Raw genomic sequence first — 144,179 nt, forward strand, 5'->3', positions numbered from 1 at the left:
CAGAATCCCAACTGCCGTCAGAAACCAACACAAGAACTCCGAAAGAGATCAGTATGGCTAAGCCAGAATACTGACAGCCGACTTCCAAAATGTAATTATGCCAGGGCGGGTTAGGGCCAGGTTGGGAATGGGGGGTTAGGTTTATGCACTAGTGGGGGGAAATAGAGTTAGGCTGTGAGGAGGGGGGGGGGGGTGTTAGGCTGTGGGGAGGTTAGATTTAGGAATTTACAGATGGGATTAGCCTGTGGGTGGGAGGGGGTGTTAGGTTTAGGCGGCTAGGTAAGGGGGGTTAGGCTTAGACACTAGCGGGGAGGGTTAGGGTCATGCTTTAGAGGTGATGCTGGGGTCCATTTCTTTGGGGGACCACCAGTATCCAGGCCGCAGGGATATTGGATGTATCCCCTATGGAGAGCTGGTGAAGAAATAGGTAGAAGGTATAATAAAGGAGCACTTCCTATCATTGCTTTTGATGTTGCACAGCAACAACAGGCAGTTGTCTGATGCTCAGCTGCCTCCAGCTGTGAAGAGCATGTCTGCAAAGCAGTATGCCAATGTTTCATGCAATGATATTAGCTGGCCAGCAATGCGGCTGGTACGGGTCATACACAGCCTGGTAGATGCAATACTGGTGTCTATGCCGACAGTCAGTTATGAGAACATCTGCGCAAAGCTGACACCCTGCTATGACCATGAATCCAAAAATTGTCCAGCAGAGCAAGAGAAGCATTGTCTAATGGTGCCCACACACGCACCGATCCCGGCGGTGCGATGCTGTACGATGGGGTGCGCGCTCCCGCGGCACCTCATCGTACAGTACAAAAAGTATGTGCTGCACATACTTTTTATACTAGCTTTTTCTAGCATAGCATCGCATCGCATGCACATCGTATGCACAAGGCATACGATGCGATGCTATGTGTGCTAGTTAAGCCCACAACACACGCCGGGATCGGTGCGTGTGTGGGCACCTTAAGAAGTGGACTAGCATGGGGTAATCTGACCACTGCACATCTAGTTTCCATACTGGCAGGGCTCAGAGTTAGTGAGGAACACCTGAAACTTATGGTAATACAGTCTAAAAATGAACAATTTGTCTCTTTCATTTTGTGTGAAAACAGATATTTTTTGTTGTTTATTGCAGTTGTAGAGGCAGGTGCAGTGATGAGCTTAATGGCAGATGCCATCTAGAGATTCCTTGGCCAGCCCTATATCGATCCTATAACCATAAAACATTACAAAACTTAGTTGTTAAAGTTGGTTATTTATTAATAAGAGTATAGGAGGAGAAATAAAATGATAGCAGCAGAAAGGAGGCGCAAGGCAGATCATATCAGGCTATGGGACTGTACAAAGCCTTCAGAGGCATCAAAAGGTGACATCTCATGCCTAACAATGAACACCCATCCGGCAGTCTCCTAGCCCCTTGTGATAAAATGGGGAGGTATCAGGGCCGTCTTTTCATATGGATTTAATGGGCACTTGCCCAGGGGCCCCAGGTGTATAAGGGCCCTATACTGATAGCTAAGGATCCCCTTTTTCCAGGGATACCAGAATTTTGAAAATCGGCCCTGGGGAACTGGAGATATCCAACTTTAAAGCAGCAATCCACATCTGACCTGTTAATTGCAATTTCCAGTCATTTTTCTCAGGTTCTCTCTGACGTAGAGTTTTTATGAGAGTATATTCCAAATCTGGGACTCTCCCCTTTCTGTCAACACTAGCGGCTTGTCTCTATCATGCCCAGAACCAGAGATATCAGCCTTCCAGCAGCCGGTCCCTGCTCCAGCTCCAAACATCTAGTGTACAGTTTTATAATTTTGTCAATGGATTGCGCTGGCTCCTGATCTCTGATCCCCAAGTCCGCAGCACCTCCTGAAAGTTGGGACTCTACGTTTATATAATATTGAAGGCTAAGAAATCTATTTCCAGATAATGGCGATATCTGCAGTCAAACAAGCTGCCCTCCCACCGGAAAATGAAGAATATTAAGCCCACTCCATTATCCAACCCTCCCCTGCGTATAAAACACCCCCTACCTCCCTGTAAGTCATTTACAAGGGACCCTTCATTTAGCTCAGTGCCCCGTTCCACACGTTAGTGTTCACCCTCCCACCACCTGTGCAGTAAAATAGTAATTAACAGAAGTTACTGCTCAAGGTCCTACATGTTGAATGGAAGATAGAGCACCCCCTGCCACCCATGGGACATCAAAGCTGCTGCTGATAGCACCCCCCACCGCTAGGAGGGGAGAATGGGTAAGGGCCCCAGTGCATTGCTTTGCCCAGGGGCCCACACTGCTGTTAAGACAGCCCTGGGAGGTATCATAAATAATGGTCAGTTGCAGAGAATACAGTGTACAGAATGATCAAAGCTGACCACTTTTAGAATTTTCTCATTATTTGAACTTGAAATTTGTTAAATGAAGATGTTCAGGTCCTGCAGGAGCTCTGAGGAATCCATCAGCAATCTTCTACAAAATCTGAGAGGGGCAACACCCCAACTGCTGCCGGCTGCCATGAGGAGTCTTGATAAGATTGTATGCGTGGACACGACAATAACTTTTAACAAACATGACAATACTTTGTCCTATACTTTTTACTATCAGATTCATCAACCATCCAGATGAACAAGTTCAGCTATCCACCATCAGGCTGTACATGCCTAGTTCAGCTATCCACCATCAGGCTGTACATGCCTAGTTCAGCTATCCACCATCAGGCTGTACATGCCTAGTTCAGCTATCCACCATCAGGCTGTACATGCCTAGTTCAGCTATCCACCATTGAGTATACCGACACCAGAATCCCAACTGCCGTCAGAAACCAACACAAGAACTCCGAAAGAGATCAGTATGGCTAAGCCAGAATACTGACAGCCGACTTCCAAAATGTAATTATGCCAGGGCGGGTTAGGGCCAGGTTGGGAATGGGGGGTTAGGTTTAGGCACTAGTGGGGGGAAATAGGGTTAGGCTGTGAGGAGGGGGGGTGTTAGGCTGTGGGGAGGTTAGATTTAGGAATTTACAGATGGGATTAGCCTGTGGGTGGGAGGGGGTGTTAGGTTTAGGCGGCTGGGTAAGGGGGGTTAGGCTTAGACACTAGCGGGGAGGGTTAGGGTCAGGCTTTAGAGGTGATGCTGGGGTCCATTTCTTTGGGGGACCACCAGTATCCAGGCCGCAGGGATATTGGATGTATCCCCTATGGAGAGCTGGTGAAGAAATAGGTAGAAGGTATAATAAAGGAGCACATCCTATCATTGCTTTTGATGTTGCACAGCAACAACAGGCAGTTGTCTGATGCTCAGCTGCCTCCAGCTGTGAAGAGCATGTCTGCAAAGCAGTATGCCAATGTTTCATGTAATGATATTAGCTGGCCAGCAATGCGGCTGGTACGGGTCATACACAGCCTGGTAGATGCAATACTGGTGTCTATGCCAACAGTCAGTTATGAGAACATCTGCGCAAAGCTGACACCCTGCTATGACCATTGAAGGGTTAAAATTAGGAATCCATGTAGCATATAAGAATTTGCACGTAGGCTGTCCTCACCATGGTTACGTTACAAGGTCATACATTGTAAAGCCTAAGCATGCCTTATCTATCATACGAAGTTTCTACTACTCCCCCCTTAGGTTTTGGTATGCAGCGTGCACCTGCATAAACTCTCTTATAATAGAACCCCCCCCCCTTGCTACTCATTTCTTTGTGTATAATATCTTGTACGCCTTCTGTTGAATCTGCCCAGCAACTTAATAGACCAATAAGGATGTAACACATACATTTTGTATACTCCCATGTATTCTGCTTTTAACTAGCTGCCTTTGTGATATTAAACAGAATGTTTCTTGACTCGCCACCGTGTGTTTGGTGTGTAGTGTTAAGTTACATTCTCACGGTTACCTAAGGGGCCATCACGTCGAGGGGCTACACATTTATCCTTACAATTTGGGGGCCAGTCCGGGGTCCAGACGATCGTCCCCTGATCGGTAAGATAGAGAATTACTTGTCTGTCTTTTCCGCTAAGGGATTGCGACCATCTACTGGATCTGAACTCACTCCGTGTTCCGGGAACACGTGACAAGGTAATATTTAAGTCCGGGACTTAATATTACGTAATTGTATGTAAGGAAATTTATGACGTCATAAAATGTATCAGGGATACAAGGACCAGGGGTCCACGTCATAAAACAGGTATCAGGGATACCAAGGACCAGGGGTCCACGTAAAGGTAATTCAAGTCCGGGACTTGAGATTACGTAGTTGATTAAACAGGTATCAGGGATACCGCAATTGAACCAGGGGTTCATAGAGAAAGCCTCCTCGATTTGATCGCCTAAATATATGTATGTACATGTTTGTCTGTTAATGTTGCAACTGTGTATTTGTTTAAACACTCAGTAGACGGGTGGTAAGTGCACGTACGCTGAAGTGTTCTGTCTGTCTTATATACAATTGTACTGTATATTTTGTATTGAGGATACTCAGTGAACGGGTGGTAAGTGTACGGCCACTGAGTGTCATTTGTTGTGTAGAGCGATTCTAAGTAGATTTGCAAAGTGATTTGGCTACTGAATGTCATTTTGTTTAAAGTAATTTTAAGTACAATTGCGACTTGACTTGTGACAGATATTATTGTGACTATATTGATTGACAGACTGTTATATTATGGGATTATATTAGAGTAAAGAAACAGAATATTCCCCGCTTTTACCAGGTGAGACATGTAAAGAATATGTTGCCCGTGTCTCCCCCACAAATTACTATTTTATTAACCCTTGGGTAGACAATTTAGCGGGATGGATAGGATAATTAAAAAAATTGTCCCAAAACCAATGATAACACCAATAGGATGCATAACATATTTAAAGAAAGCATGCAAAGGACGCAGCTTTACCCAAGAAGATATGAGACTCATTGTTGATGATATAATTGACCATTACAATAAGTGAGACTGGGAAAAAGTTCCACTTATCAGTGTACCCTCAGTCACACAAACAGCTGTAGGTTACCCACTTAACACACAAGAAGGCATAGATGCTATGTGGGATCAACTTGCTGCACATATGAATGAAGTGTTTAAAGCACGCTCATCTCTCCCCATAGCTGTAAGTTGTAAACAGAAAGTATCAGAAACAGTGTCAAATTTCTGGAAGAGATTCAAGAAGTGCTGGACCGAGGAAGCAGGTCTGCCGCTCCTGCATAATGATAATTTACTTGTTTCTACTTTCATTAATAATCTTCTGCCGATATATATATCCTCGCTGTGAAGCAGAGTGTTTCAACTTGGACCTCTGATACAGTGAAGGATTTTAAAAAACATTTGTATGAAAAGGAAGCAGCGGGTTGTTTTGAAGTTAAAAGAAACACTGTCACACCATCACATACCCCGTTCATACGCTTTCAAAATCAAAACAATCCTAGGAGACAGAATAAACCATTCCGTCCTCCTAGAGACAGACTACCTCAGAGGGCTCCTGCGGGACCCCCACCCAACAGGCAGACAAGCTGCTATAACTGTGAAAGAGACAGACCTTAAAGGGCCATGACATAGGAAAACATGAATTTACTGTAATACCTGACTGCCCAATCAATTTGCTAGGCAGAGATCTTCTCTCTGTGCTAGAAATCACAATCAGTGCATCAGAAGCAGGAAAAGGAATTGATGTTTCTTCCCCACATTTGCTCATGACTGACAGTTCTGACTCAAACACAGAATTAGACACTGTAGATCCTCAGATATGGTCAACAGGACCTCAGAGCAATAAACCAATTAATTGTTCCCATTGCACCCATTGTACCTGATGTAAACTCACCCATCTCAGCCATCCCTGTAGATGCCGCCTATTTCTCAGTAACCGATTTGAAAAATGCATTTTTTTGCATACCTGTGGACACCCAGACACAACGGTTATTTGCATTTTCTTTTGAGGCCAGCAGTTAACATGATGCAGACTGCCACAGGAGTATATTGATTCCCCTGTTGTGTACAGCATCGTGCTCCAAGCCACATTCCCTGGCACCCCCCCTATGGTTCAGTCCTGCTACAGTATGCAGATGATCTGCTTATCTGTAGTTCAACAAAGGAGGCATGCCGAGAGGATGGTATATCACTGTTAAACTGGCTCTGTGAATGTGGGCACAAAGTGTCAAAAACAAAAATGCAATGGTGCAAAAAGAATGTTGATTATTTAGGTTTTGTCTTGACAAAAGGGGAGAGGAAAATCAGACCACAACGCATCCAGTCTGTACTGGGTCTGGTCCGCCCAGCCACTCAGAAAGAAATGCTATCTTTTCTGGGAATGATAAACTATTGCAGACAGTGGATTTCTGACTGTTCCTACTATGATAACATTTTGAGACAAGCCACACTCAGGGCCTTATTCTGGTTGGAGCGGCCGGGCCGTACGCGTACGTCCCGGGGTTTTTCATGATCTGCGCATGCGTACATTCGCTAATGCGCAGGCGCGAACACTCCACAACGCTCACGGACGGGTCTCTACGTGCGAAAAAACCTGTACGCGAGTGTACGGGCATTGGGGGCGGCATAGGGGCGTGATGAGGGGAGCGGCCGAAATAATGAGGGAAAATGGGCGTAAATATGGGCGTACACGGGGGTGTGCACAAAAAATGAGCGGTGCTACTACCGCACGATCGACTAAAGCACCGTTCATTTCGGACACAAAACAGGCGGCCGCCAACCGCCATCTCAAACCACCCCTACAGATACCGCATGCCAGCGTGCGCCTGGGTTTGCTAATTTACGCGGATTACTACCAAACACATACACCTGAATGTAATAACCAATGCTGCAGTCTATTAAGTCCAAACCATGATTTCACTACCTGCAAGCCACACACAGCACTCAAACACATTGGAAGCTTATCTTTCTATACTTCTCTACATTTAAAGGTTTGTTTAATTTAAGCTAAGAATCTTTGTAAGACCTGCTTATATATGCAAAGGTAGGTATTTGTTAAACAGTTATACACATTCACTACGTGCTTTCATAGACTTTACACAGTAGCACACTCAATCGACACAAGTCGACATGTGTCAACGTGTTCACTCTAATACAAACATAGGTTTTGTATTTATGATACAATAACATAAACCACATCTAACACCTACAAAGGATGTTTCAGCAATGTTTTAATCCCATGGCCACTATTTTGCACATTAATTAATTCAATCAATTAATTAATTTTCATAATTATAGTTGAAAGGGACGATATGCTGGTCCATATATGTGAAGGGTATGTCAGCGTACACGGACGTACGCTCACTCTCACGAGCGGTGCCATAAGCTGACTTTTCTATTGAAAACAATAGGGACCCGTCCGTGCAAGCTGGCGTACGCTCAGATAGCCGCAAGAAGTCGGTGGGAAGACGGCTGAGAGACGTCCGTAAACGGTGGTGTACGCTCAGTTGTACGCCTGTTGTCGGAGTGCAAGGGCTGGGCCGTCCGCGTACGTTGCCGTACGCTCATTTGTACGCCACTCCCCTTCTACGGTATTTCTGCCCGTACGTAAGCGGCTGATTTGTGGGTGGACCTAACCCTAACGGCCGCGTACGGCTAGCGTACGTTAATGGCGAACGTACGCACGTTTGGCCGCTCCGATCAGAATAACCTCCTCAATGACAAACCTAAACAGATACAATGGTCACAAGAAATGTTAAATGCATATGAAAGCCTTAAATGTATGTTGATGAAAGGTCCGGCATTGACCCTCCCAAACTATGTACAACCATTTCATTTATATGCAAGGGACAAATGTAAAACCATGGCGGGTGTGCTGACACAAGAACATGGAGGTAAGCTGCGCCCCGTGGCATTCTTTTCCAAAGTGATGCCGGTGTCGGTCCAAAGTATGCCTGCCTGTCTTCGGGCACTGGCGGCCTGCGCAATGGTAGCTGAGATGGCAACCACACTCACCCTAGGCTCACCCACTGTTCTCCATACCACACATAATGTTGTAGCATTACTTAAAGGGCTACACACACAACATGTCAGCCCAGCGTCTTAGTGGAGATGAGGTCCTGTTGCTAGGAAGCCCCTCACTCACCATTAAGTATGCAAACGCATCCTCAGGCCCCGCACCCATTCTAAATGCACTTTTAGGACTAAAGGGCCCCCAGGATGACATTCCTGACGATCATGACTGTTCTGCATCAATAGAGTCAGAGACCTCCCCTAGACTTGACATTTCCCCTGTACCAATACCAGGTTCTGACCATGTATTTGTGGATGGTTCTTGTAGTAGACCCAATGACTCGACATATCAGGCAGGCTATGCAGTGGTACGCCTCCCAAATGACATTTTAGAAGCGAGACCCATTCCATATCAATCAGCACAAGCTGCAGAACTCATAGCGCTCACAAGAGCTTGCCAAATGTAGAAAGATAAACCTGATCACTGAACTACAAAGCTCAGCATCACAAAAAGACTTGGATGACTGGTTATTTCTAATATTGCAGAAAAATCCTATAACAGGATTGATCTGCAAAGAGGGGAGACCATGCATACCACAATCAAGCGCCCCATTGTTCATTGCTCACTCCCATGGGGTAGGACATTATAGCAAAATCACCACAGCTATACTTTTGAGCAAAGACTTTTATACCACAGATGCTAAAACATTGGTAGATTAGTACATTAGCAGATGTATTACCTGTCTGCGCAACAACCCTAATAACCCAATGAAACAAAGCATCAACACCTGGAGTACCCAACTACTCCTTTCACACATTTGCAAATTGATTTTACACACATACCTAACAAAGGTACAAAACAGGAGTATGCTTTGGTTATAGTGGATATGTTTTCACGATGGCCAGAGGCATTCCCAACAAAAGCAGAAGATGCTAAAACTGTAGCAAGAATTCTAACACAAGAAATCATCCCTAGATGGGGATGCCCGCTCCAAATAGATAGCGACAAAGGCACTGCCTTTACAGCAAAAAAATCACACAAGCTTTAGTGAAAGCACTTCAAATAGAGTGGAAATTTCACATTCCCTATCATTCTCAAAGTTCAGGAATTGTGGAAAGGATGAATAGGACTTTAAAGGATAAACTTAGGAAAGCAACAGGAGGAACATTTAATAAATGGAAACAAACCCTCCCCATTGTCCTAGCAGAAATTAGAATGACCCCCCAACAGACTCTGGGTTATTCACCTTTTGAAATATTAATAGGAAGACCTTTCCCCACGCCCTGGGCTAAGAAACCATTAGTAGTCCAGGAGGGAGACCTAGAACAGATTAGAGAAGAGTATGTTGGGTCCCTCATCACCAGACAGTGAAATTGAACATGGTGTTATTTGTAAAAATCTTTTTAATCCACAGGAATCAACACATCCTTTTCAGGTCGGAGACAAAGTCGTTGTGAAGGTCCTCGCCAGGAATAAAGGTCCAGGAGATTTCACCTATGGTCCAGAAACAGAGATCGTAGCAGTAACAAGGACGGCTGTCCTTACAGAAGAGAGTCCAGTGTGGATACACGCATCCAGGGTAAAGAGAATCCTGAGTAACGTCCCGGATAGAGAACAGATCGAGGAAGGGGTACTAACGGGAGTAGACAACTCTGACCCCCAACAAGGAGAGGTACTAACGGGGGTAGACAGCCCTGACCTCCAACATGGAGAAGAGGACCCATCTTCTGATGCCACAAGCCCTGAGCCACTCTCTGGCCTGGACCCTGATGATTTTGTTCGTCATTACTCCCTAAATCCCTATGTATCACCATCTTAACCTACAGACCCTATTAATAGAAAGAAAAGGGAAACACCTTTAGGGAGTTTTGATCCACATGTATATATTGATGCAATTGGTGTCCCAAGAGGGGTCCCAGATGAATTCAAGGCCAGAGATCAAGTTGCGGCTGGCTTTGAATCCATCATACCCACAATCACAGCAAGCAAGAATGTTGCTTGGATTAATTACATTTACTACAACCAGCAGAGATTTGTAAATGATACAAAAGATGCTTTAAAAGGCATTGCAGAACAATTAGAAGCCACATCACAAATGACATTTCAAAATCGTATGGCTCTAGATATGATATTAGCAGAGAAAGGAGGAGCTTGTGTTTATATAGGAAAAGTTGAAGAATGTTGTACATATATCCCTGACAACACAGGCCCCAATGGCAAAGTTACTCTAGCTATTAAAAAACTGGAGAATTTATCAATAGAATTGAAGAAGAATTCAGGCATCGATAACCCATGGAACCAATGGTTTGGATGGTTTGAAAATTGGAAGCAGGCCCTTGTTCAATTAGCCATCTATATATTGATTATTCTTACTATTATCTGTATTGTTGTTTTTTGTATTATACCATGTTGTAGAAAACTTGCTACCAAAGGTATTGAGAACACCCTTATGTATGAATCCATTGCCCCTGCACACGCAAATTCCCCTGAAGGCTACAAGCAATATCTTGCTAAGCACAGAAATAAGGAGTTTAGTAAAAAGAATCATATCATCTAAATTCATGATTCTAAGAGGGGATTGAAGGGTTAAAATTAGGAATCCATGTAGCATATAAGAATTTGCACGTAGGCTGTCCTCACCATGGTTACGTTACAAGGTCATACATTGTAAAGCCTAAGCATGCCTTATCTATCATACGAAGTTTCTACTACTCCCCCCTTAGGTTTTGGTATGCAGCGTGCACCTGCATAAACTCTCTTATAATAGAAACCCCCCCCCTTGCTACTCATTTCTTTGTGTATAATATCTTGTACGCCTTCTGTTGAATCTGCCCAGCAACTTAATAGACCAATAAGGATGTAACACATACATTTTGTATACTCCCATGTATTCTGCTTTTAACTAGCTGCCTTTGTGATATTAAACAGAATGTTTCTTGACTCGCCACCGTGTGTTTGGTGTGTAGTGTTAAGTTACATTCTCACGGGTACCTAAGAGGCCATCACGTCGAAGGGCTACACATTTATCCTTACAACCATGAATCCAAAAATTGTCCAGCAGAGCAAGAGAAGCATTGTCTAATGGTGCCCACACACGCACCGATCCCGGCGGTGCGATGCTGTACGATGGGGTGCGCGCTCCCTCGGCACCTCATCGTACAGTACAAAAAGTATGTGCTGCACATACTTTTTGTACTAGCTTTTTCTAGCATAGCATCGCATCGCATGCACATCATATGCACAAGGCATACGATGCGATGCTATGTGTGCTAGTTAAGCCCACAACGCACGCCGGGATCGGTGCGTTTGTGGGCACCTTAAGAAGTGGACTAGCATGGGGTAATCTGACCACTGCACATCTAGTTTCCATACTGGCAGGGCTCAGAGTTAGTGAGGAACACCTGAAACTTATGGTAATACAGTCTAAAAATGAACAATTTGTCTCTTTCATTTTGTGTGAAAACAGATATTTTTTGTTGTTTATTGCAGTTGTAGAGGCAGGTGCAGTGATGAGCTCAATGGCAGATGCCATCTGGAGATTCCTTGGCCAGCCCTATATCGATCCTATAACCATAAAACATTACAAAACTTAGTTGTTAAAGTTGGTTATTTATTAATAAGAGTATAGAAGGAGAAATAAAATGATAGCAGCAGAAAGGAGGCGCAAGGCAGATCATATCAGGCTATGGGACTGTACAAAGCCTTCAGAGGCATCAAAAGGTGACATCTCATGCCTAACAATGAACACCCATGCGGCAGTCTCCTAGCCCCTTGTGATAAAATGGGGAGGTATCAGGGCCGTCTTTTCATATGGATTTAATGGGCACTTGCCCAGGGGCTAAGGTATATAAGGGCCCTATCCTGATAGCTAAGGATCCCCTTTTTCCAGGGATACCAGAATTTTGAAAATCGGCCCTGGGGAACTGGAGATATCCAACTTTAAAGCAGCAGTCCACATCTGACCTGTTAATTGCAATTTCCAGTCATTTTTCTCAGGTTCTCTCTGACGTAGAGTTTTTATGAGAGTATATTCCAAATCTGGGACTCTCCCCTTTCTGTCAACACTAGCGGCTTGTCTCTATCATGCCCAGAACCAGAGATATCAGCCTTCCAGCAGCCGGGCCCTGCTCCAGCTCCAAACGTCTGGTGTACAGTTTTATATTTTTGTCAATGGATTGCGCTGGCTCCTGATCTCTGATCCCCAAGTCCCCAGCACCTCCTGAAAGTTGGGACTCTAGGTTTATATAATATTGAAGGCTAAGAAATCTATTTCCAGATAATGGCGATATCTGCAGTCAAACAAGCTGCCCTCCCACCGGAAAATGAAGAATATTAAGCCCACTCCATTATCCAACCCTCCCCTGCGTATAAAACACCCCCTACCTCCCTGTAAGTCATTTACAAGGGACCCTTCATTTAGCTCAGTGCCCCGTTCCACACGTTAGTGTTCACCCTCCCACCACCTGTGCAGTAAAAGAGTAATTAACAGAAGTTACTGCTCAAGGTCCTACATGTTGAATGGGAGATAGAGCACCCCCTGCCACCCATGGGACATCAAAGCTGCTGCTGATAGCACCCCCCACCGCTAGGATGGGAGAATGGGTAAGGGCCCCAGTGCATTGCTTTGCCTAGGGGCCCACACTGCTGTTAAGACAGCCCTGGGAGGTATCATAAATAATGGTCAGTTGCAGAGAATACAGTGTACAGAATGATCAAAGCTGACCACTTTCAGAATTTTCTCATCTCTGGGTCTTTCTTCCCTGGCTCAGGAATTTGCACCCATGCGAGTCAACAAGAACCTGCCCTGCGAAGGGGTATGGTATTTTACATAAACATCCATTCGCATGCCAGTCGGAATCTCCCCCATCTTTTCGATGGTCGACGACTTTCGAATGATGGCCAAGGCGCACGCATATGTAAGAGTGGTCCTCACAACCCGTACATATGCGTGCAAATTTCCAGGGAATTGGGTGGGCAGCTGATATCCGGTTATGTCAGCTGTTTACCCCCCCCCCCCCCCCCGAACACATTAGCATGTGTACTCCCAGCATTTAGATGGGAACGCCCATGAAATGCTGAGCGTTCACATGTGCTAATAGCCCAGGCTGGCACCCCGTGGCCCTCTCCACCCCCCAATCAAAAGGCTGGGTTCATACACTCCGTGAACAGACTTTTTGCCAAGTTCGCACAATCCCAGTGTGCGCATATGCGAAACATCGGTCACAGTGCGAATTCACACCCGAATGAGAAAGCAATGGTCAATTCTGACTTTGTAAAGGGTGGAAATAGTATGGGAAGTTGCCTGTGGTGACCCACACCATTTTTAAAAAAAGTTATGTTCTCTTCTCGCCAACAGTAATCCGTTGGATGACATCAATTAATGTTGATATGAAGATAGCTCCAAGACAGTGTGTTAGGGATATCCAAGTTTGGATGGCTCCCATCATAGGGGAGGGCCAGGGTTATAGGGAGGATATTTCTGGCACATTGTCTGCTAAGTGCCAGCTCCAGTGTTCCTTCTTCTGGGATGTGCATGTGACGACATGTACATGGAGAGAGAAGCCAAGGTGCTCCCATGAAAAGGAAAATAAAGAGTACAAGGTGCGTATCTAGAGTGACACTTAATGGGCCCATAAGCAAGTAACAAATTGGGCAGTGGCGCACGCAGGGGGGTTTCTGAGTACCTAGAAATGCTGAGCGGTTGATATAATACCCCCTACCACCCACGGGACATCAAAGCTTCCCCCACCCCTACCGCTGGAGGATCGGTAGGGCCCCCAATACATTGCTATGCCCTGGGGTCTACACTGCTGTTGACGCCCCTGTATGTTTATGTATGTATATATATATATGTACATACCTCCCAACATCTGGGATGGTGGCAGCGGGACGTTGTGTGCGCGAAGGCGCACGTCGAATTTTGGGGGCCTGACCTGTCAGAAAGGGGTGTGGCCTATACTCGCGGCGCTATCGCGAGGTCACGCCCCCGTTTTTCGCCGCGGTGGGGGCATGTCCAGCAGCTATGTGAGCTGCTGGCCAGCCCCCAGCCCCTCTGCCTGCAAGAATAGACTCTGTGCGCATGCGCACAGTGTCTATTCACGGACTACAGGGGGGGACTCCCAAGTGCCCCCCCCCGCCGCGGGACACTGCCGGTGGCGGGAGGGACGCGGGAATGTCCCAAAATATCGGGAAGCTCCTGCGATAAGCGGGACAGTTGGGAGGTATGTATGTATGTATATATATGTGTGTATATATATATATATATATATATGTGTGTGTGTTTGTATATATATATATATATATATATATATGTGTGTGTGTAAATATATATACAGTCCAGATTGTCCGGCACTCTGCTAATGGTATTACAACGGCTCTGGTGCTCATCCAAATAAGTTACATATATATCCAGGGGTGGATGTCACTCAGAAGGAAAATAATCAAACAGACTAAAACTGTCTTAAAGCCAACGTTCACGGCTGGAGCCCTTTTATCAAGACTTGAAAACGACATGTACAACATACATATATATATAGAAAAGACAAAACTTACAATCAAGTGCACCCTCCACCAGCCTCGCCTCCGGCAGGGGTCCGGTGACGTCATCTGTGTGCAACTACAGTGACGGACAGGTACTTCCCTGGGGGGCGTGGCTACACCAAGGCTTCTAGTAACCATGACGCCGGCTATTGTATACCTCCGATACAGTAAGTGCATCCCGGTTTTGCGCGCTGGGGTTCCGGCCGCCAGCACTACAGAGGACAGGGGTTCCCAATCTTTTTTGAAACATGGCACCCTAGATTATCAGAATTTTTTTATGGCACCCCTAAGCCCCCAAAAACTGTAGAAAGAAAATATTAAAATAATTGGATTGTGTTTATATGCGATCCTGAGGTTCAGTTATGTGGTAAAGGGCAGGATTTGCTTCTGTTTGTACACGTATTTTATGACTGGCAGCCACCAGCACTGGTTTTGTCCATAAATAATTGACCATAAATAATTTGAATTGGTCCAGGACCACCAACCTGGGGCATCCCTGCAAGTGCCTTGAGGCACCCCAGGGAGCCACGACACACAGTTTGGGAAACTGCTGTAAAAGGTTCAGGCAGCAGAACTGAATTGCATGGAAATGAGGTAGTCCATTTAGTTCATAGAGGTAAGTGGATAATGGCAAAGGAATTAGTTAACTTGCAGAGGCATGCACTTGAAAGTGAGGCAAACAGTAGCACTTGCTGTTATGCACAGTGCCATCTTTCCCATTGGGCACAATGGGCAGTTGCCCAGGGGCCCAAGGATTCTAGGGGCCCATCCCAATGGGGAAGACGGCACTGCCCCGGGGATCTGCTGTTGCAGCGGCTGGAAGCTTGCCAATGCCTTGTAGCGCTGCTCTATTTGCCGGGCGGGAATCTGGTTTTAAAAAGACTGGCTGGAAGCTGATTGGCAGAACTCTCTGAGTAAGAGGGGGCGAGAGCAACAGGCTAAGCCGACAGCACAGCTCACTGATAGCTTGCCTCCTGTCACTCTGCTACCATGGCCCAGCCGCAGCCCTCGGTCCCGGGCCCCACCTACCCGGGGTGGGGAGAGGAGTCCGTGCCTTCCCCTCCCACTCATGCTCTAATCGCTCTGCTGCCACCACACTCATTACCATTACACAAGCAGTGTATGAGTGTAACGTGACACCCTAGGGAGCCTAGGCGCACAGTTTGGGAACCACTGCCTTAAGGCATAATTGACTAATATTCTGGAATGGCAAGGAGGCTCCCAAAAATCAATTGGTCCTCCCAGCCCTTCCTGGAAAGATGGAAAAGTCCCCTGCTCTCCCTGGAGGCCTCCCTTTGACACCCACAAGAGAGTACAAGGAGGAGGGGCAGTAATGTAGAGAAGTGTGCCTCAAGGAAAAGTATGGTGGTGAGGTCTTAGAAGTTACACATTCCTCATAGACAGCCATCATTTTTTGATAGGCAGAATTGGTGGCGCCCCCCCAGATCCCAACGCCTTAGGCAACTGCCTAATGGTAGAGCCGGCCCTGAGTAACAGATACTGTACTTGCTAAAATTATGGGAAATGGCTCTGATGATTCAATGTAAATATCTCTCATTCCTTTTTTCCCCCAAAAATGTAACAGCTACATAATGTTGGCTATGTGAAATGAGGGAGATTGCTAGATTTCAGGGAGTCTCCCGCAGAATACAGGAGGTTAGGCAACTATGCTGGGGAGCCAGTGACTGAGGCCAGACTATAAAAAGCTTCAAATGATTTGAAGGTTGGGAAGCAATGTAACAAAGCAATGAGGAAGGTAAGTCAGATGCATAGTTGCAAACGGAGAGGAATTGTAATAGGAAAGAAAGTATAATGTCACTGTATAGGTAACTGGTATTGCATCATCTGGAATATTCTGCTCAGTTCTGGAGACCAAACTGTGGGATATGTCAGGGTTGCCGACTTTGAAAAAATCCTCTCCGGGAGAAGCCCGGAGAGGAATCTTGCATTATGCGTTTTTGGGGCGGGGCTTAACTGTGACGTCATTAAGCCCCGCCCCCATTACAACAAATAGCCGAAATAACAGTTATCCATGGAGGGGGCGGGGCTAAAACGTCACGATTGTGCCGTTTTAGCTCCGCCCCCTCCCCTGAGACCCGCGGATTGCGGTATATAAATGCCGCGATCGGGGGGCTCAGTGGGGGTCCCCCTGATTCCGGGAGGGTTGCCCACCCTTCCGGGGGCCGGGAGGAAGGACCCGATTTTCGGGAGACTCCCGCAAATTCCGGAAAGGGTCGGCAACCCTGGGATATGTAAGTGACACCCCTCTGTTGATTTCACTTGTCAAATTTATGGCCCAAGACTTTTTAACCCTTGAAAAATTCATTCAGAATTACAATATGGTTTATGTGCTGTAAGGATAAATGTGTAGCCCCTCGACCTGGTGGCCCCTTAGGTACCAGTGAGAATGTAAATTAACCCTACACACCAAACACACGGTGGCGAGTCAAGAAACATTCTGTTTAATATCACAAAGGCAGCTAGTTAAAAGCATAATACATGGGAGTATACAATATGTATGTGTTACATTCTGATTGGTCTGTTGGTCTGCAGGGCAAATTCAACAGGGGGGAAGGGAAGGAGGGCATACAAAATATCATACACAAAGAAAATGAGTAACAAGGGGGGTTTTCGATTATAGAGGAGTTTAAGCATGAACACACTGCATAGCAATTCCAAAGGGGGGGTTAAAAGTAGAAGCTCAGTGAGGAAGTGATAAGACACACAGACTTATTATTCTGTAACCTTGAAATGTAGCTATAGAGAAACAGTCTACTGAAAATGAGAGCATTCTACGTGCAAATTCTTATATGCTACATGGGTTCAAATTTAACCCTTCAATCCCCTCTTAGAATCATGAATTTAGATGATATGATTCTTCTTACCAAATTCCTTATTTCTGTGCTTAGCGAGATATTGTTTGTAACCTTCAGGGGAATTTGCGTGTGCAGGGGCAATGGATTCATACATAATACCTTTGGTAGCAAGTTTTCTACAACATAGTATAATACAAAAAACAACAATACAGATAATTGTAAGAATAATCAATATATAGATTGCTAATTGAACAAGGGCCTGTTCTATACCATTTTTCAAACCATCCAAACCATTGGCTCCATGGGTTATCGATGCCTGAGTTCTTCTTCAATTCTATTAATAAATCCTCCAGTTTTTTTTTTAATAGCTAGAGTAACTTTACCATTGGGGCCTGTATTGTCAGGGATATATGTACAACATCCTTCAACTTTCCCTATATAAACACAAGCTCCTCCTTTCTCTGCTAATATCATATCTAGAGCCATACGATATTGAAATGTCATTTGTGATGTGGCTTCTAATTGTTCTGCAATGCCTTTTAAAGCGTCTTTTGTATCATTTACAAATCTCTGCTGGTTGTAGTAAATGTAATTAATCCAAGCAACATTCTTGTTTGCGGTGATTATGGGTATGATGGATTCAAAGCCAGCCGCAACTTGATCTCTGGCCCTGAATTCATCTGGGACCCCTCTTGGGACCCCTATTGCATCAATATATCAGTATAAGTGTTAGATGAGTTATACCATAGGGTTAGTAGTTCACCATCTTGGGTTATATCTACTTCAGTCTTATACATAGGGATATAGGGAGTAATGACGAACAAAATCATCAGGGTCCAGGCCAGAAAGTGGCTCAGGGCTTGTGGCATCAGAAGATGGATCCTCTTCTCCATCATGTAGGAGGTTAGGGCTGTCTGCCCCCATTAGTACCTCGCCTTGATCTGTTCTCTATCCGGGACTTTACTCGGGATTCTCTTTACCCTGGATGCGTGTATCCACACTGGACTCTCTTCTGTAAGGACAGCCGTCCTCGTTACTGCTACGATCTCTGTCTCTGGACCGTGGGTGAAATCTCCTGGACCTTTGTTCCTAGGGAGTACCTTCACAACGACCTTGTCTCCGACCTGGAAAGGATGTGTTGATTCCTGTGGATTAGAAAGATTTTTACAAATAACACCATGTTCAATTTCACTAAGTCTGGTGATGAGGGGGAAAGGTCTTCCTATTAAAATTTCAAAGGGTGAATAACCCAGAGTCTGTTGGGGGGGTCATTCTAATTTCTGCTAGGACTATGGGGAGGGTTTGTTTCCATTTATTAAATATTCCTCCTGTTGCTTTCCTAAGTTTGTCCTTTTAAAGTCCTATTCATTTTCTCCACTATCCCTGAACTTTGAGAATGATAGGGAATGTGAAATTTCCTCTCTATTTGAAGTGCTTTCACTAAAGCTTGTGTGATTTTTTGCTGTAAAGGCAGTGCCTTTGTCACTATCTATTTGGAGCGGGCATCCCCATCTAGGGATGATTTCTTGTGTTAGTATGCGTGCAACTGTTTTTGCATCTGTGATGTAAAAATCTTTGTTTAAAAGCATAGCTGTGGTGTTTTTGCTATAAAGTCCTACCCCATGATAGTGAGCAATGAACAATGGGGCGCTTGATTGTGGTATGCATGGTCTCCCCTCTTTGCAGATCAATCCTGTTATAGGATTTTTCTGCAATATTGGAAATAACCAGTCATCCAAGTCTTTTTTGTGATGCTGAGCTTTGTAGTTCAGTGATCAGGTTTATCTTTCTACATTTGGCAAGCTCTTGTGAGCGCTATGAGTTCTGCAGCTTGTGCTGATTGATATGGAATGGGTCTCGCTTCTAAAATGTCATTTGGGAGGCGTACCACTGCGTAGCCTGCCTGATATGTCGAGTCATTGGGTCTACTACAAGAACCATCCACAAATACATGGTCAGAACCTGGTATTGGTACAGGGGAAATGTCAAGTCTAGGGGAGGTCTCTGACTCTATTGATGCAGAACAGTCATGATCGTCAGGAATGTCATCCTGGGAGCCCTTTAGTCCTAAAAGTGCATTTAGAATGGGTGCGGGGCCTGAGGATGCGTTTGCATACTTAATGGTGAGTGAGGGGCTTCCTAGCAACAGAACCTCATCTCCACTAAGACGCTGGGCTGACATGTTGTGTGTGTAGCCCTTTAAGTAATGCTACTACATTATGTGTGGTATGGAGAACAGTGGGTGAGCCTAGGATGAGTGTGGTTGCCATCTCAGCTACCATTGCACAGGCCGCCAGTGCCCGAAGACAGGCAGGCATACCTTGGACCGACACCGGCATCACTTTGGAAAAGAATGCCACGGGGCGCAGCTTACCTCCATATTTTTTTGTCAGCACACCCGCCATGGTTTTACATTTTGTCCCTTGCATATAAATGAAATGGTTGAACATAGTTTGGGAGGGTCAATGCCGGACTTTTCATCAACATACATTTTTAAGGCTTTCATATGCATTTAACATTTCTTGTGACCATTGTATCTGTTTAGGTTTGTCATTGAGTGTGGCTTGTCTCAAAATGTTATCATAGTAGGAACAGTCAGAAATCCACTGTCTGCAATAATAGTGTTTGGGCGGACCAGACCCAGTACAGACTGTATGCGTTGTGGGCTGACTTTCCTTTCCCCTTTTGTCAAGACAAAACCTAAATAATCAACATTCTTTTTGCACCATTGCATTTTTGCTTTTTGACACTTTGTGCCCACATTCACAGAGCCAGTTTAACAGTGATATACCATCCTCTCGGCATGCCTCCTTTGTTGAACTACAGATAAGCAGATCATCTGCATACTGTAGCAGGACTGAACCATAGGGGGGGTGCCAGGGGGTTAATGTGGCTTGGAGCACGATGCTGTACACAACAGGGGAGTCAATATACTCCTGTGGCAGCCTGCATCATGTTAACTGCTGGCCTCAAAAGAAAATGCAAATAACAGTTGTGTCTGGGTGTCCACAGATATGCTAAAAAATATATTTTTCAAATCGGTTACTGAGAAGTAGGCGGCATCTACAGGGATGGCTGAGATGAGTGAGTTTATATCAGGTACAATGGGTGCAATGGGAACAATTAATTGGTTTATTGCTCTGAGGTCCTGTTGACCATATCTGAGGATTTACAGTGTCTAATTCTGTGTTTGGGTCAGAACTGTCAGTCATGAGCAAGTGTGGTGATGAAACATCGATTCCCTTTCCTGCTTCTGGTGGACTGATTGTGATTTCCAGCACAGAGAGAAGATCTCTGCCTAGCAAATTGATTGGGCAGTCAGGTATTACAGTAAATTCATGTTTTCCTATGTCATGGCCCTTTAAGGTCAGTCCCTGCCAGTCAATCTGAAATCTGGGGTTGTCTCTAGGTCTGGGTTGGCTGGGCTGCATGGGGTTACTGACCTGTCGGGGTTTGTTTGAAGGGAACGGACAGTCTCTAGCCTAATGGCTATCCCTTTTACAATTATAGCAGCTTGTCTGCCTGTTGGGTGGGGGTCCCGCAGGAGCCCTCTGAGGTAGCCTGTCTCTAGGAGAACGGAATGATTTATTCTGTCTCCTAGGATTGTTTTGATTTTGGAAGCGTGTGAACGGGGTATGTGGTGGTGTGACAGTGTTTCTTTTAACTTCAAAACAATCTGCTGCTTCCTTTTTATACAAATGTTTTTTTTCAAAATCCTTCACTGTATCAGAGGTTTAAGTTGAAACATTCTGCTTCACAGCGAGGCTATACATCGGCAGCAGATTATTAATGAAAGTGGAAACAAGTAAATTATCATTATGCAGAAGCGGCAGACCTGCTTCCTCGGTCCCGCACTTCTTGAATCTTTTCCAGAAATTTGTCACTATTTCTGTTTACAACTTACAGCTATGGGGAGAGATGAGCGTGCTTTAAACACTTCATTCATATGTGCAGCAAGTTGATCCCACATAGCATCTATGCCTTCTTGTCTATTAAGTGGGTAACCTACAGTTGTTTGTGTGACTGAGGGTACACTGATAAGTGGAACTTTTTTCCAGTCTCATTTATTGTAATGGTCAATTATATCATTAACAATGAGTCTCATATCTCCTTGGGTAAAGCTGCGTCCTTTGCATGCTTTCTTTAAATATATTATACATCCTATTGGTGTTATTATTGTTTTGGGACAATTTTTTTAATTATCCTATCTATCCCGCTAAATTGTCTACTCAAGGGTTAATGAAATAGTAATTTGTGGGGGAGACACGGGCAACATATTCTTTACATGTCTCTCCTGGTAAAAGCGGGGAATATTCTGTTTCTTTACTCTAATATAATCCCATAATATAACAGTATGTCAGTCAATATGGTCACAATAATATCTGTCACAAGTCAAGTCGCAATTGTACTTAAAATTACTTTAAACAAAATTACATTCAGTAGCCAAATCACTTTGCAAATCTACTTAGGATCACTTTAAACAGCAATAACATTCAGTAGCAAAATCAATTTGCAAATCTACTTAGAATCACTTTAAACAAAAATAACACTCAGTGGCGTACACTTACCACCCGTTCACTGAGTATTCTTAATACAAAACATACAGTAAGGCAGACAGAACACTTCAGCGTACGTACACTTACCACCCGTGTACTGAGTGTTTAAACAAATACACAGTTGCAACATTAACAGACAAACATGTACATACATAAATTTAGGCGATCAGATCGAGGAGGCTTTCTCTGTGAACCCCTGGTTCAATTGCGGTATCCCGGATACCTGTTTCGTAATCTCAAGTCCCGGACTTGAATTACCTTTACGTGGACCCCAGGTCCTTTTTTTATGACATGGACCGCTGGTCCTTGTATCCCTGATACATTTATGGCGTCATAAATTTCCTTACATACAATTACGTAATATTAAGTCCCGGACTTAAATATTACCTTGTCACGTGTTCCCGGAACACGGAGTGAGTTCAGATCCAGTAGATGGTCGCAATCCCTTAGCGGAAAAAGACAGACAAGTAATTCTCTATCTTACCGATCAGGGGACGATCGTCTGGACCCCGGACTGGCCCCCAAATTGTAAGGATAAATGTGTAGCCCCTCGACCTGGTGGCCCCTTAGGTACCAGTGAGAATGTAAATTAACCCTACACACCAAACACACGGTGGCGAGTCAAGAAACATTCTGTTTAATATCACAAAGGCAGCTAGTTAAAAGCATAATACATGGGAGTATACAATATGTATGTGTTACATTCTGATTGGTCTGTTGGTCTGCAGGGCAAATTCAACAGGGGGGAAGGGAAGGAGGGCATACAAAATATCATACACAAAGAAAATGAGTAACAAGGGGGGTTTTCGATTATAGAGGAGTTTAAGCATGAACACACTGCATAGCAATTCCAAAGGGGGGGTTAAAAGTAGAAGCTCAGTGAGGAAGTGATAAGACACACAGACTTATTATTCTGTAACCTTGAAATGTAGCTATAGAGAAACAGTCTACTGAAAATGAGAGCATTCTACGTGCAAATTCTTATATGCTACATGGGTTCAAATTTAACCCTTCATGTGCCCACTTTGCTAGCATATTTCATGCCCAAACCAGTGTTGTGCCAGGCAAAATACAAGTGGGTCATATTTAATTGGCCCCTCTCTGTGGATTTTGTGTGTGAAATTTGTGGCCCAAGACTAGTTAACCCTTCCAAAACTGCAGCTACTTGTTTAAAATGGTTATATATGGTGTATATACCCACTTTGCCAGCAGATTTCATGCCCAAATTACAAGTGGGTCATATGCTAATGACCCCCCCTGTTGTTTTCAGTTAAATATGTGGCCCATTTTAACCCTTGCAAAACTAAATGTTTTGAATAAGATGCTGGCCGAATAAAAAGCCACCTTCAGCCTTGTGAAGTTTATGTCTTTTAAAAATTTTTTTACAAACTATTCCTCATAGCAGCAATGTATTGTAGCCCTTAAATAATATGGCTGCACCTACTTCATAGCAACCTCTGGTATGCACATGAGTGACAATGATGATTTACTGGACCAATCATATGCCGGGTTACGTCACTCCTCCAATAACAGAACACTTATGATAGCAACAGAGTCCCGCCCATAATTGCCTGGCAACAGGATAGCTGCAGGAGGGGTCTGCCAATGACTGAGCAGCAGCTGGAGACCTACATCCAGGACGATGAAGCAGGTACCAGTAATAACTCTCATTGTCCCTCTCTCCCTGCCAGCACCTGGCACAGGCCCCATCTGCAGGACGATGTCCTGTGAGAAAGGCTGCACAGCACTGACACGCAGTCATTTGTAGTTATACTTAATATATGCCTGTCACTGAGCCATAGCATGTATTACTGTATGCCTGTCACTGAGCTTATAGCATGTATTATTGTATGCCTGTCTCTGCACCTATACCATTTACTACTGTATGCCTGCCACTTATTAGCATGTATTACTATATGCCTGTCACTGAGCCTATACTGTAGCACTAGCATGTATTATTGTATGCCTGTTACTGAGCCTATTGTATGTATTACTGTATGTCTGTCTCTGCACCTATACCATTTACTACTGTATGCCTGCCACTTATAGCATGTATTACTCTATGCCTGTCACTGAGCCATAGCATGTATTACTGTATGCCTGTTACTGAGCCTATTGTATGTATTACTGTATGCCTGTCTCTGCACCTGTACCATTTACTACTGTATGCCTGTCACTTAAAGCATGTATTACTATATGCCTGTCACTGAGCCTATGCTGTATGCCTGTCACTGAGCTTATAGGATGTATTACTGGTAAGGCCCATACACACTGGGTGATTCTGAGCTGAATGCAGCTCAGTTTTGCCATTTCAGCTTATAAGCCATCCAGTGCGTAAAGCTTGGCGATGAGCGCTGATGCACGCTCCCGCATCATTGCCGCTCATCTGCTGGTATGACCAGCAGATGAGCGATGGGGTGGACGGCTTTTGATAGCGTCCTGCTATGGAAAGCCATCTACCCCGGGATAATCGCTTAGACTGCGACAATCACTCAGTGTGTATGCACTGAGCGATTTAGGGTCAAATGTTGGCCTAGATATTGGGAGCTATACCATACCACACCCCTTTTACTGAGTCTATTGCATTTATTACCATGCACTATTATAATCTAACTCTACACCCACTTGGATTGGAACAAGTCAGTTAAAAAAAATATATGAAAAACTCATGTCAACCTTTAAATGTGTTGACCATTTTCTTGTCGGCCTTTTATCAATGGTGATCTAAAGCCTGTTAACCTTTTTATGTAGACCTATTGACTGTCATCCTAATTACTGACGATTAATTAGCCGGATCCATTTCATTACGCCTATAGTATTTATTTCTGTATGCCTTTTACTGATCTTGTGGCATTTATTACTGCATGCAGTCTGATTTACAGATTTGTGCTGACCAGTTTGATTGTTCTCATGTATGCCCTCTGTACGGCGCTGCAAACCACTTATGGCAGCTTATAAATAAAATGTAATAGTAATGCCTTTCACTGAGCTTAATTTGTGTTTATTCCTGTATTCCTTTTACTGAGCCTATACCATTTACATACCTGACAACTCAGGGAGACTTCCCAACTCTTCCTCCACCCCCAATCCACCGCGGGACAATACAGCCCATGTGTGGGACAGTGGAACATCAATAATGCATAGTGCATTTAACAACAATAATGCCCCATACACATGGATCTATTTGGCCTATTTTTCTATTCCATTTTACTTATACAGTATAAGAGAAATTGAATCAAAATCGAATGGTTTTCAGCAACATTCGATGCTGATTTGATACCGATACGCGGCCCGGCAACGGCATCGGAATTGAATAGAAAAAATATGGTGTCGGCAATAATATAAAGTACAGCTTTGTACAATATAGTCCAAATCTAATGCGTTTTGCTTGCCATTTGATTGGATCCCGAATTGATTTTGATTGGATCCCAATCCTATCTGGATTGAATCGCAATTGCACCGTCTGAACACCCCTTAAGTGGAGCTTCAGTCAACCAATGCAATACTGTTAAAAATCAGCACAGTAATGAATTGTTTTTTTTTATGTAATACTAGTTAGCCCGCTTGAGGCAAAAGCTTCGAAAGCTAGTCTGCTACCTTCTGTGTTTGTGTATGTGTGAGAAAGAGATGTAGTTTCACTCTCTGGCAGCAGATGGCAGTGTTTTGGAGACTCTCAGACACTAGACATATATATAGATGATACAATTATCACTAATCATACAGTGACAGCAGTTTCTGATTGTTTGTAACAATTTGTTTCTACAGTTGCATAAATCTGTTATTATTTTCTTAACAATTGAGAATTGTGCAGCTTTCTTATCTTCCAGTTTTTATTTCCAGGTTGCTGTAGATGATACGGAGGATGTGTCCCTGGATTTAGGGAATGAAGAAGATTTGGTGTTAAGAAAAGCACAAATCAGGTGTGACACATACTCTGGAATAATTGAGGTCCTCCATTTATAGAGAGCCTCGGTTAAAGATAACAACTTGGGGCACACCAACCAAAATTAATTCCTACTATAAACCATGGTTGCATATCTGACCCTCTCCTTCAGGGAGAAAATGCTCTGTTCCCGGACTTCCCTGGTAATGTATGATTGCCATCACCTGTGGGGAGCTAGGTAATTGTTAGGAAAGGTGTTTCACCACAGGTGATGGCAATCATACATTACCAGGGAAGTCCAGGAACAGAGCATTACTCCCTCATGGAGAGGGTCAGGTAGGCAACCATACTATAACCTAACATAAGGATCCTTTTACTATATCTATATATTAATTTATTTTTTATTACCTGGTATTTATATTGCACGCACATATTTCGCAGCGCTTTACAGAGAATATGTGGCATACTTGCCTACCTGACCCTCTCCATGAGGGAAAAAATGCTCTGTTCCTGGACTTCCCTGGTGATGTATGATTGCCATCACCTGTGGTGAAACACCTTTCTTATCAATTACCTAGCTCCCCACAGGTGATGGCAATCACACATTACCAGGGAAGTCCAGGACCAGAGCATTTCCTCCCACATGGAGAGGGTCAGTGAGGCAAGTATAAGGTAGACTAGATGGCAAAGAACATTTTGTTTTCTCTAATGGACAAATCTATGCTGCACTGCAAGTGGGGAAAATGTAACATGTAGAGAGAGTTACATTTGGGTGAGTTATTTTTTTTCTGTGCAGGGTAAATACTGGCTGCTTTATTTTTACACTGCAATTTACATTTCAGTTTAAGCACACCACACCCAAATCTAACTCTGCACTTGTTACATCAGCCCCACCTGCAGTGCAGCATGGTTTTGTCTATTTGAGAGCAAATGTGCTTTGCGATCAAGGGGGTTATTCACATACCTCCCAACATGGCCCTCTCCAGGAGGGACACATTGCTCTGTTCCTGGTCCTCCCTATTAGGGTATGATTGCCATCACCTGTGTTAAAGCACCTTTCCTATCAATTACCCTGTTCAGCACAGATGAGGGTAATTATACATTAAGAGGAAAGTCCAGGAGAGGGTCTTATTGGGAGGTATGTATTCATACCTGATCGCTGTTGTGCGAATTCGCAAGCCAATCAATTATCGAGTAACTGCACATGTGCGATGCCAAACAGCGGCAAAAATTATTTTTTCGCAATTCGACTGCAGTTTCATTGAAAGGAAGTTGCCGTTTGTGGGTGGTAAATGGCTATTTTCTGTAAATGTTGGGAAAAACGCAGGCGTGCCCAGGGAGGGTGTGTGACGTCAGCTCTGGCTTCGATCAGCCTGTACCTGTCGCAGTTACGCACACTTGCACACACCAGGGAAATCATTTACTGGTGAGTGAGTGTGACTGGATTTGCGTCTCAGCAATCTATTAGCAGATCACAGGCCACTGCAACTTCGCAGGTCTGAAACAAGTGGATTTAAATTCTATAAAAATAACTTGATTGAGGAGGCGTTCGCAAAATACAAAGAATCAAACAAAACTTGTAAAGGGGCAACTAAAGGAGCTAAAATATTATATGAAGAGTGCATAGCCACGGAAAGCAAAACCAACCCAAAGAAGTTTTTTAAATACATAAATAGTAAACATTTAATTAAGGAAAACATAGGCCCACTAACTGATACTAGTGGAAAAAGTGTTACTGAGGACAAGGGAAAAGCAAAACTGTTAAATGAGTTCTTCTCATCAGTATTTACTAAGGGAGAGCAGACTGTGGAACGAACATTTACCACAAATGGGACAAATAAGCCAGATCTCATTGTGGATTTCACGCCGAAGGAAATAGTACTGAGGCTAAGCAAACTCAAAACAAATAAATCACCAGGGCCAGATGGGATTCATCCGAGGGTATTAATGGAATTAAGGGATGAACTAGCTACCCCCCTACATTATATCTTTAGCAAGTCACTATCGTCAGGTATAGTACCAAAAGATTGGAGAATAGCAGAGGTAGTGCAAATATTCAAAAAAGGAAAAAAGGACGATCCCGCTAATTACAGACCCGATAGTTTAACATCAATTGTGGGTAAACTATTTGAAGGATTTTTAAGGGATGGTATCCAGGAATATTTAGACCATCACCGTCTACTCAGTACTAACCAACATGGGTTCGTGAAAAATCGTTCATGCCAAACTAATCTACTAGGGTTCTATGAAGAGGTTAGCAAAAACCTCGATAATGGAAATGCTGTAGATGTGATTTTCCCAGATTTCGCTAAAGCATTTGATACTGTCCCACACAAGAGATTGATTAATAAAATGGAGAACCTAGGATTGGGTGAAAATATCTGCAGATCGGTAGGGAATTGGCTATGTAATAGAGAACAAAGAGTGGTTGTGAATGGTGCCGTATCAGATACGAGACCGGTACTAAGTGGAGTGCCCCAGGGTTCGGTTTTGGGCCCCATTCTGTTTAACATTTTTATTAACGATATTGGGATAGGGTTACTCAGCAATGTATCCATCTTTGCAGACGATACAAAACTTAGCAAAGTCATCAAATCATCAGAAGATGTCACCATGATTCAAAATGATCTTGCAATTCTAGATGAGTGGGCAAAAAAATGGAAGAAGAGGTTCAATGTAGATAAATGTAAGGTTATGCACCTTGGGAGACACAACCAGTGTGCAAGTTACAACCTTAGAGGAGAGGAACTGGGTAATTCCATACTTGAAAAGGATCTAGGAGTCCAAATAGACAGCAAACTGGGATGTAGTGCCAATTGTAATGTAGCTACAAAAAAGGCCAACAAAATTCTGGCATGTATTAAGAGGGGAATGGAAACTAGGGACTCAAGGGTAATTATGCCACTGTATAAAGCATTGGTGAGACCTAACCTCGAGTACGGAGTGCAATTCTGGGCCCCACACTATAAAAAGGACATCATAGAATTAGAAAAAATCCAAACGCGAGCAACAAAGCTTATTAGGGGAATGGAGAATTTAAGCTATGGGGAGAGATTAAGCAATTTGGGACTATTTACATTGGAAAAGGGACGTTTAAGGGGGGACATGCTCAACATGTACAAGTATATCAAGGGCCAATATAAGGAACTGTCACACACCCTCTTTTTCTACTAGAAAGGAATCTAGGACACGAGGGCATGAGTATAGATCAGAAGAAAAAAAGATTTCATTCAGCTAGTAGAAAGAACTTTTTTACAGTCAGAACAGTCAAACTCTGGAACTCTCTTCCCAGAGAGGTGGTAACAGCTGGCTCATTAAATGCGTTCAAGGCAAAGTTGGACAAACATTTACTGGATAAAAACATCCATGGGTACAAATAAGAAATATAATCTGTCTGTAAAATATCAGAACCTACCAAATCAGCAATGGATATCTATACCAGGTTGAACTAGATGGACGCAAGGCTTTTTTCAGCCTTACCTACTATGTGACTATGTAACTATGAATCAGGCCCCAAGTCTGTATTAGGCACTATGTTTGATCAAGTCAAGACCATTCTACAACTATGTGTTTAGAACTTTTGCGCTGATCAATGTGATAAAACAGTAGGCGCCAAAACAAGTGCATACCATCCCATGTAAGGTGACAGGGGGAATGCATTTGTGGGTGGCCATTTAACATTTACTTTCCCCCCTATATGTGTTATTAGCAAATGTTCCTATAATGCCTATGCCTGCCTCTGAGGTTCTCATTGTTTCCATAGGCATCCGCTGGCCACATTTTTCCACCTATTTTTTCGAATTGGTGCTATTGTCGCTTATTTGTTCTGTGACTGGTTCAGCAAAAGCTTTGTCACGTGTTTTGTCACTATCCTGCTCCTTCTGTCCTTTGACTTTTGGTCTGTCAAGGTAAGGTCCTGTCATATACCCGTTATACCTACTACATGTATTCCATTAACAGTTTCTGCCTCTGGCCTGCATTTAGGAACTAATATGGATTTTCCTTTAACCAAACTAATATGAATGTTAATTGGTGGTGTATTGTTCTGTATCTAAAACAATGCATATATAAAAAAAATAAAAAATTGTATACATTCAAAAAAACATGGTTGGCCGCCCCCTAATTATTATTATTAGTGTTTATTTATATGGCGCCACAAGTGTTCCGCAGCGCCCGACAACACATAGATGAGCAAAAAAAAAAAAAGAAAATTGTGATTTACACTACAAATACAAGTACATCTAATATATAAAAGCGAAAATTTGTCCTTTTGTCTTTCTATACAAATCCACAGTTTACAAGCAGAGATCGTGAAATTTTACATAGAAGTTTATAAAAACACAGCCGAGGCAAAAAAATAATTAATGTAAACATGGGCAGTATAGTGTAGCTTTGCCTAGGGCGTCTACATGCCTCGCACTGGCCCTGGCCTCACGGCATATGGCAGTGGCGTAGCCTGGTATGGGGTGCCCCCCCGACGTTAATGGGTGGGCGCCTCCCCCCCTTCTCCCCGCCGGCCTCCCCACCCCGGCCGCCGGTGCCCGGTGCCACCCCCCCCCCAATTAATAATTCCTGGCTTCAATTAATAATTCTATGCAGATGGACCACGATAAAATGGCCGCCCCCATACCGCAGACAGTTTCAGAGAACTGTCTGCTTTATGGGGCGGCCATTTTATCATGGTCCGTCTCCATAGAATTGATTGAAGCTGGGACGTGCAGATAGGTAAGCCTGCGGGGGATGGGGGGCGGGGGCATTACTATAGCACCGCAGCCCCCCGGCGCCCCCACATGCACAACGCCCCCCCCGCGACCGTGGGGGCTGCGGTGCTATAGTTACACCACTGGCATATGGGTAGGGCCTAGGAGCGAGCATTTTGTATTGTAACGTTTTTGTCATGATCTTATTGTTTATTATCAAAAGAGCTTTAGCAGGCTTTTTTTAGCATTTTCAGCTCTCTGACTATACCAAATTACGCTTCGCAATCAAGGTTGTATGTAAACAAACTTTGTTTGTTGCCAATATTACTTCAGAAATTATTTTCATATAATATTTTATTTATACTGTGTTTAATATTTAAATTGTAAAAAAACATTCTTAAAATCCTGGGCAACGCCGGATACTCCAGCTAGTGGTAAATAAAAGAGTTGCAGCAGCGGACACTGATGCAATTATAACAGTGGCAGAGATGTATTCTTAGAAAAGCACATGAGGAGAGAGGGCACTGCTCGTTACAGCTTATGAACACCCCTGTTCAAGTGTGAAGTATAGTTGTGTCCTCATATATTTAGTGCATACCTCCCAACATGACCCTCTCCAGGAGGGACACATTGCTCTGCTTCTGCACTTCCCTCTTTAATGTATGACTGCCATCAGCTGTGTTGAAGCACCTTTCTTATCAATGAACCTGTTGTGGGAGAGGGAGAGAGACTCACAAGGGGTGATGCCCTTTTGGAAGGGATAATGTCCCGTGCTTCCGGGGTTAGGTATAGGCAGTGGCGGATTCAGGGGGGGGGGGGGCACCTGGGCACGTGCCTCTAGCCCCCCGGGAACCAAAGATATCGCCTGGCAAAGCTATAACGTTTTTTCCCCATAGGATAATATGGGACCCGGCAATTCCAACCCCCACCTAGTTCCGACGGCTGCCAGTTCGCTCCCTGGCATCGCAGAAGCTTGTGGTTGATTACATTCAATTCCAAATCGCTGGGCCTTCAAAATGATACCAGTCTGGTCCATATCGGTCAATCGGTTCCAGAGATATTGCATGTAAACCAATTTTTTTATTTTTGAAATGTAATTTCATGGCTGATTATGTTCTTTGATGGCAGATTACTCTGGAACCAAACGTTTCAGTTTCACTGGACCAAAATCATTCAAAGCCCACTCAAATCAATATGATACTTGTGTCATGTAAATGGGTCAGTTGGATCTGAAGATATAGCCGGTTAAATGAGATAACTGGTTAAAGAGGGGGAGGGGTGGTTTTCTCTCCCCCTCACACCAGAAAATGCAGGGACTAGGCTGGTGTAAAGGGGGCCAACCTGGGAATGCATTTTCTGGTGTGAAAGGGGTATTATTTAAAATAGCCGGGACCTGCAGTGCTCTGAATACAGCCAGGCTCTGCCACTATCAGTGGCTATCACTTCTGCCTGGCGGTGGCTGTCCCCCATTTACCGCGAACATGTATTCTCCCTTGGCAATGAGCATGTAATCCCACATGGCAACGAGCATAGAACCTCTGGCAATGAGCATGGAACCCTTGGCAATGAGCATGTAGATAAGCAGCACTTATGTAGCATAATTTTTAATAGGCATTATGGTGTTTGGCATAATACATAATGGACATAATGGCGTGTAACTTAACATGTAATGGACATTATGGTGTAAATGTTTAATGCGCGCCTTTGATGGACAACATCCCTGTTTATGAAGCGTATTGAGAATTTTGGCTTAATCTGTGTGGCATTATGTGAATTCTGGCTCAATGCGTGTGGCATTATGTGAATTTTGGCTTAATCCTAGTGGCATTATGTGAATTTTGGCTCAATCTGTGTGGCATTTTTTGAATTTGGCTCAATCTGTGTGGCATTATGTGAATTTTGACACAATCCATGTGGCATTATGTGAATTTTGGCTCAATCCATGTGTTATTATGTGAATTTTGGCTCAATCCATGTGTTATTATGTGAATTTTGGCTCAATCCGTGTGGCATTATGTGAATTTTGGCTCAATCCATGTGTTATTATGTGAATTTTGGCTCAATCCGTGTGGCATTATGTGAATTTTGGCTCAATCCATGTGGCATTATGTGAATTTTGGCTCATTCCATTTGGCATCATGTGTAGGGGCAAGTATAGTGGGGTCTAGTATTTTGTTGCATAATGTGTAGAAGTTGTATATAGTGTTGTACACTACACTCAAGGACATGCCCCTTGTTGAGTGGCCACACCCCCTTTTCCGGAGCGCGCCTTCGGCGCGCGCACAACTACATCCTTCACTTTTGTCGCCATGGTGAGCCTGCGTACTTTAAATGCCAGGGCCTATTTTTAATCACATTCCCACCCTCTCTCTGCCACTCTCTTTGCATGTACACTGGCATTACTAATTATTATTATTATTATAATTTTATTTATAAGGCGCCACAAGTGTTTCGCAGCGCCGTACAAAGGAACAATACAGGGAGACAAAGCTTGGCATAACATTGAATAAATAACAAGAATACAGTACAAATAAAGAGCGCCACAGTTCAATACACATTACAGCTTGGATATAAGTAGTGAGGACTCAATCAACATACAACTAGAGGCTTGAGGCCAATGATGGAGATGAGTATGCAGACAAAGATGGTCACTGAGTGTTGGAGTATAGGAGAGCTGTGAGTGACATGTGAAGAGAAGAGGGCTTTGACAACAGGAGGGAAGAGGGCCCTACTCGGAGGAGCTTACAATCTAGTAGGAAGGGGAGACAGACAGATTACAAGAGGTGCAAGCGAGTGGGTGGTGGTTAGATAGCAGGATGTAAACAGGCAAGGGGTCGGAGAACCGCCCCTACTAACACCGCCCCTCCCCCACCTAAACCCTCTTTTATCATGGTGCCCCCCCTGTCATTTTATCCTGGATCCGCCCCTGGGTATAGGTATAATTGCAGTCTTTGATGCTGGAGCCTCTATGGACTAGATACCTTGTTTCCAGGGGGGGGGTGACGTGGAAGCGTCTGCCGGCAGACTCCCGTCGGTGCCCTCTTAACCAGAGGGGTGATCAGCGGGTCCAGGTTACTGCTGTGCGACAACTAGTTTCGCCAGGTGACTGGCTTCATCAGGATGCTTGCAATATCTGGAAGGCTTCCCCGTTCCTCCTTTTACCCTCTGGGGGTGGGTGGGGTTAATTTGCTGGTGCTTCTTTATTGGCTGCTGCGCCAAGGTTGCTGGGCCGGGAAGCATTATCACTTCCGCCCGTTTCTCTGGTTGGCTTCACTCGCTGTTCTTAGCCGTACTTCCGCCCACCTCCCGGCCCATTATCCCTTCCAAAAGGGCATTACCCCTTGTGAGTCTCTCTCCCTCTCCCACACCCACCCTATTGTCTGTGTTTACCGGTAATAGGAAATATACATGAGTTTTTAGAGAGACAATACATGCAAGTGAAATCAATTTCTTTTCTTTTAAATGGTGAACCGTTTTTTATAGTCTATTTAAACATTGAATTCTTATTGGTAGAATTACCATTGGTAATTGGTAGACAGTATTGATTGTTCATGTATGTCATAATGGAATAAAATTATCCCTTTTTTTACTATCAGACTAGAGTGTTTTGACTTTCATTGTAGATTAATCTATACAGTATTGAATACAAATTCAGGACCTAATCCAGCATCAAAGGTATATAGTTAGCGCAAAGTGACACCGCAAGGTGTAAACCCCTCTCCATATAGCTATTCATGTCTTTTCTGTAGTACTACTAGATGGAGGACATTGTTTTTAAAAACGTGCATTACTCAATAAACATACCCTTTCAAACAGAAGCAGCGTGTAATACAGACGTGTAATACAGACAGGTAGTACATCCCTCTACACCACCCTAGCAGGCTCCTGAGGGTAAGCAGAGACTTTTGAAGGCTGCCACTTCTCGCTATGTTAATGCCTGAAATTTTGGGCCTGATTCAGACCTGTTCTCTAGGCTGAGTATACTCTGCCGTGCAAGAGGATGTGTAGGAGAACACATCCCCTCACATGTGGCCAAAGGCGAGAGAATTCTTCAGACGGTCGCTGACCATTGAATGATTTTTCTCCCCTTTGGTAAGAAAAGTCACTCAGAACCGACTTTTATTACCATCGGAGATCACTGAAAAGTGTCCTGGTGTTGATGTCATGTGAGGTCAGCCGCACACCCCGCGCAGGGCCTGCCTGCGTTCCCAAGGGAACACCCAGCGTTTTCATGGGGATGCCCATAAAACACTTGCGTTCCCCTGCTCCAGCCCCGTGTCTGCCCCCCCCCCCCCTCCTGAGCATAAATGCGCATGCCAAACCCCCCACCATCGGAGAAGGGGCTGAATATGGACCCAAACGGATGGGTCTGCATTGGCCCCTTAATACAGCAATACTACGAAGTGGTATGTTTTGCTTTTAGCGGCATTGCTGTTCAAATGTTGTTCTTAAACAGATACAAGATGCTGCTTAGTAAATATACCCTTTAAGGTCCATACACACTGGGTGATTTTGCCCAGTGTGTATGGACAGCGAAGACCGCTGTCATCACAGGGGTGAAAGCCGCTCAGCTTTCCCCCTGCCCGGCGCTGTCAGGATGGCTTTGCTAAGCCACTCATCTGCTGGTTAGCAGATGAACGGCTTTCCCAGCGATGATGCGGGAGCGCGCATCACCGCCAGGCCGTACACACTGTGGGCAGCTTTAAACTGAAAGCCACTCAAAACACCAAGTTTGAGCGGCTTTCAGCTCAAAATCGCCCAGTGTGTATGGGCCTTTACTCCCTAGTAAAAGGTTTAGTCCTCCTGCGCACACAGCTTTCACCTGTCCACTTGTAAGTGTGATCCTGAGGAATGTGTCCACAATTGATCATACTGGATGTAAAACAGATTACTGGAACTGAAGTAGCTCATTCCAAGTGATATCCAATATTAAAATATTTCTTACCTCTGGTTCTGTAAATGTGTGATTCTTGGACAGACTTTAGTTTGTGCAACATAATACTTTCATTGGTCTGCAGAGAGCACTTTTAACAAGGTCAATCCCCCTAGCAACATAAATGTAATGAAATAATCTGCAGCAGTTGGATAGAAAGGAAGTAAGATTTCCATTCCATCTGGTAATATCTGTATATTAAACTTGAAATAACCTGCAGTGTTCATTGTCCCTACAGCTCATGTTTATTGACTGTTTTTAACTATATGATTGAAACTTTTTCCCTGAAGTAATAAAGGCCCATCCTATTTACATTCAAGAAGATGCCCCATGGGGAACAAAACCCACACAAAAAAAATTACAGTGCATTCTTTAAATGATTTCCATAAGGGGAATTTAACAATAGCGGTACAGATGTGTCCTCGTACACTATTGCTGCAGGTGCACCAAAGAGGTCTTCATAGTGGATCTCTGTTGTGTGCCATCTGGTGGCCAACATTATTCAAAATGCATGAATTCACTGCATAGAGGTGAGGAGCAGCATTAGTCTTATATTATATAGGATGATACCTTGATCCATTAAAAAAACACACCAATTTTTCAGAAAACTGAAAACACCTTCATCCACTCGCTTCTTCAATTATAAAAGCTGCAAGGATTCATTCTAAAAGCATATTTAACAATTATGTGGTTCCTCCTCTCAGAACGTCACTGGGAGGCTTCTGGTTGGTCTACGCTGGTGGAATCAGATTGATGAAGATGGGAAAAGTCATTGGATCTTTGAAGCCAAAAAGGTGCGGTTATTAATGTATGCTTAATATCACCTACACACATTCCATATTTAAGATCTGCAGGCATCCTCGGAGACTTGCTTAGTCTTCGTGGAGCTCGAAGCAGGGGGTGGGGGGTGCAGGAGGTGGGTCGGGTTCCTGGTCGTAGCCACAAAAACACTGTGTGTGTGCCCAGGAAAATGCTGGGCGTCCCGAAGCGAACTGGGGCAGCCCCCTGCCTTCCCGGGGTGGAAGGCTGACATCACTGGATGTCAGCTGCCCGCCCTGACAGGGCACCGCTAATCTAAGGCACCAGGGAGTGATTTACAGTAGATTAGCGAGCGCTTCAGAAATCAGTCAAGGGGCGGCGACTGATTTCGACCACCCACGCAAGCCTGTGAATGGATGTTTATGCAAGACATCCATTTCCAGGCCTGCGGGGAGAATCGGTGACTAGCGGGGGGCGGGCATTCGCACGCCCGGCAGGCTGCGTTAGTTGGCTCGCAAAGCAGCAAAATTTTGCTGCTTTGTGAGTCAACCAGAATCAGGGCCAATAGTCATAATAATGTGAGTTCACATAAAAGCTGTATATGTATATAAATAAAGCAAAAGACGGATTCCTCCGCTGTACGGGCTAAATGCATCTATTATAAACCATGCAGTCCTTACTTAGAGGTAACTGCATTTGAATAGGAAGATTAATCTATGAATAAAAATATGGATTTTATTGGCAAATCCTGCTCTTCCTTATAAACTTAGCAGAGAGGCATTTACATTGGTGTTCTTAAGTGATGATAGTTGCACCAGGCTTAGTAGGGAGTCAGTGAAGGCGAGAGCACTAGCAGGAATGTTACGGAATTAATGGTGCATGAACAGAGGCCGTGATCCTCTCTACCGGCGGAGCATGCAGTAGACCAGTGGTTCCCAAGCTGTGTGCCTAGGCACCCTGGGGTGCCGCAAGGCTCTTGCAGGGGTTTCTCAGGTTGGTTGTCCAGGACCAAATCTAATTATTTATGGTCAAAGTGACAGGAAAAAACAGTGCTAGTGGCTGCCAATCATAAATCATGTGAACAATCAGAATCACATCTGTACATCACCATTTAATAAATCCTAAGGATGACAGGTAGGCGCCATTTACTTAACAGTTTTTTTTTTTTTCAAATTCATCCATACAATTTTTGGTACTTGTTTCCTAGCACGGCGCCCGTCGCAGGCGATCGTATACCTTAACTTAAGGTATGCGATGGACGCGATTTCAGAGCTATTTTTAGCCTTTTCCCCGACAATTAAAAAATAGCGTCCATCGCATGCCTTAAGTTAAGGCATGCGATGCGACCAATGCGATGGATGCGATTTTACATAGGGAACAATGTTAAATGGGCCAATGGACCCGATTTTTCATTGTATACCCACACTTATGGGTATTTTACATGTGAAATGCCCCCCCCATTATGAACTCCAACCCGAAGCGTGGTAAGCGCAGCGAGCCCTCGAGGGGCGGCGGTACGCGTCCTCCGACCTTTTCCTACCCCCACTATCCATGTCGACGTGGAGTTGATTTTATATAGTGTGGCGAGCGCAGCTACGCTTCGGGCTCGGTGGCTCGCCACACTATATGAAATCAACTCCACGCCGATGTGGATAGTGGGGGTATGAAAAGGTCGAAGGACGCGTACCGCCGCCATTCACCACGCTTCGGGTTGGCGTTCATCGTGGGGTGGCGTTAACAATGGGGAGGGCCTTTGACCCATTAGGGTGGGTATACAATAATAATTGGGGTCTGGGGGGCATTTAACATTGGGCCCAATGTAAAATCGGGTCTCAGGGACCATTTTACATTGGTTCCGATGTAAAAATTTCATCGATCGCGTCGCATGTGATTTGGTTGCATGCGATGGATGCGATTTTTTAGGACCCGATGGATACAATCAAAATCACAGGCGCCGTGCTAGGAAACAAGTACCCAATTTTTTTATTGTATGGGTGCCATAAAAACAATACTGATACTCTAGATCAGGGTTGCCGACCCTCCCGGAATTACCGGGAGTCTCCCGAAAATCCGGTCCCCCTCCCGGCCCCCCGGAAGGGTGGGCAACCCTCCCGGAATCAGGTTGACCCCCACTGAGCCCCCGATCGCGGCATTTAAATGCCGCAATCCGCGGGTCTCAGAGGAGGGGGCGGAGGTAAAATGACACACTCGTGTCATTTTAGCCCCGTCCCCTCCATGGAGATCAGTGATTTCCCGCAATGGGGGCGGGGCTTAATGACGTCACAGTCAAGCCCCGCCCCCGAACATGTAATGAAAGTCTCCTCTCCGGGCTTCTCCCGGAGAAGAGAATTTGAAAGTCGGCAACCCTGCTGTACATGATTTAAGAAAGTTTGGAAACCCCATGGTCAATATTACTAGACATAAACTGTTGCACAATATATTTCAGGTTTTGCCAAATAATTCCACATCCACAGAGGTTGAAGCTCGAATCTTCTGGTTGGGTTTAATTATCTGCCCCATGATCTGGACAATATTCTTCTTCAGCACATTGTTTTCTTTGAAGTTAAAATGGCTGGTAAGTTACAGCATCCCTGCAGAATAGAATATGGTTGGAACTCATTCTGTAGGTGGGTGGTCAGTCTATATAACATTACCAATTATTGTGGGGTGTGGTGGGGTGTACTGGGGAAAAATGAGGCTGGATCAGTTTTACTGGCATATGAGTTTATCTATTAAACTTAATTAAGTTTCTCTTGCAGTATGGCCGAGTGACACTGGACCATGGGATTGCAGTTTGGGCTAGAGTTTGCACTTAAAGTACTATAGCTTTAAATTCTGTGCTTCTCCTCCTGCAACCCCAGCATGCCTCATGGAGCATGTACATTTAGAGACCCTCATGTTAGCCTAGTTTATTTGTAAGCGACTATCTGTAATCTGGCCCTAATATATATATATATATATATATATATATATATATATATATATATATATATATATATATATATAGGCCCTTATTCAGATCTGATCGCAGTACAAATTTTTTCCTCAAAATGAGCAAAACCATGTGCACTGCAGGTGGGGCAGATGTAACATGTGTGAGTTATTTTGTTTCTGTGCCGGGTAAATACTGGCTGCATTACACATGGTTTTGCTCATTTTGAGAACAAATGTGTACTGCGATCAGATATGAATAAGGGCCATGAAGTCATACATTTGGGTTTGAACAGCTGTTGAAAGAGTCACAATAAAACTCAAACATTTCACATTTTTTTTGCTGGGTAGGAGGTTAGAGTTAAAGCTACAGGATAAAAGGATTTAACGATAAGTGATCAACAATTCTATTTTCAACAGGACCTTGTATGCAGTCCCTCTAAAGGGATAATTACTAATACAGTGTGAACCTGCAGCATCCAGTAATAACCAATTTAGTAACTTTTGGTACATTGGTGCTAGATGATGCATGGTTGCTACAGGTACCTACTCATTGACACTTTGTTAGTAATTACCTGAATGCTAATTCTGCTTCTGATTCAACTCTTCATCTGTTGATGGATACAGGCCCTAGTGATTGCTGGGATTTCCCTTCAGTCTGCAAATCTTTACGGCTACATCCATTGTAAAATCGGAGGCCAACAGAATGTTGGGAAGACAGCTTCAAGGTTCCTGTCCCAGCAGCTATTCCAGCGGGTGAGAATTTTATGCAGCTGTCTTATGCCACTTTGGACCTTATTCTGGTATGGGAACAGGGTGGGCAGCTGACACCCGGTGATGTAAGCTGCCAGCCGCGTCACTGAATGATTTCCATGGGAACACCCAGCGATTGCATGGGAACACCCATGAAATGCTGGACGTTCTCATGGGCGCGTCCCCTCGCTAGCAGTTCACCATGCCAGTTTGCACCCAGCTTGTGCACATGCGCACTAGTAAAACATTGTTCCCCTGTGCAAACGCCAATAAGGGTCTTTATCTGTTCAGAGACCATTTAGTGCAGTTGATATTAGAATAGACCCGATTTTGACAATGTAATCTCCCCTTGAAGTACGTGCACTTGCAATTTTGACTATGGGTCTGTTCAGACCTGCTCACTGGGCTGCATGTGTTCGGAAACCATCGAGCAGGTTAACACTGGCCCGTCATACGCACCCCTTAGCCAGCCAAGCCCGGGGGAGATATATTGCTCAGCCATATATTGCTCAGTTTCTCCGCTTCATCAGCGACCAGAGATGGTCGCTGATGAAAGGTAACCTCTGCCGACGGTGCCGCAGAGGTAATCAGCTGGATATGGACAAGATTCTATGGGCACACTCATGAAACACAGGGGGTGTCCACCACAGAACGCTCCACCATCTGTCAGCTACCCAGCTTATGGCCAATGAAAGATAACCTTCGCACTGTCTGAGCGCAAGGGGACTCTGTGCATGTGCGGTTTATCGATGTTTGGATGGGCTGCAAATTAGCAATCCTCTGAATGGGTCTGAATCGGATCCTATGTGCTATTTGGGCTATAGCCAAATACACTGTATCCGGCAGAGTCAGAAAAGCTTTGCCTGCACAGTCTATTTTTAGACTGCCGTACATCGTTATCGCTAGCAGTACAAACACTGTGCGATTTTGGATAACTTTTTATGTTTTTGACTATATAGCCAAATCTGTAAGCCAAATATTGCACAGTGTGTATGCTCCTTTAAAGTAAGAAACAAAGTGGAAATCGGTTTAATTTGTAATTAGGGGTTTTATGAAAAGATCATTTGCAGTAGCGGTCTTAGTTCGGGAAAAACGGAGCTGCCTTTTAGGGGGAGGGAAGTTAGGGATCTCCGTCATAGGCTGGAGATTTACTGGCCTGTGCGAAGGGCTGCTGCAAACCACCTGGTGGTGGGAGAAAGATCCAATTTTGTGTCCACTGATGCAGCTGGGATCACTACTGCAACATAAAGCACCTGCTTGTAATAGACGCCTACTGCTACAAAGAAGTGATAGCAAATTCAAACACACCTGAATGACTCCCGATTGTGTGTGCACTATATCCTTTATATGGGCGTTCAAGGGAAATATTTGACAACATTGCATTGTTTGCCCATCGACTAGTGTGTACCTGTATGTTGAGTTGATTGAAGTCACCATTTTGTTTAGTTCATCACTAAATTAGAAAATATTAATTGACTTTTAAAACTATCAAATAACTAAAATACTTTTCAAAAGAAGTGTGGCTTTCCTTTTATGTTCTTACCTATCCAGGCTTGCAGTGCCTTGAAAATATAACTCCCCAAAAACTATATGCAAACTAATGAGTAAAATGAAAGAATAGAAGTTTGTTCTTGGCAACAAATGCATAGGACATTTATTGTACACAAGGCCAGAGAATGTTTTATAAGTCACAGCCACTGGCTGGTGTCCAAGTTATGTTTAATGTGTTTTAGCTATGTGACTTTCACCCTTGGAGCAAAGTTTGTTTCCTCTTGGAAATGTAAAACTTCCTAATATGATAATGTCAGACTCTGCAGCGTGAAGATATTGTATCATTTCCATTCTATTATCCAAGTAATAGGAATTGTTTCCTAGAAAAGCTTGGGCAGGGCAAAACGCTCCAAAAAATGTAGATATCCTCAATCAAAACGGTTTGTCTCCACTTATTACTTCTTAGATTGGTTTGCATTCAGTATTTTGAAGATTGTGACCACTAGATGGAGCTGCAGGCTGTGAGTAGGGGAAGTCATCGGGTCTGTTTATGCTTACTATGCACAGTAGAGGTATACTGTAAGGCAGGGATGGGGAACCTTCGGCCCTCCAGATGTTGTTGAACTACACATCCAAGCATGTCCTGCAACAGTTTTAGTATGGCCAAATATGAAAACTGTTGCAGGGCATGCTGGGATGTGCAGTTCATCAACAGCTGGAGGGCCGAAGGTTCCCCATCCCTGCTGTAAGGTGTGGATTGTTAGAACACAGAGCAAGTGTCACATTAAATAATGCTTGTTATAGCTTCCATATATAACTTATATAATAGTGAGTATGGGAGGGTGGGGGGTGGGGGGAATTGTCCTTACTGTGGCTGCCATTTTTTAATGTGTTGCTTGGTAGTACATTATTACTGGTACTGGATGGACTGACCGTTCATCTGGATGTGGTATGCTTGTGTATTACTGTACATTGGGCCTACTTAAGCTTGGTTAGCATAGCAAAAAGCACACAACTGGGCAAACCCATGCTGCACTGCAGGTGGGGCTGATGTAACGTGCAGAGAAAGAGTTAGATTCGGATAAGTTATTTTGTTTCTGTGCAGGATAAATACTGACTGCTCTATTTTTACACTGCAATTTAGATTTCAGTATAAACACACCTCACCCACATCTAAATCTCTGCACATCTGCCCCTCCTGCAATGCAACATGGTTTTGCACTGTCATGGGGTATATTTACCAAAGTGTGGATTATGAAGGAGCAAAAACCATGACTATCTGGGCGGGGCATTATTTTAATTAAGAGCTGTATTTGTTGCCAGTTATTGGAAGCACCAGGAACATATTGTTTACACTTTCTGAATAAACGTTTGCCACTTAGCATCCATGTAGAGGAAATATCTGCTTATGTAACATAATTCCCATATATTTAGTCAGGGTTGGTGTGACTGGTTCCTTCACATTAGTTCCATGCCTCGGGTATGGTATGGGACTCCGACAGTCGGGATCCCGACAGTCATTATCCCGACGTTGGGATCCCGACTGCCCGGAGTCAGACAGCATGGCGAGTGCAAAAAAGCCCCTTGCGGGCTCGCTGCGCTCGCCACGCTGCGGGCACGGTGGCTCGCTACGCGAGCCACCTATTCTATTCTCCCTCTATGGGGGTCGTGGACCCCCACGAGGGAAAATAGCGGGTGGCCGTCGGTCACCCGGCTGCCGGTGTTTTGACAGTCGGGATGCCGATGTCAGGTAAATGACTGTCGGGATCCCGACTGTCGGGAACCCATCCAGCACCCCCATGCCTCAAGGGAGCCCCATCCAAGGTTTCTCATAGCTTTTACTTCAGACCTCTCTAGATAGGTAGTGTGTTCTCTAGTCTGTAATGCTGGTGATTGTCGGGGACCCAATGTACACCTCTATTACAGTTTTTCCACATTGATGGAAATCTAGCTGTATGGAGGTGAAAACTACCGCACAAACCCCTCTTTAGTGCCAACTAAATCTATGGCATCTTCAGCTGGCACATTTTTTCCATTGTGCTCCTCCTCGGTAAGGAAGGCCCCTGAACAGGAATTCTTTCCAGCTTTTTAACTGCTTGGTATTCTAGCTCTAGTATGCCATCACCTCTTCCAAATCCTCCATCTGCAAACATTGCTCCATAAAGTGTTTTTCTTCATTTGTTTTTATTTTTAAACCTCTGTTGATTGAAAATGTATCAATGGAAGGGAAAAACTTGGAGGTGAACAGGATACAAAAGGAAAATGGGGAAGAGTGTAGTATACAAGATAATGAGAACATGGGGTACTTGTGTAGTTTCACGGCGGCACTGCCCTGCAGATCACATCGTATGCAAATCGTAGGCAAATATTGCATGCGATTTGCATACGATTTGATACGCAATGCTATTTAACCCCCACTATTCACATCACCCCTAAGCGTGGCAAGCGCAGCGAGCCCTGTGAGGGGACACGGTTCGCGTCCTGTTCATACCCCCACTCTTCACATCGGCGTGGAGTTGATATTATAAAGTGTGGCGAGCGAACCACCGAACCCGAAACGTGGCGAGAGGACATGGAAAACGAGTCCAAAGCAGGCAAGCCCCGCGAGGGGACATGCATTACATGACGTGTATTCCGCATCCAATCATCACACTTCGGGCTCGCTGCACTCGCCACACTTTATAATATCAACTCCACACCGACGTGGATAGTGGGGGTATGAACAGGTTGGGACGACGCGTACTGCACTCGCCACTCTTCGGGCTGATGTGGATAGTGGGGGTGTGCTAAATCGCATCGCAGATCGAATTGTATGCAAATATCACATGCGATTTGCAAACAATTTGCATACGATCCGCTGGGAAGTGCCGCAGTGAAACTACACAAGTATTGAACATGGTACCAATTGCAAAAGCATTCTATACAATGAGCACTGGGAGTAGAAGCCAGACATCTTTATCTACCTATATAGGTTCAATAATAATGTCACTAGTGGGCTCCATCTTCCGCATAATTTATGTGGAAATAAATTGGGAACTAAACTCTATTCTCCAGTACCATCAATACTTGGCCCAATCCATCCTAAAATCGTATAGGTGTATGACCAACTTATGAAGAGACTTGTGAGTTTGGTCAAGTTTTATTTGAGTCTCATGCTAGATCCACATCAGGATGACATGTAGCCCGGCCAACCTGTAGACTGATGATAAGATATATTGTGCGGCCGTACACACTGCGTTATATGGCATGATTTCCCGTTACCTGCGTGCCAGCATCAGTGGTGTCGTCTCATCTGAACCGGTCAATGTAAGTCCATGTTGACCATGTAACTATAAACTTTTTGACCCTGTAGAGTAGACCTATTGCCTGTGACCATTGAGTGTCTGTCTATGAACGGTCTATCCTTAAATCCACACCTGTTAAAAAAGTGTCATAAAAAAATGTAGTGAACCTAATCTTTAACTTGGCGCTACCTTTCTCTTTTTCTCCAGACCCTGTGAAAGATGAGCACAGCAACCTCTGTCACCGAGTTATTCAAAGGACAGAAGATAATAGAAATGCTAGTGCCTTATATTTGTTAGTCATCTAACAGTTAATCTCGTAATTATTAAACGGCAAGTTTTCTAAACAAGACTCCTGAGTAATGTCTATTATTCCTTGGCTGAAGGTAAAATGATTAAATGACTGTTCCGGTTATAATGTATATGCAGGACTTGTAAAGAGGAAGATCTTCCTGGCTTTCTGTTTGACATGTCTGACCCTCCTCTGCTTTCTATGCCATGCATCAACATAACTATGGCAACTTGATGGCAACTGAAGAAGTATCAAAGCCCTAGAACAGGCCTGGCCAAACTGGTCCTCGAGATTTACAAACAGTCCAGCTGGAGCACAGGTGCAGTCATTATGAACGGTTACATTTTACATGTGCTGCATTCATTCCTAACGGACACATTGTACAGAGCCACAGGCAGCCTGGAAAATATGGTAGATCTCAAGAACCGGTTTAGCCACCTATGTTCTAGAGTGATAAAGTGGCCAGAGATAAATTACAGTGTTTGAAAAATGAAAGCTAGGAACCGATTGATTGCCACTTCATCCCAATTTTATATCTCTACAATGTTTGATACATCTCCCCTGAGTCTGCTGGAGTTACTTATTTAAACAGTGCAGGAAGATGGTGCAAACAAAGATTGTTCTTTAGTAGTAATCTGCATTGAATTTCATACAAGGCATAGACAGACTTTCATTTCTAATTGAGAGCGGGCTATAATTTTTAAGAAATAGTCAGTATTTAATTCTAACTTTAAGAAAGGCTTTAATAATTGTTCTTCTATTAGCATTTAACAGTGTTGTCAAAAACCAGGTAAACAGAAACACATATGGAAAACTGTTAGATGATTCTGGATTGTCATAGCTTCTGAGCACAAAATTCTTCAATTTCTGTAGAAAAATAACATAACAATATTAATAAGTAGGTGATCACAGTATAATGTGGAGAGTTTTCTGTATTATTATAGCAGTACAAAAGAGTCCACATACAGTACACCTATCTTCACAGTACTAAGGGCCTGACTCAGCCTTGATCGCTCGTCTGCAGATGACTGCGAGTGGTAAGCTGCTGCCCAGACAGAAAGAGTTGCCCTGTAAATGTCCACTATCCTCTGTTCACCATCGAATGATTTTACCAGTGTGTGCAAATGTAAGTCTGACCCTTTCACAACTGCACGACAAAGACAGGCTGATTGAGGCCAATGCTGACGTCACACACCCTCCGTTCAAACACCTGGCCAAACCTGCATTTTTGGGACGCTCCCAGAAAACTGCAGGTTACCAACCCAAAATGCCAACTTCCTGTCCCTTCAAATTAGGGTTAGGGGATTGCGATTAGAAAGGTTTGCTATTTCTGTCACCATCCGTAAGCATTCCATTCCATAGGCGATTTTGCACAATAGCGATCAACTCTGAATCAAACCCCAAGTACACGACCAGCAGATTAAGACGCTGATTACAATCACACCCTATTTGCAGACTAAGGGGTGTATTTATTAAAGCTTCTAAAAAGCAGAAGAGGTGATGTTACCCCAGGCAACCAATCAGATTATGTAGTTTCTCTATTGCATCCTAGAACATTGGTTCTGGTTGATTGAGCTACAGTGTCTAGATAGACAGTCATTAGGTCGACCCTAAAAAGTGGACATGCAATAGGGTCAAAAGGTTGACATGCAATAGGTGGACATGGTCTACAAACGGTTTTTATGATTTAAAAAAAAACTGGCAAAGATGAATATAATATTGCGCTGAGCCCAAAGCATGGTGAGCAAAGCGAGGGTACGTGTTACACTAAATGAGGGTCCATATCGACATTGATACCAAAAAGATGTTAAAAAACTCACGTCAACCTTTTCATACTCTATGTCTACCTTTTTCATGTCGATCTTTTGACCATGTCGAACTACTGACGGTCTATCTAAAAATTCATACCCCTAGAAAATGATAGACAGAATCTAATTGGTTGCTATGGGTAACATCACCTCTTTTCATTTTTAGAAGCTATAATAAATTTACACCTAAGGAAAAAGTGTGCAGTCTGTGCAAAAGACAGGTTCCATGGGAGTGACCAGCACGAAAGGACCATACATATTGGACAATTTTGCCCAGTGTGTATGGACAGCAATGACCGCTGTTATCACTGGGGGGGAAGCCGCTCAGTGCATACACACTGAGCGGCTTTCCCCCTGCCAGGCGCTGTCAGCAGGGGGGGGGGGGGCACAAAGCCGCTCATCTGTTGGTACCAGCAGATGAGCGGCTTTCCCATCAACGCTCATCGCCGGGCCGTACACACTGGGCGGCTTTGAGCTGAAAGCTGCTCAAACTTGGTGTTTTGAGTGGCTTTCAGCTCAAAATCACCCAGTGTGTATGGGCCTTAAGTCTTCTCTGACTTTATATTCTTTGCAACATAAAAAAAAGTATTCCTAAGTAACTAGTGCACAATTAAACTAAAATGCAAACTTGAGGATAAAGTAGTACAAAGCATGGTAGTCAAGCCACATTGTAGCAGGACACTTCTGTATAGAATTGTCTGCACAGGATTAGTCTCTGTACTTACTTCGTATTATTGCTCTGTAGGATAAAGTTGCTGGCGAATCTGGAATTTCAGTAAAAAAAGATTTGCCCGTATCACAGCTCTTTCCTTTAAAGAAAACAAAAAAACATAAAAAAGGGATACACATTTCTATGCTGCATTATTTAATGGGCACACAAGCTATATAGAAAGAGGAAAACTATTGTTCTTTTATAGGACCATTTAAGCGCAGTAGACGACATCATTAATGAAAAGGAAATTGGAAATTTAATAACCTTAAAATATATTTCCTTTATCTATGTTTCGTTGCTCTAAAAGCGAGTGAAATGAATACTGCGCTTATCCACCTCCTGGCCAGCTGGTATCCATGCAGTGTTTCAATAATTAACTAATCTCAGAAGAGCCCACAGAAGCGTAACACAATATTAGTTTAGTGGTCCTTTTAAATCAAATTGAAACTGTATGTTGTTTTGTGATTTGCTCTCTGCTGTGAAAATGGTGACCGAAAATTGATTCTTAAGGTGCCCATACACGGTGCGATGAACTCTAGTACTAAAAGCATGGGCTGCACAGACTTTATGTGCTGTGCGATGGGATGCCCGCGGGAGCTCGCATCGCACAGTACCATTGTCCGTGTATGGCACCTTTACTTATTGTTGGAACAAAGGGTGAAATTTAATAGGTTGAGAGATTCAGAAAGTCAGAGATTTGGTAAGAAATCTCCAGGTTTTTTTTTAAAAGCGGCAATCATTTACACTGCAGAACCAGTTTGATTTGGAAGTGTAAATGATTGCCGCTTTAATAATAATAAAAAAAAAAAATATGGAGCTTTCTTACCTAATCTCTTACTTTCTGAATTTCTCATCCTATTAAATTTCATCCATAGTATCTGTGTGTACCTGTACTCAGTTCCTGGGATAAATGTTCTTTTGATTTCAAGAGCTACAGTAAACAGATTGGTGCATTATAATTAGACACCGTTTCTACTGCCGCATTAACCTGGGTTATTGCCAAGTATACCATGATCGTAGCTTGGTGAAAAAGGGTCTTTAAAGAATAACCTGGGTCCACTTACCCAGCAATCCGACCCTGATAACTACCAGGGCGGAACCTAGGAAGAACCCCTGTAGTCTGCAGTGTAAACGGATGGCCTGGGTCCTCAGAGCTATGCCATGCTAAAAACCTATAAAGAGCCGGCTCATTGCCACTTGAAGATGATGTCATCTCCATGCGCCAACAGAGGGAGGACCTGCCACTGACCCAGGTATTCACATCTCAGCCTACCTTTTTTTTTTTTTAAATCTCTTTATTTATAAACACCGTAGGAAAGGTTGACATTGAGGACATTACGGTACAGTATGCAAGTGAGTTATTATATCAATAACATAGTACAAAACCGTTGAATATCTGTATGCATAGTCGTGACAATAAAAATCAAATCTGAAACCATGTCCGTTGGTGCAATTTTTTTTTTTTTTTTTTTGTCTAAACAGTAAAAATAACAATTCAAAAAGAATAAAGGGGGGTGGGGGGTGGGGGGGGATTGTGATTGACAACTACTGAGTCGCAAGTTTAGTTGAGGAAAAATAAAGAAGAAATAGTACCAGAATAGCGTTGGTTACAGATATGCGCTTAAAGATGTGGTGAACTCATACCACACCAGGGAGTTGTCTGTGGAAATGAGAATACCAGGGACCCCAGATACCATGGTATTTGGCCACTCTGTCGTGGAGAAGAGCGGTAATATATTCCATTGATGCTAAGGACCAGATTTTATTTATTAAAGCTGGCTTCGGAGGAGCAGAAGGTTGTTTCCACTGTGTGGCAATGAGGAGTTTAGCTGCGTTAAAAATATGGAGACAGAGTTTATCTTGGGGTTTAGGTAGCCCGCTCAATGGCTTGCACAGTAAAATGTGTATCGGCTCTTTAGGGTACGTGAAATTGATCACGTTGCTGACCAGAGAAAGGACCTCATCCCAATATGTGGAGATCAGAGGGCATTCCCACCAAATGTGCATGAAGGTGCCCCTATTTCCACAATTCCGCCAGCAGAGGTCTGGAGTTGTTGGGAAAATAGAATGTAATTTCTCGGGGACCAGGTACCAGCGCGAATAAATCTTAAAAGAGTTTTCCTTGATATTTGTGTTAATAGAAGTTTTAGCTACCCGTCGTCTAATATCTGCCCAATCTTCATCCTCTATATTGATCCCCAAATCAGTTTCCCAAGCCCTCTCAAAAGGTTCTTTGTGTTGGTCAGGTTGGGCGTTTAATATAGAGTAGAGAACAGAAATGGCTCCTGCGCGCTCAGGGCTGTAGTTGCAGATTCGCTCAAACGTTGTCATTGGCCTCGGCTTTTGTGTCTTATAGGAAGTTTGGATGAAACTTTTCAGTTGTGTATATTCAAAGCTGTGTGTTGTCTCTAAATTGTACTTCTCACATAAATCTGAGAAATTCTGAGGGGCGAAATCACCCAATATGTGTAGGAATCGTGTGATCCCACGTGTGGCCCATGGGTGCATATAGCTACTCATACAGCCCAGTTGAAAGTGGGGGTGTCGCCAAAGGGGAGTCATCGGGGATGGATAGGGCGCCAGACCCCTTTTTTTGTTAAGCTTATCCCATGTGGTGAGAATAGCTTTAACGCATGGGACATCGTGTATCGTAGCTGGTCTCAGAGCTGGGGGGAGCCATGGGAGAAAGCTAGCTTTTTGAAGTCCGATCAGATCATTCTCAAGGGTCACCCATTTTTTGGAACCCTCCTTTGCATGCCATGACATAATGTGGCTCAGTTGGGAGGCGTGATAATAATGCTCAAAAATAGGGAGGCCTAAGCCTCCGCTAAGTGCCGTCTTAGCCAAGCATGTCCTGCGGAGTCTAGGTTTTTTATTTGCCCACACAAAAGCGCCGCATATAGACTGAACTGAGCGAAGGAAAGGGTAGGGAACCACTACTGGTATTGTCTGAAACAGATAGAGCAGCCTAGGCAGAATGTTCATTTTAATAGTGTTAATACGTCCTATCCAGGAAATATATAGAGGGGCCCACCTATTTAGATCATTCTTTATGGTTTGCAAAAGGGGGATGTAGTTGGCCTTGTACAGTTGGTCTAGTGATTTAGTGATTTGAATGCCTAAGTATTTGATGCTTTGTGGTCTCCACATATAGTCAAAATTAACTTCTATGAACCTCCGCACTTCAGGGGGTAGATGCAATGCCAGAGCCTCCGATTTCGTTCCGTTGACCTTATGCCCAGAGCATCCGCCATATGCCTGTAATTCCTCTTTCAGATGGGGGAGTGAGGTTGAGGGGGAGGTCAAGGTCAGCAGTACGTCGTCTGCAAAGAGTGACAACTTATACTGTGTGCCTTGTACTGAGATTCCCTTAATGTCAGGGTTATTCCTTATCTTGGCGGCCAGTGGTTCGATGCTCAGGACATAGAGCAAGGGCGAGAGGGGGCATCCCTGTCGGGTGCCATTGCTCAGGTGAAATATTGGTGAAAGAAGGCCATTTGTCAGTACTGAGGTCGTCGGTCCATTATACAAGGCTTGTATAGCCGACAAAAAGTCTCCTTCCATTCCATAGGTACGCAGAGTCTGAAACATGAACGGCCATGAAAGCCGGTCAAAGGCTTTTTCTGCGTCCAATGAGAGGAGCACAGATGGCAGCCTCAGTCTGTTGATGTAAGAAATAAGGTTGGCTGTGCGTCTGGTATTATCCAAAGCTTGTCTTGTAGGGACAAAGCCCACCTGGTCTGGGTCAATAAGTTGTGATAAATAAACATTCAGCCTGTTAGCTAGAACCTTCGCAAATAATTTAATATCTGCATTGAGCAGTGATATTGGTCTATAATTTGTGCTACATGTGGGGTCCTTCTGAGGTTTTGGGATCACCACTATAACGGATTTCAGGGAATCTGTGTGGAATCGTTCTCCCTGCATGATCTTATTAAACAAAGAGACCATGTGAGGGGACAGTAGGCCAGCAAATGTCTTATAATAAGCTGTGGAAAATCCATCGGGGCCTGGTGCTTTTGATGATTTTTGCGATTTCAAAGCCTTGTCTACTTCTTCAGCTGAAATTGGGGAGTTAAGCCTAGAGATAGCAGAGCTAGGCAGTTTAGGTAGTTTACAGGAGTCTAGATATGATTGGATAACTGAAGCGGGGGGATTAGGGACTTATCCTGGTTCTTGGAGATTGTATAAAGAGCTGTAATATTCAAAAAATGTTTTATTAATGGCTACTGGGTCATAACTTAAGGTGTTGGTTTTGTCTCGCAAGGCCACTATAGTCTGTGAGGTTTTCTTGGCACTCAACCTAGATGCTAATATAGAGTCACATCTATTCCCCTTTTCGTAGAACCGCTGGTTTAATCATCTAAGTGATTTTTCAGTCTGTTCCGCATAAAGGGATTGAAGCTCTCCTCTAACCCCCTGAATTTGTTTAAGAAGTGAGAGGGAGTGGGTGATTTTGTGGGCTTTTTCCAGCTGTGCTAGCTGTATCGTGAGATCAATGGATCTCCTTTCTCGTTCCTTTTTCCTATGAGATGCATATTTGATTACCGCCCCCCTGATGACCGCTTTGTGGGCTTCCCATGTTGTGGGGAGGGGGACATCTGCGGAAACGTTCAGTTCAAAGTATTCTTTTATCTGGGAGCTGATGAGCTTCCGAAACTCAGGTATACGTAAGAGCGTTTCGTTCAGTCTCCACGAAGGGCGGCCCTTGTGAGCTTGTAATGGGTCAAAGGAGGTTAGAACTATAGAATGATCTGACCAGACATTTGAAATTATGTCTACTTTTACCAGAGTGTTTAGAACTCCGCTGCATCCTAAAATCATATCTATTCTGGAGTATGTGCCGTGGGGGTTTGAATAAAATGTATAGTCTCGGGATGTTGGGTTGTGTGCTCTCCATGTGTCAAAGAGACCAGCTCCTGACATATACTTACGGAGGTTTCCCGGTGGACTGCGAGAGGAAGAAGTATGGCGTGGGCCGCTTTTATCTAAGTCCTGGGACAGAATGGTGTTGAAGTCCCCCCCTACAAGTAACAATCCCCTGCGCATATTTTGAATTTCTCCGAATACTTTCTGGAAGAATGCAGCCTGGCCGGTATTGGGGGCGTATAAATTCACTAAAGTTATCACTTGGTGACCCAATTGACACACTAATATAATATATCTCCCTTCTGTGTCAGTTCTTTGGGAAAGGATCTGTATGGGAACCAAAGCCCGCACCAGTATAGCAACCCCGTTCTTTTTTGTGGAGTGGGAGGAGTAGATAGCAGTGGGGAATCTACGAGATGTCAGGGAGGGGTGTGCACTCTTTTTAAAGTGGGTCTCTTGTAGATAAACAATGTCTCCCTGGTGTGTATTAAGTGTTTTGTGCAAGAGCGATCTTTTCTGGGGGGTATTGAGTCCCTTTACATTCAGAGAAAGTACATTAACCGGCATACTTGTTCTCAGCTACGTTGTCAAACAATCAAACAGAAATAAAATATATAAAAAGGACCAAATGGGGGGGGTAAGGAAAGGAAGAACAATAAGAAATAAAAATAAAACACTAGGGAAGTGGATAGTATCACTTCGCGGTAGGAAGATCAAAATCCACTGCAGTTGGGCCCGTAGGGAGGGAAGGGGGACAGGTCAATTCCAACAGGAGAGAGACCTAAAGGGCCCTAAATGTTTGGGAGAACGAAACAAGTTTAGTAAGCTATATTGAATAGCGAGAGCTAGATCTCTCCCCCCTTAAAAAAGGGGGGAAAAAAAAAAGCGTCCCACTGGTCCCACAGGATGGGGGGGAAATATATGAACTGAAGCGGACGTAACCATGTCCGCCTGGAGATATTAAGAGTATACATATAAAACATGTCTATAAAATAGATGCAAAACTGAACTGAGAGCAGTGCAAAAACAACAACATCATCTACAAAAAAAATAAAAATAAAAAAAACGTAGAGATCTACATTAAAGGTTCTGCCCTGGCTCCCCGCCCAAGGCGTCCCACCCCAGTGAAGGGGATCATAGCCTTACATACAGTACCCCCACCTAAAAGCCGAAATGCCTATCAATACCGGGGCAGGGAGCGAGGACAGATATCCCAAAAGCAGTGTCAGCACAGCAGTAGTGAGCAAAGCAATAACATATAGGTAACTGCATACGCCTCTGGATCAGGTTGAAGTTTCATCTTGGGCTCGAAAGGATGCTCCCGTCTCGGCCGCTTCCAGGTTCAACCTGTGGAGAAGTTCCTTCCCTTCCTTGGGGTCCCTCACATATGTTGGACGCCCGTTCACCTCCACTATTAGACGAAAGGGGAAACCCCATTTATATTTGTAGCCATTGTCCCGTAACACCTTTGTCCCAGGGCCAGTGTCCCTCATTTCCCTGCGTTTGAGGATAGTGGATGGGGCCAAGTCCTGAAAGATTTGGAGGTGAGAGCCTTCAAAAAGGATGTCAGAAGTCATTCTACTTGCGTTAGCAATCCGATCCTTGATTTTGAAGGATAGGAACCTCAGGATCACATCTCTTGGTGGTTCACCTTCTTTCGGTTTTGGTCTGAGGGCTCTGTGGACTCTTTCAATTGAGAGGGAGTGGTCGGCTAGTCCGGGGACTAACATCAGGAAGAGTCGTTTTAGGTAGTCCTCTAGGCCTTGTGGAGAGATGGATTCCGGAATATTTCTGATCCTGAGGTTATTCCTTCTCTCCCTGTTCTCCATATCTTCGTTCTTGTCCTTAAGGAACTCGATTTCACGGAACAGGAAGTTGAGATCTTGTGAGGCCTCTTGTAGACCCCGAGAGTTGGATTCCGCTTTCTTTTCCACTGCTTCGGTGCGGCTTGATAGTGTTGCAAGCTCTTTTCTCAGGTCGGCGGAAAGTTGTTGGAAATTCGAGGTTATAGATCGGTTTAATTCTGCGATCATATCTTGAATGTCGTGTTTCGTAGCGTATGATTCACGTGAGGCCGAAGCCGTGTTAGTGAGGTCCGCCGGGGAGGAAGGAGATGAGTCAGGAGATGGACGGGAGTCCGAGCGGGACAAGTGTTGCATTATCCCCTGTTGGGCGCCTTTTTTCCCTTTATTCGCAGTCTTGCTCATGGTAAAAAGCGATGGTAAGGGTGGTGAAGTCAGTAATGCAATTAGAATTCCAGGCGGGCAGGGTGAGCTATATTAGAACATGGTTAGTAAAGGCAGACGGCTGGAGAGGGAGAAGGAGGTAATGTCTGTCTGTCAGGCAGGTTGTAGTCGTGGTATCACATCTGGCCACCGGGTGGCAGCAATATGGTAGAGTCCAATAGAGGATAGTATGTAAGTGATCAGGAATAGGCGCGGGTCAGGAATATGCGCGGGTCGGCTCTTTTTTTTTAGTGTTCCTGCGGGAGAGCCCCCTGCTTGTGCGTCTGCCCTCTTCGGCCTCCAAGCCACGCCCCCCACTGTACAAGTGTTTTATTTAACCCTGTATCCCTAGGTGCCTTCAAGGCTTGCACTGTGGGGGCAGGGAATCCACTGAATGTTGTTAGGGTGGTATCAGCGCTGGGGTGCAGTAAACCTCAGAGGTTTAAGGGGTAGCTGGGGGTGCAGGTCAGGGGACTTAGAGGGTGTCCCACAGCTTCACCTACCGCTGTTTAGTGTTCCCAGCTGGGGTGCTGTGTGCCTGGGGCTGCAGCGTGCATCTGGGATCTGCAGTGCCCCGATCTAAGATGGCCGCCGTTTCTATAGTGCAGGAGGGCTCCCGGTTTGTAGCGGCTCCCCAGTGCTCCCTGCCGCCCCCAGCAATCAGGGCCCCAATGCCGCTGGTCTGCTGACACTCTGGGGGTACTGTGATGGGGAGTCTCTGCTGCGCTCCTGCGGCGTGGTGGGTTTCTCCCAGTCAATGGAGCCTTTTTATTATTTGTGGTGAGGGGGGGCAGATGCCCAGCGTCAAATTTTTCAGAAGGAGAGGGTGCAGGGAGGCTACCGCAGCACAGAGGGCTATATACCACTCTGGCTGCTGCGCTGTTATAGAGCCCCCTGCCTCCTAAGACCAGGCAGCCGAGCGCCGAGGTCTCCTGGAGGCTACCGCACTGTGCTCAGGAGCCGCCGGCGCACTATCTCCCCCAGCGATCCCGGGTCCCGCCGCGTGTGTAGCGCTACAGGGGGACTCACCACAGGTCTCCAGCGGCTGGGCGGTGCAGCGGGGTGAGAGGGGTCTGCTCTTGTCTTCGGCAGGCTTCCCCGGGTGAAAACGGAGGTCTTCCGACGCCACGGAGCTCAGGGGTCGGGGAGACCTCAAAATCCAGGCCCCGGCTCAGCCAGCAACTCAAGGCCGCAATCCGCAGAAGCCGTCAGAACGGCTTCCCGACTCCGCGGCCTCCAGCGACAGGTACCAGGGGGTGCAGGAGGGACCGTAGAGCAAGGGGGGCTTTTTGTGGTGCTGACAATTGACCCCAGGAGGGTATTAATATTAAGACGGTATGGGAGCTTGCTGAAGTTGCTGCCTGTTCGTATGGCTGCCAAGCCACGCCCCTCCTCAGCCTACCTTTTGACTCCTTCAGGTATCTGCTATGGAACTAAAATTTTAACTAGTGACACTATGGGCCTTTTTCCAATTTTTCCAATACCAAAACTGCTTTTTTCCCCACTAGGTTCTATTGTAGTTTATAAAATAGGCAGAAAATTCTGCAAGGAAAGAAGCTTCTATTTGCTAATATAGGGCCTTATTCAGATCTGAGCTCAGTACAAATTTGGAGGAGCAACCTTATGTAGGACAGGGGGGTGGATCCTAAGACAAATTGCCTGTGTATCAGAGCGGAGGAAGGGACTTAACCCATTATGTGAGGGCTGCCATGATGTAAGAAGAAGAAATCAAATTTGCTGGATGGAACCAGCTAGCTGTAAGACCTTTAAAAAGGCTTACCTTGACCTGGAGTCCTTGAGCTTATTGGGGTCAGGCTCTGCCGATACTGCAAGCTTGGTAGGGGCATTTAATCCAACATGTCACACTCTCAGTGACCTCCCCATACATATAAGCATCTTCATGAACAAGCTTGGTCTACTATAGGCATAGCAGAGAGTGTGCTGATATTACTAGCAGATGAGCGACAGGTGCATGGCTTTCCAGTGTCCACCACCGGGAAAATCGCTTAAACGGGTGGAAATCGCTCAGTGTGTGTGTACTGAGCACTTTTCAGCCTAGCAACTTTCTCCATCATCGCTATCCCTACACGCTGGGCAAAATCGCCTAGTGTGTATGGACCTTAAAACCTACTCTGCTACATTCAGATGTAGTCAGTGCTGGGCTTATTTTAGCCTAGAGTTGTGTAATTACAGTATGCATAAAATCTGGTTACACATTGCTGAAGAATGCTTACAAACGACAGAAGAGTTAGCAATGTTACAGTTACATTTACAGTTCTGCTTAGGGTTATTGCAGCAGAACAAAAATGTGGGACAACCTGAAACTCACCTATATTTGGATCTAAGGGAACTTTGCCCAGCAGGGGAATGTTCAGCTCACTGCACATTTTCTCTGCTCCCCCAGTAGTTGGAGGGAAAATTTGTGATTCATTCTAAAATGAAGAAGAAGAATTACAACACTGCGACATTACTATTCTTGTTCAGTACAGGAACATTTGGCAGTTCATGTGGAAGCGGGGATGAAGTAACATTCCACTTTACACTGGTGCGGTCATAACGGATCTATGTATACACTTTGATCATAGAGCGATCTTCACCTCAGCATATGTGGAGCAATGGGGCCTTGGGTTGGTGGTCCAGGACCAAAAAAAAATTATTTATGGTCAATGTAACAGATAAAAAAAAAAAACAGTGTTGATAGCTGCCAATCAAAATGCTATAGATAAATAGAAGACAATCCTGTCCCTCACCACAGGATCATACATAAATACAATTTAATATTGGTTTCTGAATTTCTCATTAAGAAATGTTTGGCCTAAGGGCTCCTTCAAAAAATGTTGATGCTCTAGGGTGCCATGATTTAAAAATGTTTGGGGACCACTGATTTAAATGTAGAAGTTTGGGTGACAGCATAGAGGTCTTGGCTACATTTTGGCTTGATATGTGGTTACTTAGTCGACAGGTTCAGAATGTCAACATGCATTTTTACATTTTGAAAACAAAAATGACCATAATGCATTGGATAAAATAGTACTGTCTGCATACGGTACATAGTCTGAATGACAACATGATAGACCATGCAATTTCATCTTAGTCCTTTCTACTTGCCTAGTGTTCATTCCAGCACCCTGCATCTTCCGAAACCAGTGCAGTTCCTCTTCCCTGCCAGATGTGTTGTGCTCTGCTGTGGTTCATCTATCACAGTGTGGTCTTTATTTTAGTACTGATATGTAGATCAGACCTGTGCTATCCGCACTACAGCAGCATGCAACACCCCAGGCAGGGAAGAAAAACTGCAGGGGTTTTGAAAGATTTAGGGTTCTAGAATGAACACTACTTGCCTATGAATATCTGGTTATAGGTTGTTGTAACTCAACCATCGTCAAACCTAACATAAACATTGTGGGCCGGATACAGATGTGCACACAATTTGCAGTTGGCAATAAATGTGGATATCTGCCAGTATCCAGTGTTGGCCTTCCCGTCGTTATATATACGTACGTGTGTGTGTGCGTGTGTGTGTGTGTGTGTGTGTGTGTGTGTGTGTGTGTGTGTGTGTGTGTGTGTGTGGTGTGTGTGTGTGTGTGTAAGAGGCCGTTATCACTAGTAACACAGATTTGTGCAATCCCTATACTTTTTGCAGTAGGTCTGTCTGGAATCAGTGAGACCTTTGAATAGCCCACAACTCTATCTGCATGCCCAGAGGACAACGTACCCTATGGGGCCGACTCAGACCTGCCTGTGGAGCAGCGAATTAGGCTCCTATGTCAATCGTGGGGGTCTGCGCATAGGTGCAAATGCACATGTGCAGACCCCCTGCTGCGAATGCCTTTGCCGGGGCACTCGCGCAGTGAGACAGCCAGGGGCCAGGGTGAACAACCGGTGTTTCACGGGCTTCCAACAAAAACGGTGGTCCCCCACCTGCTCTGGGTCACATGACATCAACGCGCACTCCCAATCAAACGATTTTCCTCTGCGGGTGCTTGGGAGCGGATTTGTAAGCATACACCTCTGACTGCTGTGCAGTGAGGGGATTCGGACAGTGGAGGGGGGGAGGGGGGTGTATGTGCGCTCGCTGGGGTGCCAGTAACCTGCTTGCTAGGCTCTGAATATAGGCAACTGGTTTAGCCGCAGAGGGAGAAGCGGATGAGATGCCCCTTGGCAAAGTCTAGCTGCACTTGGCTACACCAATTCACACCTGAGACTAGGCAATGCATTACCTCTGGGCCACGGGTGTGAATCTAAAGGCCCCCATACACTAGTAAGATTTGGCCCGATTTAACCCTATCCTGACTGATGTGTGCGACATCCCATCCGACCCAATGCGCAGTCCAGTGTGCATTTGGTCGGACCCTACAGATTTAACCTGCTGAAGGTTCAATCTATCGAATCGGACCCATCAGCGGCACATTGCGGGTGCTTTTTAGCACCCATAGTGTATTAGGTCCGAGCCGTAGGTGTGTGCCAGCGGTGAAGCACCACTGACACACAACACCTATGGGCAGGGTCTGGGTAGCAGCTGTTGCTGGGCCCAAATTGCCCTTGAGCTCCCCCGACAGCCCCCCCCCCCGGGAGGCTCACTTACGATTTGGCACTTGATATGCCATTTTTACATGCAATTTATCACATTTAAACCTCTGCGGAGCTGCAGGATAGTCAGAGAGCAACGAAAATAAGAATGCAATTTAATATATTTATAAAACCTTCACCTTGCATTTTGGGCAAATAAAACCGCTCATATTTTCCACAATGCCTATGATTGGCAATTTTACTTTGCGACAAAAGTTGATTTCTTTTCGGACATCTTGCAGTGACACTTCCTGTTAATACAGCAAAGGAAAGCCAGGAAATTATTTTTGCAGCATAATTACAAATCATATATTCTGCAGATGGACACAAAACGACTGCTATTATAAAACCATTATTTACACCTCATTGAACCCAACATTTATTAAAATGCTTTAAAAAAAAATAGTGTGAGAGCTACAGCGCTGTACACCAATATAAATTGAGCAAATGGAGCAGGAAATATTGATCCGTTATAGAGTAGAGTGTATGGGTAGTATAATATTTTACCTGAGGGGTAGTAATGATTACTGCGCCTGTAATACGAGCTGCACTGAGATACTGTACTACAGACAGATGCTCATCAGAAGTACCAGGAGGGGTATCTACGATCAGGAAATCCACTTCTCCCCAGTCTACGTCCCTTAAAAATTGTTTGATCATACCTAGAAAAAGTAAATGTGTACATATATATAAAACACTAAGCAATCCTATTATTAACATATAAGCAATGCTTGGAAAAATACATCAATAATAATGAAAATGATAAACAGTATTATGTGGAACATCATACTTTACATTTTAATTCCTTTGAACAACACACAGATCTGTTTTAAACATGTAATAACCATTGCTGAAATATACTGCAGAAAAATACACCCAACCATTCAAGTATGTTGCAAAGATGCACACTGAACATCTCCATGATGCCAAGCACATATTGCAGAAAGACAACCCGACATCCAGCCACCCATAGCACAAACATCCCCAAAGTTCCTGTCCACAGGATCCTGGACTCCCACCGTTCCGTGCCAGCCACCTGGAGCAACCACCAGTCTCCAGTGCCAGCCACCTGGAGCAACCACCAGTCTCCAGTGCCAGCCACCTGGAGCAACCACCAGTCTCCAGTGCCAGCCACCTGGAGCAACCACCAGTTTCCAGTGCCAGCCACCTGGAGCAACCACCAGTTTCCAGTGCCAGCCACCTGGAGCAACCACCAGTTTCCAGTGCCAGCCACCTGGAGCAACCACCAGTTTCCAGTGCCAGCCACCTGGAGCAACCACCAGTTTCCAGTGCCAGCCACCTGGAGCAACCACCAGTTTCCAGTGCCAGCCACCTGTACAAGTCATCAGTCTCTAGTGCCACTAACCTGTAGCAGACACCAATTCCCAGTGCCAGCAACCTTTTGTAACTGCCAGCTTCCAGGTGCAACCACCTGCAGTAACTGCTAGTTTACAGTAACAGCCTCCTGCAGCAACCACCACCTTCCAGTGACAGCCACCTGTAGCAACCATTTTCCATTGGCAGCAACCTGCAGGAACCACCAGTTTCCAGTGCCAGCCACCTACCGCCAGCTTCCAGGTGCAGCCACCTGTAGCAAAGATATCCTCCCCTCCCTCCAGCTACAAGCTGTCTGTATGACAGAGACCACCCCAGCTAAGGGGTAAATATACTAAGATGGGAGTTCTATTGAAGATAGGATGTTGCCCACAGCAACCAATCAAATGTTACTTCTTATTTTGCACCTTTAGAAAATAGCAACATCCTAACTTTCGGCCACACTAATGTACAAACCCAATTGCATAAATCTGAAGATGGGCCATTGCCAATAAACACTGCTGTGAATTAGAATCAGGCTCTTAAAGTGAAGTCCTAGTGCCTCCAAAGCAGCAGCGTTTATGGTCCTCACATTCAGAAATCTGTCCAGGGGTATCCCACCTATTTCTCCAAGTATAGCACGCTTCTAGGACCTGAAGTCATCAATGTTGTAGTTTTCTTTCAAAACACTGGTTACTAAGAATGAGCTATCAACATAAAAATGCAACTCCCCTGTGGCCATCAACTACATGTCTAAGTTGGCGGCTCTGCTTGTTGGGTAAGGTTCCATGTTTTCCATTAATACAAAGCCGTTTTTCTGAATTAGTTCTACATTCTTTTGTTTTTCTCCGTTACAGATTTGGGCGGTGGCTTTCAGTTTAGTGAATCTACAGCATAACCTCCACATTCTCATATTTCTTTCTCGATCCCTCAGGGGCAGAATACCGGATCTCTCATTCCAGATACGTTAGCTCATTACTAAACATCAATGGCATCTAACAACGACACGTCTCATACTCTCCTATTCTAGATTCAAACCCTACTCTGTCCAGATAGTATGCAAAGTCAAATGTCATTGTAACCGCTGTGCAAGGTGTTGACAGTCTTCCCCATACAAATAGTTGTAACACACAAGCTTCTAGCTGGCTTTGATTCCAACCCTCAGTTTTAAGATATTAACAGGGGATTGTACCTGCGCACTGAATCTCAGGCCTAGCTGCCGCACTTACGGGTGACTGGTCCGTGGGTTTACATAAATTGATTTGTTTTCTTTAGTGCTGCACTCTGCCCTTTATGGTAGTGGGTTGACTATGGATAATTTAACAGTAATGAATGACATGCGAAGATTTACTTTTAAAACGATACTGTATTAGAAACTTTACTTTTTACATGTGTTTAAATGCTGTATGTTGAGTACTCAGTATCAAAAAAAAGAAAAGAAGAAAAGAAAAGAAAAAATAAAGGAGAATATAAATGACATTTCAACAATCAAATCCATTCTCTGTGGCAAGAAGTATGTATAATGCTAAAACAAGAATGTGCGCTCAAAGCACAAACAAAAACCAAAACGACAAAAAATGTTGAATCAATTGTACAAAGCCTGCATGCATGCAGATGATGAATATATTTCTGATGGGCTTAGCCAATCTTGGCTTAGCTCTACGTCCATGCAATTTAATGTACCAATGTGTCAGTCTGTCACAAAACGGCGTCCCGTTAAGTGGCAGAGATGTTCCAAAGTCCTGTGAAAAGACAATCTTTAGGTACCTCTTTGTATTGGTGGTCAGTGGCAGGTGTTTTCGGGGGGAAAGTACTTGCAGTGTTGTGCGTGTATGCCCGGACTCTGGAAACTCACAGTCGATTCCGCTCGCACCTGGGGCTGTGTGAAGCACACTGCTCACTGTGCTGCGGTTTGCCGTCCGGTGTTGTCTCCCTGTCTCCTGAGGTTTGCAGCGCACCGCTGCGGATACCGGGTAGGTCCGCCGCTGTGCCCGCTTCACCTCCTTACAGGCTTCCTGCACTACTATGCTTTCCTCTCCCCGTACTCACCTCAGATGTCGACGGCCTCGGTCCCATGATGGTTGTGACGTAATCAGCCTGGCGCGTGCACACGCCGGTTGATAGAGTCTCTGGGTTACTTTCCTGTGATCGCTTTTCGGTGGTATTGGCTTAAAGTTCTTGTGTGATCCTTCCTCCAACGCGTTTCAGCTATCACATAGCCTTCTTCTAGGGAGATGTGCAATTGCATGTCCATGTCCAATTGCTCGGTGTCCCTTCTAGATTTTATTTATCATTGAATGTCTTTCTCATGCAGTTTACCAGGGGACAGAAGTGTTTTTCACACTCTAGGGGTAGCGGGTAAGCATTTGTTACAGTTGTGTATTTCCTTTTACTCTGCATTAGCATTAATGGTCACCTGCACCTGCTGTCAAGCGTCCGGCTACATCGACTGCTGATGTCCACTACTTACAGATACTTGGCTATTTGGACTCATTCTCTCTGCCAGCGCCTAGCTGGTTAACGCAGACAACAGCGGCATTGAAAGGTTTTCCTTCAATTGAGTGGACCAAATACTTCAGATCCTGGTGCAATCCATCTACACACGGAGAAGCCCTACGACACGAGTGCGGTGAGATTTGCATATATTCCTCAGGAGGTTGAGCATACACCTGAATATCTATACCATCCTTGGAAATCACTGTGCGAAATTCTAGACTGGGTCCCCGGACTTATGTTACTTATTGAACGGATTATTTTTATTTTTACATTATCATTTTTAATTATCTGTTCTATATTACCTGCTTTTTAATATGTGTGTATAGTATTAATTGATATTAATTGTTCTTATATGAATGTGCAGTTTAATTAAATTATATTGAACTGGTTTTTACTTGTAAATGATTGCAACCTTAAAAATATGGGTACTTGTGTACAATCACGGCTCCCATCGCATGCCATATGTAGTGGCATGCGATGCGATTTTACCGTGTTTTTATGCATTTTTGTTAAAAATCGCATGCAATCGCATCGCAAGCGATTGCATGAGATCGCATGCGATCTGATGCGATGCAATGTCATTTTTCACTGAAATTATGGACATGAGTTGAAATCATGTAAAATGCACCCCAAATGTCATTTTTCACACTGTACCACCCCCACTATCAACTCCAACCCGAAGCGTGGCGATCGCAGCGAGCCTGCGAGGGGTGGCGGTACGTGTCCTACGACCTTTTCATACCCCCACTATCCACGTCGGCGTGGAGTTGAGAATAGAAAGTGTGGCGAGCGCAGCGAGCCACCGTGCCCGAAGCGTGGCGAGCGCAGCGAGCCCCGCGAGGGGACGCGGATACCTTCACAGGTATCAGTGTCCCCTCGCGGGCTTCACAGGTATCCGCGTCCGCTTGCCACGCTTCAGGCTCGGTGGCTCGCCACACTGCCGATGCGATTTTTCCGTATACGATGCCCATCGTGGGAGCCGTGATTCTACACAAGTACCAAAATATGGGATACTGACCTGAACTCCCACACAGCTGTTACATAAGCCCAAAAGTCTTGAAACATTGATATACATAATGTTTAATACATACCATTTTTTTTAGGTCCTCTCCATATGACGGCATCATCAGGACTACTGAGCAAGAACCCGACCGACATCACAGCCAAATTGTCTTCCACGTACTGAAAAACAAGAATGGGAAATGCAACATAATACAACATGAATTGAATGTATGCCAAATATATCCTTTTACATGAAGACTAGAGTGTACATTTACTAAAGCTTCTAAAAGTGAAAAGTGGGCATTTAGCACATAACCACCAATAAGATTCTAGCTATTGCTTCTCTATTGCATCCTAGAAAATAACAGACATAATTGAATTGGTTGCTCTGGGTAATATCCAAACTTTTTACTTTTAGAAGCTTAGTAAATTTACCCCTTGGTAAATTACCGTATTTTTCGCTCCATAAGACGCACCTAGTTTTTAGAGGAGGAAAACAGGAAAAAAATATTCTGACTTTTTCTTGAACCTGCACCCCCATATACATAATATATAGTACTTTCTGATTTTATATATTTATACACACACAATGTGCAGTATAGGATAGAGAGAGCATGTAACTTAGTGGTCTGTGCTGAGGATGGGGCCAGGAACCGGGACTGGCCTGGTAATGATGGGTTTCATCAAGGCACAAGGTGCTTGTTGGCAGGTTATGTAAGATCATGGCAGGCGGGCGGACGGGCAGGCTGCGCAACTCCTTCATCTTCTCTCCCCTGTGTTCGCTCCCAGAATGCGGTGCGCAATGACATTGTGCTCGCACCGGCATTCTGGGAAGGTGGGAGGGAAGCTCAGCGGCGGCTGTACATTTAAAGTTGTCAGTCTCAAAGCTCCGGATAGCTACCCTGACACCCAGCCCCTGAGCCGTCCATGGAACTGCCAGCCCCAGCAGTGTGCAGCAGCATAGCCAGACACTGACAGTTGTAAGCAGTCCCTGTCCCTGGATGCAGCGCCGGCCGCTGCCTCAGCAATCTTCCAGGACAGGAGGAGCAGAATTCAGAATTGTAGTATTCACCCCATAAGACGCACCCCCCCCCCCCCCCCCCCACACACACACACTTTTTTTGGGGGGGGGGTCTTATGGAGCAAAAAAAGTACGAATTATAACTCACCGATAATTCCTTTTCTTGTTAGAGATCCCATGGCAGCCATAACACTGGGATATCCTCCCTTCTCCTAGTTCAGACAGACTGTTTTTCAGGGACCGCCCACCTTGGGTATATTAGTCTCCTCCTCCCCCTCCTCTGTGTCTTTCGCTTGTCTCCGTTCTCACCGGTTTCTGAAAAACACATATATCTGGGAGGGATCTAGATGGCTGCCATGGGATCTCTAATAAGAAAAGGAATTATCGGTGAGTTATAATTCGTACTTTTCTTTTACGATCCCCATGGCAGCCATAACACTGGGACATACCCAAGCTTACAACAAATGGGAGGGAGACCACGATATATGCAAGTAAGGATTTATTTCTCTAGTCAGTTCTATTTCACTGACAGAGCTTCATTTAACACATGGTTCCCAAAGTGGGCAGTTGTTATATCCAGGGCATAATGTCTCGAGAATGTATGGAGCGACGACCATGTTGCCGCCAGACATATGTCTTTCACCGACGCTTTGGCCTTCTTAGCCCATGACGTTGAGATCGCCCTAGTAGAATGTGCCTTTATGATAGAAGGTACTACTTTATCTTCATGTTGGTAAGCATACCTGATCACTTCCCTGACCCATCTAGAAATGGTCTGTTTGGCTGGACATAACCCTTTCCTTGGACCTTCTGGAATGATAAATAGATGATTTGTTTTTCGCAAATTGACTGTTCTCTCTTTGTAAATAGATATGGCTCGTACCAGATCTAGCATGTGCCAGGTCTTTTGCTCCTCACTCTCCGGTTCTGGGAAGAAACTTGGCAAAGTTATATCTTGGTTCAGATGGAAGGATGATATCACCTTTGGAAGGAAGTTTGGGTTCGTTCTCAGGACTACCCTATCGGGAAAGATCACTAGGTAGGGCTCTTCCACCCATAAGGCCTGAAGTTCCCCGATCCTTCTTGCCGAAGTTATTGCGATGAGAAACACCACCTTCCATAAAATAAAATTTAATCGGAATTACTGACAGTGGTTCAAACGGCTCCTTTGACAACACCTGTAGGACTAAATTCAGGTCCCAGGGAGCTACTAAAGATCTTATAGGCGGACGAATGTTTCTCATGGCTCTAGAGAACCTTTTCACCATCTTCTCTTCCACTAGACTACGGTCCAGAAGAATGCTCAAGGCTGAGATTTGTGATTTAATCGTAGCAGTTGCTAGACCCATCTTGAATCCGTCCACCAAGAACTGTAAAACTTTAGAAGTTGGTATCTCATGAAATTCTTCCTTAAAACTTTTCCCAATTTAGGAATTTAAGCCATGTCTTGTAATACGCCAGTGATGACACTTTCTTTCTGGCCTCCAGGATCATCTCTACCACTTGATTAGATAGATCATATCTTTTCAAGACTTTCCGCTCAATCTCCACGCCTTTAAGGAAAATATGGTTGGATCTGGATGACAGATTGGTCCTTGTATCAGTAGATCGGCTTGTATTGGTACACTCCAGGGCTCTTGTACCATCATGTTGAGGACCTTCGAGAACCACGCTCTCCTGGGCCAATTTGGCAAGATGATTATCACCTCTACCTTGTCTTCTGCTATTTTCTTCAGAACTCTGCTTATCATGGGAATGGGAGGGAATACATACCCCAGTTTGAATTTCCATTTTACCGAAAAGGCATCCATAGCTAGAGCCTGCGGGTGATAGAATTTGGAGTAGAAGGTCTTCACCTTCCTGTTGCAAAATGTCGCCATGAGATCTATCTCTGGTTTTCCAAATCTTCTTACAATCAAGTCGAAGACTGTTTTGTTTATTTCCCATTCTCCAGGTAGCATCTCCCTGCGACTCAGGAAATCCGCTACTACATTTTCTGGACCCGGAATGTATACTTCCGATATCGACTGGAGGTTCATTTCTGCCCAAGCCAGAATCTTCTCCGAGATAGCCATCAGAATTTTGGCTCTTGTACCTCCCTGATGGTTTAAATACGAGACTATGGTCTTGTTGTCCGACATGACTCTCAGGTGAGAATCCTGAATAACTCGGGAAAGATGTTCCATCGATCTCCAGACCGCCAGTAACTCCCTCGCATTGGAGGATCTCCGACTTTCTTCTATTGACCAAGTTCCTTGAACTGACCTTGTTTGTAGATGAGCTCCCCAACCCGACATACTCGCATCTGTAGTCAGTATTAGGTACTCTGGGCTCTCCAGATTTGTGGATCTTGAGTCCAAATTCTTCGTCCACCATAGTAATGACTTCCTTGTTTTGTTGTGTAAAGACACCAACTGGTTTTCGCTGCCTCTGTCTCTTGTATAGTGGAGAAACTGCCATTGGAGAGTTCTCATTCTCCATTGCGCCCATGGTATTATGTGAATGCAGGATGCCATCATGCCTAGTAACTGGAACACCTGACACAAAGGAAATCTCTTCTTCTGAAACAGTAGTTTTGCTAACTGATGTATCTTCGAACATCTTTCCAATGATAGAGCTACTGTGAACTTTCTGGTGTCTATTCTTATTTCCAGAAACTGGATCTTCTGACAAGGTTTTAGTTGGCTTTTCTCTGTATTGATAACCCATCCGTGTCTCTGTAGGAACTCGATAGTTATCTCGATATTTCTTTGCACCCTCTGCTTGGACTCTCCTGTCACCAGAAGGTCGTCCAGATATGGCCAGATTTGGATCTTCTTTTGTCTCAATTCTGCCATTAAGGTTACCAACACCTTCGCAAATACTCTGGGCGATGTTTTGAGGCCAAAAAGAATGCACGTGAATTGAAAATGGCTTCCCATCACTGCAAACCTGAGAAATCTCCTGTCCCGAGGACATACTGGTACATGGTAGTAGGCATCTCGCAGGTCTATTGACGCCAAGAATTCGCCCTTCTTCAACCCTGACATAATTGAACTCACACATTCCATGCGGAATTTCAGAGTCTTTATCCATGTATTGAGTTCTCTCAGATCCAAAATGGTTCTGAAACCACCTGTGCTCTTCTTTACTAAAAACAGGTTCGAGTAGAACCCTTTCTTCCTTTGAGACTCTGGTACTGCCTCTATAGCTTCTATATCCACCAACTGTTGGATCTTCACTAGCAGCTCTTGTCTTTGTCTTATGGTGTCTTTGAGACCAAGAACCTGTTGCAATAGGGTACCGTCATAAATTCTATCCTGTACCCGTTCTTGACTATGTCTAGGACCCATTTGTCCCTTATAGTCTCTCTCCAGATCTCTGCAAACATTAATAATCTTGCTCCTACCTTCGGTGGATAGTCATGACCTTCCTCCTCTCCGAAAGGACTGACGAAAAGTTTGTCTGGATGTACTTGCATTGCCTCTTCTGTAGAACGGCCGTCCCGGCCTGTAACTCTTAGCGTCTCTATAACTTTGTTTGCCAACGCTTGGAATAGGGAATTTATTTCTCTTGTCTTGGGGTAATCTGGTTGATTTCCCCCCGGAAAGCTTCTGGATCATACTGTCTAGCTTAGACCCAAATAAATAAGTACCTTTAAATGGAAGTGTAATTAGCCTGTTTTTAGACCCCACATCCGCACTCCAAGGTTTCAGCCATAAGGCCCGTCTTGCTGAGACCCCAGCTGCCATCGTCTTCGCCGCTAATGAGACCGTGTCCAGAGAGGATTCACACAAATATTCGATACCTTTCTGCATGATTTCTACACTCTTAATCAGGTATTGCTTGGAAATACGCTCCTCAATATCTGTATGTAAATTAGTTGACCACAGTCTGAGTGCTCTCACCACTGAAGCTGTAGCCACACTAGCTTTGAGTGATGTCGCAGCTGTAGAATGGACTTTACGTAACGCATTCTCCATTTTCCTGTCCATAGCATCTCTGAAGGCCGCCCCATCTTCTACTGGAATTGTGGTTTTGGATACAATTTCGGCTACTGCACCATCCACCTTCGGGACAAGGCACCAATTGAGCAGCTCCTCATCTTTATATGGGTACATTCTCTCCAACCTACTATTTGTTCCTGTTCTCTTATCAACATTCGACCATTCTTTGGTTATCATGTCTCTAATCATCTTATGAACTGGAAAATACCTGTTTTTCTTAGATTTATCCTGAAATAGTGGATTATCCTCTGCGGTATCTACTACCTCTTTAAAGTTCATAGCTTTATAAATCTTCTTTAACAGGCCCTCTACTAGTTCCAAATTAAAGGTTCTGGAATCTTCTATTTCCCCAGGTTCATCTTCAGAATCCTCTTTATCGACAACTTCTCCTGGAGAATCATATGCTTCCTGTGACAAATCTGCTTGTTCCCTGGACCTTTTAGGATTTTGACTCTGCCTAAACTCCTCCTTAGATACGAATGATGTCTTCATCCAATCCATAAGATTCTTTAATACATCTGTTTGCTCAAATTGCTTAGTACTCTTTGTTTGGGTTTGCAAGCATTTCCCACAAATTGTAGCTTTATCCGCTGACGAAAACAGCATATCACATGCCATGCAGGTGCATGAAACAACTTTCTTCTTCGCAGTCCTCTTCTTGGGAATAGGTGGAGAAGGCACACTATAACCAAAGGAATAATTACTATCTATCTATATAAAACAATCTAATGCCCATAAAAACAAGGGTTACCTCATTTGGGCATCAACAGGCTTAGGGGAAAAAGGTAGATCCATCTCCGATCCAGCTTAGCAGACTCCCGACAACAAGTGACAGTCTGCCAGCAGCACAGGTTTAAATAGCGCGCTTTAACCCTGCGCTTTCCGCTCTGTAAGGCATACTATAGCCAAGCGGAACTAAATAATCCATCCGAATACCCGGGGAACCATTTAGCCAGCGCACCCGTGTAAGCGCTGGGCGGAAGTGAAGCGTCGGCGTGCTCCCGCCCCTTCTGCCTGCGGCGCTGCTTCAAATCTCCTCGCCGCGATACAAGCTGTAAGCTTACAGCACAGAACCAGGCTGCTGCTGCCCCTCCGCTGTGGTCCCACCATTGGGAGTGACATGCCGCCCTCATACCACGCACCTTACCGGCGCACTACAGGTACCATGTTGACCGGTCTAGCCGGCAGCGTTCAGCTTTTTAGGCAGGTATACTTAGCTTGTATGGCAGGAACCCAGTCCACACTCCTTACATACTCTTCCTCTTCCCGGGCAGCTACCCTTCAGCTGAGGCTGATTCTGAGGCACCCGGTTTAAAACAAAATTAACACCCCTGTACTGTCTAACTAACGGAGACAGAAAGAAAAGACACAGAGGAGGGGGAGGAGGAGACTAATATACCCAAGGTGGGCGGTCCCTGAAAAACAGTCTGTCTGAACTAGGAGAAGGGAGGATATCCCAGTGTTATGGCTGCCATGGGGATCGTAAAAGAAATACGATTATTTTCCTCTAAAAACATTTTGTGAGGAAAGTAGAGATCTGAAGACCTGGCTATGGGCCTGATTCAGACCTGATTGCAGTTCTGCAATTTTGCAGAGGTGTGCGATCAGATCCCTGCCGCCCAGATAGAGAAAATTCCACAATGTACAAGTCTACGAATAACTAGCGATCGCTGATCTGCAAATCCATTTACAACTCGCTCACCATCAAAGGATTTCCCCACTTGTCTGTGCGTAACTGACCATGCCACAACTCTGTGACAGACAGGCTGATTAAGTCACACGCGCTCCCTATATACGCCTGACACTCCAGAAAATGGCTGGTTACCACCCAGAAGCGCCGGCTTCCTGTCAGTCAATTTGTGAGGGGATTGCAAAAAAGTAATCACTGATTTTGTAGGATTCAGTATTGAATCCCGGCGGTCGGGATCCCGGCGTTCAGAATCCCGACGCCGGAATCCCGACAGCCGAAATGCCGACAAGGGGGGGACGTGGATCGCCACGCAGCGGGCCCGGTGCCTCGCTACGCTCGGCACACTAATTTATTCTCCCTCCAGGGGTGTCGTGGACACCCCAGGAGGGAGAAAGTGTCGCCATTTCGGCGGTCGGGATTCCGGCGTCGGGATCCCGACCGCCGGGATTTTAACTGCATCCCATTTTGTACACTGTGTGGCCTCACGCATGCGCCCTACAATCCATACACATGAACAGTTTTTAGCTTATTGATCGGCCTGTGAATTTGGACAGCTATCAGGCCTGTCCTATATTAAAAAGACATCAGGTGAGGGATGCCTATCCTAACGATCAGGGGGGGCTTCCCCTCGCTGTCATTAGCCTGCACATCATATCAGTCATACTGTCCCGTCATCAGTTGGAAGATGACAGGGCAGGCCGAGGCATGGTCAAGCATTTAGATGCATCTAAAGGGCAAATCAGAAGTTAAAATTCATTGGTAATTTGTCTTGTCGAGGTGTCCGGTCATAACATCATGTCATGGAAACAGGTTTAGTTTTGGTGCACTGCCTGTGGTGGATGTGCTTGGTCAGCTGAATCACTGCTCAGCTTGACCATCTGTCCAGCTATTATCAAATACAGAGAAACAACTCGAACCATTTTCCATGATAGGACGTATAGCTCGGCAGGTTGGTAAGGAATATGAGCTGCTTCCATCAACTTTAAAAAAAATGGAGTGTTTACCTGCTGCCTAATATATATATTAATATTAATATTAATTGAGTTGATGTGTCATGTGAACATGGTGGTGTCATTGGTCTGAACTCTCCTCAAACTTATTCTGGAGAACCATTGACATGGTACATTTTCCTGCTGAAATATTCCATAGGTGTAGGGGTACACGAAGTCCATGAAGGGCTGCAAATGGTCATCAAGCAATGCAACATAGAGGTTACTGGTCAATGATGTATTCAGCAGACCCAAGCCATGCCACTTGAACATACCTCACACCATTATGGAACCATCACCAGCCTGCACAGTGCCTTGTTGACAACGGATTTCCATGGACTCATGGGTTCTTTACCACACCTGAACCCTACCATCAGCACAAAACAGCTGGAAATGTGACTCATCAGACTACACTATATGTTGCCAGTCATCCAGAGTTCAACTTGCTACGTTACAAGTCTAGGTGATGCGCTGTGTCCAGTGTCATAGTGTTAACAGAAGCACTCTGTGGATCTTCTGGTCCCATCTCCCATGGAAACTAACCTCCTAGTTATGCATCTGGTACCTCCTGCATTGAATGTAATTGTGAATTAAGCCAGTGTTGTTTGACTGTTACCATGGACCATTAAGCATCTGTGGCCGGCCACGGTGCTATCCATGGTGGGTGATTATACCTTTCTTAAGGTATCCCCCAGCAGTTTGTTGGAGGAGTAAAGGTGCTTTGGGCCGATTTCACCCGATCCCGACAGATTGGGCCAAGAAATCGGCCCACATCATATATGTTTAACATCACATCAGAGCCAATGCGCGATCCCCTGCGTATTGGGCAGTGGCGGGGTCCGTGCTGAGCTGAGCACCTGTGGATCGGTGGGGCAGGCATTGTCCGGGAAGAGCTGAGCGGACCTGCAGCCAGCCGCTTATTGGCTGAGAGCAGCCTCTCCAATCAGCGGCCTCTCCAAGTGCCAAATCGGTAGTGAACTCTCCCGGGGAGAAATTGAGTCCAGCTTGTCCTCAGGACAAGTCGGACTACTGTATGGGGGCCGTAAAAAAAAACTTTAATTCGTCTGGTATGAAAACCATGGGGTAACTCTAAAGCCTAACACATTGTATCAAGGAGCCACTCATACAAGCAGATTATTTTGTTTCAATTTCAAAACAAAAGAATTTCATTAATGGACACATATACTTACAACTGGGGACCATCCTGAGCCACTTTGGTGGACCTTAAAAAAAAAAAATTATATAAGTACCCCACTGTATGCGAGAAAGAAAATACAACACAACTGATGTAGAAGATTGTGTGTTAAACAGTAAAAGCAGCAACACAATAGAAAAAAACAAACAGGTACAAAACATAGGTATTATTCCTTTTTTTACTTTTGCTGGCGAAAAATGCATCTTAATCACCATGCAAACAGGACAAATGGGACTCTGCTGATTAAGATGATATATGAAACTTGTGAATGAGTCTGACTCTGTACACGAAGCGCTACAAGGTAGCGCATGCAGATTTTTCCAGTACATGTTCAGTTGCTTTGTATACAGTTGCATACAACATACACCTGTAATATATCAAATGAAACTGCACAGTCAGTGCACCCTAGTTACATTGTGTTTTGACTAAGATGCATTTATGGCATCAAATATCCTAATTATGTGCTCTGCATAAAAGGGTCTGAGCCACGTATAAGCATTGGAGTTGGTACAAAAGCCTGGATAGTGTTTGCCTTCAGCTGCAAGTCATCTCTGAGATGGTAGTAAGTAGATGCTAAGGACTGTGGGACTTATTTCACTACAGATTTCGGTATTGTACAGTTACAGGGAAGCAGCTATGCAATAATGTACAACCATTTTGTAGAACAGTCCCCATCACTGCCCCGCCCACCAAAATGCAGCTGCTTGTCAATCATGCTGTGGCACTCATGCAGCAAGCTCTCACGCAGTACTCTATCTGCAACTATGCCGTTTCCCCACCACCAGGTTATTACATAAAACACTGGGTTTATGTAGTGATCTTAATCAAGCCTAGTGTCAAGAGTTTTTTTTTTTTACTTTTATTGACAGATTTGAAATTCATTAGCACACACCGTACATTAATCACATTAGCAAAACCCGAGACATGCAATGAAAGCCATATATTGTATATAAATGTACAAAAAACGAAATATAAGATGTATGAAAACATATAAGCTGTTTGGTGTGATTTGCTCTGATTATTGATAATGAAATATATGATACTTTACCTCGTTAAAAACTAAAACGGAGCCCCTGCATTTAGAGTTTCCATGTTATACCATTTTGTAGGCTTTTTTGACCAATGGTGATAAAATCTTAACGTATGGAAGCCATATATCAAAATGTTTTTCTGTTAACTTCTCTTTCTCTAATGTAGTAAGTTATCTGCATTGTGAGGCCTGCCAGTTGATGAATAGCCGTCTCAGACAGTATATCCGCATTCATTTATGGCTACAAGCGATTATTAACTGCAATTAGCAGACATTTATTGTAGTAGACTCCAAAACATTCTGGCCGAAGACCCTGACCTACTATAAACTACAAACATTGTGGATTTTACTACATGCAGCTACTCCAGTCCATAGTTCTGTGGTAAGCGATCTCAGGCTTACTTACGGCTGTGCAACCGTTTTGAATCAAATTTCTCATGTAATATATTAATTTACCATGAGTTATATTAATGAAAATCCCGATTAAAAGAACCCATAAAGTGAGAGGCTTTATTCACTTACCTGTTCTCCTTCCAGACCCATAATCTTTGGAATAGATGGACCACAGATATCCACATCAAGCAGAGCGATCTGTAAGAAATGAAGTTAGTTTGGCGCCACAATCTTCCTGTGCCAGTTTTATGGTATAAGGTCATTAGGTCGACCCTATTAAGGTCGAAATGCTTTCGGTTGACCACCGAAATGAAATATGATCATTCTGACATAGGGTATTAAATGAAATATCAATTATAAAAACTTGATGACAGATGAAGACATTGCAAACTGTTGATTAAATAATGTATCACATGGTTAGGGTCTAAGGATTATACAGCATGTACTAAGAATTGGAGAAAGATGACCGGATGATGGTTGGTATATTATCTGTGACAACTTAGGCTGTGTACACACAGGGGCGATTATGTCTAATAACACGGGCAATATGGTTGCTGAGCGACCATATTGCCCGCGATGGGAGTGTGCACCGGCGATATATCGCCAAGTGCGCACTCTCGTTTTCTCCCCCGTAGTTGTTGCAGGAACATGCTCCTGCAACCAGCTGATTTCCACTGCCGGCCTCCCCCGGCAGTTTCTTTTTCATCAGCGACCATCTCTGGTCGCTGATGCAAACAGGACACTGAGCGATATATCGCTCGGCGATATATCCCCCCGTGTGTACAGGGCTTAAGTACTCTTCAAGTCTTAATACATAGACATATTCTGTGCCTACATAGAGTGCTTTGCCAGTGGTTATAGATTATTTCAATCATCAACTGTTTGCTGGCCGCAGGAGGGTCATGTTTGCGCATGCCGAAGAGTGCACTCAAAATTAGGGGGCGTGGCCTAATTTGAAGTGCTGCGAACCACGAGCCACAGCCACATATTTCCATCACTGTGGGGGAAAAGCCTGTGCTCCAAGTAAGCAGAGCATCATGTAAGGGATGATCTCTCAACTGCCCCCTTTCCCACTGCAGGACCTGGTGGCACGTAGGTGGAACAGTGGAACAGTCCCTGAAATGGGAATGTCACGGGGAGTGCTGTGGCAGCAGTGCGGCTTCTATACAGTGACAGGAGCCAGGTGCGGCAGACACCCGATAGCGGCTTGCACCCCACTTGTGACCCCACTGCAAACAACAAGGGGATGAAAGCAACTTATGGAAACAATAGTGCTACTGACAACAAGTTGCTTTTTTGGTGTATAGGTTTGAACCTTTTAAGCCCTGGATTATCAACAAATGTTATTTCCCAGAGCACTAATGATATGGAGCGGAACCTTGTGATATGTAGCAGCGCAGTTTCCTGTCTCCAGCTAAAGCTTATGTGAGTGCTGGCAGGTAATGGGTAGCACAGAAGCATGCATTACTATTATTACTATGTGGGCAACACAGCAGCATTGTCTAACATTTGATAGTATGCATGTTGAACAAATGCTTTGCATAATAGAAAATCATTAAGAGATGTATTATATGTGAACCAAAAGGTTTCAACACCACATCAAATGTTGTCAGTGTCCTGGAGAAAACATTACATAAAAACAATCTTCATTTGTCTTGAAAAAAAAAAAAAAAAAAAGTCACAAGTTTTTTTCTGGCACCAGAAACTAAAGGTATTTCATTAGTCTGTAACAATGCTCGTGTTCCCTAGGTTGGATTAACCTTTATGTTCATACTGTACAAACAGATGGCCTGTGGCCTTCTTCTCTGCCAATGTCACAGAAGGTGCATTGTGATCCCAGCAGCTGCACTAGAATACCTGCTATAATAAATGTGAGAGAGGGAGGAAAGGGAAGCAGATAGAGCGCTTTCCAGCCTGAAATGTCATTAGTCGCTGTTCATCCAAGTTAAAAACGTACAATTTGCCAAAACTCCATCCTTCACAAAAAGTAATTGGTCATACAACTAAGCTATTTCAACAAGTCTAAGCACCTGTTGTCATACTTCATCAGCTGTGAGATACAGGAGAGCATTTCCGTGGAGGCTCGAAATGAGGGCCATCAAGTAAATAATTAGTTTGTCCTTAGCTTACCCGACCCTTTGTAGAAAACTAATAAGCACAGAGGAAAGGGAGTGGTAGGAAATTGGCTGAATACGCTTTCAATTATTTGCTTAGACATCACAAACAGCCGAAACACGCCATAAACTATAGAACATAACCAAAAGTCTGAGCAACAAATATAATAAAAAAAATGTAAAGACCCAAAAAATTACTTTGTTTCTGCTTTGAGCAACATTCTGTCAATAACATCATCACTGAAACCGCACCCCAGAATGCAGTGTGAATAGTACTCTGGGGCACATACGGAGCAGTCCAAAATCCAAATAGGTGAACCCCACCCAATTTGAATTTTGAACTGTCCTGAAGCCACAACTCTGCAACTGCCACTGAATAATAATGGAATGGGTCACCTTGAACGGTATACAGCATGGGTCTTCAAACTGTGGCCCTCCAGATGTTGTGAAACTACCAATACCAGCATGGCTTGCCACAGTTTTGCTATAAGGGAGTGTTAAAACTGTGGCAAGGCATGCTGGGATTTGTAGTTTCACAACATCTGGAGGGCCACAGTTTGAAGACCCATGGTATACAGTCTCATGTTATCAAAATGGAGGTGTGGTGGTGCTTTATGGGGGAGTGATGAGGCAAGGCCCTCTAGCCATTCAGCTGGTCGATGATGTTACAGATGATTCATTGCAGTTTTAATGCAAATAACAGGTGAAACACCTCTTGCAGCATTAACATAAGTGCCATGATTGCTGCTTCCATGTAAGCAGAAGTAATAGATTCTCTGTCCACAGAGGCCTCTTGTGCACAGAAAGCCATATTGTGTTCAGAAAGTTAGAACATTTATTTATCAACAGTTTCTTATATAGCGCATACATATTACGCAGTGCTTTACAGAGAATATTTCAACATTCATATCAGTCTCTGCCCCAGTGGAGCTTACAATATATATTCCCTACCACATGTACACACATACACAGGCATTCTAGGGTTAATTTTCTTAGGAGCCAAATAACCTACCAGTATTTTTTGGAATGTGGGAGGAAACCGGAGCACCCGGAGGAAACCCACGCAAGTACGGGGAGAATATACAAACTCCGCCTAGTTAGGGCCATGGTGGGAATTGAACCCATGACCTCAATGCTGTGAGGTAGTAATGCTAACCATTACACCATCCATACTGCCCCAACATGAACATGCAATGGTTAGACCATGCCACTATGAAATGAGCTATATTACACTGTGGAGTGGCCCCAGCCTCCCTCTCCTCCTATTTACATGAACTGGAAGCCATCTCTGCAGAATGGAGGCACAATCCCTCAAAGAAATGAACTATGCAAAACCGCAGCATAAAGGCCCCCTTTCCACTAGTGCAATATGGGTACTTTTCATGCGATTTTGATGCATTGTTGTGATGGATCGCATGAAAAAAGTGTCATATCACGGGTCCTTTCCTGTGATGCGAGGCACATTCCCGTGCGCCTCGCATCACAATCGCGGATCCGGCGGGCTGCCATGAATATTTATCGCAGCCTTTGCTGGAATCGCATATGATGCATTGTATGCAAAAGGACCGCATAGGATGTATTGAGAGCTTCTGGGTAAGTTGGAGGGGTATCGCATGCGATCCCTTGCATTAATGGATGGGGGAGTTTCACTGCTATCACCAACCTATTTAGTCACACTCCCATGAGGTGAAACAGCCGGAATCCGATAATGAAGTGATGATTTCTTATCCAGTATTGGATTACCACACCACAGTCAGTCATACCCTATCCAAAATAACTTACTGTATGCACTATCCTGTGTTCATGATAGGTTACTGATATTCTCCATAAGTATATTTCAATGGATGTTTTAACCTCACATCCACAAATTACTAGTGAAGGCATAAAACACTGGGTAAGCCTTATGTAAAGGGAAACTATACTTAACGTTTCCGTTCTGGCGTTGTTAGCATGTGGTTCTTTATGAAATGTATAATTCCGCATTGCAAAATTTCATTAGAAATGAAAAAAGTTATAATTTTCTGCTTATTGCTTTGTTACAATAATACTGCTGTTAATATTTGGTTACTGTGGTTTTGTACTCTGTACAGGTCATGGTCCTACGCTGTATATGGAATAGCCTGTGTCTCGCAGCTATCAGCAGTGAGAAATGAATTTATATTGGAATAAGTAGCAATGTACAGTTTTATTTATTTTTAACAATAAAAAAAAATACATACATTTATTTTCATATGGAGTTTCCTTTAATAAGTTTCCTTTTCTTTTATACAAACTATGATTCGCTGAGCATTAAAATCTTTTCCAAAAGTAAAAAAAAATATATATATATTATTTTTCAAAAAGAAGCTCTAGGTCCTAGGTGTGTGGTTTCACCTATAAGTGGAGATATAGCTTGAAGGAACCTTGATTCAAAAAGTAAGTATTTATATAAAAAAAGGGGGACAGTTTACAAGTAAAACATGGGGCAATATGAAGAAGTTAAAAATGAAAAATACAAAAAAATATTAAAATATATATCTATCCCATGGAGAGTCTTTTAAGTCCAGAAACAAGAGTACTTAACTTAAAAGGTTGTTCAGTCCTTCCCAAATCGGGATAAAAAGCAGCAAAAAAAAAAAAAAAATTCCTAGTCCAAGTGGTATATAGCCAATTAGGATTGTAGAGGGTATCGGTGCGTTTCATCCAATGTGGACTTCTTCAAGGGAAGTAGGATAATCCCCTGCCTGCCCCCTTCCTGAAGCATGTAAATATCAATCAGGGACAAGGACAAATTTGGCCCCTTGCGAACAGGTCTGAATCAAAGTGCCATAATGTGAAGCAGGGTAAGTTTAAAGTGACATCATGTGAACACAGTGCCATGTACAGGGGCAAACGCAGGATTTTCATGGGGGGGGGGGGGGTTTCCTATGTATGTACTGTATGTATGAATTTTTATATACACACACATATATACATATGTGTGTTCATTCTAGCATCTGCCATCTTTGAAAACCCATGCAGTTCCTCTTCCCTGCCTGGGGTGTCCCTGTCTGCTGTAGTGCTTCTAACACAGTGTGGTCTGTATATCGGCACTGATATGCAAACCAGACCTGTGCTAGAAACACCACAGCAGACAGCGACTCCCCAGGCAGGAAAGAGGAACTGCAATGAACACTATATATATTAAATTTATAAGAAAATATGGTGTGTATATATATATATATATATATATATATATATATATATTTCTCAATCAATCACACACACATACTGCAGACACACAAACAGCATATACACACACACACACACACAGCATGTACAGTACATGAGCACAGAGCATATATTGTGTATATATATATTGTATACACACAAAGCATACACACATAACATACATACACACACGCACAACATATATACATACGTAGCAAATATATACACACGTGCACACCAGCATAGTTATTATAGCCCACAGCCCATAACACACCCAGCCCATAACACACCCACCCTGGGATCTGAGTCACCCCCACCACCACTCCAGCACAAACAGCCAGCCAGCCAATTCACTGACTGCCCCCACCCCCGCCCCCCCTTGTGGAATACAGCGAACACAGATGAAGCAACTGCTTGACGCCCCTGCCCGCGCTTACTTCGCAGACAACCCTGCTATGGTGCCGCTGATGTGCTCCTCAGTCCTCTCCCCTCAGGCTGTAAGTTACGGCATCAGCCTGAGAGGAGCTGCTCTCCATTCCTGCCAGTGGCTGCATCTTTACCTCACACTCTGGGGCAGATTTATTAAGCCTGAAGAAGAGATAAACTGGAGATAAAGCGGAGAAAAGGTAAAAGGAGATAAAGCACAGCCAATCCGCTGTGTTTAAAAAAGACAGTTGGGAGTTGATTGGCTGGTGCTTTATCTCCTTTTACCTTTTCTCCGCTTTATCTCCAGTTTCTCTCTTCTCCAAGCTTAATAAATCTACCCCAGAGATGGCAGCTGCAGCAGGGAGGAGGGAGAGAGCACAGAGCCCGGGGGGGGGGGGGGGGGGGGAAGACAAGTAAACATTGGAACCAGCAATAACAATACATCGGCGGCCAGGGGGGTTTCTAGATACTCGAAACCCCCCCCCCTGCGTGCGCGCCTGATGTTGTTTACCAATGAACTGTACAGATCTAAACATATGTTGTAATAACAACAACAACAACAACAACAACTTTAGCATCTTGTTCATGTTGAGAGTTTAAAAAAAAAGAAAGGTAACCACTGTCACATTGGTCAGCAGAGCTGGGAGTTGTGGTTAAGATGAGAGATAGAGACTGGCTAAGCCTGCTTAAGGGCATAAGATAAAATCAGTCTACGTACAAACCCCCGCGACAAAAATGATGCTGAATATTTAAGCAATTACAGGGGAATACTTAATTCGCTCCTCTTAGAGATACTTATAGATGTAGCAGAAAAGATGGATTAAGTGACAAGTAGAAAGTTCAAAGTAAATGAACAGGCTCTTGTGTAGTATAGAAAATCTTATAATTTACATGGATGACTTCATTGACAATGTCTGCACTGTTCAGCATTAATGCCCTTAATTCTTCTGCAAAACCATCCTCCTAGCATTTAGGATCAAAAGCTAAAAAGAAAGGAAAAAATATTTGTAATATATATCCTTTTGCAGAAAATGTAAAAGTTTGTAGTAATGGCCAGAAAAGCTCTGAAATGGTTAAACACTACCAAGTGAAATACACTGCCAGAAAACGCTCCTAATATTGAAAACCAAACTAAGAATTCAAACTAAGAAATTAATTTAATAATTCTGTGACTGCCTGTTCTCATTAAATTCAAAGTCTCTGATGTAACATAGAACCAAACATCTGCTCTGAATTAGTAGAAATTATTTACTATACATCATGCTGAACAGCGTAATAAATATTTTACTTGATTCCAAACTCTGATGTTGAATATAACCCAACTTTACTATTTTGAGTCATTGTAAAACTTGATAAAGCCTCATACAGAATGCACTGCACGTTTGTGGTCCAAACAAAAAGTTACAGTAACTCGAGCCTGCATAACCGATTAAGATCTTGCAAGTGTAATTATGCCAGTATGTGGATACATTGGAAGATACAGTGGTCATTATCATCATCAAGTTAATGATGATTGTTGTCAAAATAGAATAGGGGCATTTAAAAAACAAAAACAAAACAACACTGCACAGTGCTAAAGCCTGGACTTGCACCGCTAATGCAGAAGGAGAGAACGAGTGTGTGTAGGTTCCTCTATAAAACCATGCTGAGCTGGTTACAATATAAAAAGGAATACTTGCAGAGTGGTGTGCCCCTGTACTATCCCCAGCCAGATCAGCAGAACTGCAAATTACAGATCACATAAATTGCATTTGGGGGGGGGGGGGGGGGGGTCTTTCATCTTGATATAACGTAGGTCAGTAGGTCTTATGACCAAAAAAAAAAAGAAAGAAAGAGCATAAATATCAGTTTACTGTGAAGCTTTATAAATAAGAGATTGCTCACATGCTAAAAAACTAAGTTTTTTTGTGGATTGTTTAACATCTCACAAATAACACGCACAAAACGGAGACCACCAATTTTTGCAACATATATGTTATGTCACGTAAGGACACGACTGAAATAGACTGACTGGATGGATCAAACAGTGACATCCAACTTTGGGGCAGATGTATTAAGCCTTAACAAGAGATAAATTCAAGTGTGATAAGGAGAGATAAACGTCCAACCAATCAGCTCCTTACCGACTTTTTTCAAACACAGCCTGTAACATGGCAGTTGGCAGGTGATTGGCTGGACGTTTCTCTCTCCTTATCACACTTGCATTTATCTCTTGTTAAGGCTTAATACATCTGCCCCTTTATGGGTTATTGTCAAGGTTGTGCCCTCCAGTAACCACAAGATATTGTCTTTTTTAAAGCTTTGTGTAATAATAACTTATGGCCTGCCCAAAACCTACTTCAGACTGCAGAAGAGGCCAGTATTCTTATCTTTCAATGAAGGTTGGGCAGAAAGGCTCTAGCCAGTAATGTAGCCAGGACTTTGTGAGCCCCATAGCAACATTTTGAAGGGGTCCGTGTCCCAACAAATGCTTCTAGACTCTGAGACACCTCTCTGCACCAGTTGCTGATGCCCCATATTAAATCCCTAGTTTATTTTATGAACCATAGTAGTTCCCTTATTTATTTCATGAACCATGGTAGTGCCATAGTATATTTAATGAACCATAGTGGTGCCTAAGCTCACATGATGTCGCATTGCAGGGCTACTGATACACAGTATGTAACGCAGTAGACCCAATTCACAGTATGACGTGTGTGTGTGTCCAGTTCATATTTTTTCATAAAACATTGCCCCCACTTAATTTTATACCCACATTACAGGGAGTAAGTCCGGGAACATAAAAATATATATATTGCGGGAACCAAAGCAAATATTTAAGGGCCACTATGTACAACCAAATGGTGAAAAATTTATATAAACACATGTACCTTTGACAGGTAAGTTGCGCCCCTCTCCAACAGCAGCTGCACTATTTGCACCTATGATACCTAAAACCTTGGCCTTTTGGTTGAAATACCTGTGGATGACTGGTGGACAGGAGGTCGGCGGTCAGAATTACGATACCTCACCTTCTCACGGCGCCCCCTCTCTACTTCCAGCACAACACTAAAGGTGCCCATACACGTTACAATTATTGTATACAATATTGTATACAATATCGCAACTCATCCAATCTCGGTTTTGCGATGACATCAGATGAGATGAGATCTAGTACAAAAAGTACGTGCTGCACATACTTTTTGTACTAGATCTCATCTCATCTGATGTCATCGCAAAACCGAGATCGGATGAGATGCGATATTGTATACAATATTGTATTCAATAATTGTAACGTGTATGGGCACCTTAAGCCTCCATGCCAATGCTTCACCCTAACCTTTGTAACTCACAGTGTCTAAACCTAACCCCAAATTCCTGCCCAGCAGACTTAAGATTAACCCTCCCTATAGACTAAATCTGACCTTTTTCCAAACCCCCCCACAGCCTACAGTAATTACCATGTTAGCACCTAAAGTTACCCCCTCGGCTAATGCTAATCCAAACCACAGAGGTAACTTCAAGATGCCAGCAGTCAGGATTCCGGTGTCGGCATCCTCACTGATGTCATGATTCGGTCATCCCGTCACCCGGGATGGTAACCGCATCCCTTTGGGCTAGACACTCCCTTCGGTTCAAGTGTACTCATCTATCCGCAGCTTCATAATTGATCACCTACATTAATATGAGTGTGATTTCAAGTTCAATGAACTGATACACGTGAAGGTGTGAAATTGCAGTTTGAGGAATACAAATTGTGGCCCTGTAATAGTCAGGGAAAAGTAAGGGCTCCAAATATAGCCCCTAAAGTGCAGCTTGAATTGTGACGTGAACATAATCACTGACAGCAGCATCAGATTGAGATATCTGGGAACCACCTGATCACGACTGGAAGATTTATCAAAGGCAGAAAATGACTTAACATTCCCTTCTTATCAATCCCTGCAGGATCCAATGGCTGTCACCAGGTGTAGGGTCTTCTGTGATAGTTACTGTGGAACAGATGTACTAAGCTTGAAAAGTAATAAAACGGAGAGTGATAAACCCCCTCCCAATCAGCTACAAACTGCCATGTCATCGGATGTAGAATATATATATATATATATATATATATATATATATATATATATATATATATATATATTTTTATTTTTTTTGGGGGTATTTTCATCTTAGTCCCTAGTATGGAAAGAACACGGGGTAGGGTGTTTGAAGAGACATTACGCGGCAGAAGTAGCGTCAATGCACTTTTACGACCTCTCCCCATGTATGAAGGGTCCAGAATTCGTTATGTAACAGGCCACATATTGCACTGCTATGTAAAAGATAGCAGGCTGATATGTAGTGCTGACCGTTCCGCTTACTGTAGTCATCAACTTTGACAGCTGTACGGTGGGGATGTCCTACTCCCACAACAGTGACAGCACTGTCCCTGCATGTGGTGACTGCTGGCTCCTGGCTGTGCACGAGATCTTGCGATAATAGCGAGATCTCACACATGGGGCCAGGTGCACTAAGCTTCTAAAGTGATAACATGGAGAGTGATAAAAAGCCAGCCAATCAGCTCCTGCCTGACATTTTTCAATGTCTGTGGCCTGGCAGGTAGGAGCGGATTGATTGGGTGTTTTATCACTCTCCATTTCATCACTTTGAAGCTTAGTACATTTAGCCCATGGTCAGTAAGCCGGCAGAGAGAAGAGACAGTGCTGGACTGGCTGTGAGTACAAGCAGGGCCATGCACAGTATAACAGCCGCCCAGATAAAAAGAAATAAAAAAGAAAAGACAGCACAGCCTTCGCCATGCAGGTACATTACTGATTTCTAACTTCGCCAGCCTCCTCATTCATAAATTTGGGGGAATGCGAGTTTATTGCGGAGAAGCGGTCCTTATTTACAGAAAACTGTATTTTAATACATCTCCCCCATGGTAACCAAGCTGGTGCAAACAAAATCATGTAACTAGAGGAGAGTCCTGTGTGTGTTATTTGGGGTACTGGTTCCAATCAAAGTGAAAGATGTAAAGGCTTCAATACTAATGGTGTCAGCTGCTGAGCATTTCCTTGTAGTTTTATAGCTATTCCATAGTTTAGAACAATATGTTATGGCCCAATATTGGCAGCGAGTGTGTTATTTTAAGGCCTATTTAAATGTAGATACCAGAGCGTCTGTGTGTGTTTGGAGGAGGGGGGGGTCTACATTTCCAAACTATTGTCACAGGCAACTCTAGTAAATCCAAATTCACTTTTTCTACAAAACTGGCAACATTCCTTTCAACTTCCTAAAGTATTACTGCCAATTCTTCTACAGGAAAGGACTCCACCTTCCCCCTTAGAGAAACAAACCACAGGCAGTGTACATCTACTATAAACAGCCAGGGCTGAATCCCAATCTGTAGGCCACTGACAGTAAGCATAAGCCATTTTCTGCACGGCCCCTCTTCTCTACTAGAAAAAGGTTCTTCTACCAGAAATTGGATCCATATCCCCTGATCTCATAGGTGTCACTCAGACACTGGCTCATCATCCTGTCTACATTATCAGCGGGACACACATATGAGAAGTTATATGTCCGCTCATACGAATTCAGCTGTCTGTCATGCTGAGGCAGAAAATAACTCTTATAGGAACTTAAAAACGCGACACAAATAAAGATGGACGGATAAATTCAGGCATAGGGAATAAGGATCCACAAATAAGTAAGGCCTCTTTTCTTTGCATCACTGATGTAGTGCCTACACACGGTCTTCGTATAGACAATACAGTGCTGCTACCTGCAAGACTTTCCACTCAATGCTGCAGACAAGAGATATTGCACATCTAGACTATGGCCCTTATTCTGGTTGGTGCGGCCGGAGCCGCATATGCGGCTCCGACCGTGCAGGCGAATCCCCGCCTTCCATACGGATCGCCACGGCCGTCCGTATGCGGATATGTGGCGATCCGCATGAAATTGGACGGGGAGACGCCTCCTCCATGGTGGGAGCAGCCCCTGCATTCGATGGTCGCCGAACATCGAATGCAGGGCCGCACGCTCCACCAGGTCCCGCAACACAAGACCACACGGACACTTGTCCGTGTGAAATCTTGTATGGGGGCGGGCAGCTGACATCCGGCGATGTCAGATGCCCGCCCCGTACCCACGCGTCACGGCCTCATTACCATGCATACGCCCCGCGTTTGCATGGGAACGCCCATGAAACGCGGGGCGTATGCATAGGGTAATGAGGATAAGTAACCCCTCACGCCCCTCTACGCCCCCTGTGCGGCGTATAGAGAATCCTTGCGGCGAAATCGCCTGCACATGCGCAGAGTGACCTCTGCACATGCGCAGAAGATAAACATCGGCGGCCCGTACGCAAGCGGGAATATCCGCATCGATCAGAATAAGGGCCTATAATACTTAAGGCCCATACACACTGGGTGACTGAGCTAAAAGAAGCTCAGTTTTGTCGTTTGAGTGGTTTCCAGCTCAAAAGCCACCCAGTGTGTACGGCTCGGTATGAGCGCGATGCACGATCCCGCATCATCGCCGGCCTCTGCCTCTCATCTGCTGGTAATACCAGCAGATGATGGCCGGGATGGACAGCTTTCCATAGCTTCCTGCTATGGAAAGTCATCCACCCTGGGAAGAGTGAAAAATCGCTCAATGTGTATTCACTGCACTTTTTTTCAGCCCAGCACTTTTCCCCATCATCATTGTCCATACACGCTGGGCAAAACTGCCCAGTGTGTATGAACAATGTGTATGTTAGCACACTGTACTGTACTGATCATAAGCATAGCCAATCCATAACACACTAATTGTTCTAGAGCATTGGTTCTCAAAGTCTGTTCCCTACACAGGTGATATTTTCCAGGTCACCTGGCAGGAGCAGTGTGTATTTCCAACTGTCAGATAATCCACAAACCTGTGTTGTAGAGTGGTTGGTGCGAGGGTCTCAAATCTGGTAGGGATACATTACAGTTTGCCTCATGAATAGTGCTTTGGTTCCCCAACCTTTTTGAATCACGACAAGCTACTGTATCCATATTTTTTCAAGGTAATCCTAGGCCCAAAAACTTTTTATAGAAAAATTCAGAAAATAATACTATATGGCCAGTATTCAATGCTCCCGATTCACCGTTTTTTTCGGCGAATCTGGCTGTTTTCACTCCTTGCAGTGAATTTTTTTCACTATAAATAAGAATCACCCTATTCAATGTTCACCAAAAGCGAACAGTGAATGCTGGCCAGTTCTCCATTTTATGCTTGCTGCAATTCACTGGTGTATTTCAATGGGGTTTTCACTGGGATTCACCGAGAGTGTATTCAATGCTAGGATGGTGAATTGCTTTCTCCCTGATTTTTGCCATGATTCTCTATTTTGCATTCAACATCTTTTTAAGGTGAACTGGAAAGTGATCTTTGAAAATAAAGGTTTTTTTGGTGTCAAAAAATCTGTTTTTTTTTCTGTGAAGGGGAATGCTATTTTTGAACATATATTTAATTTTTATTTTAATTTAAAAAATGTATGTTCAGTATGTTCTGATATTTTAAAGACAGATTGTTACTTATTCGTACCCATGGATGTTTTTAACCAATAAATGTTTATCCCACCTTATTTTAAACGTATTTATAGTGTCTGCCGACATCACTTCTCCAGGAAGAGAGTTCCAAAGTTTGACTGCTCTGAATGTAAAGAATTTTTTTCTTCTAGATGAACAAAATCTTTTTTCTTCTAATCTAAACTCTTGCCCTCGGGTCCTAGATTCCTTTCTAGTAGAAAAAAGGGTGTTTGACAGTTCCTTAAATTAGCCCCTAATATATTTGTACATGTTGAGCATATCCCCCTTAAACGTCTCTTCTCTAGTGTAAATAGTCCTAAATTGTTTATTCTTTCCTCGTAGCTTAAATTCTCCATTCCCCTAATAAGCTTTGTTGCTCTTATTTGGATTTTTTCTAATTCTATGATGTCCTTTTTATAGTGCGGGGCCCAGAACTGCACTGCGTATACGAGGTGCGGTCTAACCAATGATTTGTACAGAGGCGTAACTACTTTTAAATGCCTAGTTTCCATGCCCCTTTTAATACATGCTAGAATTTTGTTGGCCTTTTTTGTTGCTATATTACATTGAGCCCTACACCCCACTTTGTTGTCTATTTGGACTCCTAGATCCTTTTCGAGTATTGATTTACCCAATTCATCCCCACTTAGGTTATAACTAGCAGCACATTGCTGAGTAACCCCATCCCAATATCGTTAATAAAAATGTTAAACAAAATGGGCCCAAGAACCGAAGCCTGTGGCACTCCACTTAGTACTGGTATCATATTTGATACGGCACTGTTCACGACCACGCTTTGTTCTCTATTACACAGCCAGTTCCCTACCCATCTACAGATATTTGCTCCTAATCCCATGTCTTCCATTTGCCCCTAATCCCATGTCCTCCATCAAGTTTCAAAAAGTGGTAAAAGTGGAGAATGATAAACAACCAGCTCCTACCTGTCATTTTTCAAAAACAGCCTGTACTGTGGCAGTTAGGAGCTGATTGAATGGCTATTTATCACTCTCCATTTTATCACTTTTTGAAGCTTGATACATCTGGCCCTTTGATTTAAATCAGAACACTGTGAACATTGAACACCTAAGAGGCAGATATCATGTGTAAGACACAGGGGACTTATCTGTGTAACCACCATAATCCATGGTTAAATGGAGGTTTCCTTTGTACAATTAAAACAAAACTGTACTAAAGTAAATCTGGGCACATTAAAAGTAGGTCTATGAAGTCTTGCTGCTGAAAAAGGTGTGTGTAGCTTCTGTTTGGGGGTGTGCCGAGGCCAGGATCTCCATTGGAAGATGGAAATTTCCTGTCCTCTTTATAGGAGCTGTGGCGACTGGCATGTGTAACACCATTGGTCAAGCAACTGCCCCTCTCTTACCAACACAGATCTTGGTGGCTGGAATAAAAAAAAAAAAAAAAAAAAAAAAAAAAAAAAAAATTCCTTCCCCATTTCTATAGTAATGCTAATTGCTGGGGGTCCTAAGATCAACAGCAGCATCCCAATGATCCGAATGTTGAATTACTCTCTTCCCTACCCCCCTAACCATAACCATCCCCACCTAATGCCTAAAGCTGGGTACATACCTCGATTTATCTGTCCTATCCAGGGGAAGCTTCAGAGCAGTTCAAAACTCAAATACGGGAGGCACAGCAATTGCCACCAAGTGTCATTCCAAACTGACTCAATGGCAATTGGTGTTTCTTCCCGATTTGAGTTTTGGACTGTGCTGCAGCCCCTCCCCTGGAGGGGCCACTGGTCCTATCAATCTGGTGGAAACAAACACCTGGTAATGTATAAACATTTGCTCCCCACCCCCTTGTGTGGGTTTCCTCCAGGTACTACGGTTTCCTCCCACAATCCAAAAATATACTCCTAGAATGTGTGTGTGTGTGTGTGCGCGCGCGTGTACATGTGGTAGGGACTATATATTGTAAGCTCCACTGGGGCAGGGACTGATGTAAAGGTTCAAACATTCTCTGTAAAAGCGCTGCTGAATATGTGTGCGCTATATAAGAACTGGCCAGCGTGCAAAACACTTGAATTCCCCCATAGAGGTGAAGAACAATGTTAGCCTTTAATTATTTAGGATTTGGTTAGTATCATGGTAACCATTCACACAGCATCTGATGTAGTGATCAGAGGGGCTTTGGTTTGTCCCTCTGCACTCAGTAGGAGTTAAATCCTCCCTCTGCCTTATTATGATATGGTGAGATCCCATGTCTGCATGACTGACAGTGCTACATTGCACCCTATAAAAAGTTCTTTGAAAAGGAAATACTGATTAACTTTAAGAACAGATGACTACTGTGACATAATACGTTCTGTATTCTTAAGAACCATTCCCACCCAATTTATTTATATGATTTTCAAAGACTCATTTATGATCACTGCTGTCTTGCTGCACATATATAACAAACATTCTCCCTTTTAATTTAAAATGGGCCCAGTTCTGCCAATGTCTGGGCAAAAAGATTGGCAAAATACCTTTTTAAAAGCCTCAGTTTGAGGATTTAAACCAAAAAAAAAAAAAAACGATCAGGATCAGGGAACCGGAGATCTAAAATGCTTTTATTTCCCATTTCCTTAATGGATTGCTAATTATTGACGATTGTCCAGAGAATGTGAAATTGCGGCACGTAATACGTTATCAAAACAGATTGACAATGTATGAGCGATGAAAAAAAAAAAATCTAAAAGATAATAATAATAATAATATTTGTAATCTTTATTACACAGAATAATACAGTGGTATATTTGGTATGAGTTTCATAAGAATTACACAATTTTTTAAATATCCAAACCTTTTAAAACAAATGACCAAGAAACGCCCTGAAGAAATGACAAGTGATTCATGTCACTGACTGACAGGAAGATATAACCATTAGCAGGGTAATCCCTCTGGCCTATACTTTGGCAGTCATTTTAACTTTCCAGAAATGTGGAAGGAAGACGTATGTGAGCGTGACGCACATTAAAGTAATTGTCCATGATTTATTTTTAAAGTGGTGACAATAAAATGTTTCACAGGTACACACAAGAGAGCCCATCCGGAAATGAGGCACTTATAACCTCAGGAGTAAAACTGATCCAAAGCACGTTTACTATCTCAACCATTTGTCTGTTGTTGGAAAGATGCAAAGGTGAAAAACAAGACTGGAACAAAGTTTTTGACTGTATACAGTCCATAAAGTTTTCCCGATACATCATTCTTAAGGTGGAGGTGTTCCAAGCATTCTGAAGAGGATAGCTTCACAAGTAAACAATCAGCTTCTACCTACCAGTTTATAGAATGTCAATTATAAATATTAGCTAGCAGCTGATTGCCATATTTTCTATGGCATTTTCCCAGCCTGTGCACTAAAAGCCCCCCCATACACTAGTCCGATTTGCCTGAGGCACAAGACGGACCTGATTTCCCTTGAATTTTCCCGGCAGCTCCCAGGTGTGCTTCCATTCGATTTGATACTCAATGTGCCATTTTTACATGCGATTTATCAAAAGTAAAAGGACTCCCAGGGAGCTGCCGGTGAAGTTCAAGGAAAATTGCATATGATACATTGCAGGTGCTAAAAAGCACCTGCGATGTGCACCAATGGCTGAACATCTGATTTATCTTACGTGCAGCACGTCTGACCTCTGACTCCAACCTGATGTGCACGGGACCACGTAGGGGATCAGATGGGATGTCAAACACATGCGATTTGGCCTCTTTTCACTCGATTTCTCAGCCCGATCTGCTGGAAATGGGTGAAAAGTGGCTAAATTGCACTAGGGTTTGGTCACCTTAACTAAGTATTTAAGTGTAACATTTCAATGTGCTGCTACCACTTGCCATCTTTGGACAATACAGCCTCTTTTGTTCCTGCCACAGCAATCACACCCCTGGGACAACTTGTTCTACCTAATGTAGCAAATGTTTCTCTTAATCTAATCATAACGCAGCAGATGTGACAAATATATGACTCTATACAATTCTTTGGTTAAATGGATAACACTGCGACAATGGGCAGGGACAGCAAGCTGAAATCTGTTCCCACAACTAAAGGCCCCCATACACTAGCCGATTTTGGTCAGATTTCTGCCAGATCAGTCGGATCTGGCAGAAATCGGACCAAAATCGGCTAGTTTGGATGTCCCCTCAGATCCGATGCGCGGTCCCGTGCGCATCGGATCTGCGTCGGGTGGTCGGACCTGCTGCACGTCCGACCACCCGACTTGGGACCTAGTGCGGCGGTAGAGGGAGCAGGGGGGCTGGGGACGCTGCGGGGGACACAGGCGGCATAGAGCCGGGCAGGGGGAGACGGCGGGAGCTGTCAGTATTGAATAAAAAAAAAAAAAGCCCATACAATGCATGGGCGGCCTGTGATTGGCTGAGCGCTCTCTCAGCCAGTCAGCAATTGGCTGAGAGAGCGCTCAGCCAATCACAGGCAGCCCATTCATTGTATAGGCTTTTTTTTTTCTACCATTGACAGCTCCCGCCGGCTCCCCCTGCCCGGCTCTATGCCGCCTGTGTCCCCCGCAGCGTCCCCAGCCACCCCCGCTCCCTCTACCGCCTCGCCGCACAGACGCTGGGGGGACACAGACGTGTCCCCCGCAGCGTCCCCAGCCCCCCCTGCTCCCGCCTCGCCGCACAGACGCTGGGGGGACACAGACGTGTCCCCCGCAGCGTCCCCAGCCCCCCCTGCTCCCTCTACCGCCTCGCTGCACAGACGCTGGGGGGACACAGACGTGTCACCCGCAGCGTCCCCAGCCCCCCTGCTCCCTCTACCGCCTCGCCGCACAGACGCTGGGGGGACACAGACGCTGTCCCCCGCAGCGTCCCCAGCAGCGGGGGACACAGAGTCCCCAGCCCCCCCCCCCCCCCCCCCCTGCTCCCCGGGTTTTTTTACATGTGATATAAATCGAGACGATTTATCACATGTAAAAAATGGCACATCAAGTGCCAGTCTAATCAAGCTCCCCCGTGGAGCAGCCGGGGAAGCTCAGGGGGAAGTCGGGGGCGACTTGTCCTAAGGACAAGTCGCCCTAGTGTATGGGGGCCTTAAACCCCCTCCCCAGTGCCTGGGATGATTTTACATATTAATCTATTACTTTCACAGTGCATTAAAGAAAAAAAAGTGTGTACAGTATGTATATTTAATGCGATTTTCCATTAAATAATTTGATTTAAGGACAGTGCTTGTGACTGTATGCAGATTATACAGATCTGCAGCTACAGTTCTCATGCTTGTCACATGCTACTATCCAATTACATTTACTGGTAACAGAGCACGGATAAAAAGCAGCTGAAGGGCCCAGATAATACAGTGTCCAGGGGCATAGTCGCTGGCTTTGTCTTGTCCCAAAAATTGAGATGACATGTCCCAGTTTTCAAAGCCACTTCTGGTCTCTGCCCCCAAATGCCTATAGCATGTAAACCAGGCTGTGGCTAATGCCACACAAGCGCAGAAATAAATTGAATATACACCTGGATCTATATTAATCTAGTAGAGTAAAGAAACCCCCACTTTCAATAGGCAATTATCATACTTCCTTGTTTCCCCCTGTGTCGTTTTCACAACTCGGATGGCTCCTCCGAATCAGGAGGTGCTTTGCATGCATGTTTCCATACACTGTATATCATATCCTACACAAGCATCAGCTTTCCCATAACTATATTGGGTCCTTATATGGCTCACCTCTCACAGTGTAAACTTCATAGTGCGCCCAACATGGCTCCCTCATCTGGTACACTTGTGGATGGGATAAAAAATGCTTGGCCCTGACTGTCTTACTGGGACCCTTCTCTACACAATGTAACTTCATTTTTTTTGTCATTTCTTCTACGGGTAACTTATTCCACGCAGGGTAATCCTATGCAGCGCACCCAAGATGGTACATTGTTAGGGTGGAATACACCCATGGAAGTTAATATCCAAAATTCCTGCACGAACACTGCATTATGCTTACTTTGTCTATTTGACTTATCTATTGCTGTACTCCCCAAATCCTATGTATTAAGTCCGTTGTTTTGGAGGTCTGTAAAGAGCTTTGAGTCCTTTTGGAGAAAGTGCGCTATATAAATAAAAAACCTTACTTATTTATATGTTGCTGCTTTAGATGGTTTGCACTGCACGGTCCATTCCAAATACATGAAAGACAAAGGGCCTGATTCAGCAAGGCTCACTAAGCAGCAGTCCGTCTCTACTTAGCCAGCCCTGAAACGCAGCCCGCCGACTGACCGAATGCCTGCCCCCACGCTGCCAAATCATCTTGGTAACATGCAACGGGACATATGCAAACACCGACCATCGCCTGAACGGTCACTGACGAAAGGGCAGGATTGACTTCCTGCGTAGACAGCCGCCCGCCCCTTGCAGGCATTGGCCCGTCTGTGTTCCCAGGGAAACACCCAGCGTTTTCATGGGGACGCCCAAAAAACACTGTTCGCTCCAATGCTCTAGCGCCATTTCCGCCCCCAGCCCTCCCCGCCCTGGAAAGAACGGCTGAAGCAATTCAGTGCCAGGGTTTGCACATGCGCAAATCCCGACCATTGGGGCTGGGGCCGATTCAGATTGCTACAAGCGATCCTGAATTTACTCCAATATTCAGAATGTATGAGCTAACATTTCTTCCTATACTTACATGTGACATTTTAAGCAAAACAGACTGCCACCCTTACCTGTTTTCCCTCATCTTCAGCCAACCCATGAGCCAAGTGTGCACTAAATGTGCTCTTTCCAACTCCTCCCTTTCCTGAGAGGATCAGAATCTTGTGTTTCACTGTATCCATCTTTTCTTTTATTTCTTCTATTGCTGTAATGACAGTAAGGCCCAAATCAGCGGTGTGTAAGAATCTGCACTGGTTAACCACTGGAGAGAATCTTGTCCATGTTCAGGGTGGGGTGGGTGGTATATCATAGGGTCAACAGAAATTTGGTCAAACCCAAAAGGTCAACATTTGAACAAAGAAAAAAAAAGCAGACATGAGTTTTCACTTTTTTTGGTGTCAGTTTCTACTTGTGAGCATGTGGACCCCGATTAGTGTGCCCGACAAGGCACCAGGCCCCCCTTGTCGGGATTTCGGCAGTTGGGATTTTGAAAGCCGGGATTTAGTATCAATCCCCTTCTTCCTCTATGACGGTCTCTTATTGCCCAGTTTTGTGTTATTATGGATACCAAAATGAAACGCGCAATAGTATTTTCTGTGCTATATAACAAATTGTAAATAAATATTGATATTTGCATGCAATGATGACACTTTTAAAAAGGACTGTACAAGTTTAATAGATGAGAACATTTTAAGAGTCATTAATCAACATTACATCCAAAAGGACACACGTCATGGTATATACAGTATGTTACAGTTTTGCTATTTAGTTGCCCATTATTCATCTTCTCTGAGACTTTACTGCTTAATAAACATAGGTATGTCTCAAAATAAAAAGAAGTTAATTATAAAGTTAATGAGCAAATAATGACCATTCTATAGCATTATGTATACACACCAATCAGCACTCACACAGCAGCTATCCTAGACTGTAGGCTTGGCTTTGATTTGTTAAGTATACTAAAAGAAAGCACAAGCGACAAAAGTAATGTTCCACATATCGGGAGCTTTAAGGTGAGGATAGTGATGATTACCTGGGTCTGGTCCTGCCGCTGTCCCAGAAGCACATATTGCCTGATTGGGACATCCCTGACACGCAGACTCCTGCCCAGCCTTGCTGCTGCCTGTTCCAGGACAGTCTGAAATACAATCATCGGTTTAATATAAACTCCCGGCACACTGCCGTGTGTCTGCCCCGTGTCTGCCAGCCCCACTTACGCTGCGGTGCATTATCTGGTATATCAGCCATAGGAACACATGGACTGCTGCTGCTCCCTACTTCCTTGCTCTACTCCTTGGCTTGTTTACTTCCGGTATCTTCTGCGTTCCAAGACTCGTTTTACTACGACGTTTTTGGTTTTCGTTTTTTTTTCCCTTCTTCAATAACTTTATTTATATGAGACAATGCCAGCATTCTTTGACCTGTTATGATGTTTCCAAGGAGTTCACCAAAGGAACAATTGCTCTGCCCTTTCTTGTTCAACTTTTTAATAAGTGGAGCAGGTAGAAGTTGAATAAATTATAACACTAATAGTACAATATGTCTTTAACAGTAATTACTTGATTTTATTCCAGGGTTATCCACTGTTTTTTATTATAAAAAATACATTATCTTCAAAATGCATGAAAAAAACATTGCTTAATATACCCTCTGGGGTTATACCATCCCAGCCCCATATGTGCAGTGACAGTGATAATAAAAGCCCACAATGTGAAAATCCTGGTCCAGTAATAAAATCAATTATTTAAATCATGCCTACTCTCAGGGATTGTCTGCGAGATTTCGAAATCTTTGCGGCAAGTCTCGGAAACGGTCATCTGTCAGACCAGACTTAGGTCGACCCCGGAAGGTCGACTGTCCCCAAGGTCGACAGGGTTAAAGGTCGACATGGCTCAAGGTCGACAGGGTTTTAGGTTGACAGTCATTAGGTCGACATGAGTTTTTCACTGTTTTTTGAGCCTACATGTGCCGACAGGCGGTATTTCATGCCCTACCATCCACTAGGGCGTGGTGGGAGAATAAAATAGTGTGCCGAGAGCATCAAGGCACTGTGCCCGAAGCATTGCGAGCGAAGCGAGCGATGCGAGGGGCTGCGGTTCGACTCCAACTGTGTCCATGTCGACTGTGTCGACATTCGGGGTAGAAAAACAGTGAAAAACTCATGTCGACCTAATGACTGTCGACCTAAAACCATGTCGACATTGGCCCATGTCGACCTTAAGTCATGTCGACCTTGAGCCATGTCGACCTTTAACCCTGTCGACCTTGGGGACAGTCGACCTTCCGGGGTTGACCTAATGACTGTAGACCTAAGTCTGTTCTGACAGATGTACCGCTTCCCAAGTCGCCCAGGGGCTGTCCACTGACAGTGTTTGATTATGGAATTTGTACTGAAGCATACTGGCCCTTATTCTGATTGATGCGGACTTTACCGCGTTCTTACGGATAGCGTCTTTACGGCGTCTGCGCATGCGTGGAGAACGCTACGCGCATGTGCCACGCCTTGACTCGGTACCAGTTCGGACAAAGCCCGTCCAAAACTGGTCCCCGCAATCAGTCGGGAAATAGGGGCGTATTATGGGCGTCATGCGGAATGACACATGGGCGTAGTTTCAAAGTGGGCAAAACGGGGCGGAAACATGGGCGGACACGGGGGAGTACACTTATGTTGGGGGGCGTACATTCGGAAACCACTCCGAATGCACGCGAGCAAAAAGGGCTGAAATGTGCGGTGTCCACAAGTGTACTATTGCTTTGCGGACACCACTCGTTCATGCGGTAGGCGAACGTACGCCTAATGACTACAACCATTAACACCTGAACCCAATACAATCTACTCCTTTACTCATTACTCACTAATAGGACGCTTGTCAGTGCTTTAATTGAAACCATTGCTGCTTCAAGGAAACCTTAGTAATCCCCCACATATGCTGTACTTGTCCCACACTTAAAAACTGCTAACAATTGACATGACAGAATATTAATCTTTTACACAGGGTGTAATACAAAGCATTGCACTTACATTGCTGTAAGGGTTAATGTGTGCAATGCATGTGTTAGGCATGCTTGTAAGGATATATTGGAATCTAATTGATTCCATTTCCAAATAAGCAGTTTTTTATGAGGATAGGTAATTGAATAAGTGGGTCATGTGATGTCTTGCAGAAGATACTTCATAGTGGGTTGTTTGGCGTAAATACTCCGCTTACGTGCGGTAGCACCGCTTGGCTCCCGGTCGGATGCGGTATTCCCGAGCATACTCTGTAATACTCTGTAATACCGTGCCGAATCGGAGTGTTTCTCCCGCACACGCATGGTTTGTATGTCGTCCGTAAACACGCCCTGTTCTTAAAGAGTGAGTCCGTCCGAATGCGGAGGACACGTGGGCGTTTCTACGGACGATGGCCGCACGCGGCAAAACACCGTGGCGTGCGGACCGCTCCGTAAGAATGCGGGAATTTCCGCACAGATCAGAATAAGGGCCACTGTACCATCTTCACCCCACCAAGCTTTTCAACGTTAATAATCATGCAGACCCACGCCCTATGGTTAAAATGTATAATATGTTGATCATGTTTTTTAAACAAAAAAAGAAACTCCATTGGTATTGGACAAAAACGCTTTATTAAATACTAAAATAGTTTTTTTCAATGCTCTTTAATGTTCTGAGAAGGCAGTAGCACAACAACAAAATGTGGCAATTAACATAAAATAGGCTTTGTTACTGCTAGTGGGCGTCAACAATGCTATCAATGTTGCTAGCAGAGGTGGATGTTCCACAAGGCAACCTAGGCGCTTGCTAGGGCCCTGCAGGTCATCAGGAGCCCAATAAAGATATTAGGTGATATTTAATAGGTTGAGAGATTCAGAAAGTGGGAGATAAGGTTAGAAATCTCCATTATTATTTTTTTAAAGCGGCAATCATTATAATATAGATTGTATGCTCCTCTGGGGCAGGGACTGATGTGAATGTTCAAATATTCTCTGTAAAGCGCTGCGGAATATGTATGCGCTATATAAGAAACTGTTAATAAATAATAAATAAATCATTGAGACTTCAAAATCAAACTGGTTTTGCAGTGTCAATAATTGCCACTTTAAAAAACTGGCGATATTTTACCAAATCTCTCACTTTATGAATCTCCCAGAAATTTCCATTTTTGTGGCCATCCAAAACATTCCCAGAGGAGCATTGCCCTACTACCTCATGACATCACATAGACCTGCGCACACTCCCAAAACACCTTTGATGTTCATTGATAGGATAAAGAATGTTCAGACACACAAAATGGTTTCATCCACTGTATCTGGGCAGTAAGTTTACTTTAACCCTTTCAGGTCCAATGTCTTGTCAGGCTCAAGCGCTAGTAGTAGATCCAGTGGTGAGCCACTTTAAAATAAGAACATGTTCAACGTTCAATATAGACAATTTGTGAATAAAAGAAAAAAAAAACAATTGAAACATTTAAACCAGACTGTTTGAACTGTGTTAAATGTGACACGATATTAATCCTACCTTCAAAGGACCTAGACCCTGATTCATATTTGTAAGCAATGCTGTTGTTCAGGCAGTGGAACATTTATCGGTAGACTGTGCACGTGCACAGGTACTATATCAATGCCACCTGCAATCAGCAGCAAAACTGTAGTTCTATTGATTGTTGGAGCAAGGAGGGCCCCAAATCAATGTCTTTTTGGGCCCCATGAGGTCGAAATCCACCTCTGGTTGCTAGCTATTTTCTATATTAGGTGAAATAAAACATGCCAGTGTTCTCCAGCAGTAGGACAAAATATGGGGTTGGTTGTTTTTGCATTTCAACACAAGCAGCTAAATTCCCGCAAGATCACCACCTGCACTAATATGACATAAACAAAAGACAAATTTGGAAGATGCGCTTTCAATTGAGATACTACTGTATGGGAAATGAATGAGTGTGTTGTAGTCCTTCAAACACAGAAATTTCCGATGTATTCAACTGTGTACGTACCTCAAAAAATAAAATCAAGAGTCTTATGGTGCAGTATTTCTAGTAAACTTTCTGTAACTTATCAAATAACAAATATCGTCTGTTAACCGTACCGTCTCCAGGTCTCAAACAGGCCCGTTTTGAAGCGTATGAAGCAAAAAAATTACTGGTTTGCACAAGTCTTCATAGTCCTCCAGGTTCCTCAAATATATAAATAAAAACTCCACATCGCTTAATACTGATACAGTTTATTTCGATGAATTTAAAACACAAAACAGAAAGCCCTGTACCGTTAGTGGCCTTATGCATAAGGCGTTTTCGTGAGAATGTGTAAAGATGGATCTTATCACGGGAGCACCTCTCCCAAATGTCCGAATGCACAAGACACCAACAAGCAGGCCGGTGCTACCACTTGGCAGCTTTAGGCATCTGGAGAGAAAAAGTGCTTTCGTGCTAAAGTGCGCTTAAAACATGAGAACACCTGAGCGCTATACTCCTACACTAAAATCATTTATCTGTAGCTTTAGGCATCTGCCTGGGGCGCCGGCCACTGGAGGGCAGTATGGAGGTGAGCAACTCTCCCGCCCCCCCTGAGGAGCGATGCGGCGGCCAATGCCGCTGCATCCCCCCCTCCGTGGAGCGATGCGGCCTGGGGGTCCTCCACATACAGCCACCTGAAGTGAGATTGTCACGATCCTTCTTAAATCCTGTATACCTGGCCTGTCATGTCTGCTATTCTCAGCAATAGGGTTTATCCTTTGATAATAAACTTATCAAATGAAACATGGTAGCAGAGATTTTGGGCATGTTTGCCTTCTTTATTTACCTGTTAATCATGTCATCATGCCATCTGTCCAACCGTTTTCACCTTCCATTCTGGAATCTAGGTGGCAGGGACAGGGCACTGTTACGGTCCGCCTCCAGCGGATCAGTGTAAATGTGCAGTTTATATATTCTGTTTGTAGCTTGTATGTTTTCCCTGGATCTGTACTCCGGGTTTTGTGGATCCATCTCCCTTGGTTTCATTCATACCCTGATTCTTAGGTGTGGTTGCATGCAAAGTTATTTAGTTAGGTTCTCAGCATGCAGTCCCTGCCAGTTATAGTTCAGTCAGTTCTGTTTATGTCTAGTCAGAGGTCTGTCCTACTGTAGCTGCTTGTTAGCTTGCAGAGAGTTCATAGTTTGCAGTACAGTTTGGTTTGTCTAGGCTCCTGCTCCAGAGCAGTCCCAGTCCTTGTATCCAGTGTCCCTTGCCAAGCTCTGCTTGTGCTACAGTGTCCGTGTTCCTGGTCCCAGTCAGCAGTCCCGTATGCCTACGCTGCAGCCTCCAGAGATCTGTCTGCTGTAATACCCTCATTCCAGATAAGTCAGGGGCTCTCCCTGCAGCTGCTTCTGTATTATTATTTTGTACAGTACCATCTCTGCATTGTTGCAGCATTTCACACTGTGGGTCTGGTTGCCCTCTAGGGGCCATTCCTTCTTTGTGCAGTAGTCTGGGCTTGTATTAGTTATTTACCACCTTAGTGCATTGTTGCACCCGCATTTTTGTAGACTTTGGGGGTACCCCATACTGTGTGTCTCTTTAGTCAGCTTTCCTCTTGCACTCTCCTCGCCTTGGTGGACACGTTGTCTCACGTAAGGCCTGGCGACATCGGGGTTGGAGCTGGCATAACCAGCTCCTTCGAACACGGTTGTTATAGGTGAAGACTAGCACCGCACGTGTCCGTCAACCATGAGGAGAGGCAACAGAGTCAGGGGTCAGGTTTAGTGGTACCCTCCAGAGTCCTAACAGGCACACAGTGTGTGCTCTGTGTGATCTTTCAGTGACTTAGACACATTTGCAGTTGACAAATATTGACCATTTGCTTGAATATCAGCACTGCAAACAAACAGAATCAGCCCCAAAAACAGGACAACTTTTATCAATATTTCCCAATATATTCTTTATTGCAACCCCAGATTGGTATGTACCCTGAAATAATTTTTCAGTGTTTTCCCCAGGCTTTATTTTTTTGGTAGTCCACCCAGCACAAATCCTCTGCCACCCAGAACTCTCCCCTCTCGGCTGAATTGAGCTACTTAAGCGTTGTCCATCGACCATTGATCATTTCAAATCATTGATAGTTTATGACCAATAGTGAATGCTTTTACTATCGATGGGGAAGAAACATGATACAGAGCTACCGAAAATAAATATATATATTCACGGTCCAGCAATAAGGAGCCTATCTCTGCCCCCTGACACTCTTGAAACCATGCCCAGGACTCTTATTGGCCTACAGCTTGTATAACCCTAAAGCAGGTGTGACCATTGTTGATTGAAACCTTCAATAGTTACCATCCCGATGGTTTCACACCATTCTGAGTCACCATCTTAACTGATGGCCATGACTAAGCTGCTTGCCACACCACAATGCTGTTCATAGCTCCCTTCTCTCCCCTCTCCTCCTTAACCTCCTCCCCCTCGCCTCTCTTTTTCACTGCAGCCCTTGCTCGCCACCAATATAGGTCCTACATGCCTTTGCGATCAGAACTGGTCCCGGATTTGTGGGCTGCTGCCAGCAGGCCGGGTGGTTAGCAGTGGGAAGATGGGGTGAGATGGTCACTGTGTGCTTAGATCTGCTACTGCTCCAACACTGGAGGGCAGTGTCTCTCAGCCATGTACCTGCTGGACCAAGCAGCCAGAGCAGGGCACTTCCCAGAGGAAGACCATCTACGAAGTGAAGAAGGTACTGGGGCAGCTGGAGATGTGCTTGGAAGATAAGGGGAAAGAGATAGAGGATACCAGCTTAACCCCCCCCCCCCCCTCCATACACACACATGCAGAACAGAGGATTTTCAGGACTTGCAGCCCCATCCCCCAAAGTTGTTCACCCCCTTTCACCCCGGTTCAATATGGGTGGCATTCAGCCCGGCAAAATAAAAAAAATCTGGAGGAACATCATGTTATCATGATTATTCAATAATGTATTAAAAGCCTGCTGATAATTGACTATAACAATAGCTGTTTGCTGAATTAAATTAAACAGGTTATGAAGAAATAATAAATATTCCCATCTTCCAACTATACAACATCAGAATATTACAGCGGCAACATAAACATTTGTTCTTTCCAAATGTTGCAGTGTTTATTGCTGTTTGTCTTCTGCATAAAATTATGCTTTTGCCATGATGTTAATGTAGTGTAATGACTTCAGCATGTCAATCTGTAAACACCCCGAATGGCCAGTGACGTTCAAATTAAAACAAATTCTTGGATTCATCGTGTGCATTTCTATGCTATGTTTTATCCCTTTCAATCTCAACACGTCATGTGATCGCAATTTTGATATTTTACATGGCAAAGTAGGCGAGAGTGGACTCTTCCTACATTCTGCAGTGCTAATTTGCCAGACGACATGTGGAAATTATAAAGCAATTTTGACTGTTGAAAGAATTGGATTATGGGGTGATTCATGATCTTGTGATATTCCTTATTATTTCATGCACTGTTTTGTATTTCATTTGCTTCCCTTCCCTAAACTTAAACAACAAGCAAAAGCTATAGCATGTTCTTATCACCCATAAAATGGCTATTAAAACATTGAATACATTGTTAGTCTCTTGATGATACATATTTTGGGCCTCAGAGGCAGAACTCTGGGAGGCAATGGAGTCATCTGCCGCCGGGCTCCTGCTCTCAAGGGGGCACCTCTCCACCACTGCCAGTTTAAAACCATTAAATGAAAGCCATCAAAATCGCTTCTGTGGCTGAGTTCTGAAATATATATGTGTTTTCTCTTGCTCTCTCTATATATACATACAGTATATAATATATATTTCTTAACAGACTATATATTTTTTTAAAAATGTGTGTGTGTGTGGGGGGGGGGGGGGGCACCAATATTCATTTTGCCTCCGGGCAACTTGGACAAACTTACGCCACTGTTGGGCCTGATTACGAGACAGTTGTTTACGTAGTTGATTGTTTTTTTTTTTTGCTATTGCGGTGCTTGTGGGTTGAGGGTCCAGGTGCAAAAATATAATTTAGGCCCCCCTCTTCCACCCTAATCCAAGTTCACAATATGCAACCTGGCAGTGGGTGACAGGGGAAGGAAGATGGTGACAGTGAAAGACATTGGAGGCGGATTGTGACAGGGAGAAAGAGTGGGTGACAGGCAAAGAGTTACAGGGAAAGACAGCGGGCGATGGTTACAAGGACAATGTCCTGAATGGTAGGGGACTCACAGATGCAAGCGGGGGGATCTGGACGGCGTTGTTCTCAGAGAGCCAAGCATGGGAGCAAGGAGCTGGGAGATAAGGAGCCTCAGAAAAAAAAACCACATACAAATAAATGGGAGGCCACTGATTGGCAGAGAACAGCCAATCAGCGGCCTTCCATTCATTTGTATGAGATTTTAATTGAAACATTTATGAAAGTTATATTTAAAAAAACTAGGCACACACACACAAAAAAAGTTTACATAAAAGCATTTTTGTGCGACTCCAAGGGCAAGAACCACAGTAGTAGAGTGAGTAGTGTTGGAGTAAAAGTGTCACACCAGGGGGCTTAGTCGACAAGACTGAGACCTCTGGTGGGGACCTGGACCGGTACCTGAACCGGGGAGGTTGGAGAGGACCCTTGCGCATGAACTGTGGGAACATCGATGGTGGATGATGCTGGAGCATCGGAGGACCAGAGTCCCGGAGCTAGGCTTGGTCGCTGGGCTGTAGAGGCAGGATCACAGGCGATGGAATAACCTGGACTTCACAGGAGATGGAATAACCTGGAATACACTGCAGCATGGAAGACAACACCAGCAGAGAAATACACTTGTACGGAGACAAGGACAGCTGACCATACACTGGAGACAACTGAAGCACTAGCAATGGTTCTGAGAGCTCCCTGCATACTTATACCCACTGGGTGGCCAGGATTGGCCGGGCAGGTATGACAGGGAGATCAGAACCAACGGGATTGGACAGTACAGACATGTGACTGGGAAGAACATGGCAGCCCCCATGTCTGCTATGGCGGGAAAGTGTGTTTGTGCACGCCATGCTGGATACTGGGAGCAATGGCGGCGGACAGGTGGATTGCCGTGCACTGGGTACTGTCACTGGGAGACAGGAGAGCGGTGCGCCGCGCAGCCGCGGACTCAGCAGCGCTGAGAGGACTGGAGGATGGCAGCGGTGATGGCGCACGGCAGACAGGACGCCGGCAGAGATGACGTCTGGACCGCAAGCTGAACCTGCGGAGGCACTTAGCCGGTAAGAAAGTCTGTCTGACAGCTCGGATCGTGACAGCACCCCCCCCCTTTAAGGGTGGCCCCAGGACACCTTTTAGGCTTGCGGGGAAACTAGGAGTGGAACGCCCGGATGAGTCTGGGAGCATGGACATCGATGGCATTGGTCCATGATCGTTCTTCGGGGCCGTAGCCCTTCCAATCGATCAGATATTGCAGACGACCATATCGGATGCGAGAGTCCAAGATTTTACTGACCTCATACTCTGTTCCACGCTGGGTGCAAACCTTAGGAGCCTTGGGGAGCTTGGAATGAAAGCGATTCAGAACCAGCGGCTTGAGCAGCGAAATGTGGAATGTAGCTGGCACTTTCAAATAGGGCGGCAACTTGAGCTTGTAAGCTACTGGATTGACGACTCGCTCAACTGGGAAAGGACCAATATATCGGGGAGCGAACTTCATCGATGGCACTCTCAATCGAAGATTCTTGGTTGACAACCAGACACGATCTGGACGGAGGGCTGGCACAGCTCTGCTTTTCCTGTCGGCAAATTTTTTGTACCTGCTTGAAGCTTTCAGGAGTGAAGAACGAATGAGCTTCCAGGATTTGCCGAATTGCCGGATGGTCGTGTCGACCGCTGGAACAGAGGACACAGGTTGCAGAGTGAAGTCAGGAACTCGAGGATGAAACCCATAGTTGGCAAGGAATGGAGTGACATTTGATGAAGAATGATATTGGTTATTATGGCAGAACTCTGCCCATGGAAGGAGTTGAGCCCAGTCATCTTGGGAAGAAGAGACATATGTGCGGAGAAATGCTTCAAGGTCCTGATTCACCCTCTCCGTTTGGCCATTGGTTTGAGGGTGGTAGGCTGTGGAAAACTTTAACTTGATTTGAAGCAGGGAGCACAGGCTTCGCCAGAATTTGGCTACGAATTGGACTCCTCTATCGGAGATGATTTCAAGAGGCAGTCCATGAAGCTTGAATATCTCTTTGATGAAGAGCTGGGACAGCTTGGAAGCTGACGGAAGACCGGTGAGGGGAACGAAGTGAGCCATCTTGGTGAACCGGTCAACAATCACCCAGATGGTGGTGAATTTGTCAGACTCTGGAAGATCAGTTACAAAGTCCATAGAAATATGCGTCCAAGGACGATGTGGCACTGACAGTGGCATCAATTGCCCAGGAGGAGACTGACGACTGGTCTTGTGCTGAGCACATTTAGCACAAGAGGAAACAAAGTCCTGTACATCCTGTTTGAGGGACGGCCACCAGTAGGACCTGGTGATAAACTCGTAAGTTTTCAGAATGCCTGCATGGCCAGCGAATTTTGAAGCATGCGCCCAACAGAGCAACTTCTTTCTTAGAGCTGGCTTTACATATCTTTTCCCTGTAGGGGGCGTGAGATTTGAAACTCTCGTTGCGGAGAAGGCCACTGGATCAATAATGAAGTGTTGATGTGTGGACTTAGACTCACTTTCTTGCTCCCATGAGCGGCAAAGGGCATCAGCTTTTCGGTTTTGTGTCCCTGGACAGAACCACAGCTTGAAACGGAACCTGGAAAAGAAAAGTGTCCATCTGGCTTGACGGGGATTTAAACATTGAGCAGACTTGAGATACAGAAGATTCTTATGGTCTGTGATAATGGTGATCTCATGAACAGCGCCCTCTAGAAGATATCTCCATTCTTCTAATGCCAACTTGATGGCGAGGAGCTCTTGGTCACCGATGGCATAGTTACGCTCTGCAGGCAGGAACTTACGAGAGTAGAACCCACAGGGATGAAGACGACCATCGGGCGCTTTCTGCGAGAGGACTGCCCCAACACCCACGGAGGAGGCATCAACCTCGAGAATAAAGGGCAAAGTGGTATCAGGTTGTCTTAAAACAGGAGCGGAAGTGAACCTCTGTTTCAACAGATGGAAGGCTTCGATGGCTTCTGCCGGCCACTTCGCTGGATTAGACCCCTTTTTCGTTAAGGCAGTGATGGGAGCCACAATAGACGAGAAATTACGAATGAATTTTCTGTAATAATTGGCAAAACCCAGGAAACGTTGAATACCTTTCAGCGAAGAGGGAATTGGCCAATCTTGGATGGCCTGCAGTTTTCCTGGATCCATTTGAAGACCGGAACCGGAGACAATGTACCCTAGGAAGGGTATAGACTTCACCCCGAAGACACACTTCTCCAGTTTACAGTAGAGATGATTAGCTCGCAGCCGGGACAGAACCTCTTTGACCCAATAACGATGTTCTGTGATGTTATTGGCGTAGATTAAAATGTCATCGAGATATACAACTACATGACGATACAGAATGTCCCGAAAAATCTCATTGACATAGTGCTGGAACACGGCTGGGGCATTGCTGAGCCCGAAGGGCATGACGAGGTACTCATAGTGGCCGTCTCTGGTATTAAACGCCGTCTTCCACTCGTCGCCCTCTCGTATGCGGATGAGATTGTATGCACCCCTCAGATCGAGTTTCGTGAAGGTGGTTGCACCGCTGACACGGTCAAACAGCGTGATGAGGGGCAACGGATATCGGTTCTTTACTGTAATGTCATTGAGGCCGCGATAATCAATGCAGGGACGTAGGCCTCCATCCTTCTTAACAAAGAAGAATCCTGCGCCAGCAGGAGAAGTCGAAGGACGGATGAATCCCTTTGCCAGATTTTCCTTGATGTAATTGGTCATGGCTTGAGTCTCTGGAAGAGAGAGAGGATAGGTTCTACCTCTGGGTGGTTCTTTGCCTGGGATAAGTTCGATAGGGCAATCCCACGGTCTGTGAGGAGGTAGGACATCAGCGCCAGACTTGCTGAATACATCTGAGTACTCTTGGTAGGGAAGAGGCGGAAGGTCTGCTGCATCGGCTGAAGAATGACGAGCTGGGAGTACCTTTTGGAGACAGGTACCGGAGCAGGAAGGATCCCAGGAAAGGATTTCCGATGTCTTCCAATCAAGACGAGGATTGTGAAGACGGAGCCAGGGTAAACCCAAAACCAGAGCATGAGTGGCTCGGGGTAAAACCAGGAAGGACAAAAGTTCAGTGTGCAGGACTCCCACTTTTACTGTAAGTGGCAAAGTTCTGCGGGAGACTGTCGCATCAGGAATCCTACTGCCATCCACAGCAGTAAGGAAGACAGTCTTGGAAAGACTTTCAGTGGGTAACCCCCACTTGCGGACCAGTTCTGCAGTAACGAAGTTGCCAGCGGCACCGGAATCAAGAAGTGCGGAGACAGTCTTGAAATGCTGACCAACTTGTAGGGAAACTGGAAGGACACAATCAGTTGCTGATGGAGAGGACTTAATCACTCCTAGCCTACCCTCTCCTTGACGGGCTAGGAGGAGAAGTTTTCCTGACGCTTTGGGCATGCAGAAATTTGATGTGCAGGATCGGCACAATACAGGCAGAGCTGTGCCAACCGTCGACATCGACGTTCTCCTGGAGACAAACGGAAACGGTTTATCTCCATTGGTTCTTCTTTGAAATGGACCGCAGGAGCAGTGGGTAAAGAAGGCGGAGGAGTTGGCACTCTAACTGGAGCGCTCTTGTAACGTTCTACAGCCCTTTCTCTGAAGCGTAGGTCTACTTTGATACACAATGAAATAAGGTCACTTAGACCTGAGGGTAAGTCTCTGGTAGCGAGTTCATCCTTAATACGATCGGATAGGCCATGCCAGAAAGCTGCGTATAAGGCCCCATCACACCAGGAGAGTTCAGACGCCAGAATCTGGAACTGGACCAGATATTGCCCGACGGAGCGGGATCCCTGTCTGAGACGAAGGAGTTCAGTGGAGGCAGATGCTGATCACCCAGGCTCATCGAAGATACGCCGGAATGTTGACACGAAGTCCTTGTAATTGGACAGGATGGCATCAGATCTTTCCCATAAGGGAGACGCCCATTCTAACGCTGCTCCACACAGGAGGGAGATGATGTAGGCGATCTTGTCCCTTTCAGTAGGGAAGTTGCTGGGTTGCAGCTCGAAGTGAATCTCACACTGATTGAGAAAACCTCGACAGGTCTTGGGGTTCCCATCATACTTGGTGGGGACAGACAGATGAAGGCGGGTGCAGCAGCCATTACAGGAGGATGAACGAGACTTGGAAGTTCTCTGAAAGGCTCAGGGTCTGTAGCTTATCCAGCCGGGAAGACAGATCTTGCAGACAATGAATCACTTGGCTCTGCGCAGCCTCTTGCTGATCCAAGCGAACAGCCAGTTGCTGTACAGGGCTGGGTGGAGATGCTTGGTTTGCGGCTGGATCCATTTGGCTAGTGCTTACTGTCACACCAGGGGGCTTAGTCGACAAGACTGAGACCTCTGGTGTGGACCTGGACCGGTACCTGAACCGGGGAGGTTGGAGAGGACCCTTGCGCATGAACTGCGCGACAGTGCACCCAGAGCCAATAAGCAGTCAGAGGTAAAAGTACAACCAGATTTATTATGCAGAAGGTTGTAACGGTACAGGCAGTAAAGTATGCAGGAGTAATGACAGTTCATGCAGATTGTAATACTTTACAGATGTGATGAATGGTATCGATGGTGGAACATCGGATCCGGATATCGGATATGGAAGCTGTGGGTCCGGAGTGACGGACGGAAAGCTGGAGCTTGACTGTGGGTCCGGAATGACGGACGGAAGCTGGACTGGAGATCCGGAATATCGGACTAACGATGGTGATGTGGGAACATCGATGGTGGATGATGCTGGAGCATCGGAGGACCAGAGTCCCGGAGCTAGGCTTGGTCGCTGGGCTGTAGAGGCAGGATCACAGGCGATGGAATAACCTGGACTTCACAGGAGATGGAATAACCTGGAATACACTGCAGCATGGAAGACAACACCAGCAGAGAAATACACTTGTACGGAGACAAGGACAGCTGACCATACACTGGAGACAACTGAAGCACTAGCAATGGTTCTGAGAGCTCCCTGCATACTTATACCCACTGGGTGGCCAGGATTGGCCGGGCAGGTATGACAGGGAGATCAGAACCAACGGGATTGGACAGTACAGACATGTGACTGGGAAGAACATGGCAGCCCCCATGTCTGCTATGGCGGGAAAGTGTGTTTGTGCACGCCATGCTGGATACTGAGAGCAATGGCGGCGGACAGATGGATTGCCGTGCACTGGGTACTGTCACTGGGAGACAGGAGAGCGGTGCGCCGCGCAGCCGCGGACTCAGCAGCGCTGAGAGGACTGGAGGATGGCAGCGGTGATGGCGCACGGCAGACAGGACGCCGGCAGAGATGACGTCTGGACCACAAGCTGAACCTGCGGAGGCACTTAGCCGGTAAGAAAGTCTGTCTGACAGCTCGGATCGTGACAAAAAGCATGCTACTGTAATATGCATTTGCTATAGCTTAACCCTATGGTTAAACTAAAATGAGCTTAAAGATTAATTTCGGTGGTTCAATCGAGTCAGAATTGGGTTCTTATGGAAGGGGAGATGTTTATCTACCAGTGGATATGGACCCCAAGTTTCTGAGACCCCCAAAAGGCTAACTGCAAGCGTCAGAAAACATGGTGGGTCTGAATTAATGGGTCAATTCTAGTCTATGGGGAAAAATGTGTCCAATTTGCACCTTGATATCTCTGGTCCCATAGCCAATATGGCCAATGAGCTGCTAGTTGCTTACCAACCAATTTTTTAAATTAATATAGACTATAACTGATGCGCTTCATATTTTGAATATCCCAACTTTTTTTTTCATGACCCATGTCCACTTTTTTGTGGGACTGTCACTGATATAAATTAGAATGGAGAGTTCTGTGTGTGGGTGATGCATCCAGCCAGAGGTGGGTGGTTATGGCCAAAACAAGATGATGAGATATGGTACCCATCTGTACACATTGTTAGAAAATTTTTGAATGGTGATTCCTATTCGTATTTTCCGATGGTGTATACATTTGTATTTGTAAATACAAATACAAATGTTCCACAAATACAAATTTATCTATTTTCAAAATAGTAAATCCGGAAAATATGAATACATATAAAATAGGCGTATTTTTGTATACGAATATGCCTATTTAATACAATTTTTTCTTAATAAATTTCCCCCTGTGTTCAGAGCCGAATTTCCCATTAGGCACGTGAGGCACGTGCCTAGTAGCGGCACATGTTTGGGGGCTGCACTTGGATGCCTGTGATAATACTGTCAGCCCAAAATGTACCAATAACTGCAAAATATCCACTGTACTGTACTATATTCCATCTTAAATAGAGTGTAAATGGATAGGACATGCAGATACTGCCCCTATAAACTGTCCTTCTTAGTAAACATTATTGTTGTGCCTAGGGGCGCCCTCATCCCTAAATCCACCCCTGCCTGTGTTTTCATCCAGGAACTTAGGGAGGAGATTTTATATCTCCCAATTATACTTATAGGGATATCACTTATAACTGTAACTGTTACAGCACAGTCCAATAAAAGCTGTTCGTGCAACTTAGTGCACAAAGTGCTATTGAGTACACAAGTGCTACTTAGTACTCAAATAGAAAAAAACTCTACTGAGATGCTAAGCACAGTATTTTGCCATTCAGGAACTTAGGGAGGACCTTTTATTTCTCAAAGTGCTGCTTAGTATGCAAGTGCTACTCAGTACTCAAATAGCAACAACTGATAACCGCAGCTCCATCTGTATAGTACAGTATTTGTATATTCTCTGGTTTTGGTGGTCCAATCGGCAGGTTTGCCTTCCCCATTCAGCTTTTACCAGAGCCTTCTGCTGCCCCACAAACCCCCTCCTTCCACCCGATTTTTAGGACGCTTGCATTAAAGTTAGGACTGTGCATGCGTACCTGGAATGGGCAGGGCCTGCAGGGAGACATCACTGACTGCCACCACAGGGTTGTGGGTAGTGGTGGCTGAGCTGCTGTGCACGCTGACAGGAAATCGGCACATCAGGAGAAGCAGTGAGCCAGCAGCGAGGACTCTGCTTCATTGAAACTGGCCCCGCCCACCACACGAGCGCGTGCATCAGGCACCTGCTCCTCTCCTCTGCCTGCTCTGATCTGTTTCCTCCATACCACACTGCTGGGTCCCTGCACCTCCAAGTGAGTGAGTTCTGGGGGAGTGGGGTCTGTGTATAATGTGTGTGTTGGGGTGTGTATTTCTATATTTAAAATATATGCCATATCAGTAATTCATAAAAGCACTTAGTAAAATATGTGTAAACACTGAGGGCAAGATGTATTAAAATGCAAACCCCCGTTTTACAGCATTTTCCTATGTACTATTACCCAGCCGCACCGATATCGCCGGGCAGGGTATTGCCATCTTTGGGTGGTTATACCCTATAGAAGCCTATGGGCTTCTTTCCGACGCCCGCCGCCTCCACTGCAACCCCGCCGCCTCGCCGACCTCCCCTCTCCCCCTCCCTTGGGCTTACCTTCTTACAGGTCCTCCTGGACCCCGGAAGGTAAGCCCTTCCTCCCCCTAGCAATGCAGCCGGACGTCCTTCCGGTTGCAGCGGGGGGAGGAGGAGCCGGGGACGGCCACGCTGAGCTGTCCAAGCTGCAGGGGAGAAGCAGGCGACTGGGAGGTGATAGAGACCCCCCCCCGCAGACCATAGTACAGGTATCGCGGGGGGCCTCCATCATCGCACTGCGATGCCAGCCGCATATGTTAGTACATATGCGCTGGCATCACGGCAGGGGCATGGTCGAAGGGTGGCAATGTATATTAATACATCCCGCTCAGATTCATATATAAAATATAAATGTAAACAGCCCTTCTGGAGATTAAATTAAGTGGATGGACTTCGGGGTTGTATTCTGTATTTACTGACAGCGGCAGTAAAGCTCTAACTGACGTGACTCTCATACAGCTTGACAAAACCGGAGCAGGTCCCAACTTTGTCCAACAGTTAGGGAAAGGTAGGGTCATTTAATCAACCTATAACTGTCCCACTCTTACGCGCACTTTCTTACAGAGTGTGGGTAAGAAAGATGGAGACTCTCTTACCCACACACACACTCTCTCACACACAACACATACACACACTCTCTTGCACACTCTTCCCCTCTCACTCACATACATACAGTACACACACAAACACTCTCACACACACTGTTTAACTCTCTCCCTCTCTTACATTCTCCCTCTCACACTCTATCTTGCTCACACATACCCACACTTCCTCTCTTACACACTCTCTCACTCATATATATATATAGTCTATCACACATTCTCTCCAATCTCTTACATACCTACACACACACTCTCTCCCTCTCTCTGTCACACACACTGTCTCATACCTCCCAACAGTCCCGAAAACCGCGGGAATGTCCCGGTTTTCGGGGACATTCTCGTGTACCTCCCGCGGCTGGTAGTTGGGAGTCCCCCCTGTCGGCTGCTGAGCAGCAGGGAATAAACACTGTGCGCATGCGCACAACGTCTATTCCTGCAGCCAGGGGGCTGGGGGTATGGCTAGAGGCTCACAGAGCCTCTGGGTCATGCCCCCATAGCGTAAAAATTGGGGCGTGGCCTCACGGGAGAGCCGCGAGTATAGACCACGCCCCAAAATTAGACCACCCCCCCCCCCCGGAATTTCTTCTGCCAATGCAGGTGCATCCCTTAGTGTTGATAGCTACACACATAGGTGGAGTTAGACACACCCTCTGGGCGGAGCATAACACAACCTCTCAGCGGCGCATTCTACTAGCAGCTAAAATCTCCCTGAAACTAGTTTTCAAATGTAGGCATGTATGCCAATCGGTGGTCCAATCAGGGGCTTCTGACTTCCTCTGCAGCCAGGGAACCATCATTGGAATGTGGGGAGGTGACATTGAGGAATTCTGCTCTCTAGTGGGTCAGCTCCTGCTAGGTGCTCAGCTCCCTGTTTCACAGCAGGTGCGCCCAAACCTGGACAGCAGTTTGGATAGGGGACCGGAGCTGCAGGTTCATCATTACAGCATCTGTGCCTTGTCAGCAGCCCCTGTGTGTTTAAATAGTGTAATGAGACGCACCTTCAGCATTCCCCTTAGACATGTAAAACCTATGCTGTTGCTTGCTGCATAGATGTGGGCTTCCACAAAGCCCTGGATCATGCTCAGAAGCCATTTTTTTTAACTCGGTGGGTGCTTGAGACTAGCCTGCCCATACTGTATGTCATTCATACTGTAGCATAGTTTAGGGGGGGGGGGGATCTTAGGATGCACACCCGATTTACATGAGGTGCTATCATGCTGGGACTTGTAGTTCTGCAAAGAAAAACACATGGTGCAGATGCACACACCATATTATTAATCAAATCAATCAATAATAAAGGTTCTTGGTCATAGGCGTGCGCAGCACATTTTATTAGGGGGTTCACCGTCAAAGGAGTGTGCATAGCTCCACCTATTGGGCGTGTCTAACTGCCAATCAGGCGTGTCTTCCATCATCTATTGGCGCTCGCTACAATATAAAAAGTCTCTCAGCCACACCAAAATCTCCTGCCTATTTCAGTTGTAAACTTCTAATTACTCTGTGTAACAGTGCATGCAAATACAGTCATAAATAGAGACCGGATTATATGCATTTGCATATTTGCCCGATTTTCTGCAGAAATTGCATATCTGACCTAAATGTCCTGATGGTGCATATTTGGCATAGCGCGGTCGGCGCGGAGCGTTCACCCTCACTTCCTGACTTTTTTTTTCTTTCTGTGAGGAAACGACGCTGATAGGCTGACAGACTCGCCCATCAGAGGAATGGATTGAGCGGCCTGTCAGCGCGGCGGGGGGTGGGATGTGGGTGGAAGAGCTGATACGCCGCAGTGTGTACTGTAGGCTCTTCCAGCTACATCCCACACCCGCCGTGCTGACAGGCTGCCCGCCGCGCTGACAGGCTGCCCACCTCTGCTGACACGCGGGGAATCACTGCGCGCCACACGGGTGCTGGAGGCTTTTGGACAGAAGTTGAACACTGACCTCAACCAACGGATGGCAACGGTGAGTGTAACTTACAGCACAGTTTCTGCTGGGGCATTACAGTATGTGCGTTTTTGCTGGGGGCATTATGTGCACTTCTGCTGGGGGCATTATGTGCACTTCTGCTGGGGGCATTCTGTTCACTTCTGCTGGGGGCATTATGTGCACTTCTGCTGGGGGCATTATGTGCACTTCTGCTGGGGGCATTATGTGCACTTCTGTTATACTGCTGGGGGCATTATCTGTGTTCCTGCTGGGGGCATTATCTGTGTTTCTGCTGGGGGCATTATCTGTGTTTCTGCTGGGGGCATATGTGTGTTATACTGCTGGGGGCATTATCTGTGCTATACTGCTGGGGGCATTATCTGTGTTATACTGCTGGGGGCATTATCTGTGCTATACTGCTGGGGGCATTATGTGTGTTATACTGCTGGGGGCATTATGTGTGTTATACTGCTGGGGGCATTATGTGTGTTATACTGCTGGGGGCATTATCTGTGTTATACTGCTGGGGGCATTATCTGTGTTATACTGCTGGGGGCATTATGTGTGTTATACTGCTGGGGGCATTATCTGTGCTATACTGCTGGGGGCATTATCTGTGTTATACTGCTGGGGGCATTATCTGTGCTATACTGCTGGGGGCATTATGTGTGTTATACTGCTGGGGGCATTATCTGTGTTATACTGCTGGGGGCATTATGTGTGTTATACTGCTGGGGGCATTATCTGTGTTATACTGCTGGGGGCATTATCTGTGTTATACTGCTGGGGGCATTATGTGTGTTATACTGCTGGGGGCATTATCTGTGTTTCTGCTGGGGGCATTATGTGTGTTATACTGCTGGGGGCATTATCTGTGCTATACTGCTGGGGGCATTATCTGTGTTATACTGCTGGGGGCATTATCTGTGCTATACTGCTGGGGGCATTATGTGTGTTATACTGCTGGGGGCATTATGTGTGTTATACTGCTGGGGGCATTATGTGTGTTATACTGCTGGGGGCATTATGTGTGTTATACTGCTGGGGGCATTATGTGTGTTATACTGCTGGGGGCATTATGTGTGTTATACTGCTGGGGGCATTATGTGTGTTATACTGCTGGGGGCATTATCTGTGTTATACTGCTGGGGGCATTATCTGTGCTATACTGCTGGGGGCATTATGTGTGTTATACTGATGGGGGCATTATCTGTGTTATACTGCTGGGGGCATTATCTGTGTTATACTGCTGGGGGCATTATCTGTGCTATACTGCTGGGGGCATTATCTGTGTTATACTGCTGGGGGCATTATCTGTGTTATACTGCTGGGGGCATTATCTGTGCTATACTGCTAGGGGCATTATGTGTGTTAATGCTGGGGGCATTATGTGTGTTATACTGCTGGGGGCATTATGTGTGTTATACTGCTGGGGGTCATTTACTACTTACTAATTGTATGCTGATTTAAATAAAAAACGGTACTTGTTTCCTATCTGGGCGCCCAGGTTTTCTACGTACGGCACCGTAATGAAATCGGATCGCATCGCATCGTACACATACACGATATTGAACGATGCGATGCGATGCGATACGATTCGATTTCCCATAGGAAACAATGTGAAATGGCTCAATTTAGCCAAATTCTCATAGGAACAATAGTAAATGGGCCAAAAACACCCCTGAACATTGAAATGTCCCCCCAAAAGTAGTTTACGCCACCCCGCCATCAACGTGAACCCGAAGCGTGGCGAGCGCAGCGAGCCCGCGAGGGGCAGCGGTACGCGTCCTCCGACCTTTTCATGCCCTACTATCCACGTCGGCGTGGAGTGAGAATAGAATAGTGTGGCGAGCGCAGCGAGCCACCGAGCCCGAAGCGTGGCGAGCGCAGCGAGCCCCTCGCGGGTGACGCGGACACCTGGGAAGCCCGCGAAGGGACGCGTTTACCTGTGAAGGTATCCGCGTCCCCTCGCGGGGCTCGCTGCGCTCGCCACGCTTCGGGCTCGGTGGCTCGCTGCGCTCGCCACACTATTATATTCTCACTCCACGCCGACGTGGATAGTAGGGCATGAAAAGGTCGGAGGACGCGTACCGCCGCCCCTCGCGGGCTCAATGCGCTCGCCACGCTTCGGGTTCACGTTGATGGCGGGGTGGCGTCAACTACTTTTGGGGGGACATTTCAATGTTCAGGGGTGTTTTTGGCCCATTTACTATTGTTCCTATGATAATTTGGCTAAATTGAGCCATTTAACATTGTTTCCTATGGGAAATCGAATCGGATCGCATCGCATCGCATCGTTCAATATCGTGTATGTGTACGATGCGATGCGATCCGATTTCTCTACGGAGAATAGCATGGTGCGCAATTAACTTAGTGGGCGCCCAGATAGGAAACAAGTACCTAAAAAACTATAAAATTTTACTTTATTTTGTATTTTTTATTTAGCATATTTTGACGCTTTTCATGCATATTTTAAGTATTTTTCATGCATATTTGCATGCATATTTCGAGCTTTTTATGTTGCATATAATCCTGTCTCTAGTCATAAACATATATGGATGACGCAGGTATTTAGTGATATGACAATGGTCTAGTACAATTAACAATGCAAACACACATATAATTGATGGGCGCTCCTTTAAATGGAATACAGTTCTAAAAAGCAAAAAGTCTTTGGTTAAGGGTATTGCTGGTATTGTTAGCGGCAGAGGTGTTCATAAGGGTGGGGCACAGCATTAGGGGGTGCCTGTGCACCCCTAACACTCAATGTGCACACACCTATGTTCTTGGTATAGTCATTGGCCAAGAAATATTTGCCCACCAACCAGCTTCACGGTGACCTCATTTCTGGTGGGTCCCTAATACTAAGTTTGAATCTGGGGCGCGGAACCCCAAAAAGGCCAGCATATGCCAGTCACCCCAGGGCAGCACACAAGTGAAAAACTAAGCTATAAAAGTGTGTTAATAAGAAAGAAGCAGGAGCTAGAGGTTAAAAAAGTGTAGTGCTAGAAAGTATAATATTAGTGCTAAATAAATAGTGCTAAATAAATGTTAGGGTGTGCCACCCCAAAAGCAACTCGGTTACACCAACCCAAGGGGAGCCGCGCCCTCAATACATCTCCAAGACTAGCAATTAGTGTAAATTTTTAGGTCTTACCTTCATTGTGCCCTCAGTGCAAAATGGGGCCTATGCAAAATGGGGCGTGGCGTATGTAAATGAGGGTGCCGACTGGCTGCACCCCTATTTTTCGCCCTCTGTGCAGCTGAATAGACGCTGTGCTGGAGGGACTACCAACTGCCCCCCACCGCCGGACACTGCCGGCCTCGGGCAGGGGGTGTCACCATCCCCCCAAAAACGGGACGGTTCCGTGAAAAACGGGACAGTTGGGAGGTATGCCACACCAGTTGCTGACCGCAGTAGCCAGGCCTATACATATGCCCACACCAGCTGCTGACAGTAGTAGTGCTGCCTATACATATGCCCACACTAGTTGCCAACAGTAGTAGTGCTGTCTATACATATGCCAACACCAGTTGCCGACAGTAGTAGCACTACCTATACGTATGCCCACACCAGTTGCCGACAGTAGTAGTGCTGCCTATACGTATGCCCACACCAGTTGCCGACAGCAGTAGCAATGCCTATACACTCTGTATGCCCACACCAGTTGCCGACAGTAGTATGGTCACATGTTTTTCACCTAGTTCAAGGAACTTCAGGCTGGCAGCTCATTCCTTTTTTCAGCAGTCTTGCTCCCCTGTAGCTCCGCCCCTCCATCTATGTAGCTACGCTACCTTCATCCGTGTAGACGTGCCCCCTTTTGGTCCCTGCTGCTGACAGGGTGTTTAGAAGACAGAAGGGAGGTTTGCGCTGCTGGCGCTGCTGCTTGTCATGCAGTGTCAGCAGCAGCCACCAGCCACAGAGGACAGCAGGGGATGTAGAGCAGGGAGAGCGCCTCTACTACCCGGCACCTCCCTGCTGTGCATCCTCTGCTGAGCGGGTAGCGCCCGCCCTGCCTATAGGGATAGCAAGTGAGTATATAGTTACCACCCCTGGATTTGCTGGCAGGAGATGAATGTCAAATAAATGTCCATGTGGCTGGCCCAATGCTGGAATAATTAACCAATATCCACAGGAAATGTAGTTGGGGACAGAAAGATGTTGTACCTGTAAGTTCCAAGCCAGAGGTGGATGGTATGTGGGGTGATAACAGCTTGTATCAATTTTCCCCTGATGCAAAAGCCTGCAAAGTCAGTATGAATGGGGAATCCTGGAGGGTTGGTCCCGACTGCAATCCAATATTCTTGGTAGAGAGTGGGTGTAGGTTTGGAGGACCTCTCATTTTGCTGTGGAACCCACTTACCTGTTCACCTCCCTCATCACATGACTTCTGCCCTACCTCTAATCTGGGTGACATAGGGTGTGCTTTGTTGGGGCTCCAAGCTGGGGAAAAGATTTTTGGATTTTTGTTTTTTTAGATATTTTTTTTTTATAATGTTTTATTGTATGTCTTTGTATGTGGAATAAATGCTTTTGTTATATTGTGAGAGCCCTCCGTGTCCTGAGCATCTCTCTCCTACAAGGGACTGGTGTATTCATATTGTTGAAGGAAAGAAACCTTTTGAGGAACATAGGGACTTATTCTGGTTGGTGCGGTCGGACCGCCGTGCGTATGGACCCTCCGACCAAATCCCGCATTCTTTCGGCAAGCTTGACTCCTCCCATAGAACATCCGCATATGTACGGTCCGAATATCCGACAATGGGGAGTGACGTGCATATAAGCGTACGCTGCCGTGCACGGATGGTTCTTAACCATAGCGATCGGTGACAGCGCGCTGCTCCAATCGCAAGCAGGAGCATACGGCCGAGCACGGTTGCATACGCGTCACTTGTATGGGGCAGCAATTATTCGGATAATTGGGAAATTGGGTACTTGTGTATTATCACGGCGCCCATTGCATCGCATACCACTAAATAAGGTATGCGATGGCATGCGATTTTCCCGTCAAAACGGAAAAATGTACTATTAAATATTGCATTGCATCGCATGCCAGCTAATGGCATGCGATGCGATCGCATGCAATTTTTAATTGTACAAGCACCCTGATGGGTGCATACAATGTTAAATGCCCCCAGAATGTTAAATGCCCCGCCCATTGTAAACACGACCCCCACCCATTAGGGTGCTTGTACAATTAAAAATCTGATCGCATCGCATGCGGTTATATCGCATGCAATGCGATGTATGCAATGTACTAAGATGAACATCGTGGGTGCCGTGATAATACACAAGTACCGGAAATTGTTGCTGTTAGACGTGATGGAGGTGTATAAATAAATAAATAAATAAATAATGTGAAGTGTATGTTTGTGTTGCATTGAGAAAGTTGACACATGTCGACTCCTATGAATTGTGTATCCTGTTGTCCTAACATGACAGGCACACTTGCATTAAGGGTGTAGATCAGGGGTGGCCAACCAGTCAGAGGCAAAGAGTCAAAAAATATGGTATGGTAAGACTAAGAGCCGATTCCAGGCAAAATGGGCGTGGCCTAGATACTGAAAGGCCACGCCCCATTTTTAAATGGATTGTGGCCTAGCTGGCACAAGGCCATGTTTCATTTTTGTGTTCACGCCTTTAGCAGGTTTGTAGGAGAATGACCTTGTGTGGCATTAGGTTTCGTAGTGATGACTTTTAAACACTTTTTAGATATTTTACAAGTTTAAATGACTACTTGCCAGGAAAAAAATAAGTCCAAATAAATTAGTAGAGTTGTTTTTTTTTACTTGAGGTTTGAAAGCCACTAAATTATTTGGACTTATTTTTTTGTTGGCAAGTAGTCACTTAAACTTGTAGGTGTACACAATGTCATACAGAGGGGAACAGAGTGTCTCACACATGGGTAGGGGGCTACAGGGGGGGTCACACACAGGAATGGGGTGCAGGGGGGTCACACAATGGGTATAAGGTGATAGGGGGAGAAGGTGTCTCACACACAGGGATGAGGGGGGTCACACAGAGGAAGGATATGGGGAAGGTTTGACACAGGGTTTGTGGGGTACAGGGAGTCACACACACATGCACACATAAGGGTTACAGGGGATTAGGATGGTAGGGGGGTTACACACAGATGAAGAGGGTAGGGGTGATATAGTTACACACACATATGCACACAAGGGGGTAGGTGGCTCTCTGGGCACTTACCAGAATCTACAGCCCGAAGAGTGTCAGTATAATGGAGAAAAGCTGGTTACATCTGATGGCACAACGGAGTTGGCTCCAGATTACACACTTCACAAGCCACAATGTGGATCTCTGCACAGAGCAAAGGGGAGGACAGCACAGAGTGGACAACTGCACTTCTGGATGGCGCTGGCTGAAAGCTCAGCTAACTCATCCCTGTGCGGGAGCAGGTGCAGCTTCCCTTCATAGTTGGTGCAGGCATGGTTGCTTAAGGAGGACGGTGTCTGCTCTGCTTGGCAGGGGAGAGGATGGCTTTCCCTCATGGTCAGTGCAGGGCAGGCACGGCTGCTGGAGAAGGGAGGTTCCGGCTGGGCTGTGTGAGGGGAGAGGCAGGGGACTGACATTTCTGTGTGGAGGGTACTGTAGTTGCGCTACGGTGCTTGGGCTAATAGCGGCTCCGGTGCTACTGCCTGGCAGGTAGATCTGGAGCAGGAGGCCAGGAGCCGGAGATGTCTTATCTATAAGGCAGCAGCAGTAGCCTGTAAATGGCACCAGTGTAACAGCGCATGCGCCGGGGGCCGGCCGTTCGCTTCATACAAGTGCAGCCGCGTCCCAGATACCGGCGCTGCTGCAATCACTGTGATTGCTGACCGACAGCCCGAGCTGCACATCACGAAATGAAGAGCCGCGTGCGGCTCCCGAGCCGCAGGTTGGCCACCCCTGGTGTAGATGGTTAAAAGACACCTTTTTCCACATATTCCAACATGTGTATTTGGACTAATAAATACTAGACAAAATCCTACCTTGAAATAGTGACAAGTGTAGAAAATGAACCTTCCAATGTATTTCAGGGCTGTGTATGGCTTGCAGGTACTCAAATGAGTTATTTCACTAAATAGCCTGCAACATTTGTTACTATTTGGGTCAGGTGTATGTAATTTAGGTGTGTTTCGCATTAATTGGCAGCCCCAATGCGGGCGTACTCAGGCGGAAGGTCAAAGAGTGGTATTTGAGCACTCTTTGGTGTTTGACTGTTTTGGTGCAGAAATGTCCCGAGCTCTCTCAGAGCGAGGCGGATGCCCCTCCGTATAGTTTGAGTACACACCCCCGTGTACGCACAGGTATACGCCCAGTTTTGCCCACTTTTCTGGCCTCCCCTAAAAACACCCACATTACGCCCACTTTGACCGTGTGCGTGTGGACAGGAGATATTGACCAGAAAGGTACATTTCAAGCGGAGTGTTGTCATCGCACATGCACATAGCGAACGGTACGCATGCGCAGAAGAAAAAAACAGCGTTCCGTCCGAATGTGGACAGAACCGCACCAACCAGAATAACCCCCATAGGGCCCTTTCTTGAGGCGAGCTTCTGTCTTATGGGAAATTGAGAGAAATATTGATGCAATAACAGAATCCTTGATGCACATGTAGGGCTTGGCTATAAGGTGATTCCCAGAAACACCTATGGTTTACAAAGAATTATACTTCCAGCAATCTACTTCTGATGTTTCCTTCTTGTTTCCTTGAGACCTGACGTCTGATTCTCACACGAAGGGAACACTTAACGAGAAGAAAAATATATCTCAGCTTGCTTCCCCTAGAAAGAGACAGGGCATGTGTGTCCGCTATTTTTTATGTGACGGTGAGTTTGGTAACCCCAGTGTGACATAGTGAAGCAGTCTCTGGGCGTGGTATATCTTATATATTTTTATATATATATTGCATGATCACAGTGTCTATTCTCAGCTCTGCAGCGCCGGGCAGAGGGGGCTCCTAACTGTTCCTGCCACCGTCGGATGCTGCCGGCCCTGGGCGAGATGCGGGACCATCCCCAAAAAACAGGACGATCCCGCAAAAAGGGGACAGTTGGGAGGTATGCTATGGGCAACCAATCAGATCTTGTCTATTATCTCCTAGAAGGTGCTAAATACATAAGTTGACTCTTATTGGTTGCCCATAGCAACATCCAATGTGAAATATAGCTCCCATCTTTGTTAATTTATCCCATTGTGTCTCTTCTCTGTCACTTTTAAAGCTCAATCACCCATTGTGTGGTGACTTAATAAGAAGGCACATGTCAGGATCAGTATTTTGCTTGGGCTTTGGAGTAGGAAGTAGAACACTTAGGTGGTCTTATGATGCTTTTCTTATTCAGTATATCACAGGAAAAAATCGAAAGAGTACTAGTACCCTCAAGCGCTGAGCTGAGAGAAACTGATATCAAGCCCTCTGGTAGAAGAAGCAGGTACTTGCTGGATGACCTTGCAGTTAGATGGACAGTTGTAAGCTCTGCTAGTAAAGTAACTGCATATGCTGGTGAAGGTTGAAACCCTGCTGAATGGGATTTACCCACAAGTATAATGTGCACTGTAAAGGTTAAGAATGGTAGTGCCCACATGTAATGGGTATGCATTTTGCCATCTGTGAATTATAATGCATGCAGGTAATGGATGTGCCATATGCAGGCTGAGAGAAATGCACATGGGATTTGGTTCTGGCCTGGGAATAATTGGCAGTCTGTACCTGCACAGGCTTTGCAAGCAGGAGAAGAGTAGCAGTGTTAAACTCCACTGAGTAGCAGTCAGCCAAAAGCTAGAAGAAGCTGAAACTGAGAACAGGAACTTATGAACTCATGGAATGTGCAGGGCAGGAGGGGAGCCGGGACCGCAGACAAAATCTGTGGGTCCCTGGCACTGAAGCACAGCGGAGGGGGTGCGCAATTTTCATACTTACGCCACTGAGGGCAGCGCTGGAGAGACCGTTTTCCCTATGCTCCACTGACTGGATATAATAAGTATCTGGGATGGAGTGTCACCTGAGTGCAGCAGAAGCTGTATTACATCCACCAGCAGCTATTCTCCCTCTCCCACCTCTGACATCTGGAGCTGTACCTTGAAGGCAGGCTTGTCGCAGCAAGCAGCAGCCATTGAAGAGAGTACTGACTATGCCGTTGTCATGTACTGGCCAGCAAGTGTTACCCAGTTTCCACCATCCATCCCTGGCTACAGGAGCTGCACCCAGGAGGCAGACATGCATGGGGTCATTGGGAGGTATTCAATGCCGCCGGCGAGGGGGTGTCTGCGACGAGGGTGGCTTGTTTTCAGCGAGGATCGTTGTTTAACCCTCACGCCAGCCGCTAGCCCTATTCAATGTTCCGGAGGAATCCTCGCTGTCAGAGGACGGTGAGGATTCCCCCAAACGGCGAGGTTTGCAGCTAATGCAGGGAGTCCGCTGCATTTAGCCACGAGCCTCACCATTTTGGCGGCCGCACACGCCATTTCCACCTCGGTGGAAACAGCGGGTGCAGGGGGGTCAGTTGAATACTGACCTGCGAGCTGTGACGGCAGGTGACCTTGAATATACCCTTTGAGTCTGCGGTGGAGTAGCTTCCTTCAAATTAGCAGTAAAAGCCCTGCATGGTAATGCAGAAGGACGCATCTATTACAAGCAGACACGTCCTGCCACACTAGCGATGCAGCATCAGATCTCTCCCGCCATTGGGCGCTTATGGCACCTATGGTGCAGTGCACCCTGACTGTTGCCCAGGCCAAGTATTCTCCACCCTATGATCCCTGACGTTTTCCCTCCCCCTAAATGGTAGCGACACACCTCCAATTTCACAAACCAGTGCCATTGCTGCACCCACCTCACCAACCAAATGGCAGCAGATGATCAATCACTGGCAGTCTCCTCTCGTCCTGCTTTCACCATTGCAGGGCCCATTACCTAACATTGGTACTTTGTGCATGATAGAACAGATCCAACTGCTCTTGAATGAGCCTCTTGATTCTGTTTTTTTCCTTTCGTTTGACCCTTAGACCACCAGAAATGTCTGTGTCGCAGTTATCGGATGTGATACCAGGAAGTTCTGCTACATGACTCATCTTCTGCAAATCATGAACATCTGAGTCACAGCCAACATTGTAATAATCGTGCCAAACATCTGAGCAGATGAAACACAAATGGTCCTTTTGGGCTCAATCCTATTTATGTGTTATGAAGAAAACAGGTGAAGTGTTGCTGGAAGAAATCTCTGGTGCCTGACTATTGTATCCCTTTGTAATGGGGCCTCTGGATCCGAACAAGAAAATGAAGCACATTTATAAAATGTGCATGAATGCTACAATTATGTAAATGTCCTGGAATGCTACTATGCTGCAAAATAGGCGGCAATATATTTTTCTTAACCATATAACATGGATAAGATTAGAACAGGGGTGGGGAACCTTTTTTGTGCCAAGGGCCGTTTGTATGGGGAAAAAATCCTTCGGGGGCTATATGTAAAAATTTCCATATCTTACAAATTGTCCTGCTGCAGCTGTCCCACGCTCTGGCGGCTGCCGCTGAATAGGACTGACAGTCTCCAGCTGCTGTTGATTAAGAGGAATCTCGTGAGAACTACCGACCTCTTGAGAGAATTCCCCTGTACTTGACTACCGGCAAAGCTGCCGGGCAGGTGGGCGGGCCACTCAGACCGGCTACGGGGGCCGCATACGGCCCCCGGGCCTGAGGTTCCCCACCCCTAGAATAGAACAAGTGACTAATAAAAATAGTAAAACAGGTGTCTTACATCTGCCTGCACCTTCCAAATCATTCGATGGTTGCCACCATTGAATGATTTGGCCCCGCACCCAAGGCTGTGAATGGATGTTTATGATAAACATTCGATCACAGCTTTGCAAGGAAAAGTGATGAATGAGGGGGAGGGGGCCGGCATTACGAGTGGACCAGAATAAGGTCCATAGTGCTGTCAACAAGAGATGTGGAAGTTATTAACTGCAATTCAAAATGTGATTTATTTGAACAGCTGCGACTATTTGTAACTGCAGTTTGTATATTCTTCCTGTGCTTGTGTTGGGTATCCAGGTACCCTAGTTTCCTCATACAATCCCAAAATATGCTGGTAGGTAAATTGTCTCCCTACAAAAATAATCCTACTGTGTAGGTGTGCGAATACATGGGCAGACTAGATGGGCCAAATAGTTCTTAAGGTGCCCATACATGGAGCGTTATCCCCCTGTGATGCGATACGTGCTCTGCGCACATCACAACCCACAGCACAGAAAGTATGTGCAGCCCGTACTTTTTGTACTAGATCGCATAGCATCTGGCACAAAAAGAATGCTGCTGTAGCACATAGCATGCTTATTGTACTAGATGCAATGTGATCTAGTACAAATATATGGATAACATTGCTCCATGTATGGGCACATTTGCTGTATCTACATTCAAATTCTGTTTCTGTGTTTACTGTACTACTACTATTACTGATGCTGCTGCTGCTGCTGCTGCTGCTGCTGCTACTACTACTACTGCTGCTGCTGCTATTGCTGCTACTGCTTTCTTGGTTGTGTGGATCGGAGTAGTGTGGAGTAGGGTGGCCCCCAAATTGCCAGGATTTTAATCCTGGGATTGGATATTCCAAGCCTGTGCGGCTCACACCCTTGGCTGTGCGGCTCTGCACAGTAGTACATGGTTAAATGTTGTGCTGCGCCGGCCGCACAGCCACAACCCTGCTCCCAGCTGCACCACCCACCCTGCTTCCGGCCACACCACTCTCCAGGCTGCACTGCCTGCCCAACCCCCGGACGCACCACTCGCCTGCACTGCTCCCAGCCACACCGCTCACCTTGCACCTGGTTGGGGAGGTTTTTTTTTATTAGGGAAGCCAAACCCAGGATCCCGGATATCCCAGGATTGAGCATTTTTCAATGCCGATTCCTGGGATTGAAAAAATGCCCTGGGATTGGCATCCCTAGATTTGAGTCCTCAATCAGTGCTTTGGACTGGAAAGCTGCTATCAGGAAGAAGAGACAGAAGCCTTGCCATAGTGGGAAGTCAGAGAATGTGCATTTAAAAAGTGCAGTACTGGTTCTATTATGTTTGTGTATTTATTTATTATGGTATGTGTAACTTTTTCCTATCCACTTATTTATATTATTTAAATGTTTGATTCAACCGATACTATAGACCATCTATTGTGTTAAATATTAATACTGCATTCCATGCAGTATCCAGTTTATAAAAAAAACAATGTTTACAATAATGTCCAAGGTTGTTACTAGGTTCTTCTTTTGCTCTACCAGACTCCCGCTTTTGCTCCAAGCCTCTGCAATGGAGATTGTGGATTGCATTTGGAACACCACCTCTGAAAATCCTGAAATTGCCACTGCCACTGTCCTAGACTCCTAGATGTGGAACTTCCATTGGTGCAGTGCACTGGGGCCTGTGGCAATGAAAGGGCACACAGCTGGAGACAATACAAGGGCTTTGAACTGTTTCATCCAGTGGATTAACAATCATCCTGACTCAATCAGAAGCAGCGGTTGCTCCTGATTGGCTTCCAGACCGCAAACACAGGCGTTACTTTAAAAATCCTGTCAGCACTTTTACCTGCTAAGTGGCACGGTCCTGGCTCTGGCCTGCAGAATGTCGGGTTATTGTTTGGTCAGGAGCAGCATAGGACTTGAGACACGTTGCCCCTGTTTTTCACTGGGCCGCTAGAAAGAGCAACACTTCCTCCCTTCTGCCTGCATTGTGTGGCATAATGTGAATTTCTGCACAATCTGTGTGGCATAATGTGAATTTGGCTCAATCTATGTGGCATAATGTGAATTTTGGTTTATTCTGTTTGAATTTGGGTTTATTCAATGTGGCATAATGTGAATTTTTATTCATTCTGTGTGAAATTTTGCTCATGTGGTTTTTGGCTCATTCCTTGTGGCATAATGTGTAAGGGGCAAGTATCAAAGGAAAGAAAGAAGCGTGGGGCGCAAGTATCAAGGGGTCTACTATTGTGCTACATAATGTGTGTAAGGGATATATGGTGTTGTACACTACACTCAAGGACATGCCCCCAATAATAGGCCAAACCCCATTTTATATGGCGCCTTCGGTATGCGCAAAACTACAGCCTTCACTTTTCCATACCCCCACTTCAACATTTCTACTTCATTCACTGGTCTATAATATATGCTGTTCATATTAATATAGTGCCTGCTATCCACTGTGATGGACGGGAGGTTAAGACGTGTTTGTGCCAGAGAGTATGCGATAAATTAGGGCGCTCTCTTGCTCTCTTGCAAGCAGGGATCTGAAATCACAGTTTTGTGTCCGCTGTGCAGTGGTGCAGCTAGGTGCCACGGTGCCTGGAGCAAGGGCATGTTTCGCCCCCCCCCGATTTGTATTAGGCGGGGCTCTTGCGCTGCAAAAAGGGGGCATGGCCTAACATTATACCACACTGTAATGCCCATTGCACATTTTAGCGAACCTTGTAATACCCATGATGCCCATTACTTTCTATATAACAAACCGTAATGCCCATTACATACTATATAACAAACCGTAATGCCCATTACAAATTTGACATATAAGTGCCACTTACCTACATGCTCATTGTTTGGAACTTCATGCTCTATGCCAGGGGCTTCATGCTCGATGCCAAGGGGGTTCATGCTCGTGGCCAAGGGGGACTGAAATTGCTTGTTGCCAATGGGGACTGAATTTGCTAGTTGCCAAGGGGTTCTGAAATTGCTTGTTGCCAATGGGATCTGAAATTGCTCATTGCCAAGGGGACTGAAATTGCCCGTTGCCAAGGGGGAATGCAGCCCGCCCACCCAGCTCTCCAGCTCCCCGGTCCACGCTGTGCCCGGCTGAGTCTCCCGCTGGACCGCTAGCCAAAAGGCGCTCGCATACCAGCAGCCAATGCTACTTCTGATTGGCTGTTGGACCACATGCGCCTATTGGCTAGCTGTCCAGTGGGTGACTTTAATTTAAAATAGCGTCGGACTCTGGGGAAGCGGGTGTGCTGAGGGAGCGGGCGAGCAGGGCGGGGAGCCAGCAGCAAAGTGCCAGGTGACATTTCAGCGCCCGGAGCGTGAGCTCCGCCGGCTCCACCCTAGCTACGCCCCTGCCGCTGTCCGACAGATTCCTTACAGACACAGCATACCCTCACACAGGGCAGCAGTATTTATTCATGTACAATGCCAACTTGTCTTCAGTCAAATGGTACATAAATAAATACTGATACCCTGTGTGCCCCGAGGTGATGCCTTTTCTCTGGTAACACATAAAGAGTCTCTATTTTGGGATTTATGATTTTCATGTTTTTTTGTTGATTGTATCACGTCCCCTCCGCTACAGCTGCCCTTGGCTCACATAAGCGTTCCCAATCAGTGTCCATTTGAATGGTAAAGTATGAAAAAATACCCCCCTCCCCCCCAAAAAACTCATGTTTACCCTTTTATGTGTCGACCATTGCCATGTTGACTTTTTTGCTTGTGTCAACCTAATTCTGTTACGTAAGTTGAAAATGTATGAATGTAATGTGGAAATGTGTGCAATGAGTAGTTTTCATATGTAATTCATATATACAGCTGTTTCCTTTTACAGCCTTACTGCACAGCGTAAGCAGCAAGACTGCCTTCTGAGATTCTCAGGTGCAAACGTACACAAGCACAATCCATTCGCTTCTATAGGAAAATCGTGGCTGCAGCCTCTTGTGGCATAGTGCTCCCATGATGCATGCGCATCAAAGAACTGATGCAGTGACATCACAAAGGGAGTGCAGGCCGCAAACAAATGTCACCGGCTCCTCCTCAGTGACAGGCTCCTCCTCAGTGACAGGCTCCTCCTCAGTGACAGGAGCCAAGTGCTGCACATAATGTCACAGTGTAGGAGATGGCACTGCAGACATACAGTCTCCAGGGTCAGCCAGTGTCTCCCGGACCCATAGAGTTACAGAAAGGGGAGGTCAGTACGCTTAGCCATGCCCCTCCCAAGAAGCAACACTCCGGCCTGTGAAGCCACAGTAACTTTTAAGTGTCGTCACACTAGGAGAGGGAAAGATAAGATTAACGTAATGTCTGCAATAGGCATGGAGCGGGTTAAACATCCAAGGCTGTTGTGTGACCTAGGGAAGCATGTGGCTCAGGGGTCCAATAAGGACACAGGGAAGGGCAGTGTTAGCTGGGATATCCGGGCAGGAAAGGGAGGAGTCTTCCTCTCTTTGCTGAAGGTTTTCCTGCCCTCCCTCCCTTGTGTTATTATGGTTGGGTGGGTGTTTAATTGCGTTGGCTGATAGGAGGGAAAAAATGTCAGGTTAATAGAATTATTTCTTATTCAAATGTTGATGCTACGTATATGTTTTCTTTTCGGTGCGCTCGCCTCTCCTTGGCTTAGGCCTTCGCTCGATCACCCGCTCGGGGGCAGCGACCCCACCCGGATGGGTGGGTAGTCAATGCAGTAGGTTGAGCGAATATCGCTTGTTAGGGTAGGCTTGATTATGTATGCAGATTGTGTGGTTGGAACTTAGTTAATTAGCCGTTCTTTCTGGGCCACCATTAATTGATTAGTTATTAATAAATTAATATATCTTAAATAAATCAGCTAACAATTTCTGCCAAACCTAAGTCTCCGAATCTTTATTTCAGGTTTAGTTTGTACGTTTTGAAATGTGATGTTGTATATACATGCTAGAGGTCACACACATCAGATGCTAGGATGTTTAATGCACCACAGCACATCTGTAATAAATATGCAATGTTTCAAACATAATGATATGTTGCATGGTGTTTTATTTTCATACAATGCATAAATTGAAATTTTTACAACCTATAAAATCCTAAAACATGGATTGAAAAAAAACTAATTTTAGTTTTTTAGATCCTAAAAATCTGGAGCTTAGTAATTAATGATTTATTATATAATTTGACCCTTTTTTTTGCATACTCTCAGAGTGTCCTGAGTGTAGTAAGAAATCTTTGGGTTTGGCGATTTTATAGAAAGATTTTGACATTCCTTTGGCAGCCATGCTGCTAAGTAGATTCGCAGTGTTGGAATTGGATGACTTTCAAGTCTCTTGTAACTCTTGCTTAACACGGTTTTTCCTGAAATGTATCCATACTGTAAGTGGAACATTTGGATTATATTAGACAGGTCAATAGATCAACATCAAATGGTCCACATGCACAAGGTCGGCATAGATAAAAAGCTGACACACTCAAAAGGTCAATACTCGACACATGAAAATATCGACATGAGTTTTTCCTGCTTTTTTTTATGTGTCATATTGTAGATCTCATCACATGGCTCCCAAATTATTGTGCCACGTCCCCTCCGCTACCGCTTTTTCTGAAGGCATTTTGCCGCCAACCCACTGATCCTGCTCATGGCTGGCGACCATCGACTAATTTTGCCCCTGTACGCTACCCTGCGAATTGATGTTTATTTAAAACATCCAATCACAAAGCGGCAGGGATGTTCGGAGCTCGGTGGTGTGCGGGCATGTGCACTCCAGGCGGGTGGCGTTAGAGGGCTCGCTAAGCAACGAATTTTCGCTGCTTAGCAAACTAACTAGAATCACCCCCTAGTTAAAAATGCATGCAATATGCTAAACATCATTCGTTTTGTACTAGATGTGATGCGATCTAGCCCAAAAAGTATGTGCTGCACATACAGTCGTTTTTGTACCTTGCAATATGATGTACCCAAGAGTGTGCATCACATGGCAATGTTAAATAGCACTGGGTGTGGGCACCTCAAGAAATATATTACTGAGCTTTAAATTTATAACATTTCATATATTAAAGTTTACAATTCATAAGAGTGGTGGGCTTCAAGTGTATTCCATGGTACTTAATAATTCATGCTCACTTTTATTAATTGATTTAATAAAGTGAACTATGCTTTGCTATAGTCAGAATAGGACATTCAGCCGGTTCATATGAATATAATGAAGTAATCGTAATGTGTTCCCCCAAGCACTCTGTAAGGTCACACCAGAGAATAATGCTTCTGCTGAAGACATCACTGTGACATATGAAAGCACTCTTCAGTATAAAGATATTGCCATTGCTTGCTTGGTGTGACCCCATGGCCTTGGGACCTATAAAATAGGATTCCAGCTTTGAATCTGCACTTTGCACAAAATAGGAGCTGGGTTTGGTTGATTTTGGCAAACGTAGGAGATTTCTTTATCCAAGTCTGAAGTTCATTTTTGAAAACATCTGTTACTTCTGTTAAGACGATTATCGATTTTCTAATTTACTATTCCTCCTGGAGCAATGTTCTTCATATGACATAATAGATTCTCGCTTGGTCAGTAATGAATGTAGGACATAGTCAGAATGACAACATGAGTAAATGAAGAGAGTATATTAGGAAATATAACATATCCTTCTTGCTTCAAAGTGCAATCAGTAGACAACGTTAGGATATACAAAATGCTGGGTTTTTTTTTTCTTGCGTGGTTGGGGGGGGGGGCTCCATTTATATTCTAACCACATGACCCCGGTTGCTGCCGACACAGGGTGGTAGGAAGCCCTATTCCGCTGCTGCCAATATTGACTTGATTTTGACTTCAATGTATCTGCTGGTGATTCAGACCTGATTACTGGGCTGCTAATTTGAGGAGTCCTGCGATCAGTTAATTACCTCCCAGCCACAGTAAAATCTCGCCCTCTCCAAGCCTGCAACTTGCTTAGCAGGGCTTGCAAAAGCAGGATCGGATATTAGCTGCAAAACCATTGGTAATACGCTCTCCATCTAATGATTTCTCCACCACTGTTTGCAGTCTGTGCGCAGCCCAGTCCTTACTCGGTGGCTGCAATAGAATCAGCCAGATTGGGGCTGGAGCTGACGTCATGCGGCTTCCCCTCGAACACCTGGGCATGCCTGCATTTTCCCTGATACTCCCAGAAAACGGATGGTTACCCCCCCCCCCCCCTTATCGATCAATCAGCCATTGATTAAAAAAGTATGAGGATTTTATCACCGGATGGCCTCGCTCGTGTGCGCTACAATAAGTGCGCTTGCGTAGTCTATCAATAATGACGGCCTCCAAATCTGCAGTCGTATGATCAGGTCTAAATAAACCCCTCTGTTATGTTAGTATCAACATATTGTTTTTACCCCCAACATATTCATTTTTCCTGTTTTCCCTCATCTTCTTCCTTGTCATTCTATTTTCCTACTAGGTACTAGTGACTTATCTGGGCTCCCGATTTTCTTCATCGCACCTAAAAATCACATCAAATCGCATCGCATACAATCAGATTGCATGCGATGCGATTTGACGCGATTTGACGCGATTTGACGCGATTTTAATATGTGAAGGCACCCAGATGCCTGTTTCATATGTGAAATGGCCCCCCAGACCCCATTTTTAATTGTATACCCACCCTGATGGCTAATTGTTAACGCCACCCCACTATCAACGCCAACCCGAAGCGTGGCGAGCGCAGCGAGCCCGCGAGGGGCGGCGGTACGCGTCCTCCGACCTTTTCATACCCCCACTATCCACGTTGGCGTGTAGTTGATTTTATACAGTGTGGCGAGCGCAGCGAGCCACCGAGCCCGAAGCGTGGCGAGCGCAGCGAGCCCCGCGAGGGGACGCGGATACCTGTGAAGCCCGCGAGGGGACGCATATAGCTGTGAAGGTATCCATGTCCCCTCGCCACGCTTCGGGCTCGGTGGCTCGCTGCGCTCGCCACACTATATAAAATCAACTCCACGCCGACGTGGATAGTGGGGGTATGAAAAGGTCGGAGGACGCGTACCGCCGCCCCTCGCGGGCTCGCTGCGCTCGCCACGCTTCGGGTTGGCGTTGATAGTGGGGTGGCTTTAACAATGGGGGTCATTTAGCCATCAGGGTGGGTATACAATTAAAAATGGTGTCTGGGGGGCCATTTCACATATGAAACAGGCATCTGGGTGCCTGTACATATTAAAATCGCATCAAATCGCATCAAATCGCATCACATGCAATACAATAGCATACAATGCCACGTGATTTTCTCTTCAAGGGAATTTCAAGGGAAATCGCATCAAATCGCATGCTTAGGGTACTGGCATACAATTTCAATATCGGGCGCCCAGATAACTCACAAGTACCTCCTACTATTCTATTATTTATTTTTGTTCTATATTTGCTGTGAGCAAAAAATAAAACCTCTCGATAAAAAGTCTAAAAAAAAAGTTTGCTCCATTTACTTAGTTAAGTTACTTAGGAGATGTGGCTCTTTGGTATTTTGAAATATCTTCCATAGCCTGAGATGACATTTTTTAAACTCTCGACATTGTTGAAAAGTGTCCTCATATGCACTACCAACGTACATGTCTGTAATTAGAGCGCCACCCTCCAACACATTTAATGAGGCCTGCCCTGAAGATCAACTGTCCTGGAAATGCTACTGGCTTTGATACTGTGTTTGAAAACTTTTCCAAAAACGGGTCTGCCAAGATATGTTAAAAAAAAGGCATTTCAACGGTAATATACCGTTTGAGAGATGCAGTGTGAAAGGGGTTTTACCTGGCAGACCCGTTTTTGGAAACGTTTTCAAATACAGGGTCAAAGCCAGTTATGCGGTCTGAAAGCAGCATTATACTGCTTTCACATTGCAGAAATGGGTAATGATACAGTATTCTTAAATGGGACTTTAAAACGGGTCTGAGCCTTGAGACCTTTCACATTGCAGGTGAAAACCGTTTTAAAAATCATTTAATACCATTTAAACATTCAACCCGTTTAACCCCCAAGGGACACGTTTCAAGCCATTGAAATAGAGCTGTTCAAACTGCCAAAAAAAGGGCTTTAAAACGTGTAGGACTCTGCTTTTTAACCGTGTTGAAATACTGGTTAACTTTAACCGGTAAATCAACTCTAGCACCTTCACATTGCAGCCTTAAACGTTTTAAAATGGAAAAAAAACGGCAATATACCGTTTTAAAAGTGCGATGTGAAAGGGGTACTTGATACAGGGTATCATTGGTTCTTGCCGACCCTGTTTCTCTGATTTTGTTTCTATCAGTCTAAAATAGGCTTCCAAACGTAAACAGTGTTGCTTTATAGGTTGTATGTAAACACTGAAATACAATGTAGCGATAATTAGGTACCTTAAAGTAATTCACTCCCTGTCCACTGCTGGGTTATTTTAGATGTAATTTCCTGCAGATTAATTACGTTTTCATATAGTGTGCACTACCTTAATTAAGTAATATCCTAATTACTGTCAGTTGTTACAGTAGCTACACTTTTTGTTAATACTTCATGTCTTGCCATGTTAATATTTCTTACGCTGTGTGTGTCAAATCACTATCAGTCACTAGTATTCTCCTTACAAGTGAGCCGCATATAACATGAGGTTATTAACTGCTGTAGTGTAGCTAATTTATTTATTATTTATTTATTAACAGTTTCTTATATAGCGCACACATATTCCGCAGCGCTTTATAGAGAATATTTGAACATTCACATCAGTCCCTGCCCCAGTGGAGCTTACAATCTATATTCCCTACCACATGTACATGCACACACAGACATTCTGGGGTAATTTTTGTTGGGAGCCAATTAACCTACCAGTATATTTTTGGATTGTGGGAGGAAACCGGAGTACCCGGAGGAAACCCACAAAAGTACAGGGAGAATATACAAACTCTGCACAGTTAGAGCCATGGTGGGAATTGAACCCATGACCTCAGCGCTGTGTGGCAGTAATGCTAACCATTACACCATCCGTACTGCCCTAATTAATGTAATCTTGCAGGAACTAAGCTGTGTAATAACAACCACATTTATTGTGATTATATTAGCTCCCTGTCTTTAATGGATATATATGTCTTTGTAGTGGGCACTGTGATCATATCTGAGCCCACTTTTTAAAGTCACAGATCAGCTCCATTTGGAAGAGTAGGGATCTGGAGTGTAGACTCGCAAAAAGCAAGATGAGGTGGATCTTCACCCTAGATATTTTTTTGTTGAGCCTAGCAAAGGCTGAACAAGTATACATTGTGACCCTCAGGACAGTACTGAAAAAGTTGGAATTAAAAATAAATCAATAATGTTGAGCTCAGTTAAATTCCAATAGTGTACTGTTTTAATAACATTTTTAAATATGTGTACTACTAGACATTACTGGTCACTACAGTGTCTTTGCTGAAGCATTTTTTTATGTATTTATGTATGTATGTATATATATATATATATATATATATATATATATATATATATATATATATATATATATATATAATTTTGGGAACCCTAGTATACATTTACCAAATATTAGAAAAGAAAAAACATAGACTTGTGGTAGTTTCCAGTAAATATCCAGTTCCATGTTTATCTCTGTCATATCGATGGAGATTAGGTCACTACATCCACAGCTTAGATAAAGGACATACTTTGTTTTGTGTTACATAGCTCCGTTTGCAACTATTGACTGACTGGCTAATTCCGAGAGGTACACAAAATGTTGGTTTACATACAGATGGAGCCCCTCTGTTTCATTGCCGGCACTCGCCAGAACGTCCAGGGACTCCATTAGACTGGGATGCGCGAGCGTCTCACATGCACGCATGTCCCAGTCAGTCGGCGGCTGGGCGGCGGGACCCTGCCCCTCTCTCCTTCAGGGAAACGGGCAGGGTTGGGGGGGGGTGTTCGGGGAGGCGGTGGGGGCCGGCGATTGGGACCAGGGAGGCGGCGGGTGGCAGCAGGGAGCTCTGTCAGAACAGGGCGCATGAGCGTCTTCCTTCGGCTGGCGAGGCTTGGCAGCTGGCGGGGGCTGGCGATTCTATCACCAGCCCCTGCAAGCATGACAGGCGCTCCATCTGTACAACTCTAATGTCAGCAGGACTGCCCTGCGCATATGCAGATTGGGCCATGTGTTGTTGGATGCAGTGCCCCCTGAGCATTCTTCAAAATGGGGCTGTGCTGGCCCTGTTTTTGAGGCCAGTGTCTGTGTCTTCCCATGCTGCTATACTAGCCGTGGAAGCATGAAACCACTGGCCATTCTCAATAACCCGAGTGTTACTCAGATGAGGGATGTTCACTTCTTCACCAACCCCAGCAAACTGTCCTCCTAACCCTCTGTTCCTCGTCCTGTCTACCCCTCCGGTGTCACCCCTGTCTGTCTGCCACATCTCTTTAAAATGTAAGCTGTCACAAGCAGGGACCTCTTACCTCATGTGCTTATCCTTTCTTACTTCAGTAGTCGTCGACTACACCAAAGCATGCTGTTTGCTGCCACCTGGATACTTACAGTATGTTGCAGTAATCAGCTGATGTTCCTATAATCATTTACCCTGTACTTGTCCTGTGGGTACTTGTGAGTTATCCGGGCGCCCGATTTTAGATCGGGTACCATCGGATCGGATTGCGTCGCATCGCGTGTTAACCAAATGGCATGCGATGCGACGCGACGAGATCAGCACCCGATTTTAGCAGTGTACCCGATTTTAACATTGGAATCAATATAAAATGGTCCCTGAGACCCGATTTTACATTAATTTCAATGTAAAAATGGCCAAAACCCCCAAAAAGTGACAAAACTTAAATCCCATCCCCATTGTTAACGCCACTCCACTATTGACGCCAACCCAAAGCGTGGCGAGCGCAGCGAGCCCGCGAGGGGCGGCGGTACGCGTCCTCCGACCTTTTCATGCCCTACTATCCACTAGGGCATGGAGTGAGAATAGAATAGTGTGGCGAGCGCAGCGAGCCACCGAGGCCCGAAGCGTGGCGAGCGCAGCGTGCCCCGCGAGGGGACGCGGATACCTGTGAAGCCCGCGAAGGGACGCGCTTACCTGTGAAGGTATCCGCGTCCCCTCGCGGGGCTCGCTGCGCTCGCCACGCTTCGGGCCTCGGTGGCTCGCTGCGCTCGCCACACTATTCTATTCTCACTCCACGCCCTAGTGGATAGTAGGGCATGAAAAGGTCGGAGGACGCGTACCGCCGCCCCTCGCGGGCTTGCTGCGCTCGCCACGCTTCGGGTTCACGTTGATAGTGGCCTGGTTGTGAACATCCAATATCATTCATCAATATCATTCATATCTGACACATTAAGGACAACAGAATTTAAGGAATAACTGTAATTAGCATATATCAGAAATAAATTATAACAACAACAACACATAGCATACAATAATTAATAGGCGTAATTATTTTGCCAACAAACTTAGTGCATGTAGAATGCGGTTAAATGGGCTGTCACCCGCCAGGCACTTTCGCCACACAAACTCTTGCATATAAGAGTCCAGGTGATGGTGGGCTGTGCCCCCCTGGCGTTTGTTCCGCCACTTTGCACATCCCCATAGTCTTTCTATATTTTGGGTGTGTGCTCCAGTGTCCGGGTCCACAAAATTATATCTGTGATTGACTCTCAAGTGACTGTATCCAGCCCGCTCCAGTTCTGCGGTGTTGTACGCACGCCAGCAATCGCTTACAATTGTACTTCCAGCCTCAATGTGCTCCGCAATTGCAGTCATCAGGGTCGTCACATCTCGCTTTTCCACTGGCAACATGAAACATTCCCCTGTTTCGCTACACACTCCTCCAAAGACCCTCTGCTGTGGGAGAACTCTGCCGACATTGGCTTGTCTCTTTGCGAAGAGCGACTCATCAATTTCAACAATTTTGTCTGGTCCACCAATCCGGCGTTGAGGCTGGGACATGAGGTCGCATTGACATGCCTCCCGCATCAATGCATTGTAAAAGATAGCGGTTTTATTACATATGTTCAAATGCTTGTCGCAAAAGTCTATAGATGTCAGTTCATCACACCAGCAGAAAATAAAGCGGAGTATGGTCATAAATGGAAGCCTGCATCCGGGGTAAAATAGTGAGGCCCGCAGACTTTGCTTTTTCCCACAGCTTTTGATATAGCAGCGCCATTTCCGCTCTTTCACGGACAGGCGCATTGGGTGTCCATTTGGACAGGTAGCTGTGGATGGAAGCAGCCCATTGTCCTGCATGAATTTAACTGTATCCTCTTCAGTTTTGGGGAGGCTGAAGATACTGGCCGGCAAAGCCATACTGTGAAATAGGGTGTAAGGGGCAAAATGGGGCAATATCCAAATAAATTGAAAGCAAATTTCACAAATTTCACCTCACAAAAACTCTCAGACACACCAACACAGCAAATCACTTCTTTTCTCCTGTCAAAACTCCCTCAGAGTGAAATTGTGCCAGATGTGGCAGAGGGCGGGATTACAATTGGGCGGGAAGTGTTAAAATCGCGTCGCGTCGCATCGCGTGGCATTGTATACCATACAATGCGACGCGATTACGACGCGATTTTGGATACGATGAAATTTCAAGGGAAATCGTGTCGCATCGCGTCGCATCGTACTCTTATTGTACTGACATTCAATTTCAACATCGGGCACCCGGATAACTCACAAGTACCGTCCTGTGTTGTCTTAAACTGTAAGTCACTGTTTTCCTGTTTTGATTATGTGTACTCTGTAATTGGGCACTACGGAACCCTTGTGGTGCCATATAAATAAAGGATAATAATAATAATAATAATAATAATAATAATAATAATAATAATAATAATTAAAAAAAGCAATATGTATCTCTTTACACAAGAACAGTAGACATTGCTGTATCAGACTGTTCTGTACTGAAAGGATTTAATAGGACTTCCTGGTTTTAATTAAGCACATTAGCTGTAATTCACTCCAACTCAGCTTCACAGTGTCTGTCATGAACATACTGTTTGTTTATCCCACGCACTGACACTTTTATTTAATAAATCATGTTTGTGACAATCCATTAAGCAAAGCTAAACTGACTTTTTTCCAAGAATGCTTTTTAATACAGATGGGGCATAATTAGCAATTCTTAACAATGGTTGCTATAAAGAGCAGCTGGAAATTCACATTTTTGTATCCATTTCATCAACTAAGTGGAATTCATTAAGACCAGGCATGAACTTAATATTATCATGTAGAGTATTCACTATTCAGATACGGTATAATGCATTAAACTGGTGGTTCCCAAACTTTTTTAAGCCAAAATAATTACTGAACTCAGTAGCGCACGCAGGGGGGGGTTTCCGAGTACCCAGAAACCCCCCCAGGAGTCTAAGCGCCCTATGCTGAAAGCTGAGGGTCCCCTCTTTCCATGAGTACAAGAATTTTTTTAAATCAGACCTTGGAAACCGGAGATATCTGACTTCAAAGAAGTGGTCCCCATCCAAGCCTTTTAATTGCTCTTCCCAGTCAGATATTTCAGGTTCTATCTGAATTAGAGTTTATCTGAGGGTATATTCCAAAAGCTGGGACTCTCCCCCTTTGAAGTACACTAGAAGCTTGTCTCTACTGTTCCCAGAACCAGAGATATCAGCCTTCCAGCAGCTGGTTACTGCTCCAGCTCCACATACCTGGTATGTAGTTTTATATACTCGTTGGCAGATTGCTCTGCCTCCTGAAGTCTGATCCCCTAGTCCCCAATACCGTTTGGTAGGTGGGATTCTCTAGTTTTTAATTACATTAAAATCTAAGAAATCTATTTCCAGGAACTGGAGATATCTGCAGTCAAGCAAGTTGTCCTCCCACCAGAAAATTATGATTAATAAGCCCACTCCACTATACACCCTTCCTCTGCGTATTAAACATCTTCTACCACCCCGGAAGTTATGTATCAGGGCCCCTTCATTCAGCCCAATGCCCCCTTTTCCCACCTCATCTCCCACCATCTGTGCAGTAAAGGATAATTAGTGGAAATGACTGATCCAGGCCCTACATGCTGAGCGGTTGATATAATACCCCTTACCACCCACGGGACATCAAAGCATATACTGGGTCACCTAAGTGTCCATCTCCGTGCTTTGCTCCGCCCCTCTGGAAACCCCCTTCTGAAAATCCTGCGTTTGCCCCTGGAACTGTCCATTTTTTTAAGTATTTGGATCAAAATAATGCTTTTAGTATTAAGATCAGCTAAAAAATACTTAATATGTTTGCAAAAAAATAATAAACATAAATCCAAGTAAAAATTATATATTTTATACAGTTCCTGACTTTTCCAGCGGCACTCCATTATGGTGAGTGCTATGCATGAAGGGATGGAAAGTTCTGCTTTCTTCTTCTCCGTGTCGTTCAGATTTGCCAACTCAGGATGGCAGAATCTGAACATCAGTGTGGAAATTTGCAAGCAAGATAGAGGTATTTCCGAGAGTAGCCCTATTTCCGCAGCCTGTGCTCTATCAAACTGAAGCACTCTCTCATCTTGCGATCTATCCCACTGATGGTCTCCCTCACCCCACGGCCTACACTCTATAGCACTGACCTAATTCCTCAACGTGTGGCCTGAGCATTATCATACTGATGCAATCCTTCACCCTGCGGCAGGGGCTGGCTGGCAACTTTCAGCCTGGGGGGCAACACAAGCAAGTGGCCCATCACCATCGTTTCACCACCCTACCCTTTCCCCTCTAGTATGCAGCAAGGATTAAACAATCCTTCCCCACCACACACATACACCAGAAATGGGGACAGTGCGCGCCGAATGCACGCTGCAAAAAGTTACACTATAATGCCACACACCGTAATGCCCATTACACATAAAGCCATCACTGTAATGCCCAAACATAATGCCAACACCGTAATGCCCATTACACATAAAGCCATCACTGTAATGCCCATCAAACATAATGCCAACACCGTAATGCCCATCAAACATAATACCAACACCGTAATGCCCATTACACATAATGCCAACACCGTAATGCCCATTACACATAATGCCAACACCGTAATGCCCATTACACATAATGCCACACACCGTAATACCAATTAAATATAATGTCACACACTGTAATGGCCATTACACATAATGCCAACCAGCGGCTTAGCTAGGATTTTTGTGCCCCCCCCCGCCGTTATAGGAGGTGCCGCCCCCCCTAGGTCTTCCAACCGCCCACGTAGTGTTAAACACCCCCCCTTACCCCTCTGCCGCCGCATTCCCGCAGAGAAGATCTCCCCCAGGCTCCAGACCGTCTCCTCCTGACGTACAGTGCTAATGAAATAATACCATCACAAAATGGCTGCCCCCTAATAGAAGAAATATTTTAAGGATGCTAGAGGAGGCCGCCGCCTCCTGTAGCATCTCTACAAAAACTCTCTGCTGTTAGAGGGCAACCATATTCTGAGGGGCGGTTTTCAATAGCACTGTACGTCAGGAGGAGACGGTCCGGAGCCTGAAGGACTGGAGATCTGCGCTGCGAGAATGTGGCGGTGGCACGAGGAGGGGTAAGGGGGGTGATTAACTGTACGAAGGCGGGGGAGGGGAGCGGGCCGCGCTGTCTGCCCACACGTCCCGGCCAGCCACACACAGCGTAACATAGCCCCGCAGCGGAGACCGGCGCCCACAGTTACTCAGCACCTCCCCGCCATGGCGGGGGGCTGCGGGGCTATAGTTACGCCACTGATGCCAACATTGTAATGCCCATTAAACATAATGCCATACAACGTAATGCCCATTAAACATAATGCCATGACACAAATTATTATACAGTGGGAGCAGCATGTGGCCTGTGGTGTCATGGCATTATTATTATTATACAGGGGGAGCAGCCTGTGGTGTCATGGCATTATTATTATACAGGGGGAGCAGCCTGTGGTGTCATGGCATTATTATTATACAGGGGGAGCAGCCTGTGGTGTCATGGCATTATTATTATTATTATTATTATTATTATTATTATTATACAGAAAACATCAGAAATATTGTTTTTTTATTTGTGAGTTTAATTCTCACTTACTGTATTTTTCTCCCTCCTGTCCTGCTGCTGCGGCTCCCAGAATTTCAATATTGCTTGCTGCAGCCTGTCCTGCTGTGTCTGCAGCCCCCCCCGACTCGTCCAGCCTGCCGTGCCTGCTCCTACTTTCTTCCTTCCTCTGCAGACGCGTGGGTGGGAGGCGTCATCGTCATGACGTCCACACCCAGCATCTGCACTGCCGGGGAACAGAGGGAACAGGCAGCCAGGCCCTCCTCCACGTAGCCGTGGAGGACGGCGGCCATGTTCCTGTGGCCGCAGACTCAGGCATCTTTTAAAAGACTACAGGAACATGGCCGCCGGCAGTGGAAAAACAGTAAGGTGGCTGCGGCATTGGCCCGCAGCACACCTGCCAGAGCGGCCTGGGGGCTGCCCCCCGGCCCAGCCCGCCCCTGCCCTGCGGCCTACGCAATATCACACTGACGTGCTCCCTCACTCTGTGACCTGCGCTCTATCACTCTGACACAATATCTCACTGTGTGGCCTGCGCTCTATCACACTGACGTGCTCCCTCACTCTGTGGCCTGCACTCAATCACACTGACATGCTCCCTCATCGTGCAGCCTGCTCTCTATCACATGCATTGCCTTACCGTGCGGCATGTGCTGTATCACACTGACGTGCTCCCTCACTCTGTGACCTGCGCTCTATCACATTGAAGCAATACAGTACCTCACCATGAGAGACTGACATGCTCCCTCATCGTTTAGCTTGCACTCTATCGGTTGGGCCCTGCTTTGGGCAACCTCAGATCGGCTGTCCCCTCTGACTCCCCGAATCCATCTGTCGCCGGGCAGTCCTATTCAGTGGCAGCCGCCGGAGCGTGGGACGGCTGCAGCAGGACAATTTGTAAGAGGAATTTTTACATATGGCCCCCGAAGGATTTTTTCCCCATACAAACGGCCCTTGGCACAAAAAAGGTTCCCCACCCCTGGTATACACCAATGGAATGCTTCTGACCCAAAGAGCAGTCCAGTTTCTTAACTGTTATACCCCTTTCAGATCGCAAAAATAACCGGGTAATTGACAAGTTGCTGCTGGACAGACTCAGGTAAAGTTGTGGTGTGAAGGCACCACATCTAATAACCCAGGTTGACCAATCCGTTTACATAAAGGATTTAACCTGGGTCACCCTCTGTGACCGGGTGACCCGGGTTTAGTGTGAAAGTGGTGGACCCTGGTCATAGCCAGACCGAATCCGGAATTGAAATCCGAAATACGATCTGAAAGTGGTACAAGTGTGGTTTATTAAGTGTTGTGGGTACAGCCATACTCACTGTGGTTGCACTGGTTAAGGCTTGAAGCAGAATGGAGTGTAGCAACCACCCTGTGACTGTACACAAGATGCCAGTAATGGTGCAGGGTGCTGGATCAGTAGTAATGCTAGTAAAACAGCCAGGTCACTTGGAGCTAAGTGGGAGATGTCTGTCTCCCAATATGTCACTCTGCAGAGTTACAAGATGGTGTGCAGTAGTTATTCTGGTGGCCATCTTGACTAGGGAATGAAGCATCCCAGGAGGAATCATATTGGAATATGTATAGTAACACGCTCCCATTCTGACAAACACATGTATCCAAATGGGTGTACACAGGGTGCAGGGCGATTTTGACTAGGCTGATTTTGGCTTAGCCCATGGGTGATTTTGACTAAGCTGATTTTAACTAATCCCATGGGTGATTTTAGAAATTGCCTTGCATGCACAGTCTATTTGGCCAACGATTGTAATGCTGCGGGGCATAGGCAAACGCGGGGATAGCCCAGAAATCCCCTTCCTATTTACAAGTGCCTAAAGTTAGGATAGCACTGGTATATAACATGATCAATAGAGTTGCCACCACATCATAAAGTTTAAGGGACAGAGCAGAGCTGCTGCACATGCCTAGTGTACCAGCTTCTTCTACCACATTTACTGTACGTGTTGATCAGAACTCTCAAACATTGCGGGCCAGAGAGTAGCTGTCAAGAGGAAGAGACAGGAGCCTTACCATGAAGTTGGAAATTTTGAGCTTAAAAAGTGCAGTACTGGTTGTATTATGTTTGTGTGTTTATTTATTATGATATGTTTAAACATTTTCTGACCATTTTAATTGTTTGAAAAAGCCTATACTATAGACCATCTGTACTGTTAAATATTAATACTGTACTCCATACAGTATACAGTGTATAAAAAGACCAATTTTAAAGACTGTTATCACTCCCCCCCCAGACGCCTGTCCTTACTCCAATGTGCTGCAGAGTAGGAGATTGTGGAATATATTTGGAAACCCCCCTTTTGCTTTTGCCACTGCGGGGCCACGCATCGCTATCGCCCTGCCAGTCG

At 45.1% G+C, this 144,179-nt stretch overlaps 2 protein-coding genes across 2 annotated transcripts; one reads left to right on the plus strand and one right to left on the minus strand.

The window, feature by feature from the left end:
* The first annotated feature begins 23,399 nt into the window (after positions 1–23,399).
* Positions 23,400–44,922, plus strand: TVP23A (trans-golgi network vesicle protein 23 homolog A). Its single transcript, XM_083153358.1, has 7 exons — positions 23,400–23,490; positions 25,680–25,759; positions 29,486–29,630; positions 36,060–36,149; positions 38,561–38,689; positions 39,673–39,801; positions 44,781–44,922. Exons 1-7 carry the CDS (start codon positions 23,482–23,484, stop codon positions 44,787–44,789), a joined length of 591 nt encoding a protein of 196 aa, XP_083009484.1. The 5' UTR covers positions 23,400–23,481; the 3' UTR covers positions 44,790–44,922.
* Positions 44,923–45,579: 657 nt separating this feature from the next.
* On the minus strand, positions 45,580–95,361 carry NUBP1 (NUBP iron-sulfur cluster assembly factor 1, cytosolic). The gene is made up of 11 exons (XM_083153357.1): positions 95,225–95,361; positions 95,041–95,145; positions 94,079–94,212; positions 74,291–74,359; positions 72,734–72,766; positions 63,947–64,037; positions 59,553–59,707; positions 59,186–59,296; positions 56,806–56,908; positions 47,396–47,479; positions 45,580–45,729 (listed from the first exon to the last, which is right to left on the minus strand). Exons 1-11 carry the CDS (start codon positions 95,253–95,255, stop codon positions 45,698–45,700), a joined length of 948 nt encoding a protein of 315 aa, XP_083009483.1. The 5' UTR covers positions 95,256–95,361; the 3' UTR covers positions 45,580–45,697.
* Positions 95,362–144,179: the final 48,818 nt, after the last annotated feature.

Source organism: Crinia signifera, chromosome 7, assembly GCF_055691185.1.
Source record: "Crinia signifera chromosome 7, ASM5569118v1, whole genome shotgun sequence".
Classification (NCBI taxonomy): Eukaryota; Metazoa; Chordata; class Amphibia; order Anura; family Myobatrachidae; genus Crinia; species Crinia signifera.

Bases quoted from the DNA above. Each gene is read 5' to 3' on its own strand.
- TVP23A (XM_083153358.1), top strand. The intron at 25,760-29,485 runs GTGTGACACATA...TTGTTTCCATAG, and splicing joins TTAAGAAAAGCACAAATCAG to GCATCCGCTGGCCACATTTT. The intron at 36,150-38,560 runs GTGCGGTTATTA...AATATATTTCAG, and splicing joins GGATCTTTGAAGCCAAAAAG to GTTTTGCCAAATAATTCCAC.
- NUBP1 (XM_083153357.1), bottom strand. From the start codon at position 95,255: ATGGCTGATATACCAGATAATGCACCGCAGC. The intron at 56,909-59,185 runs GTGAAGGTTTTA...TCTTCATTTTAG, and splicing joins TTATTTGCCCAAAATGCAAG to AATGAATCACAAATTTTCCC. The intron at 47,480-56,805 runs GTGAGTTTCAGG...TTTTCTTTAAAG, and splicing joins TCCCTTAGATCCAAATATAG to GAAAGAGCTGTGATACGGGC.